At 42.1% G+C, this 122072-nt stretch overlaps 1 protein-coding gene across 1 annotated transcript; it reads right to left on the reverse strand.

Moving 5' to 3' along the window:
- Positions 1-15432: 15432 nt before the first annotated feature.
- On the reverse strand, positions 15433-114667 carry GAREM1 (GRB2 associated regulator of MAPK1 subtype 1). The gene is made up of 6 exons (XM_082296671.1): positions 114488-114667; positions 91995-92135; positions 39850-39980; positions 29407-30585; positions 24170-24336; positions 15433-20741 (listed from the first exon to the last, which is right to left on the reverse strand). Exons 1-6 carry the CDS (start codon positions 114606-114608, stop codon positions 19829-19831), a joined length of 2652 nt encoding a protein of 883 aa, XP_082152797.1. The 5' UTR covers positions 114609-114667; the 3' UTR covers positions 15433-19828.
- Positions 114668-122072: the final 7405 nt, after the last annotated feature.

A 122072-nucleotide genomic window follows, 5' to 3' on the forward strand; every position in this document is an offset into this window, starting at 1 on the left:
CAGCCAGGGATCCCATTCCTTGCAGACTCTCAGGAGCTGATACTGTGCTGGAAAAAAGACTGAGTGGACCGATAGCCCCTTCCTTGAGAGTGGGGTAGGGCTGCAGTATTTTGCAGCGGCTTGTGCGAGAATGGCTGCAAGCTAGGCAAAACGCTGTCACAATCCTGGACCCTATCTCAAAGACTGCTTTTTTACCACACCACCTTGTGACCCCTCTGCATTGTTCTAATTGCTTTTTGTGATAGATAATAATTATAATTTGTAAGCTACTTTTTAAAGCAGGAATCAGGCTTGTTACCTTTTGAAACCTTTTGAAACCACTTAGAGAGTTAATGTTATTATAATTTTAATTTTCTAAGGCCTAGATTTATACACATTCTGTGAAATGGTGAAGTATTTAAACAGTTGAAGATAATTACCTTGCTTAGTTTTACATGGTGTGCAGCTGTTATTGGATTAGATATATTAGTTTACTGTTCATAGTAAGAAAAGTGCATGTTATGTTCCACATTTTCCTGAATTTAGTAAGTCGAAAGATGTTTGTGTTACATATTGTTAGAAAAGGAGGAAATGCAGAGATGGGGTGTGACCCCCACGGACGACTGTAAAGAAGTTAATATGTTCTTAATTTTTCAATCGCATTCAAAATAATCACAAGATATTAATAACGTTTTAAAGCAATTTTATACGTATTTTAGGAAAACCTCAGTCACAGCTTGAGGCTCTGGCCAAGCCCTAGCCCTGGCTGATTGGGGATTATACCATCAGATCCAGGTGTTTCTGCCCTCAAAGTATCATCAAGTCATTTTGACTTGTTAATTTGATCTTAGAAAAGCTGGACCCTCTTTCAAAGTAAACTTGAAAGTCTTGCCTAGGAAAGACTCTCTAGGTCTTCACTATGAAACAGGGCCTTCCAGCAAGTTGCAGACTCTGAGTGATGGTAAAAGTTTTAGACAACTTTACATTGTTTCTCAAAGTTTTATCTGTTTAATAACTGCCATAATTCTCATTTGTATAAACAAAAAAGGGGGAATTATAAGAGAGAATTGGGCTGTGATCTGTAAAACCTGCCTGCAGAGGCACGTGGTAGCACAAAGGAGCACATGGCAGCACAAAGACGTTTGTCTCCACTGGACCCTGGGGGGAAGAGGTGTCACAGGGCAGACCCTTACAGAGAAGATGGGTAAACAGCAAGTGATCATCCCATAGAAGGACATCGAGGAAGTGTGTTGCTGATGTGGCAACACGGGATAGGTCACACCATGTAAGGAAAGGCTGTGCCTTGGAAAAGTGTATAAAACCAGTTCATTCCTTTGAATAAATGATTCTGATTCCCTGCCAGTCTGGGTCCGTGATTTAATCGCCGACAGACAGCTATTAGTTTATTAAGTTTGGTAGTTATTAAGTTGATTAACAGAATTTGTTTATTAACTGTGGAAGGAGTCTCTGTTGCTCCTTAGAAGAGTCAGGTTTCATTCTGGCTGCTACTTGTCATGCTTTCATCGCCAGAAAAGATTTGTCAGGGTAAACTGGAGGTAAGGAGAGAAAAAGAAAATTAAAGGGTTGCCTTGACCAAAAGAAACATGACCAAGCTTAAGTCTTAGCAGGTGTGACTGAGAGGAGTGGGAAAAGACAAGCTGCTGGGATAACAAGTGTGAATTTTCTTTAGGGGAAAAAAAGCTGTAAGGAAAAGAAAGAAACTTAAACTGAGATAGTGAATACCTGCTATGGGCCACTGCATGATAATCTGTCCACAGGCTGTGTCTCCCAGGCAAATTCCTCCTACTCAGCAGCCCACCCGTTTGCTCTGCTTTTCACAGGTTGCCAGCTCACAGCAAGATCAATTGCCACTACGTGCATCCTTTTTAAACCTATTTCCATCAGCTTACAGCAAGGCCCACGTCTCTCACTTACAAGCGAGACCTCCAGCTGCCATGACCCCAGGGCTATGGGGCCTCTTCAGGCAGCTCTCTCCTTTGGGAAGGTCTGGGAAATTAACAGCCAGGGAGATGCAGAGCCTGCACTGGCACAAGTATCATGCAAAACAGATACTGGGAGACGGAAGACTGAGGAAAAACTTGGAAACATAACCCCTTCCATGGACAAAGCCATGGTGGTATCTTCTTGTGCCAGCTCTGCTGTGTCCCTGTGGACATCATCCCTGCATAAGCTGCAGCTGGGAGCAACAAATAAAAGTGGCTTTTGCCTTGGAGTATTTGCTGGAGGAACTGGTTGAGACCAAATCTCTGTTTCACATAGGCACTGAAGACCAGATTTTGCCCTCCTCTCTTGAGAGGGAATTCACCATCCCGCACCCAATCCCCCTTGCCAGGAGGTGGGGCTGGCCCTTCCAAGCCCTCTGCCCCACACTGGCTTCCCTGGCCAGGTCCCCACAAGGCCACATGGTGGGAGTGACTGCAAAGAAACTTGATTAACATCAAACCTCCCCACTGGCACAGCCTGTCCATGGAAGATCTGCAGATCACTGTGCAGCAACCACCTTCCCCCAGGAGTAGAACCTGAGCTTTGAAAGAAATTTGAGTTTCTGAGAAATACAGATAGCCACAAATGCATCCATTTGCTGCTGCAGTCCCAGCAGCCTCTAAGACATTTCTGAAGTGAAATGTGGGGAAATAGAAGTTTATTTACTTCTTTTTCCCCTGGGGGGCTCAAATGAGCAAGCCACTCCACCCTTTATGCTAAGAAAGTAATAAAAATGCTTTTCTTTACTCCACAATCATACCTAAGTGCCTAGATCCGGTTGTGCCACTTGTTTGCCTAAAAGCAAGTTGTCTTGGCTTCCAGTTGCCTTGATTTACACCCATACTGCACAAACCACTTTGCAGGTGTGTCAGATTGCTCTCAGATTGGCTGTGGTCAGGCTCACTTGCGTATTTGCTTTGTCACATATTTCCCACAGCATCTCAATGATCTGGAGGACTACGACAGGCTGGGTTAAAATTACTTTTCTTCTTTTCCATTCCACAGATATTCTTCGGCTATGAAACACTTTCCTACTTCTTATTAGGTGCCATCAAAACCATTTTGAGGCTTTGTTACCCAAGCCCTCGTGGGCTGGGGTGCAGGAGCTCAGGTGCATTGGGTGATGGCTGATGCTCACATGGGTGCACAGTGTGCAGCCCCTTGCATGACAGCAGGGTTTTAAAGCTCAGAAGATGGAAAGTTGGATATCTTTGGAAATGCAAGGCTGAGCATCAGTTTCTTAATCAGCAGTTACAGCTGCTGTCAACTGCCTTCCTGGCAACCCCCTGCTGATGGTGGAAGTGGTTTAGGGAATGTTTTGCAATACAAAGATCACCTCTTAAAGGGGAAAGCAGAACACTGCCATCTTCCAGCCTTTTGCACACTGATTTAAGAACAATGGAAAAAACTAAATAGCCTAATAGGAAGTAGAGAAATCCTGACCTTTCTTTGCTACCGTTTTATTCAGCATACATGTGAATGATTAAATTGTTCTGAATTGACACTGTTGGGGCTGCCTGAGGCAGCACAGTGTCCAGCTGCAGACGTCCTTGGCTTCTGCTGCTGCAGGCAGGGGTCGGCTGCAGCTTGCAGGGAAAGCTGTCAGCTGCAGCAAGCAAGGAAAGCTGTCAGCTGCAGCAAGCAGGGAAAGCTGTCAGCTGCAGCAAGCAGGGAAAGCCGGCTCCTTCACAAGGAGCGAGCCCCAAACAAAGGTGGTGTAAAAGCATTGGCAAAGGATGAGAGAGGGGTCTCTGTGTAGGTTCCAGCTGGTTTATTGCCAGTGGAGGGTCCAGGGAGAAAGACTAAGAAGTGAGACAGATTGCAGTGGTTCATAAGGGGTTAGAACAAGGGGAAACCACCAATGGGGATCAACTGATAAGGAGGGGACAACAGGGGACTATCCAATAGGGATAACTTAAGGGAGGGAATTATATGAGTAGACCAATGGAGCATCAAAGAAGAGAGAACTTTCCAGAAGTAATACATAAGCAACTAGGGGAAATACATAGACATGAACTTATACATAAAACTGGGTGCAGAACTCCTGAACCAATTAACTTAAAACATGTAAACTAAGAGCCACTAGGAACCTGGGAACTCGCTGTAACCAGGATGAGAATCAGACCTCTGTGTTCTGGAGGCCTGTCCTCCAATGCTCTGCTGCAGTGGCCACTGCCACCTGCACTGCAACACTGAATAACTGGTGCAGTATTTGTGAGTGCACGATTTCCCATAGGAAGCTCTCCTTCCCCACCACTTTGTCTTTTATCACAAGAGGTGCTGAAAGCATTTGAAATGTCGGTAGCTACTAGTGAAGTAAAAATGTTCTTTGGACATCTCTCTCAAAGGTCACTGTGTAAGACACAGAGGTGCACTCCTAAGGTCTGGATCATCTCAGATGGAGCCACACATTAGCAGGATTACCCTTGATAAAGATCTTCTCCCAGCTGTAGAAAGGTTTATTTGTCATTGAACCTCAGACTTCAGAGCACAGCAACTCCATGCAAATAAAAAAACTTTTATGAAAGGGGAAATGTGGATCCAAGTCCCCAGAGCCCTGACTCCTTTCCATGGATGTGCAAAAGAAAGGGCAGGAGGAGCATCGTGGTCACCTCCTTCAGATCCAGGGACTGAAGGATGCAGGTCTAGGCCTCTGAACTGCATGTTAGGGATAGTCACAAAATATTTACTTATGATGTTGGGCTTATTGCCCCAGTACACTGGAATCTTGGTACTTCCAAGCTCTGGTAGGAATGAACTTGAATGAGATGAACGTTCAAGCACTTACAAAGTAGTTTTACAGTTAATTACCCAAATACTCCTGGGAAATGGGAAATCAGTTTCCTCATTTATTGTAAAGAGTTAAATCACTACTATTTGGAGGCTTAAGTAAGGGCACAGAATAAATTCCTGTCGAATCAGATTGAGAAAAGGCAACCCACCAGCACCTGTTAGCTGGTCTGATATTTTGCTGCCCCAGTGGTGTTGTTTAGTCCAGCAGTCACAACCAGGGAAACACCACTTGGTGGGAGCAAACCCAAGACCTCTGTCAGTGCTGCTCTGCCACGGCCACAATCATTGACAAGACAATTCTTCCCCCTTGGCCCCCAAAATCCCACAGCTGTTAGCAGACAGACCTCAATAGCTGGATGAAGATGGTGGCACCAGGAGTACCAGGCATCCCTGATGATGGATCAGGGGATGCTAACCCTGATCTTGCTAAATCCAAGGAAGTATGGGGCTGTGGTGCCAAAAAATGCAGCTTTTCAGGCAGCTGAATGACATTTACAGCCAGCTTTTATGTGCTACCACTTGATCTTCATAGTAAGTATTTTTTATTCAGTGTTTCCGAAGCTCCTTCACTGTGAAAAGAGGAAGATGCCTTTGACAGTGTTCCAGGTATGCTGAGAAGTGTCAAAGCTTTTCCTGTTTTCAAGTAATGAAGATCAAAACTTAAAGTTTAAAACATTCACTTAAACTTTGGAAATACCTTGAAACATCTTTACTACATATTTTTCCTCCCTTTGTTTTATTCGTTATTCAAAAACACAGCTTCCATATAAATGTCATGAGATGTAATGTTCTGCTTCAGCTTAACAGAAGGAAATTGTGAGCATAACAAATCAACACTTCATTATTCTAGGTACAGGAGCCTGCCGTGCTTCACCAGGATCTCCAAAAACACAGGTCCAGGCAATGGGAGGAAGACAGAGCATTAAGAGATGTGCTTGAGCCTTAAAGTTCCCAAAGTTGAAGGGTTCTGGTTATAGAATTTTAATTTGCTCCTTTTTTTAAGCATTTCCCCTCTAGAATGCTCCTGACTCCTTGCAAACTTGAAATCTTGCAACACTAATTAGCTTCTAAACTGCTTAATTACTGGTAAGGTTATACCAACAGTATTGGTGTGTATTGTGATTGCAATTTTCTTTTCAGTCTCAAAACGGAAGGAAAAGAAACACAAAATGGCATTTCTAAGGTCAAGACTGTTAAAAAAATATGTAGAAGAACTAAATCTGTTTTCTTAAGGAAAGGTTTATATTACTACAGTATTACTGCATAGCTAACACTCCTCTAGAAAATAGTGCAACACAGGTGGGTACTAAAGACAGCTTCAGAAATTCTACTGTTTCAATAAATGAGATAGAAATGCTCAAAATATACTTTCCTTTAATTAGAGTTCTTTCTTTAGAATCCTCCCAGAATAAATATTTAATTTTTTTTTTTTTTTAAGTTCTCATTCCATATTTCAAGGAAGCTTGTCTATGTCCCACCTAACTTTGCATTTCATTAAGGGACCAATTTCTGGGTTTATTAAAGCTTTAATAGACAGTCCTTTGGATTGCAAAGCGCAGCAGATCCATTAGCATGTCACTGAGTGCTATTAGACAACTGCTTTGAACTTTTGTGGTTCCATGTGTGCCACATTTGGGTACCCAGCAAGGCAGTGCTGGTGCTGAGCAAGTGCTTTGGATAAGGGGTTATTGGGCAACAGATCCCACCTGTACTGACATGGTTAAAATGCCACAGCACGGCAAGAGGCGTGGAGGAGGCATTTCAAGTTGCCCTCTTGAGGAGAGAAAAGACATACTCAAAGGATTTGACAAGGATTATTGTTTTAGCCTAATCTATTTTTAAAAGCAAGCTATCAAATATTGGATTGAAAGTCCATAGAGAAACAAAGAGCTTGATTTATGTAAGGAAGCTGACATCTCTGCCAGGAGCTGTTCTGGAGCAGGTTAGAGTTTGCAGCTAATGTAACTTAATTATGGATACTGAAAACAAAGCATTTAGGAACGAAGTCACAACTGAACAACTGTGACTACAAGTGACAGAAGTAGAATAGTTCCATCAAGTTCAGCAATAAACTGAAGCCCATTCGTGGAATCAGTGGGTGTCTCGCCCCAATGAGCAGCGCAGGATTAGACGGGATTGCGCATCATGCCAGCGCTAGTTAGAAACATAGAACAGATGTCACGTAAATAGGGAAGTGTGGGACAAAACAGAAATAATTGTAAAAATATGCCCAAGGATAAAATAAATTGATCCTAAGACACTAACAAACATTCTTGTATAAGGCAAAATGAGTCTTTGTACTGGGTTGGCTTTTATTTTCTTGCTAATATTGCATAACAGAACTACACTGGCATGATGAGGAGGGGGGATAATAAAATAACTTATCAATGCACTATTAACTCTGCACGCTCTTACCTAATAATAAGATATTGATGTCTCCTTTAATGCATGCCTCATTGTCGAGAACTTTCTCATTACCCTGCAGTAGCATACACAAAATGGCTTTTTTAATATACTCATGGCCATGAACATTTGGTGCTAAAGGCTTGCTTAAATGGTCAAAGATACCCTATTTAAGAAACAGCAAACACTTACATTGCACATTACCAACATTAAATGCAATCTCATTATCCATTAGCCAGTATTAGTGCAATTTATATCTTACTTTGGTTTGAGTTTTGCAGAATTTCTTGATCTTTGCCACATCATCAGTTGAGAATGTCGATGCTATTTCTTTGCTCATCAGTTTGATATTATTAGGAAGCATTATTGTTCTGGGTATTTTCCTGCAGATGCAGAGAAATGTCATGAGATTAACTATTAAATAAATACTGGACCATTGTTTACACAATACAAAAAAAAAATCAAAGAAATTATTAGTTTTATCCATTTTATTATGGCTCAGCAAGTGAAATCCACACTGCAAGAGGATTCAATGAAGTTCCAACATCAGCCCCCGCAGAGAGGGCTCATGGAAGAGCATCTCAGGACCCATCACAGGGGGTGCCCAGTTGTTACTGGGGAGGAGCCAGGGCCAGGTAATGGGAGGAAATTTGTCGAAGAGGAGATGGCATTAGGTGGAAAGGGTTGCTCTCAGCTCCAGGGGTGGCGTGGCAGCCATCTCCGACAGGTACAGGGAGCAGCTGGCAGCAACTGGCACAGGCCAGGCCAGAACCTGGCTCTGAAACAGTGGGATCCTTCCAAGTACTGGAAGCCATGCTGACAAGAATTTTTTAACTGTTTGGTAAATGCCAGTGCCTGCCATGGGACCCCAAGTTCCTCTCAAGCCAGTGCCAATGGCAGCCTCCCCTGCTGCCATGCCCATCCATGGAGAGTTTTATGACCGCTTATTCCTCCTGCACACTGGCCAAAAGAAATAGATTTTTCTGGAAATACCTTCCATATGATATTTGTAATATTGTAAACAGACCATTTGCTCTTGAGATGTAGGGTATTTGGATAGGAGGAGGAGGATGGATGGCAATTCTGGCAGCTACACAATGGTATGTTGGGGAAAGGAGAATGCAATAGCTCACAAGTTGCTTGTATTTTTGTTCCAGTGCCTGCTTCAACCTGAGCTGCAGCCAATGCCTCAAGGTACATAAGGACACCAGGATCTGAAAAGACATCTGCCTGGAGATGCCCACTCTGCACTGAGGGACAGTAGCTCCTCACTGCAGCCATGGGACTAGACCAGGCAGTGGGCACCCAGCGAGACCAGTGCTACCAGCAGAGCAGGGGGAAATGCTGCATTAATTCTTGCCATTAATGCTTACTGAGTAAGGAAACCCAACAACCAGTGCATATTGCCTTTTATACAGTTGAGAGACAAAACACAGACCAAGTTACAACAAAGCTTAAATCCAAAATAATTACATTTTGTCACAATTCCTTCCACACAGTCCAAGCCACCAAGGAAGCGAGCTGCCAGCACCCGAGGAGAGACACGATTTGCTCCACAGCTCCCTTCAATCCCAGCGCAAAAACTTCCAAATGTTTGAAACGGGGAGCAAGTAAATCTTTTAATGCTCTCTGAAAAGCAATCAGCTCACCGAACGCATCATTCAGCAGCCTCTAATATAAAATAATTAAACCATGAAAAGCTGCTGCAGTAATCTTACTTAAAAATCCCAAATTCCTTTACATTTTGAGGATCTGATGGCACTGACTCCCAGTCAGACACATACAGGCAGGGCAGAGACCGCGGGAGCTTCTCACAGCTCAGCTGAAAAACGTCTTCCACTCCTTGAGCAGAGGCAGCTTAACTTTATGAATATTTGTTGTTGCAGCACAACTATCCAAGAGATACAGCTAAATCCAAATTCATTTCATTTCCAGCCAAATTATATTTTGATGCAGGTCACTAGAAGCTAATCTTTCATCTCTGGTTTTCATACATGAAAACGAAAACGAAAAAGAATTTCAGATTAAGCAGCATTTATCATCAAATTAAATTAAATCAAATGGAAAATTGCATAAAGAAACTCAGTTAAAACAATTAAATTAAAAAGCCCTTTACCTGTGTGAATGTAATCTTTGATTTTCTCAGAAGAGAAGAGAACCTTATTATTAAGCAAACTTAAAAGGGATCCTGGATTACCCTTTCCCCACTTCCCTGTACTTGAACTGTCAGTCTGTCTTCATGAGCAGACTTTGCTTCCTATCTGTCAGGCAAGCTCACTTGCTTGTTCTCACATGCCAGAAAAAGTTGAGTTTTCAGTACTGCAGGAGCACTTAAGCTGTATAGTAAGCAGCAGATGAGTCCTTTATTCGTGATTATTTTGTTAGTTACATGCATATATAGACAGACACACAGGTGCATACACACATCTGCATTCAGTAATACAACACAGCTTCAGCAAAAACCTGAGCTCACCAGAAGCTAGCCTGCATTTAACCACTTTTTATTGATGCTCTGACAGCTCCAGTCTGAAATAGCGTGTGGTAAGTACTAAAAATGAAGAAATAGCAAAGCTTTCTAGAAGACACCTATTTAAAATGATCTCATAAGTATTTCATCTTAACTGAAGAAATTATAATTCTCTTTTCATCAAAAAAAACTCCAAGACTTACATTACATCAATTAAAAATACATTTATGATCTTGGCTTATGGCAAAAGGGAGAGCAATAAGCAGTTGCTGTTTTGGAGAACAGCTCTCTGGGAAGAATTTTTCTGATATATAACACAGGCCTAAGAGGCTCCGTAATGCCTTGGGTCAAATTTTTGGTGATGAACATTACCTTAGTTTCTTGGCTGGAATCCCCTCTGGCTTCTAAAAATCCAATTTCATTTCAAGGCAAATTTTGTCTTAGAAATAAATGCAGGAAACCATGCAATAAAGTTGGTTTCACCCAGAACTTGAGAAACGCTGAGATTTGGGGTCCAAAGCTTTTCTTTGTTCCTTGGTATTTGGGCACTTTTCCTTTAGATCCCCATGGATGAGTTGGTGCAAACTGCAGCCCTTGTCAATTGGGAGGGATTTTCTGACCAGTCAGGAAGAAGCATCTCCTAATTCCAAGTGCTCCACACATTATTGCATGAATGTCAAGCTCTGTGAGTACCAACAGAAAGTTGTAACACCTCAGGAAAGCATCCAAGGACAAACGTACCAGAGGCAGAGTCACATACTGTTTACAAACACAACATACTGACACTGTTTTAGTGGTGGCACTGGGGTCTTTGAATGCATCTGCTCCTATAACCTAGAATTTTGCTTAGTGCTTCTGAACAAAATCCAACATAAGCCACAGGTAAAAGTTTGCATTTTATCATGAGGCTTCAAAAGTCATTAGTGAAGACAGTGACTTTTAAACACAAAATACCACTACTGTCTCTGAAAGCCCCTGAGATGTAAATCAGTGGAGATGGGGAAATCAGTCCCAAAAAACATTCTGGTGTTTCCTCTTCCCATTCCCTTGACATGCCCTTTGCTCAGGGCTGCTGCAAGGGAGGTGATGCCAGGCTGCAACCTCAGGCTGAGGTGCTGCAGCTTGGCTTGCATTTGTTCTTCTCCTATATGCTGGTCCTTCATGTTTGGAGATGAAAGGTGCAGTGTGACACAGAGGCCTCTCCTCTCTCCTTTTGAAACTGCCTCCTCCTCTCTGGTTTTCCACAGTTCAAACACAAGACTTTGAAAAAGATTTCAAAGCTGCATCTTGTATATGGAAATTCATGGCTTTGGGCAGGTTCATGATCAGGCCTGAAATTTCAAGCTTAAGATTAAGAACCTGCTGCCTAAATGTAAGTAGTTTTACTTGTGCTTTGCCTGTGTCTGTTTTTTAAACAGCAGCGGGGTATTTTATAAGCATTAGTTACCTGCTTTTACATGTGGATATCACCGTACTTGATTCCTTCAGGATTTGCAGGCATGGTGGAAGCCAAGCTCATGTTTATCTGCAGTGGAAGCTCAGAGGTTAAAGATCTCAGAGGAGGAGAGGTGCAGACAGCAGGAGCAGGTCAGGAAGAGGATGAGGTTTGCCAGGATGTGGCAGTAGGGCTCTATGTGGGACCAGATCTGGATGGTCACCCACCCCCCTGCAACCACACCATCACCTGTGGCAAGAGGCACCCAGTCAGGCTCTGAAGACCAAAAGGTAGCAAAGGAAAGTGACAAAATGAAAGGATATGTTGGGTTGAGTTGGTAGGTGAAGTTGGGAAACCTGGATTTGTACTATTTGTTGCTTTTTTAATTTGGATACTTTTTATCCTTGGCCTGCCACATTCCTGCTGGAGGCTCAGTTTCCAAATCCTAGTTTTTAGCATTGTACAAGGAGCTCAGATTGAATAGTATAAAAAAAAAAAAGAACATTGTAGAATCTGTGAAAGGACACTTAATTTTTCAGTAAACCAGCTGTAATAGAGAAGAATCAGAAGAAACAGTATGTGCCCTTAGAATTTTTTAAAAGCAGGAAGGAAGGGTTATTGGAAGCCTTACTCAATAGATAAGACAAAACTTGAAATATCGCTGCCTTTTATTAAAGGAAGCAGAAGAGAAGAATGTTTCAGCAATCAACAGTAGACCTACACAGATGCAGAGAGAACACTGTGCCCATTTCTATTGCAGCTTCACCGATCTGTTAGGAAAGGAGAAATTTCAGAGCCATGAAAATCAAACACCTCTCCTATTAAGACAGGCCAAGAGTTTTGGTTGCTCAGCCTGGAGAAGGCTCCAGGGTGACCTCGGTGCAGCCTTTTAACATATAAAGGTGGCTCACAGGAAAGAAGGAGAGAGGCTTTTTATCAGGATGTGTAGTGAGAGGACAAGAGGCAGTGGTTTTAAAGTGAAAGAGGGTAGATTAAGCTGGGACATAAGGAAGAAATTTCTTATGATGGGACAGTGGAACAAGTTGCCTGGAGAAGTTGTGGATCTCTTTAAGTGCTCAAGGCCAGGTTGGATGGCGCTTGGAGCAACTTTGTCTAGTGGAAGGCAGGGTGTTGGATGAGATGATCTTTAAAGGTCTCTTCTAACCCAAAGCATTCTGCCATTCAGTGAAGTACTAATCTAGTGGGATTTTTCAGTCTTTTTTTGATAAAAACACCCATGTTTTTCAGAAGGAAACTGGAGGGCCAGTTACCAGGATGGCCAATGCTTCATTTATCAGGAGCAGAGGCTACTCTCTAGGAGTAGCATTTAGGATAGTTTCTAGCTGTCATATGTTTCTCCCATGTGCAGAGCTGCAGTTAAATAAAAAGATTAGCCAAGATATATGCAGTTCTTCAGGGCTCTGCCAGACATTCTGCCAGGTCGTACACTGTTGGCCTATTAGAGTTTCCTCCTGCTTTCTGTTTGCAGTAATCCACTGGAAACCCAGCCCTGGAGACCTGCCTCACTGACCCCCATATTCATTAAGAATAATTGTTGATACTGTACAATGGAAAAGCACCAGCACAATTAAAACAGCTCTGTCTCATGACAGAGCTTTTGTGGGATTGGCAGAGAGTCCTAATGAGGTCCCCGAACCCATCCATCACCCACTGCAGCCCCTCCAGCTGGTTCCATCCTTTGTGGCTGTGTGCCAGTCTGACACTGTGTGGCACGTACAAGTACTACAGCAGCCACTGTCACACACGGCCAGGGGACACGTCCCTCCGCTTCGCTGCCAGCTCCTTAGGCTTGGCACCTTAGAAATGTTTTCTCCTTCGTCCCTATTTTCTTCCCTTTTATTCTTCTTCTACCCCAGACTCTCTGTGAGGAATGGTTTTCATTTAATCCAAGCGTGTTTGGCAAGAGATTCCTTTTGTCCTGCCTAGGAGTCAAGGGCATTTTGAGGTCTTGTTGAGCAATAAATAAATATTTGAGGCATATTTCTGTGCTTCCATTGTGGTGGCCTGGTCACTCATCTTGAGCTTTCCACCTTTGAAATCTGATGGAGAGAATGGTGTGAAGACACCTACTTCTCAAAGCCATTCTTCATGTCAGCTCTTCATTATGCCAAGTAAGAATGAATATAAAATGATTTATCCTGGGGGGAAAGGAGAAATGTTGGATCCAGGCAACTGAATAAAAATATAAATACTGCCAGCTTTCAACAAAAGTTGATCTTCATTGAGTGTGACAATCACAGGCCAGAGAAAAGAATTCTATACACAGAATATAATTAATAGTGAGTTTTTTGTGGAACTACCAGAGCTTCTGTTCCAACAGTCACCCATACAGGCAGAGGTAGTGGTCAGCGAGAGGCGCCAAGGGAATCCCTTAAAATAATGCTGCCACGGAAGCAAGGCTGCTAGGGAAATGGTCCAGCAGCACTGAGGGCCTGAGCAAAATCACCAAGGGCAACTGCCAAAGCAGGACTGATTTTCTGTTCATTCTGCAATGGCAAATCCCATCATGCGCTCACAGCACAGAAAAAGGGGAGAACACGGGAGCTTAGCCCAGGTTTGCAGCTTTGAGTCACTCTGTGCACAGGAGAAAGTGGTTACACGTGACGTGTGCATCTGGTGACATAAAATGTGTTTATACCTGGGCAGCAGAGCGTGGTGTGGAACGCCCCAAGCTAGCGACGACCGGAGCTAGCGCAGTCCTCTGCAACCAAGGACTTCAGGGATTAATCACCGGCGACATGAGACAGCACGTTAGGCTCTGTCAGCACCCCGGGCCCACAGCAGCTCAAGGACAGGAGCCCCAGGGACAGGGAGGACAGGGGACATACACACCTAACAGATCCAGGAGAGCTCTGGTTAGACTGTATCACACCAAGAGGAGGAGCATGTCCAAGGGCATTAAGCTTGCACTTTTCAAAGAGAGTTGTGGTTTTGGTCTGACCTCTGCCTCTATTCTTTTTTCATATTTATAGGTAGCCATGGTGACTAATCAGACAGGAGGTTTATGCCAGGCTTGCTGACTACTACCTATAATATATATATGAAATATACATGCCTGGTTTAGGACAGCACTTTCCTGATAGGGAGATGGACATACTTTGATTTGGGCTACAGCCCTTCACTTCCCCTTCATGCAGTGAATGCTATCCTGTATCCTGTAGATCTTTTTGCTCAGGCTGGAGCCAACTGACTGGAGCATTCAAAAAATGAAATATTTTTCCTTCCCCTCTTAGGAGAGGGGAGCACAGATAAGCCCTAGACAGACCTGCTCATGGTGAACGAGAGTTTTCTTCACTTGTGAAAGCAATTTTGCTTCTCCCTGCTCCTCCCCCATCCCCCCACCCCTCTGTGATGCACATCCTGCCTCCAGACGCTTCTTTCCTCTCCCGGATGTGAGGGTTGGAGGCAAGTAAACCCCATCTGTCTCAAATCCAACGGCAACCACTGTGTCAGATCCTGCCCTGCTTTATGTCTCATAAACACGTATTAATGACTCCCTCCATAAACCCTTCCACGACTACTGTTGTGCTGTAGTAAACTTTCTCTTGGCCTGGTATCAGCGAATGAAGCTTCAGCCCAAGGGAATCTGGCACAGTAGCAACTTATCTGCATAACACGTGGATGGCTGTAGAGTTGACATTTCTCTCCACTGCCAATATCGAAGGAAGTGAGAACAGGCAACCTGCAACCTACAGCACAACATTGGTTTGTCTCTCATTTCCTCCTCATCCAATAAATGCCTCAGAGACTTTCTGCAAAGCAGGAATATTTGCCCATGGTCTTGCACTTAAAAGCATATCCAAGTTATAATTGAATACTTTCCTCCAAAACAAAGGTAATAGGGATTGGGAAAATAATGTTTTAGGTGAACGTCTGCTGTCTGGCAACAAATTCTTTGGGGAAACACAGCTCGATACTCTTGCTGAAGGGGAACGAGTGAAATTACAAGACAGGGAAAAGTAACATGTCTTGAGAGGTTAAATGCAAAAGCCTGATTACTCCTCTCAATTATCCCAATCTTACTCTGTGAAATTCACTATTTGAGAAGTGCTTATTTCCAAATTATAGAGATGAGCAAGAGGGTAAGTCAGTGAAATTACTAAATGAAAACCAACCCTTTTATATAATACATGCAACCCGACTGATTTAGTACAACAAATTCTGTATGCATTTGAAGTATCATGAAAATAGTGTCTTTAATATACAGTTTATATACTTACAATACGCGGTTTAAAGTTGTTCATATACATTACAGGGATATTTATTTGCACCTGGTTTAAATAATAATCTGCCTTCAGCCTTTTACACAAAAGCCCAAAACAGCACAGAATTCCACAAACCCCATGCTTCGTTTTATAACGGAAATGTACTAAGCCAAAATTTTAGGGCTTTTTATTTTTTTCTTTTTTTCCCAAGTGTTACTTTTTTGACATACCCAAAGTGAATCTAAAGCGCTAAGAACTAACATATTTTTAATACAATTCAGAAGATTGTCCAAGTCAAGAGAATCACTCTGCAGATTTTCACACTGAAAATTTGGTTATTACACACAAAAATTGTGAAGTTGGAACAACTCCTGGATTATTAGGAATTTAAGACATAACAAAATGAAGAGTCATTTATTGCTAGGTCTCAACAAGGGGCCTGCATTTCCACACTGCCCTGCCATCCCTATAAGTAAAAAGGACGATCCCTCTTGCTTATTAGGATTTAATCTGTACCTTCTGGCTTGCATACAGGAACGCTGCAATTTCAGAGCATCAGTAAGAGAAGCCAGGACAGCTGGGCTAAGCTGTAGTCCTCTCATAGGGCTGATGCTTGGCTTTTAAGTACCATGGTGTAACCTCCTGCCGGGCCTGCAGGCAGGCAACCCACTGGGAAGCACACAAGAAGCTGGTGCCAGCACAATTTGTTTTGTGGGAGGACAATCAAGAAGTTGATTTAACATGAAAACATAAGGGAAAACAATTATTTATAGACAGGTTTGAAACACGGTGCCTTTTCAGGCAGCTTTGCTGTTTATGCTGTTTCTCTTGAAGCTGTTGTGGAACGAAGTTCATTTAAGTGGCGAGCAAACCTGTTGTATTAGAAAATACACAGTAATACACAGTAACTTCAAAACCTTGCTTCTAGCTGAAAAGAATACTTCAAAATGCATTTCCCTTCTAATTTTGGATGGACCAAATGTTTTCTGTCTAAGTTTCTAGCCGTAGGCAATTTTTACAATATGGCAAGAATAAGAACGCAAGTATGCACTTTGAGTTGCTGTCAACACAGCTTTGGTTAGCCAGGCAGGCAGCAAGACAAAGAATCTCAATCCTAGGCACAATGAGCATTTGAAAGAAACTAGCATTTCCCCTCAAGTTTCCTCTCCATGCCTCCCCTGCCCAATTCAGTGTCCACCTCCAGAAAAGCCTCCATGCCAGAATCCGGCTTTCACTGCTGAAGGCAGCATCAGTCCTTGTGCCAACATGCAACTGTTGCATAGAAAGGATGTGTTTCCTGGTGCAGGACAGAGAGACAGCTCCATACAGGATGACATGCCATATTTTTTGCTACCAAAACCCCCAGACAAACAAAAACCCCAAAGGTAACACAGAGCTTGGACACCGATAACCAAGTAAGCACCAGAGGCCTTACATTTATTTAATCTGAGGGAAGAAATCCAAGGTTAGGACTGGCCTGTTTTAGCAGACTGCCTCAAAAAATAAAGTGATTTTTGGCCCACTCTGGCACAATGCTCAATGGTTACAGCTCTCAGGCCCCAAAGACAACCAACACAACTCCCATCAACATGGCTGGACTCCCATACTGCCCAAAACCAGATTGGTTTTCCCCACTGCTGACCTCCACGCTGTGCCTGGCTACCTATTGAAAGATACCCCTTTCCATAACCTAGGATCCAAAGGCTGAGCCACAACACTCCACTTGCTCAGTTTGCTCATCACTCTACTGATTTCAGCAGAGCAGATAACTTCAGTCCAGCTTGGGCACCACAGCAGGTAGATCAACACTGGAGTCATAAAATTCAAGGAACACAAATGTTAGGAACACCTAAATCCCAAAAAATGGCTTGGAAAATGAAGGCAACGAGTGGCTAAGGGCAAAGGAAAAAGTTAAATGCTAATACATTATGCACAAAAAAAGTAAGCAGTGCCAAGCTAGAACGAGACAACTGGAAGGCCACCAATAGCAAGTTTGCAGGTAGAGGTTTTAGCTGTACTTTGGTGCACAGGCTCAGCTTCTGCAAACAATGCACATTTCTAGGCCTTTCTGTGGGCCAGTTGTATTTTGGTTTATGCATGTGAGATGTTGATGCAGCACGGTCATGAATGCAAATTCCACCAGTCTCTTTGCAAGAATAACCACTTCAAGCAGGTAAGCAGAGGTAACAGAAGAGGTGTGAATCCACAGTCAAAGAAAACTACTTTGTCAGGGATGTTAATATACTGGGGGGTGTTAGCAATATTTAATGTTAATATTACCAAGACTGCAATATTTTCTTTTTTTTTTTTTTTTTTTGAGATATTTTAGGGGTTTTTACCTAGAATTAACAAGCTGAGCAAAACAATGACAAGTACCTGACATTAAATATTTGGCCCTTTCAAATTTGAACACTCATTTGACACAGTGAGGTTTAAAAGGCAATTGGTTTCAACTTGCATCTGTCTACCAACAAGCACACACATCTGAACAGTATCTGAATTTGATCTCATCCTATTTGCAGCTAAAATATTTTAGGATGCTAATTAAAAAGCATTTGGAGAAAGCTATTCATGTGTTGCTTAAAGCCAATACATTATGAAAAAGAGGATTATGAAGTCGTGGGGGTTTTTCTATTGGGGTATTTGTTGCCTTTACAGTACCCACAAGAACTGGGCTTTGCTTTCTGGTTGAGAACTGGTGGTTTGCATTCTGCAAGACAAATAATGCACCTTGGCTTCGTCATGGCGACATGACATGACATTTGCCCCAACAACAGAAAGCTCTATTTGCTAGTAAATTATTTTTAATGAGTCAATATGGCTGAGAAAACAGGCAAACCTAGCAGTTTTGTCCCTGCTCTGTATTTTCTCTTGATGCTCCCAACTATGTGCCCTACAATGGAGATATTTTTTTATACATCGGAAAGGTAAACAAGGCAGGTGATGGTGTTCCCCTAGCCAGGGCTCTGCTCAGCAGCAAGTGAAGGTGAAATTGCGCTAGCATTCCTAGCTCTGACCACCTGAGGATCCTGGGCATGCACACTTGCTGAGGAGGAAGGGATAACACAGAGTGTTTCCTGAGGACCTCCACAAATCATTGAATCCAGTATATAAAGGCAGGGGGATCCAGGCGTTTTTTAGACACATTTCAGAGATCTCTGTCTACAAGAAAACCACAAAGGACTATCAAAAGTTAATCCTATTCCTAGCCTTTTAAGCAGTTAAATTTGAGAGGTCTCCACAGGCAGACTAATACCCACGTACCATCTCTGTGCTCCCTTTTAACTGCTACTTACATGTGACATCTAGTGCAGATTTTGCAGCTGGGCAACTGAATTAGCACATCCTTTGATGCTCAGCCCCTCCCACTTTGACACCCACATTCTTCTAGCCCACTGCAAACAAGACAGGTGAACTGAAAAGATCACAAACATTTCCTGTGGCATGGTCCAAAACCTCACTCAGCCCATTCTCAGCAGCATGCCGTGCTCTGTTTCCGATCCCTCCCACCTTGCCAACGCTTTATTTCAAAGGCATGACACAGGAGCACGATCGCCTTCCCACACAGATCCGACCGCAGGAATAGGAGAGCAGACCGAGCGTGTTTTCAGACGATCAGAACAGCAGCAGAGGAAACACACGGAGCTGTTACCTTCCACCACAGCACAGCTCCTGCAAGGGCCGTGCTAGCAGGCTGCTGCAGCAGGCAGGATCTGCTGAGAAAGGAGTCTGTGCACTGAACTGCTTTTCCCATGAGAAAGCTGCACGACCAGAAGTCATGCTATTTACTCCAGTCATCCGACTACAAAAGCAACTTTTGAAATCTACAGGTCATAAACTTTTAATTGGCCAGGGCAGAGTGGCTCAGTAGAAAATCCCCCTTCTCCCTCCCCTCTGGGCAACGAGCTAAGCATGACTCTTGGTTTAAAAACATTTAACTCTTTTTGCTCAAAGTAACATGGAAAATGCATCCACGTTACAGATAGTCAGGAAGATACTGTTAATAAAAATAATGCTGCAAGAATAGTGTGCTAGTGGCACTTCACAGCAATTCTTAACATTTTCAGATGTAGTGTCAAAACCAATGCTTTTGTATATCTGCAAGTCACAGCACGTTGCCAAATATTATGTGAACAGAAACAATCCCATAAGAAATACCTTTTTTTGCAGTTAACACAAAACTGTAAACTGGATTGGTGTGTGTCTTTCAGCATCAAATTGTTCAGTAATAAATACGACTAAGTCTTAACAGACTATGGAGTCAAAGTTCCCTTAGTGTCCGGTTTTTAGCAGCTGTTGAATACTCAGGGATGCACAAAGGCACACCTCTGCAGGTTCTCTACCGTTATTATTGACATAGAAAAAAAAGTCCATTCACCACTGAAAAATGTTTATCTGCATAGTAAGAATTTTTCTACTACTATTTACAGGAAGGATTTTTAGTGCAAAAAACAGGAAGCGATGTATTAGCTCAAATGTATCGAGCACACCTCATACAGTTTCACTAAAAGCTAGCCAGCATCACATCTTGGGCCGCCAGCCATTAATGAACTGTAATATTTTCTTAACCTGCAATTTGCTTAGCTTGAAGTCTTCTGATAGGATTTCTTCTGTAAGCTGAACCAGTAAATTGCCATCAATCTTCTCCGTGACAAAGAACGATATAACATCTTCTGACAGACCAATAAACCTCAGCGATTTAGACACTTCCTCTATCGAGAGTCCAGAAAGGTCTGTGGGTGGCTGCCAGGGAGAGCCATCCCCACAAGACCTCGGTGCTAACTGGAGGTGGAGGGGAGACGAGAAGGGGTAAGACACAGAGAATGTATCCTGCATGCCCTTTTTAGCAAGATACTGGTCTTCCAAGATGTCTGGAGAGCCAGTTTTTGATTCCTCCTCGGCACCATCTATTTTCAGTGGCAAGGGACACATGTCTGTAACCGTCTTATCTTCACTTGACTTGGGTGCCCGAGGAGGTAAGGCAGGACACGAATGGCTCTGCTTTGTGTTGCTGACTCCCAGAGTTTTCTCATCAGTGCAGTCTAGAGAGTAACTTGCTGACTTTGGACAGCTGGAGATGGTGTTTGTGAACTCTGCTGGAGTCAGCGGGGAGTACCCCGTTGGGAGCTCACACCCATCGAAGTCAAAAGTCAAAGGTGCTGGACAGTTTCTCTTTGGCGTACCTGGAGTCTTCTGTCTGGGGTAACTGTAGCTCCTGCTTGGATCAAGCAGGAAATCACTCCTGTTCAGGCCTTCAGCAGTTCCTGAAAAATGGTTTGGCCAAGATAACCTCGAAGGCAGAGCTTCAGCTGAGGGGCTTCCCAAAGGCATTGTGCTCTCAGGCTCTTTGGATTCAGATTTCATCATGTTACACGGGTAGCAGGAAACGGGTGGGCTCTCAGTTGGGTTGGTGTTGTCGCTCTCTGTGACATTACTTAAGGAACAAAGCAGAAAAGATGTTGTTAGTAAGAAAAAAATTGGCATTTCAATAAACTCATAAATCATCTGACAGAGTCAGAGGGTGACCGTCACAAGGAAAGAATCTTCTTTCCTCCAGCAGAACTTTTCACATTTGAATTAACATGTTTGAATTAATGCACTGACAGTTCCTTCACCCCTTCTATAAGCCTGACAAGATGCTGATATACCCAAAAGCCTCATGTCTTGTTTTTTCAAGCTCATAAAAACAGTAGATGTCTCAATTCAGTTCTGTGTCATCACACAAATACTCAGTTTTTCACTGTTGAATTCCTGAGGGATACCACCATGGATGAGAAACAGCCTCACATATACTAGAAAGATGTTCTAGTCCAGTACTTTTCTATATATATAGCACAGATGTGTCATGGTATGCAAAAGCTCATATGAGGGGCAGGTCACCCTGCACTAGGCCATGTGCACCAGGGCAGAGTACAGAGACACAGAGTGAGTTAATGCTCACTGCCAAAGGATTAGTTTTAGCAGGAAGGGTAAGCAGACCTAGCTGGACGTGCTGAAGTATCAGGCTTTAAGCTTACCCACAGTAACTTGTTGATGTGTCTGGATCTTTAAAATGCTTTGATGTCAAACACTTGCTGTTCAAAGGCACCTAAAGAAAGTTGCCTGATCCACTTCCAGGTGGTGAACTAAGCTCAGCCTGTCCCAGGGAACTGATGGTTTATATCCAGGAGTTCCCAAGAGACGGAGACGACAACAAAAGCACGCAAGCTGTTATCAAAAGCAAATGTTTGCTGATTCTATGCCACTTTCTAAAAGAAAATGTGAAAGATTGTGCTGATCTTTGGAATTTTGGCCAACTAAACCAGAACACTGGAAAAACACTTAGCAGACTTATAAATCCTTACTCAACAGAACAGACAGAAACCACCAGTTGAAAAAAATTGTTTTAATTAGTCACCTATCTCTCCTGAGAACTAACTACTCAAGAAAGAAACTCAACAGTCACCCCATGACAGCTCAGTGGAAACTGCTTGAGAATGGAGCAGTTATCAAAAACCAGCATAGTTTTCAGTGGATTGACACAAAATTACTTCCCCGTGTACTTACAGTGGATCAGAGAGGAAGCCAGCCTGGACTTGCCCAGATCAAATACAAAGTGCAGATGCATAAAACCAGCTCTAATCTGCATCACTGGAAAATATCCATCCCAACAGATGCAGTTTCCCTCTTTCTAACCATCCCTCAGTCTCCATTCCGTGCCTTTCGAACTTTTCGTCTCTTTACATCACTAATACAAGTCTGACAGGTAAAGCAGCTGGATATTTACAATAGGAGAGATGGGGTTTTCCCCACTCAGCAGGGATACACCATCAGCTGGTCACTTTTGGCTGCTGAAAGGCCAACTGGTGTATTGCACACAGTGCAAATCATTTTTCACAAACCAAGCCATCAAGCTGAGGAAACAGTCAGCAAGGTGTTGTAAACAACCAACCATACAGAGCAATTAAATTGATTGATCCTGTTTCTGTTCTCTAATTCCATACCAGAACTGGAACATTTATTGATTTCAAAAATTAATGGAATTTCTGAAAACTGATAAAATAACATTTTAACATTTTCAAAGTACTTCCTTATTCATCCTCCACTAAAATTAACTCCCTGGGACTCGGTGCCAAAGGATGCAAGACAAGCCTCAAACACAGCTTAAGTCAGGCATCAGGCATTTTTAGAGGCAGATAAGGACAAATCATACTGACTTTGTTTCTGTTTAAAATATTGCCTGCAACCCTTCGTGATCCAGAAAACAAGACCGTTGATATAAATGGCAAAGCAACTTCACCAGCAATCTGGCTACTCCACACAATGCCAATTTTCTAGTAGCTTCCTTTGCAACACAGAGGTGTTGGTAGGTCAACTCTACCAAAATGGAGATGTCTGGTCTGGACCCAGGTGGAGATGAATTTCATGTAAATACTGTGAAATTCAAGGCAAATCATTGAATCACAGAATTGTTTAGGTTGGAAAAACCCTCTAAGATCATCAATCCAACCATTACACAGCACTGCCAAGTCCACACTAAACAATGTCCCCAGGTGACACATCTACACTTTTTTTGAACACTTTCAGGCATAGTGACTTCAACACTTCCCTGGGCAGCCTGTTCCAGTGCTTGACAGCCCTTTCCATGAAGAAATTTTCCTAATATCCAATTTAAACCTCCCCTGGTGCAACTTGGGGCCATGTCTTATTCTATTGCTTGTTAGTTGGGAGAAAAGACTGAACCCCACCTCACTACAACCTTTTGCATTCCTGAGAAACTTCACTTCTGTTTTCCTAGTTTTTTCATAGTTTTTTGGAAGGCAGATGTATTCTTAGCTACAAAGAGAGAAGGCAGCATTTGGTGGGCCCCAAAAGCTGGGAGGTCTTGTGCTCAACCTCCTGTGGAGTAGACCTTGACAGAACTACCCAACAGGCTTTCATAAAATAAGCAAGCAGCCTTGATCTAGAGTGATCATTGCCAGATCCAAAACACTAAGCTGCAAATGTGCAGTATGGCTTAGTAAGGCAATTCCAGCACAAGTTATTATCCCAACTGCATCCAGGCTGAAATGAATTCAGTGATGTTTCAGATTAATTTGTAATATCCACACACTGTGTCACTGAAGGGGTACCAAAAATAATGGCAAGAAGACATCCAAGGCAAAAAGGAGGTGAGGCTTCAGAAGGTGCATATACTTTCTGAAGTCAAAGGAAGGACACTGTATCACTAAGAAAAGCTATGCAGCCACATAATTCAGAATTTACTGTCAACTTTCAACCAGCCTGGGTGGATTTTCCAGTTTGTGGGTCGTGCTGAAGTGTGTTTGATGTGGAAGCTGTCTGGCCCCCTTCTGCTACACCTCACTTCACACTCAATGGTGTCTGCTGGTCCTTCTGTCCTCCATCACATCCACCCTGTAGGTTCCCATATAGTTAGCACAACACATTTCTGGATTACCACACTCTTTTTGTGTCCCTGATTATCAGAGCTGGCTGCACTGCATGCAGCACTGCAATCCCACCCAAAAACTAGCTTTGAGGTGGTCTGGTTTGAAGATTCAAGCCTTTCAAGAAACATGGAGAACTATACATGATTTTTTAATTAGACAGCCTGTGTCACCTAAGAGCGGTATTACCTCTAGCAATGTGTGCAGGTATTTAATATCAACTGCTATGTCCTATCTAGTAAAACCTAGTCCCTGCTGGAGCTTTTCTTCCTTTTGAATCTTTAAAAATAACTTGACAGGTTAGCCCGTTTTACAAAAAGTCAGCAAGTCTGACACCGTACCGTGCCTTAGAAACAAGCGCCTTTAAAAAGAACAGTGCTAAATTTAACTTTCTCAGAAAGTGCTAGCACGGTGCTCCCACAGCTCAGACACATACATGTTGTGCAGTCCTGAAGAGTAGTAGGACAGAGTGGGGCTGGGAGAGCGGGTCTGCTGTCGTGCAGGTTTCACTGTGCGAGGAGGGATGGAAGGACTGGTGGAGGACGGCTTTGAACTCCGTGGTGGGACCGGGGGAGCGTTGAGGAGCCTGCATTCCTCTTTTACCTGTACAAAAGAAGAACACGTAAGCAAGCAGCAAGAAAATCTGGGCAACAGCAGCCTCAGCCAGATGAAATACATCTGGTTCTGCCTTACTCTTTGAAAGGAAATAATTAAAAAGGGAGGAGAAGAGAGAAATGAAAAAGTATATACATTTGCAACAGTATGTAGCTGTCAAAGAAGTCCAAAAAACCACTTTGCCACTGGCAGAGCTACTAGCAATCTTTTTTAGGGCACATTTCAGCAGTTTGATAGCCACTCATTTAAAAAGTAAAAGAACCTTCCAGTAACATAGAAAATCAGACAGACTGTTCCTGATATTGTACATTCTGTAAGGAGCAATTCATCATGCCTAAACTTCATTAGTGTTGTTTATTTAGATGTAATAAACCAAGCTTATGTAATGAAAAGATCTCAATATACTTTGATGTTTCCTGACTTACTTCACCAGTGATAGTCAGTCATCCAGCTCTAGGATGATTCCCAGCCTCCCTCCCTCAGGAATAGTACATGTATCTCATATTTACCAGCTTCTGGATTCAAACTTGGAGCTTCAGTCCTTCTGTAGCTGCCAAGGCAGGGCAGGATAAGGCTGTCCAAAATGTAGAAGTGGAAAGGTGTGGGCACAAGAGTCTGTTCAAACAGTGCACCAAGCCAACAGGTCTGCTCCATGCAGCCAGACAACCTTGCAGCTTAAAACACACAGCTGTAGCACTGCTCACCTGAAATTTAGTTTGGTGTGTCTATGTAGGAGCAAAATGTCAGGATCCATTCCCATATAAAAGATGATGGAATTAAGGACTTAATCTCATCAGGACATATTTGGGAGAGCAACTCTATTTAGTAGGGCTAGAGGTGAGAAGGCTGCTGAGAATTAGGCTGCCAGGCAGGATTTTTAACAATTCACCACCTGCCCCTGGGCAGGAGGAGACCTCTATGTTCTCCTTGTCTGAAACAGTCTTAGATGCATCAGAAAAGGGAAATTATTTTTGTGTTTGAAAGCTGCAGTTTATTTTAAAATTTTACAGCACTGCAGAACTAAAAGTTATCTTAGCAGTTCTGCAACACATAATTAGCAATTAAAGTGATTTAATTTACTTAAAAACAAAATAAATGTGGAACCTTTTGCAATCCACTTCAGTGCTTTCAAAATGCAATAACATATTTAGTACTTTTGTGAAATGGAAAACTGGGGACTAGGACACTGTACTACATTTTTTCCCTAATTCAAAACAAGTCAAAATTACAGGAAATGCCCGACAGCATAAAACACTGAAATAAATCTTGTTCTAAGGGTTCTTATTTGCTCTTTCAAAGAAAGGAAAAAAAAATGAATCAATTTTATTCATGTTTGTTATTGAATTCAGGCATAAAACTCTTCAGCCATTTTAGTGTTGTGTCCCAAGGATGCCTGAAGCCTTTTTTCCCTCCCCAAGTCAGAATAGGCAAAGTTAATACTGAATGCTATTGAATATATATCCATGGGGTTAGAGACACCATTCAGGGGAGCTCTTGGAGCACAGCAGATGGTCAAAGGCTTAAAGTGTTTCTTTCCTGGGAAGACTGAGGCATTCAAAGGTGCTGGCATAACAAACTATGCCAAACTCTCTTGCTGACCTAGATTGCAGATCAGAAGGAAGCCATAAATAACACCTGTTTGGAGTCCCATTTGGTCCCTGTCATAAAACTATAATTACAGCTGCCACACACAGCCCCCAGAAAACCCAGCAGAGGAATAAAAAGTAGAGATATTGCAGATTAAATGGACAAGAGCAAGGGGAAGCTTCAGGAAAGCCACGCTCACTAGGTCCAAGAGAATGGCAATGAAATAAATAAGGGAGATGAGTGGAACAGCCACAGTGTGACAGGACAATGACCTCGATGGCTGCTGCTCTTAGCTGGAAATACTCTTTGCCCTGCAAGCACTGGATGTCACATGGCTGTCAGATACAGATAAAACACATTTACACTGCACAACCTGAAACTTCTATTTGATACTGACCTCTCATGCACCAACCCTCCTTCCTGTGACCTAGGAATGGTGACCTGTTTCTAATGGCATAAGGCGCTATGTTGATTTTAAGACCTCTGCTCCTTTTCCTTGCTGCCAGCCCAAGCCCTGCCAGCACCGCCTGGGCCCTGGGGTGTCACTGCTGAATCTGGGTGTTACGGTGCCCACTGCAGTGACCAGCTCTGCAGCTGCCTGGATAACACCTGCCCTGTCACCAGTATGACTGTGAGTGTAACACAGAGCAGTTCCAAGCTCCTCATCCACAGGAGCCTGAACTTCCGGTGCACTCCACCAGGGATGTGCTTTATATCAATCAGGAAAACAGCCTCTGATTTTATGCAAATTAGTGTTTGGGGAATGAAGCAATTACTAATTTACAGGCCTTAATTCAGAAGTTATTCTCCCCTCCTCTGCCTTCTGCCTTCACGCTGCTTTGATTTTTCTGAAAGGTATTTAGAAAATACACGTGATATATCAGAATGCTTCATCCTGCTGGAGAGAAGAAAACCAGAACAGCTTCTGAAATACCCAGATGTCCTTTCCTGTCCTGCAAACAGCTCCTGGACACACATTTTAAATTTAGTGCAAAAATACAATTGCCAGCCAACCTTTATACAGAAATGCTATGGAATATCATTCTAGAGGGAGTGATGACTAAACCGCATGTTCTTCAGCAGCTCCTGAGATCTACTTACTCTATAAATACCTACATGAAAACCATGCAAACCTCTCTTCAGCCCCAGCCCACAGATGAATTCAGTAGGTCACTGATACTCACTCCAAAGCTGTTCCAGGAAGCCATAAAAGTGAGTCTAAATTCTTATAATCTGTGGAAATGTAGGTTTTTAGCTTTATTTTTAATGGGGCTACACCCCCTGCCCACTTTTAAATGCAAGCTAATATCTTTAGCAGAAGTTATTTCTCCAGCATGGCTAGAAAGCAATATCCACATTGCTGACAGCACTCACACATTACCTCAGTAATGTAAGACACACATGACAAAATTCCACACTTTACAGAATAACTCTCAAGGGCAACATACACATCTACCCCAAATGTCACCCTGCTGGCCCCAAAAGGGAGTCACTATGCCATGGGGATTCCCCAAGTATGAGGGTCCACACCAATGCTGTGCAGGTGCTCCACAGTGCTCCCAGCACCCTACTTCCCACACCTCAGGGATGACATAAGACCCTCATATCTCAGGCATGACCTGGGCAGTCAGCACCCCCATGGCACAAGGGCTGCCCTCACCTTGCTGCAGGGGCAGCCTTCCTCCCCCACCACCCACTCCCCGGCACTCCAGCACTCCTCTGACCCTGTGCAGAAGCAGTTCAGCTCGCAGAAATCAGCAGGAAACTAATCATTTTCCAGATCCAGACCTGGCTGCCTGCCCAGGCACAGGAGTGCCAGAGCCAGCACAAAAGAGAAGCCAGGATGATGTGTCTGGGAAAGGAGGAGGAGGTGGAGGAGGGTGGGACCAGCCCCACACCAGTTAATGTCAGTGTAGGCTGCCAGGGAGCCTCATCCCGATATGGTGCTGCTGGGCACTCGTCCAAGAGTCTGGACAAAGTGTCAGTGCATACCTGACCTCAGAGGCAAGGAAGTGCTCTTGGGTTCGTAAACGCTTTGCTAAGAAGACATAATGTCTTGCCTTTCCTGGCTGCTCCAGCTGCTGCATTTGCTTTTCAGGCAGTTTTGGCAGCACAGTCCAAGGGCTGCAGTTGGGCATTTCGTGCCTGCACGGTGTCCTCCTCCCCTCTCCTCGCTGCACCTCCCCAGGAAGCACAGAGCCTGGCCAGGGGCATCCCCACGGAAATCCACTGCAGGCTAACCCAGCATGAATGAACACAACTTAGCTTTCAACCAGGTTGTGACCTGACTTGTGAGGGAAAGGCTCCAGCCAACACTACTGGACTGTTAGATGGCAGAAGGAAAGGTGTGGGATGATCATGGTTTGCTACAGTTTGGTCTCAAATTAGTCTTAATTTACTGTACAGCCATGCTCTTGAAATCACCACAGGACTTGTAACAGGAATTATATATTTTTTTAAATTCCAGAAAAAACCCTGCAAAACAAATTTGATAAATGATATCCACCAAGATTCATGCAATATAAGTATGTATCACTGACACTTTGCTAAAGACTCCTAGACAGTCTTTCCTGGGGAACCTTCTTTTTTCCTTTCTTTTTTTTTTTTTTTTTTTTTAAATAATGTTTAGGACTATGTCAAGGGAGCACATAACAGGTGGATTCTCCAGCCAGTCCACATAAGCTCCTGTTGATAAAACGTATTTGTATTTTTCCTCTGAAGTCTCCATGACATTTCAGGTTTGGAGAACTGGTTTCTCCCATGAGTTTTCATTAAAAACCTTAGGCCAGGAAACATGCTCTGTTTAAAACTGACTAGAAGGCTCATTTATCAATTCTGCAGAGCTCCTATTTAAATATATTTTCTTTCAATAAGCAGTACAGAATGATTAGTTAAGGTCTAGTTCGATAAAGTTTCCTTGAGGATAGTGCCACAATATTCTTCAAAATCAGCTATAGGTTCACAGTAGAGAAGACAATCTCTCATTAACAAACACTTCAAATCTGTAAAAATTATAGCTGTTCTCATTATCAGAGCCTGTTAACTGAAGACACACACTAAGGTCATCTGAGGCAGTTTGTGCGTGTGGTCATGCCCCACACACTTTGGCCACAAAAAGTATGAGAAAACATGGAGGTCCCATGGAGAGATGATGCGGAAAGCAAGAGAATGAAGTGACTCAGCAATTCTTAGACCTTGTTTATGTGAGCAAGAAACCCAAAATAAATATCACCTGAAAGTATCAGGATTAAGCTACTAGATGAGTAGTATTAAATATACTCTTGTGATTTTTAAGGCATGACTTACACACAGTAGGAAACTAGCTGAAGTTGCACATTTTGCGAAGTCTGACTGCTTTCTTGCCCTGTATGTGCCCTTCCCCCTCCACCAAGTATTTCCTAAAAAGATCTGCATGCAAACTCTTCACCACCTAAAGAAAGAAACAAACAAACATAAATAACCCTGACTTACTGCTTCTGATTTCGGAGGCACTGGAGGTGGAGGTAGGGAAACATCTGAAGACTTTGTGGTTGTTCCGATAGTTGCAGGCACAGGAAGAGACGCGGTACCACACTTTGATCGGAAAGATCCTCTGTAGTTGTCACACTTGTTCTTCTCACTTAGCGAGCAAGAGAGAGGCTGATCACCACCCTTTCCAGACCCTTGGTCCAACCAGAGCTCTTCATAAGGAAGTTCTGATTTCGTAGGCAGAAACATCGATTCTTCGCTAACTTCAGGGAAAAGATAATCACTGCTACTGTCCCCCGACTCCTGGTACTGAAGAGCATCGTGAGAGAACAGGGCCCACTCGTTACACAAGTCCCTGCAGCCGTGGAGGTTCACCTCGCTATTCCCATGCAAGTTGTTGCCATAGACGCAGACGGAGAGCCGGTGGAAGGACTGCGTGAGCTCGTCCCGCGCGTAGCTGAGGGAGTTTGGCACATGGCTGTGCCCCGTGCACCGGCTCTTCTTCGGGCTCTTGCAGTCGTCGTTCCAGTCAGTCTTTACATCTCGCACGGCACGAGAATACTCGTCTATGTCAAACTGTTCCTGGCATATGTTAAACCAGTGCTGGATGAGGGGTTCATGCCACAGCTCCCCCTTCACCACACTATCAGGTAGAATAAATTTTGGAAGAGTCAAGTGCAAAGGAAAATGCATGGGAATGATTTTGTTTCCACGAAGCACGCAACAAACTACAACAGTCTTGGTCTGAATGTTGACAAACTTGTACCTGTGCCCCTCACGGATAAAATGCAGGTCATAAGGGTTTCTTGGTGTAGGACTTGGCACTGTCACATTAACGGGCAGCCTGGTTTTTTCTACTATATTGCGAATTGTGTGCTCCCCTTCTTGCATCTGCACCTCCAGTGGGCTGCGAGTGCTGAACTTGCCCTTGCACTGGAAAGGGAGACTGATGCTCTCGTTGGTCCTGTGGTTCATGCAGATGAGGCAGGGCATTTTGCCCCTGCCTAGCTTACTAATTGAATTAAGTTTCCCAATTTTTTTGAAGATGGTGTTGAGCCGTGACTTCTCCTTAGAAGATTTTGCATAAAGGATTTCTGCTTGCCCCATTAAAGTGAGCTCATCCCCAGTACTAAGGGTAATGTTGTAAACTTCAGTGTCTTCATTGCATTCACCTGAAGCTACCTGCAAAATAAAAATAAAAAATTTGGTTTTCCCCCAACGAAGACAATACTTGAATCACATCAAATCTCTTGAGACTGAACTTACAATACTATGTATTGGAAAAAACGAAAGTAATTTTATTTGAACAGCCAACTGGTCAAGTGCAAGGTGTTTAACCCAAAGCTCAGCTAAGTAAGCTTTTAAAATTGTTCAGCACATTCCTGCATCTTACTTGAGAGGAAAGAGCCACCTGAAACTGCCAAAGGAGGCATGAGAACAAACATTATCATATTTTAAAGAAAGGGCAAATCCACATATCCCAACAGTTCGAACAGCCGCTTGTGTCATACAGCTATGACAGACCATGGCTGGATTCCCTTGGGTATCTTTTCCCCACACCCTTGTTTTTTGCTGTTTGCTAGAACTTATTTGCCAGGCTCTTGAGGGAAACAAACTTCTTTCACCATCTTCAGCTCCCTGAGGAGCAGAAAAGGTGATCTCATCATTACAGATGAAGCATATCCCTTTGATATAATCTTTTCCAGGCTAGGGGGAATGACAGATGACATCTATTCCCTGAAGGAGAAATCAAGAATACTGGTCTATCCCATATGCCTAACCCCCCTCCCCCCGCTTTGCTCTCCTAGTCATAGACTTCCTTCCTCATTTTTTGATCATAATTGCAATTTAAGAGATTAAACAACATATGCACAGCCATGTGTGAGCTTTTCTAGTATGGAAATTGCACCAGGAGAAAAAACCCAACAAAACAGATGTCCAAGGCTCATTTGCTCCTGAAGTTATTTCCTTAAGACCAAAATAACTCTTCATAGACAAGATTGCTCTGTCTCATATTTGAGTGGTTTAATATGAAAAGCCCTTTCCAGGGACCTAACAGAACCCACCCAATTCTTTGGTAGCAGCAGATTCCTACTCATAAATGAAGGTGCACCAGATAAACACTACTCATCTGTTATAGACCATTTTATTTGATAATATCAAACATACTAAAGAAATTGCCAATGAAAACATATGCTAAAACTGTATATCCCTTCCTCACCTCTGAAACCCCTAAAGACTTCATGGACTTGAGTGAAGTTCAAAATCCAGGCTTTGAACCCTGGTATCATCACACAATAGCCACTGCATGAAGTGAAAGCTGTAATTCCAGTAAGTTAATAACTGACAAGCGCTGTGAATAATGCTTCCTCTTGTAAGACATGACCTGCAATTCCCCTGTATTTGCAGAACTGTGATTATCTTCTGCAAGCCTCTCGGAGCAATTGCACAGGCAGTGCAGGCGAGGTGTGCCGCCTTAGCACTTCAGGCTTGGGGTTTCCGGAGAGGAAGTCATTCAAACCCTGAATTATCTAAACAAACACTAATTGGTCTAATCCAGGAAACTACTAGGATTTATGGTACGTAATACTCATTCACAGTTTGCACCACTGGCCTGACAGCATTTTGAAACACCACGACGTGAAAGGAAAGCACTCGGGATTTTTTTGCTGATAACGCCTGTGTGACGTTCATTGCTGGTTTCTCCTCAAACTGTCACAGAGTGCTGCACTGGAGCTGCAGCTACACAGCCCCGCCTTCGAGGGGCTGATAAGGGCTGAGGACACACAGGGCTTCGTGCCTGTACCACGCAATCCCCCCCTTCTTTCTGAGAGTGTGTTTTCTCTAAGAATATTGGTTTCTAGAATCAACAAGTCTCCACAAATGGCTGGTCTGATAATGCCAGCTACACTGTTGGACTTTTCACTTGATGCTGCATGATCACAGCTTTTCCTCACTACTTGTGGGACACTGTCCGGAGCGAGGGAGGTGGCACAACCTACAGCATTGGGAGCTCCTCCTCGGGCAACTTACAGTTCCCTGGTGATTCACAAACAAACAAGCCACTGTAGGAGGAAACAGTGGGTCAGATGTGAAACCACAGAGGTAACTACACGGCTGAGATTCACAATGAAGGTCTTGCGGAGCAGCTACTTATTAATGTCATCCATTTCAACCAACCAAGTAGCAAATGGACTTTGAGAGTCAACAGGCATGTTTAAATACAAAATTATTTTCAATTAAAAACTCTGAAAACCATTTTCTCATTGTTAAAAAATATAGTCACAGGATAATTACAGGTGAAAAAAGGCTGAATTTAACCCTGGATGTGTCTACAGACTGGGGAATGAGATGCTGGAGAGCGGCACTGTGGGACTTGGGGGTCCTGGCTACTGGCAAGTTGAACATGAGTCAGCAGTGCCCTGGCAGCCAGGAGGTATCCTGAGGTGCATCAGGCACAGCATCACCAGCTGGTCAAGGGGGATGATTGTCCCGCTCTGCTCTGCACTGGGGTGTAGAGTGCTGGGGGCAGTTTTGGGTGCCACAATATAAAAAAGACATTAAGCTCTTAGAAAGCATGCAAAGGAGGGCCATGAGGATGGTGAAGGGGCCTTGAGGAGAATCTGTACGAGGACTGGCTGAGGTCACTTCATCTGTTCAGCCTGGAGGAGATGGGCGGACCTCAACATCCTCACAAGGGGAAGTGGTGGGGCAGACACTGATCTCTTCTCTGTGGTGACCAGTGACAGGATTCAAGGGAATGGCCTGAAGTTGTGTCAGAGGAGGTTTAGGCTGGATATTAGAAGAAGATTCTTCACCCAGATGGTGGTTGGACACTGGAACAGCCTCCCCAGGGAAGTGGTCACAGCACCAAACGTGACAAGAGTTCAAGAAGCATTTGGACAATGCTCTCAGGCACATGGTGTGATTTTGGGGTGCCCTGTGCAGGGCAAGGAGTTGGACTCCATGTTCCTCATGGGTCCCTTCCAACTCAGTATATTCTATGACATTTTCTGAAAAGAAAGATGAGGCCATAGTTCTAGTTTAGCACTCTGAGAAAAATACTGTTCTGCATTCTTCCTTCTAAACAAAAATATAAGGTATTAGTTGCTGTCCAAAATTATAATAAAAACTGAAAATGTGAAATTAGAAGTCTAAGACCGCACAAATTTATCCGCTAAATTCTACTATGGTGGTGTTAAGACTGCTGATACATCCCAGCAGGCTAATTATACTTTAAAATTGGTAGGTAAATTGTAGGTAAATATGTATTCCAGAATGTTAGCAAAAAGATATACCATACATATAATATATACCTCTCTCTCAATACACGTAACAGTGCACAGATATCACTCAGCTTCTGTTTTGCAGATTACACAGCTAAATGATCTTTACTTTGTCCTTGTAGCAATGACATATGAAAATCAGACTTGCTCTGTTTTGTTCACTCAAACATTTCACTTTATCAACGGCCACAAAACTTACAGAAAAATCAACAAAGAGCCATGGACTTTAGCTCAGCTTTACACTGCCTTGGGTGAACTTCAAAGGGCCTCCAGAAGCCCAGGAATCAGCCATGCAGAGCACTTCCTAAGAACAGATGGGACAAGAGGAAAGGGCCTCAAGTTGCACCAGGGGAGATTTAGATTGGATATCAGGAAAAATTTCTTTACCAAAAGGGTTGTCATTCACTGGAACAGGCTGCCCAGGAAAATGGTTGTGTCACCATTCCTGGAAGCATTTATAAGACGTGAAGATGTGGCACTTAGGGACATAGTTTACTGGTGGACTTGGCAGTGCTGGGTTAATGGATGGACTTGATGATCTCAAAGGTCTTTTCCGACCTAAATGATTCTATGGTTCTATGCCAAATAGTACACTTATAGACAACATCAAAGTGCATATCATAAATTATTCCTAGAAGGCAGAATGGGTAGCCCCACACCAGACCCATCCCCCTCTACCCTCTAAGCTTTCAGCACCAACCCATCAGGATTTGCATCTCCTCAGCCCTGCTGAGAGCACTCTCTGGGCACCCTCTGCTTCCTGCTAGGCAGCTGCTGGCGGGGTGTAGCAGAGCCCTGCGCTGTTTCAGACACTTGGACCTGCTAGTGGCAGGTCCCAGCTGGAGGGCGGGACACAGCGTATCGCTGGTACATGATGGACAGAAGGCAGCAGCGCACAGTGGCAGACTTAAGGTGGTCTAGATCACAGACTAGAGCAGAAATAATCATACATTTTTGTGGCAAAGTCTCATAATAATTCTGGAAAAGAGGTAATGCTGCAGAAGGCAGAAAGCACCCCAGAAGCTTTCACTCAGCTGCATCACATATCCAAGGAGGGCTTATACATTCTAACAATAATGTTTCATGCATTGTAAGAGCAACACCTGCAGTTTTACTTTGCACTCGCCCCTCTTTTGCTCTTCCCAGCCAGTTTTCATTGGAAACAGGTGAGAATAACCAGTGCTCCCAGCTTTGTGAAAGAGGCAGTGCTTGCCACACTACACTCCAAAGCCATCTAAGAATCTCTAGTAGATGTTCAAGCTGAACAATGAATGCGGAAGACCCACAGAACCAGAACTTCCTCCCTGTTGTACTTGCCTTCTCCCTTCCGACTGCCAGATGTTGATCCATACTACCTGTTCACTGTTGATGCCAGGATGCTGACCAGAAAGGTTACAGGCACACAGACACCTTACCAAACACACTGCAAAACAGCAGTGGGTTAAGTCACTGTAATATTTTATATTTTAAGACTCAAGCAGTTTCAGTAACATTGAAAAGCCAACTGTAACTCCTGCAGAAGACAGGCATCAGGAAAGCAAGGAACGATTATTTAGGAAACGTTCTTTTGGAAAAGCTCAGGTATACTCTTCCTTTTGCTTAAGGAAAGGCTAACTTGGAATAATAGATTTTGGTAACACCTGAGTCAATATGCTGCCTTTGACTCCAATTGTTCTAATTTGTTATAGTTTGAAGCAAAAGTCTTTAATTACTTGGACACATATGAAAACTTTTATAAAAATGATTTGTGGCTTTATATTGGTTGGTATACCTGCTAGATTTTATTAGAGTAATGCAAGCTTTGCATTCACTTTAAAAATACAATGAGGATTTTTTTCTTTTGGTAGAGGTCTTTGTAACTGTGAGGTGTCTGATTCATAGCTACAGCATATGGTTTTTACTATTAGAGCCAAGGGACCAATCATAGCACTACACATATATTTAATAGATAATATATACTAGCTACATATTTTTTTTTACAGGTCACAAAAATGGAAAAAGATTTTTAAAATGTAAAACATAGTCTTCATAAGAGCTGTTAGCAGACAAAAAAATGAGGAAACTTTTTCAAGGAAGTTGGCTAAATTCAGTGAGACAGTATCCCATTTTTCTTCTATAAATGTCTGTTTCCAAGACAGAATCAGCAAGTAAAAATCTTCATGCTAGCATACACATATTTCCCTCTGGGATAAGAGAGACTTTGCCCAATTGCTACATTAACAGCTGGCTTCAATGCTTTTCAAGGATGTCTCAAATAAATCAGTGTTCTAAAACTGACCCAAAACGTGGCAGGTAACACTGCAGAGCTGTAACATGGAGCATCTCTTTATGTGGGACGTCAGGAGCCACTGAGGCAATGGCACTTGCCATCCAGGCTCCTTTTGGAGCAGGACCCCTCTCACAGGTACCTCAACATAGGCATGCAGCAGCAGCAGCTCTGCTTCCTTTGCTTCTCTCTTACTCAAGCCACCCACCTTTCTCCAGGAGGAAAAGAGGCAGCCACAGCACTGCATTGCCAGTGCAAGACACCAAGGTGTCGAGCCCGTGTGTACCAGGGGCAAAGGGGAAAAAGAAGAAAAAACCCCAAACCTCTTGGAGCTGAGTCCTGCTGCTTCGTAAGGCTGGCATCAAGCCACAAGGCCACTAAAGCACTAATTCTTGAGGTGCAGTATTATTAATTGCCTGAAAGTCTGGAGCCAAAACCTACACACCACCTCATTTCAAGAAAGTCACTACTGCAGCACTTAAGAATGTCACCGTAGGTTACAACCTACTATATATGTGCTTTATGGCAACTCAGGGTGAGTTTATCAGAGGCATTAGAATTACAATCAGGAGATCAATTTTGCTGCACTGTACTGCACTAACATCTGCCAAAAAAAAAGGGGGAGGGGGGGAAGAGCAAAGTTTTCACTACAGATTTCTTTCTGCCAAAATGCACACTGTATGGGCCAACATGGTTAAATCACTGTGAAGAGAGGATTACATAAAAAAAGATGAGCAAATCAGGTATCAAAAGTTCACACCAGTCATACAGTGTCTTTGATGGGTAAGAAAATCATCATTATAAGGCTAATTTACTAATCCACCTCTCCATTCTGGAAAGTGTCTGCAAACAGCTTCACAGACTCTCCAGAGAGACCAAGTGATGTCTTCAGGACAAAAACATTATTGTGGAAGATCTGAAGGGTCCTGCAACACTAAGTAGGCTGGTTTTTAGAGTGAAGGAATTCCCGGCTTGTCCAATGTTCAGTCAGACAATACTGTTGCTTTTTTAAGAGAACTTTTTGTGAATTACCCTCAGTATGATGTGGAGGATTTGTTCCTTGTTTTGTTTTCAAGTGTTAGTGCAAATAGCTTCCTGGGTGTTTGTACACACTGCCATCTGTATGGGACCAGAGCAGTGGAGAGCAGAAATCTACTGCTGTTGCTTCAGCAAAAGATAGGGCCCTGGGGTAGCTCAACCTTCTTAGTATTTTGTTCCTAGTAATAGAGAATCAAAAATTCTCATTGTAGCATAATGCTGTAACATAAACAAAACCTTCTTCAATTACGCAATGAATATTAATACAAAAAAGGTTCTCACCTATCTGGTCAGTGAAGAAAGAACAGAATACCTCTAATTTTCAATCAGGAACAGATTAAACTACTGACTGAGTGAAATTCACTTATTCCCAGGACGCTCTAAATTGCTGTGCCTGTAGATGCTGCTGGCCACCGCCTGTGATAACCAACTGGGTATCTAAGTGCAGTACGTGTGAACAAAAAAGTTACTAAGTACTTTAAGCCATTATGAAAGTTTTATTTAACCTAAAATTTTTGTTTGCTATTCTGTGAAAAGTGGTTCCACCTTTCCCTCCTAGCTGCACTTGCTGGCACATGTTACAGCTGTCCTTCAAACACCCGGCAGGTCCTCAACCCCCTGCCTCAGGGCACTGCCCAGAAAGCCTGTCCAGCGGCAAAACCACGGGGAAGGAAGGGAGAACTATCTCCCCTGCCTCCCCAGGATAACGTGGCTGATTTTTCTCTTCAACAATTATTACAAGAAGCAAAAATAAAGTAAGCCCCTTAGAAAAGATCTTGCAGCCCACTGCAGCGAGAAGGCAGCCTGCCGAAGGGCAGCGGTAGCTGTGAAATCCTGCTGGAGCAGCCAAGGATTTACACACAGGAGCAAGGTTCACACCAAGTGGAGCCACAAGCGTGGTGTACTGGCACATGCAGGCACACCTCAACAGAAGCACACAGTGACTGACTGGTCACCTGGTAACTCTACAGGCTCCTTCTTCAAAAATTATCCACTGAAGACTTCAGTGTTTAGAACAAGAGAGAATTCCCAGACTTCAGAGCTCCTTCTCATCTTAAGTGCTTCATCAGATATTTTAGGCATTTTTTTTCTTTTTGTATCAGATTAGCTACCTTCTGATACTCTTTTCTGAATTTAAACAGGCATGCTGCATTGGACAGAAATCAACCATACTTAGTATTCCTCCCTTTGCTCTAATCAGCTTGACAGAACCTCTCCTGTATTAAAATTTTAGCGTACATAATTCTCTTGCATGTAAAGGGTTATTAAACACTTTAATAAATCCTGCTAAGTTCATTTATTTTTTGGAAGATGATAACCTTGGAATAGACTTCTATGAAACTGGAAAAACTGCCAAGAGGAATACTGCCAAGATAACTGTGTAACTAGGTTAAACCTGGATTATTACTACTGTTATTTACATTAAAGAGTATAACTATAAAACTTTTTAAAAATGGATTTGATATCTAACAGTAAGCTCTGCTTATTTCTCAGTTTGCTACATACGACAAAGAGTTTTAAAAACACTCATATTAAACTCAAGATATGGCATTTTATGTTTAAACAAGTCTGTAGACAAATACTTTTTGCACTAGAAAATCAAAGTTGCACATTCTACTGTGCCATTCTCTTGGTTTGGTCACTGATCAAATGAGAAATAATAGCACAGCACTGGATAAGGCTAGCAGTCCAAAGGATTTTTTCTGAGCAGAAATGAAATTTTCTTGTTCGCTTGCCTAAAGATACAGAAGTGTTCCAACTTTCTCATGTAGCCTTCATTCATGAAAGCCTCTGTTTTACAGGCTCAGGTTTTGCAGAGCACAAATGAAAACAAACTACTGTCTTGCAAGGTGTGAGTCTTTGTCACTGAGTAAATTAACTGATGAGCTCTTGCACTTACACCTATAAAAACTGAACTAGCAGGTGTCTTCCAACTGCAGCAGTGCAAGAAACAGGAAAAAGCCATTAAAAGGTTGCTATACAAAGCCCATCTTGATACACATAGGACCAGGAAACTCCAGACTGGTTTTGCACCAGCAGTATCAGCCAGTTTCCCCTGTAGGGTACACAATGTGGATCCACACCATTGCACCCCAGCTCTAGGATGCTCTTCTACCAGTCTGAGATGGTGTCACTGCTCAATCAAACCAGATAAGCCTGAAGACCACTCTGCTCTCATGGCAGAGCTGACCTACCTTGTGCAGTGTCACACATGTAGGACAAAGAAGAACGAGTTCTGTCTTCACTGCTTCATGACATGGCACTGCAGTGTGTTTGGTGACAGCAAGCCCTCCCATGGGATCAGTGACCCTTTGATGAGCCCAAGAGCTATGCACATGCAAACACACACACACACACACGCAGAACAACTGTGTCTTTTTTTTCTTTTTTTCTGTTATTTTATTCACAATGCTACTTAGCTGCAGTAATTTTGAGACAAGCAACCCCATCATTTCACCCTGTGTGCTCTCTGAGAATGAGGCTTTCTGGAGAGGGATTTGAGCAGCTGCTGCTCAGCAGAGAATGAAATTCAGACTGCTGGAGGGGGAGGAGAAAGGGGGCAACAAACAACATTTGTTTAAAATCTGGCAGGAGCATCCTAATTAGATGAATTATTGAATGGATCATCAGGATTGCTCCCCAAAGTGCCATAGGGCAGGAGAGCCCTTAGAAGACATGTTGATTTAAGACTGCAAAAATGATCCCAAAGAGCACCATCACTGAATGTGGAACACTAAAGGCTCATTTGTCTCAAAAATCACACTTCCCACTCAGCGCCGTTGCTCACTTGCCATGTATGTAAAGGTTGTAACAGTTAATCATTTAGACAGGGATAAATATTTATTCAGGGACTACCTTAACGTTGAATGTTATTTCCTCCATGACGTAAACTCGTTCAGGAAATGCTTTAGCCACCTCCTCCACACTGTTAAAATACTGCACTGGCTCCTTAATATCTCGGTCTTGTTCCAGCAGCTTAAACTGCCCTGAAAACAGATGATAAACAGAAGAATTGTAAGATATTTATACTGGACAACTGTCACTGTGGCAACTGCTGGCTCAACTTCTTCACCATTTTGCTCGGTCAATTTTTCCAGTTATTAGCAACCAAACAAGAAGACGAAAGATTGTAGAGTCTCCTGAACCTGCCATGAAAGACACCCACTTTCACTGGCTCGGAATGAAAAGAACGTGTGGCAGTCAAAGTGAAATTAAAAAAGATTGGTTTATCACATGCTCTCTAGAAATGGTAAATAATTATGGAGGCATTTGCATTTGTGTACTTAATTCAGTGTCGTTATATCTGTACAGATAGCACTTTTGGGTCTTTAATATTAAAAGTTTTACAGAAAGAAACCACACCCATTACTACAAAACTCCAAAACAATAAACATAAAGTGTTTGGGTTTGTTTTTAGCATCATCAAACAGCTATTAAACATGGTAGGGTAAAGCCCTTTTACCCCTGGGCTTCCCTAACAATGGAACAACATCTAACTTTCCTTAATCATAAACTAAGTCCTCTGAGAACTTTAGCGAACATAAGATATTAAACCACACACATTTAGAACTCTTTTGAAGGTGTCTGCCTTCAGAAGAGCATGAGAAAGAAGTGTTTCTTGCTCCAGCATGAAAACTTTGTCTATTTTCTATGTCTTGTAAAAGGCAAGAACTAACATGGACGGAGCCACCCCAGGCAGACCTGCCAGGGACAGTCAGGCACATCAATCACCTGTGTGCACTATGAACACAAAGTTTAAAAACTTTATTTTATAAATACAGAGATAAGAAAAGCTTAGACAGTTTACTGTTTGCATGACTTAAGCTTAAAATCAGTGGAGTTGTCTTTCCAAATTTAGAAATGGTAACTACTACTAAGTTAAAGGCTGGTCTCAGCAAGATTCCATGTAAGAAACAACTACAGAAAATGAGAAAAAGGTTGAAGAAAATCTATGGTTGGTGCAACTCCTGTCAGTCTCATTTTAAAATTTGCAATGCATGCAGCCACTGGATTATTGTTCCCAAATAGTGCTCAGCTTCATTACAATACATCCAGTACATGAGGATGTCAGCCACCTACAGAAATATTTTCTCACTCCTTCAGCATTCTTGTGCTCAACACCCTGCTGCCCCTTTACATCCCATCAGGCTTGAGACTTCTGTGACACATTTGGAGAATTCACCCACACTGAACTATTTCAGTCCCCATAACAGCAGAGGAGGAAACGAATGCAAACTCAGCGAGCCCTGACGCCCCATGAGAGAGAGCTCCCACCCCCCTGCCAGGTGTGTGCACACACATGTACCCACCCACTCAAACACCCCCCAGGAGAGGTGCCAGAGCAAGAGGCTCAGTGCTGCTGCCCATCCCCAGCACCTGCTGCCAGGGGCACACCCTTTTAATCAGTATGTTAGAGTTCTGTGGTTGTAACCCCAAAGATCAACTTGCAAGGCAGAGGACTTCCTTTTATACCCTTCCATAAGTTTCATCTTTCTAAAGTGGTCATGGTAACTTTGACGTATTGTCAACAGGATAACGACATATGCTGGTACTTCTCACTGCGGGACTCTATTTTTCCAGTGTTTTAATAACCTTCACCATGCTTCCAAAATCTGTTGAGTTTTCCCAACTTCATGTCTGCTTCAGGACATGCTATGATTTGAAGTTCAACCAAGACAATTCATGTACTTTGGAGACCAGCACTGGGGTAGAAGCCACAGGACCTTTGGTCTGACCTGAAGAAGCCCTTCCTATAGTGTACCACAGCAGGAATGGCTTCTCTGGGTCAGACCAAAGGTCTGCCTCGAGCAGCATTCCACCTTAGACAGGAGTAAGCGACAGCTGCGGAAGGAGGCTGGACTTAAAGCACAATTAGCAATACCACCCAGAATCTCCTTTGCAGCTCACAGAGGAACTCATGGCTGAAGAATGCCCAGAGCAGGGAAGAGGTTTTGGGCTTAGTAGCTGGAAAGGTTTTCTTCCCTGTAAATTTGTTTAGTTGCTTACTGAAGGTATCTAAAACTTTAATTGTAGATGTACCCTCTTATCTTGAAAAATTTTGGCAATCTCTTTTTCCAAGACCTTTAAAGTACCTCTGGGACTAAGACTACAAATTGTAGGAGTGATAAAGCTACACCTGGCAGACAGCATGGGTAGCCACAGGAAACCTGACAGCAGACAAGCATTTGGAAAAATGCTTCACATACTTAGTAGAAACATGCCAGCATACTAAAGCTGAATTCCTCAGCATGTCCACTTTGAGCCCCTTTTGGTGCAAAGCAATAGAGGGGCCAGGCAGCCAACACCTTTGGGCTAAGGAAATCTGAAAAATTAGCAGGGAGCTGCTCAGTTAACTGATGCTGGAAAGTGTGTTGTGACTGATGCCAAGGCATGCACATGGAGAGTTGAAGAGAGAACTGTGCTTTTTAATCCCCAATCTGCTACAGACCACGCAAGTCCTCTTTTCAGGATTTCCCTGTCAGCCACAGCCTAACCAAGAGGAAGATGCACTCTGTAGCTGCATCTTTCCCTCACAAGAACCCCACTTTGCTTTGAAAGAAACTCAGGAGTGGAAGGAGCTGAGTGAAGTCAGGTTGCCCTCCTACATGGAGTCAAGCATGTGCCAGGACATCATGCAGCAGCAGAGACTATGAGCTGCACCAGGGAGCACTTGACAGCACAGAAAAACTACTACTCTAGAGCACAGAGCCAGTGACTGTACTTCAGATGGTCACTAAGGGCAAGATGCTCTTAAATTTAACAGATGTCACACAGTGTCCCTTCACCATGGGCTGACCCAAGGCTGTGCCTATTCTCGACTTATCCTCTTTGACTACTGACACAGCCACTGGGATGCAACCCTAACTGATGGCCCAGTTTGGGATCCAGGGGTCTGATTTGCAGGATTCCTGGCTTTGGTTATCATTTGAGGCAAACTGTGATTACAGTTTTTAATGACAAACCCCAAACCCAAACCACAGCAAGTTTAAGTCATCTCAGACAGATCTAAACTCAGTGGAGTTACTTCTGATTTAACACTCCATGCTTATGCACAGAATGGAGGTGAATATAATATTGCATGGAAGCTACATAGTTTTTTGAAACTGTGCTATATTGCAGTGATAAAATTTTGCTAGTTCAGAAAGAGACTGAGAACTCACTTCAGAGTGGGAACTGAGTTGGGCACAGTAACAAAGCATGAATTCACATGAACGAGGAAGGATAACAAAATACTGAATAGTAATACATGATATGAACAATACTCATCCAGCCCTTTGAATGAGAGAGTGGTCTGTAATTCTAGGTTCTCTAGTTACTCTGTTTGGAATCATAATAATACTATTTTTCTATGACTGTTATGTATTTAACAACAGTCAATCTGGTGGCAAGACATGATCAGTTACTCCTTGCAACCCAAAGTTCTACAAAAAAGGTCCCAAATTCCTCAGCACAGAACAAATGCTCTATGCTGTGTGCAACTGGGAGCAGAGTCTGCTCTTTACTGCAGAATTACACATTCCTGCAAAAAAAAGGGAAGAAGGAAAAAAGAAAGAAAGAAAAAAATCATCACTGGGAGCTCTGCTTCGGTACAAAGCGAAGCTCAGAGCTGTCTGTGTCGCTATCTGTGCCATCCTCCCCGTCCTTCAGCTGAGCCTCACAAACACAAAGCTGTCTGTGCCCTCACTGCTAATAAGCAGTTCACGAGGAGGTTGACGACAGAGGAGTACACACAGATCCCAAAGCACAGAATAGAAGGGCAGCATTAATCTCTGCCTGTTACGAAATCAAGAAGTATGCTGTGCATGGAAGCTGTCAGGGCTAGATGTTAAAACGCCTCTTCCTTGAAAAAGATGGGTTTATAACTTGAGATTTTCTATAGGCAGTTTTTAAAAATTTATTTCCTCATTGAAAAAAGTGGACTTTTTTATTGGAAGGAGACAAAGAAGGGCTGAAGAGGAGCCTACAGTAAACATTTGAACTAGATGTCAGTAACTAACTAACTAAAGGGGAGGAAGCAGACAATTTCTTACTATGTTTCTCCTTGGTCTCTATTCAAGCCTCCATAAAAAAACAAAGACAGCACGGCTGAAACACAAGTTTAATGGACATAAGTACGGCTTGACTGCATGTTAGAGTGGAATTTTATTACACTTTGCAATGGGCACAATTTCATTGGGAGGCTTTACAAAATCAACAGCAAGCCTGAACAAACCACTGGGCAATTTCACTGTGTGTTAATTAGGAATTTAACAACAACAAAAAAAGAAAATATAAAGCTTAAACTATACTTTTATAGAAGCTCACCTCTCTCTCTCTCACTAGCACAAAAAGAATAATGAAATGTTTCTGTAGTAAATCAGAGAAGGTTCAGAAAGATCAAAGATTCATGATACCTGCATGGTCCACTGAGCAGGTATGGCTATTCCTTTGCAGCCAAGTGCAAGGGGGAAATGAACAACTACTGCAAGCTTTATATCTCTTTATCTTTCTGTCTGGCCTCTGGCAGGCACAGTATTGGAACAGTTTCATCCTAGTATATATTATCTCTGTAGATTACGAATTCTTATTTCTCTGTGAAGGTACTTACAGCAAAGACAGTAAATCTACTACTGGTGGAAATGAGTCTGGAAGGCTAAAAAGGCAAGGAAGGACCTAAACCAGTGCTTATTCTCCAGTTTATGAAGGCATTTATTAAAACCCACTAGGAGCAGGAGGATCAGTCTATCTTCCTTCTTGCCAGATTGGCCCTGCAATGGCTGTGAGAAGGGGCATTAATCAGCCCTTTCTGTTCCAGCTTTCTGCTGCTTGCACTGCTTAGGTTCTTGCAGGCTTACACACGTTCCTAACTCCAACCCAGCTCCTACAGGTTATTTCTGTGATGTTAGATCCCCTGGTTTTTGCAGTGACTTACCCCTTACCCTCAAATAGTCCAGCAGTTTCCAAAAGTCCAGAATGTTTCCAAAACAGAAACATTCATTCTGTACAGTATCTGCACTGTGCCTAGACCCAGGCAGTCTTTATCTATGGCAGGCGTTCACAGGCTGGACAAACAAGTCAAGTTTTCATTGATATAGAAGCATGAGAGCACATTTATGCTCATAGACCAAAAAGAAAAGCTGGAAAAAGAAATTCTGTTAAAAAAAAAAAATAATCATGTCATCAATAGGAAACATGGAAGGTCACTGAAACATCTGCTCAGCTGTGTTAGCTGCTAAATGTTTCTCCAAGGAGGCAGGAGCCGTATTGTCTTTCAGCAGCTTTGATTATTTAGTAGTCTCACAGCCCTCTATGAGACTGTATGCAAGGCCCAGTGCTTCTCAAGAATGTGCAGACGGCACAGCAGGGTAGCAAAAGTACTGCAGAGGCTTATGTTTTGTATTATTTGTTGACTGCTGACTGCATTTTAGTATTTCAAAGCACTGCAGAGCTACTCAAAAAGGAAAGGCTCTACCTGTCAGAATAACATAATTTTGGAAAAAGACAGTTCTTGCCTACACTTTTCAGTGTTCCTGTGCATAACAGTGATAGCAAATTACTTTGTTTTTCTTCACAAAATGGTGATCCTTGATGTAACTGGGCAGAGTTGAAGAGCATAAGCCAAAAGTACACTTCAGCACACGTGGTTCTTAGATGGACCTGTACAGTCTTATCTGATTGTGTACACAACTCTCCTCAATGCCTCATTTTAGTGGGGGAGGACGGAAGGAAATCTCAGTTTATGGTCTCCCTTTGTCAGCCCATCAACTAGATCACACGGTAGAGCTATTTCATCCCTAACTAATCCTTAGACAAGGCATCCTTAGTCAAGAGTGAGCATGGCAAACCAAAGACTAAAATAATGGATTAAGCTATAATCATAACACTTCAGCCTACCTGCAATTAAAAAAAAGGGTCAATTTTTATTTAAATTGACATTTGCCAATATGTTTTTGCATAGAACCTAAATGTAGCATTTTGTTGTTGCAAGAAGTGTTGTCCTAGCAGTGTAGCTGTCTAGACCTGAGAAAAGGAAGAACAGAAGAGCCCATCACAATCTTTGACATAGCTATCATGTGGCTAACAGGGACCACGGTGTAAAATTAATACTGAAGCTCTTCCAGGGACCTACCACTAAGCCAGCCTGAAAGGGTTTGGCAGACATGCAGAAGTAATGATGAGTGGGAAATAAATGCCTTGCTTCACTTCTGTCATCTTCCAGCTTGTCGAAAGTGAGCATTTGTTCCCAGCTCTCCGGAGGAGAGAAGAGTGCAGGCACATTCAGTTCCTCTGGAGCAGCAGAGCCCCACTGCAAAGAGAGAAACTGCAAGTGCAAATGGAATTACAGAATGCTGTTTTTAACAGCAGGAGCAGACAGTAGTCCACAAAGGGACTAGTGCAGGCAGGCTCACTGCCCACAGAGAAGACAGGAAAGTGAATCACCTGCTCTGTTATCTCAGGGCTCTCCACTGAAGTAGCTACTGATTTCATCTCAGGTTGGGATGTGGCAGCAAACTAACATGGATGCACTGCTATGGTAAGTTCAACCCCTCAGTCAAAGAAAGAGCAAGATAACCCAGCAGCACAGGTTCACCCTTATCTGCCACACCGATAGCTTCTGAGAGCTATGCAAAAAATGGCTTGGGGGCAGAGAGGATATTTTTTTGAGTTATTAACAAGAACTTCTTTGTTTATTTTCATATTGTACCCTGCTGAAAGCATACAGGAAACTATAAAAGGGTGGAAAATACAACAGGAAAATACACAAGCATATCTTTGGTGCACAGCTTCCAAAGGATGACAACTGGGACACAAACTAGAAATGCTATGATTGATTCTTAAGGCATAATCACCTTGAAACAGCTATAAGAAACCAAAATATTCCTTCTGTTTTTTTAAGAGCTGCCTGTCAATACTTTTTCTTGAGGAGATGGGTGAAGAAGAGGACCTCCTGTGTCCCAATCTATACCCAATCTTCCGGAAATTTTGGGAATGTATTAAAAAAAACAGACGGAACATGAACTAGAGACAGATCTAAGTAAACATGACACAAGTAGAATTCATCAAGAGTACTGGAGCTAAACTTATGGCACTGCAAAGCAGAGGGCAAGGCACAAAGGCACATTCAGTCAGCAGATATGGTGTAACACTTCACGGGGACGAAGCCCTTCAGACTGAATAGTTTTACTTCTTGGAAATATTATGAAGATTTTGAAGCCTTAAACGCCTTTATTCCTCACTGTGTCATGTCCGTGGCACAAATAGCCAATCAACCAAGAGAGAATGAGTCAGGCATCACAACCTGGTGAGACATGTCGAAGCAGAGCATCAGCCCACTGACACATCACCTGTGCGTATGCACAGACACCATCTGAGAGATCAAGGAAGGGAATCCAACCAAGCTTCCCACACAGCAACGCAATGCTTGCTAATCAAACCCTCTAATCCTGTGCTGGCAAAGCAAAGGGGATGGTACAGCCTAGCATTCTCTTTTGTCTTATCTTACTTTTATGATTCGTAAGTAGCATAACAAAAAAAAAAAATATTCTGTTGGCAGCATAACAAAGAAAAATCAGTTCAAATGGTGACTGATGATAGCTTAAAGCAGATTTAACTCACAGATATTGCAAGAGGGGGAATTTTAGGTTACAGATGATGTAAAAAGACAGGGAAAACAAGCCTAACCTCCAACCTTTGTTTCATAAGTTATTATCATCACAAATACAAGATTACCACAATGAAATGTTCCATTTTACAGGGTCACATGTTTTGAGTGTCTGGACTGTAAGTTAACTAGATTTAACTTACTGGGTTATCATCGATCTAACCTGTAATTAGCATAATTTTCTTCCTTTCCCACATGCTTCCAGCAGACATGAAGAGTATGTTCCACAAGCAGTGCATTAGTTCACACGCTCAACTGGCCATGCAGAGGACTCTGATGAGCACCACACTGTCTGACTTTCCTAATGACTTAACAAAAGCTGTGATAAGTCTCCTGTTGAAGAGTAAGAATATAAAGACACACATGCAGATGGTAGCTCTCCTGGTGTGTATCAGCTCAAAAAGGGATTGAAAGAGGGGAAAGTCACAGAAAGCTCAACTAAACCAACCCAGAGCTCGCATGAAACAGTACTGAGGTGACTACATTTTACAGCAGCTGCCCGATGACAAAAGCTTTCCTTATGCGTGTAGGAGCAGCGTTCCCTTGGTACTGGAGTGGATAATACCCATGCTGATCGCAGTTATGACAATGTTTAAGAGCCACTGAAAGCTTATGGCTCCAACCTACTACAGCAGCATCCAGGATCCTTATGAGAACATCCAATGGAACTGCCTGCCACCAGAGAGGAAGACTTGATAAGAAGGTAAAGACAACTTAATCCCTCACTTAGAAGAAGCCTCTAGCAAAAACGACCAGAAAAGAAAATGAGGCAGAACCAAAGGTGAAAAAGTATATGGTTACAGTTCTTTCCACATTTTAAACACTTGCATTATTAAGTTAATACATTGCTTTCACTTACACATTAACACTGATTTGGTACTAAACATCAATCCTAAAGGAGCAGAGATCCAGCTTAAGTATGTCGAAGCAAACTGAACATCAAACCTTGCACTGGGTGGTAGATAAGACCCTTAAAAGAACCTTACAGTGCTCTGCCCATAGATTTGTCCATTTAAATGAAAGATATCACATACCTTTAAAAATAAGAAGCAACACAGACCTAATCTGCCTTTGGACCTAGTCATAGCTATGTGATCTCCTCCCAAATCATCAGTGTACACTCATCCCAAGATACACACACATTAAGCGAACAAGGTTGTCTACAATAGATTAACATTTAATTAAAGCACAGAAGAAAGCTGAGATGAGAGTAACTGAATAAACTCCTGGTTAACATTCAAAACTAATATTACTAGTTTCAAGCAGGCTCAAATGGATGACATGAGAATACCTGTTAAAGGTTAGCCAAGCATGCTGGAATTTTGTATCACAGCAGCATCCAAATATTCTGTCTTTATCCCACAGATTACTGACCTTATTAAAGCTGATATCACAGGAAATTATGAATGTGTAAGGTTTCCTCCTCAGTGCTGACAGAGAAAATCCCTTTTCCTTTTATTTCAAAACAAATTTGTGATTAATAATTTGGAGAAAACATATTAACAAAATCCGTTCCTGTGGGCTGATGCCTGCACCATCAACAGTGCAGTTGTAGTCCATAATCTGCATGGGCATTATGCACTACAACTACCTAAAGAGAACAGAAACCCAATGACATCCTTCCCTTGTCTCAGCAGATGCCTCCACACAGAAAGATACCCCTATTTTCCCTTTCACTCTTGCCATTTTGGTTGCTAAACAGCAAACTTCAGTTTCTTTTGCAAGTTAAGTGTCAGTGAAAGAAACTGGAGTTATTTTCTGAGGGCAGCAATATTTCAGGACCTGAGTTCAGTGTAGTTCTAGTGGAACAGTTTCTTCTAACTCCACTGTCTAAATTTGTTCAAAAAAATGAAAATGATTTTTTGCAGTGACAGAAAGATAAAAACCAGACAGCATTCAAAAAAGAAACTGTGTTCACCTGTGGCAACAGAAAAATGTTATAGTGACAGATGGAAGAGGCTTCATTCTTAAGGAAACAGATGAGTTTGAAAACAGGGCTAATCATTTTAGGGAACCCAAATTTGATTGCATTGAAGAAAGGCAACTTCTGTACATTAGAAACAAGCAGGTTCCAGGCTCTGTGTCAGGCCTGCTCTGAATCCTATCATTTCACTTAGATTAAAAAAATTGAGAGATGGCAGTTATAGGGAGAGATTTAAGTTGTGCAGAAGTGCATTTTTACCACAATATGGATTCCAGGGATCGTAACCACAAGCCAGTTGTGGATTTACACCAGACAGCTTTATGGATTTGGTATCCATCTCTTAAAAAATAAATGTGCAAAGTGAAAGCAGATCTTCCAAACAAGTTCATACACATTCTTCTATTTCTTGGTAAGTCAAAACTTTCACTAAAATAACAGCAGCAACCTCTGAGCTTAATCATTAACTTTGCCATACTGAGTAACAGCTTTTATTTATTTGGCAAAAGCTTCAAAGCCCACACTCACCAAAACTCAAGCTCTTAATATTTCTGCCATAGTGCAAAGACACTTTCTTCAACTGCAAACCAACCATCCTTTACGCTTTCTGCTCTTTTGCTGACAGATCTTTTTCCTCCTGCTACTCCCACGTGAGTATCCCCATTTCTGTGGCCTGACTTGAGCACCATTCATTGCCTTCTTGCTCACTGAGCAGTCTTTTGTGCCTTTCAGGTTCCGACCCCATCCCATGGGCAACACGCCCTGGCCCAAGTGTAGGACTGCCCAAGGAGGGCAGTCACATCCACAGCACTGCCCCTGGCAGCAACTTGTGCTGCAGTAAACAAAGCTAAAGAAAAGTGCATTCACGGAGCAGAAATCTTTAAAATGCACATAGATCACTTCTGTATAAAAAGTGCTTTTGTTTCCTGCTCAGGAACAGGTTTTTTAATTAACTGAATGGGAGGAGTTGTAAAAAACAGGAACAATGACTGAGTCAGCAGCTCAGTCAGTTCTCAGTAGCTTAACAGGGCTTTACATGAGACAGAATAAACTTATTTCATTCAGTTAGACATTTTCATCAATGTGTAGAGAGACTTCAGAGCTGGGGCTTGGTATCCTGAAAGACTGTCTGTGCATTATAGAGCAGCTTATTGTTTCAAAGCTTGTATCTCATTTGCTTGCTGAATATATATGTAGTTTCTAGCAGAGCCTGTATTTTTCCCCCTTCTCCCCTCTCCTTCAACTTAAATCTACTAAAGTATTGTACTCAAATTACTGCAGAACCTGTCACTCAAACAGTTCCCAACATTTGTGTATCTGCAATGGAAAGGAGTAGTTGCTGTTATTCTATGTAGTTAAAAAGACAATTTTCTTTGGAAAGGTACTATCACTTTGTATTGTCAATGCCTGTCAATGCCGACGATACCTTAGTTTACCTATTTACAACATGTTTAAATTAGGAAGGAATTCAATTTATTAGGAAGGAATTCAATTTATTATACTCCGACCACCAGCAATCATGACCAAGTTCTGAAAAAAACCAAGTTCACTTTACTTCTGGAACAAATTAAACGACATTTGAAAAACTGAAATGAAGCCAATTTCCAAAGAAACTCTTTAATTACACAATAGGTCTGGTTTATTCATCTGAGGTTTCCTGTCAAGGAGAGTATTCAGCTTTAAGTACATTCATGCTACAGCTAAAATTACATTAAGGAGAATTTAAAACAAGTGCAGAGCCAAAATAATACACGATCTGAAAATCACCTTGATGAAGTACATGCAGGAGCTTATGCTCCAAAAACTGTCATCTGCAATGCTGGAATATCTATCAAGCATACAAAGTAACTTGCAGCAAGCAAACATTTCTAATTTTTTTTGGTTTAGGATCAGCAGTCACGTTTGTATCACCGCCTCAGTTGAGAGGCAGAAGGTGTTTTGATCCCTGCATTCTGCATGAGCTAAGCCATCTCTTCACTCGCTCCCCATGAATGCAACGGAGTTTGTCAGAATTGTCTGGTTTCCAGTACAAGAGGACATTGATTCGGCGCTGTGCAATTTACCCACGAAGCAGACAAAGCTCTTGATAACAGCTCAAGATGAATGAAGGCAGCTTTTAAGAATGAGCATTTTGGCATATGTTCACAGCATGTGCTAAAGTGTCACCAGGAGAAAAAAAAAGGGGAAAAAAAGGGAAAGAAGAGATGAGCTGAAAAGGTGAGTGAATAGAGATGATGAGTAAGAGCACATTGCTTCAGCACTGCCACTTCATTTAATTTTCACTGCTACTCAAGAAAGCAACAAAGATGATAAATCTAAAATGCAGATCTAAGCAAGATATGCATCTGTCTCAGTTCTCTTGAATGCATTCCGACACACGCATTTTGTTTCATTACCTTAAATAAGGAGGGTACCATCTAAACCTCTCTCTGGCAGTTCGACTTAACCATAGCTGAATCCAAAAGGTATAAAGAAACAGAATGCCCAGCCAATTTTTCCCTCTTGTAAGATGCCTGCCAGCTTGCTGAGAGCCAAATGAAACCCGTTACTAGAGGCTGCCAGCCTAGCCTAAAACAGCTTGACAGAAAATAAATGCTACAGACTACACATGGGGTGGTTTAATTCCAAAAGTGTTCTTAGACCACCACTTATGGGATTTTGTTTTCTTGATCTCAATGATAATTCATGAGTTAAAGAGTTGTACTTGTGAATATTTTTCCTACATGTGTTTCTAGTGAAAACTTCCCACTAATACTGGTTTGGGGCATCTCCCATTGAAGGGCATTTTTGCACCAATCCCACTTTGTAGCCTTTCACTGAAAGGGCTGTGAAGTGGTAATTATCAGAGTGGCTGGTTGTCTGTTTGTCTCTGAGTGGACATGGACTTCCCCAGCTGCTAGATTATCACGAGATATATTATTACATACTGATTTCTAAGCACAAAAGCTAACATTAGCAGCTGCAAACATTCCAGGGAAATTCTCTGCTTTAAATTTCTGCAAAAGAAATTTGGTTGTAAAACAAGGTGATCTTAAATCTGCCTCTGAGATTAGGAAAAATATTATTAAAACTTCAATTAAAAAAAAAAGTTATTCCTTGAATAACGAAGCTAAATCAATACTGTGCAGTTTGCCTTAGCACACAGATTTAAGGCTGTAAAGATGCCATGGACAGGAAAAAAGGATATTAGGGTTTCAGACAACTAGAATTGGTTACTGTAGGTATTTAGAAAGGGAGGCAGATGGTGCTTAGAGACCAGAAAAACTGGGACATCCCAAGCTAAAAGTAACTCAAAACCAAAACCCATCATAAGATCAGTCTGCTAGAGTTGTTACAAAGATTTCCCGACAGCTTAGTATTTCCTTTCAGGAAAACGACTATTTCAGTTGAGATTTTTGAACATAGGAAACAGAGAGGCAAAGATGCTTAAAAACCCTGCCTTTGAAATGACATGCATTATGCTCTTTCGAAGCACATTTTTCCTCAAAAAAGTCCACTCCTTCCTTTTTTCAACTGTACTCCTGCATATCCAGCGAAGCAAAACCCAACAGTACACAAGGCCTTGACAGACACACAGTGGCACAGTCATCACTGTGCTGCAGAAGGTCACTTGGAGAAGGGTCACCTGCCCCAAGGAAGCAGACCAACACTTCTTTTACCCTTCAGTCTGCCACCTCCTTCCGCCACACTGAGCTGCCTTGAGGGGACAGAGTGTCCACGCTGCCAAAACCCTGCCACTGAAGGTGAGGGTCTCAGCTTGGCCAGCAGTAGGTGCAGGGTTCACAGGAAGAAGCCATGGGCATGGCGTACTCTGTCCAGACAAACAGCCCCACAGCTGACAGGCTTATCCACATGCACCTTCAGTGCCTGCCTAAGTAAATCAGTCCAAAACACTTCTACTTAAATCACTAGAGACTGTGACCACCTAAGCAAATCCAGATACAACCTGGTTTACAATCTTTGTCTTTTTGTCTTCTGGGTCTCTCTGATTGAGGGATATCAAAGAGGGCAATTCACTTTTCCTCCCTGCAGTCACTCTCCATGCTTTGAGCATGTATTATTTTGGCCTCCTCAGCCACCCTTCAAGTTGGAATTGCCCAAGTGGCTGGGAGACTAAACACCTACAGCATTTACTTGATGTCTTACCTATGTATTACCCTTCACCATGCTATGCCCCAGTGTTGCCACCCCTGCCTGCTGCAGGTTCCTCATGGCTGAAGAGGCAGCTCATTTGCCAGCTCTAGGAAGACTCAGCTGAGCCAGCTCTCAGAAAGCTGTATGCCAGCTGACCTAAGGTTTTTCTTGGACAGAAGTCAGAAAACCACTCTGTACACTTCCCATCTGATCTACATTAAACGAGCCTTACAGTGGCCAAACACCATGAAGTGACAAACCTGTGCACTGATGCCTTTTCCTGGTCTTAAAATCAAGAGACAACCACGGTTAGAAGGGAAAAAGGGATTTTACCCTGGTATTTATTTTAAGGATCCTTAGGTGCACCGTGTCCAGGTGGAATGCACCCAAATGCACACCACAATGCACACCCCCAAAAGATCTGGTATAACATTATAGGTCTTACTCATTAGCATATCTATCAAAAATTCCCCAATGAGAGGCTCCTTCCCTTGGATGGTTCTATCTTGGTTTACAGAATGTGTTCTGGAGAGACTTGGGGTCTGGGGCACACTAACTGGGATCCCCTAACTACAAAGCTTCTAAAATGTTTCATCTCCTAGCTTGACAAACAAGTCCAAGAATGTAGGCAAAAAGCACGACGAATACAGAAGTTGTAAAAAGGTATAAAAGGGGTATAAAAGAAAAGGCAAAAAATCTTCATGGCATCAGCACCATGGGAAAAAGGTAGCTATTTTCATTTTCCACAGTGGAGAAGACGAGTGGTACATCCAAACAGGATGAAGGCATACAAGTCACGTCACACACTTCTGCTCCCCCGAGCCAGCACGTCGGATGGCAGTAATGCAGACATGGCAGCACCATGTTCCACTCTCAGCAGCACAGGATGCCTCCCTTCCAGGGACTCCTGGCACACAGACCTTGGTTGCCATCACGTGCCGGGCTGCTGCTCTGTCCCTGCTGTTGTTAAACAGGCAAGGAAATGTTCTTACACATCCGTGGGGGTATGTGGGCAGACCCTACATGCCTCACTTCCAGGGTTTCTAGGAAAAGTCTTAGGCCTTGCAAACAGCTGATCTGCAAAGCCTGCACACATCTTCATACAGAGCTGAAGGCTTAGCATGGCCCTTTGCATGTTATTTACTTACTTTTTTCCCTGACAAACATCATATCTGCCAATGCCTCTCTGCTCCCCTTCTCCCTCACCCACAATTATTTCCCTCTGAAGAAAAGAAAAAACAAGCAAAAGAGTATGTTTGAAATGATCCTCTGTGATTCTCCTCTAGGAAGTGGCATACCCAGGAATCAGTATGACCCAAATTTCATAGTAAATGTTTGAAAACATAAAAGTAAAGAAATCTATGCTACAAAAAATTATTATTTTCTTTGACCACTAAAAAAAGCTTCACAGACAGTATTAATATTTAGAGAAACCAAAGTTCAAAAGCATTCTTCCCAGAGTAAAAACAGAGGATAAGTTTATCTATGACCACATAGCACACCACTCTAACAATCAGTGAAAAAGGGAAGGTTAATTAGTAAATAAATTGAGCCAGATACCAATCCTTCACAATAAAAAAGCTAACATATACCAGAAATATCAAATCACACACTTAAGATCTTTGTGCAAGATTACAGTATGAAGCACTATGGGCTAATCCAGGAACACCAGACAATTTAATTACATTTTCTACTGAAAAAATTAAACCATATGCATAGCTCATCAGATCAGGCTTTCTAACATGTCTGGTTTTGATATCCAACATCTGTCTGAAAATGAGATTTTCATTTCCCTTATGAAATCTGATTCCACCTCCATGGTCAAACTCAAGGAGCATTGATGGAAAGAAGTGAGGGAAAAAGAACAAGTATTGGGTCATCTGATTTAGCTAAGCTTATAGTTCAATCTCTAAATACTAAAAATCATAGACTACAATAATTCTTTCTTCACAGGTGAAGGCAATAGGGAAATGCAAGAATAATCAGATTTTTTTTCCTCAAGGAATATAGCCTAAATTTTCTTTCTTTAGGCCTACAACTAATTAGGGTCAGCTGTTATTAAACAATTTCTCCCACACTGTAGTGCTCTCTCACTAGTTCTGGCTGTCTCCTTGAGAAAACCTTGCAGAAAGACTGCACATGTGCGATGTACAGACAAAGAAATGACACAGTGCTTCTGCTGGATCAGCTCATCTGTCACCTTCATCACCTGTCCCCTGCTGTTACTGAGCAACACAAAGCATGGTGAGCTTTAGAAACCTGCTCATTGTGAGGATCCAGAAATATTCAGTGCTCCAGCTCCTGTCAGCTGAACAACATCTAGACAAAGGAGAACCATGGAAGTAGCTATTTAACTCCGAAAAAACGTTGCTGTAGGTGTTATTTTACAAAGTTGTAGCACCAAAAAAAAGTGCTTTTCTGAAGGAAGAACACAAGCCTGCATATTCCATCTGTATTTCACCTTATGCTAGCAATTTGCTTGCCATGTTTTTCAGCAGCCTCTTTCCAAAGGATCTTGAAGCTCCTCTGAAAACTTTATTTCATTGAGTGTACAGACAAATTCTGTATTCAGAAACTCGGTTAAACTTTTCTGTCCCTCATACTGATCTGAAGTTTTAGAGTTATTTCTTTCTTTTCCACAACAGAATTACTCTGAGATCCTTCCCCAGTGCTTTGAAGCCTGCACGGGATGCTCACATGCACTCAGTGCCACCAGATAGGGTTGGAAAACCCTACATAGTGGTGAGCAGCTGGAATTCAATCTACCCCTCTTCTGTTTCATTTGAGCTATCAATCTGAATTCAGTTTCTTACATCCCTGCTACAAGTTCAATCTTTCTGCCACAGTCAGAACTGTATATACATGAAAATAAAAAAAAGGAAAAGAAGAACTGCTCCAAATATAATCCTTGGGGCAGAGCAGCTGATTATACACCTTTATGGTCAAGGAACTGTGAGCATGAAAAGCAAATTTCGAGTCATTGCTCCACATCCTGTAGGACAGGAAGTGCATGAGTCTACACATCTTATATGTTATTCGTAGAAGTTTTAAATCACTTGTTATTGTATTGTGCAATTTTCTATTTCCATTGCAGATCTGAGAAGCTTTTCAATTAAGAAAAAAACCCAAAAACGAAACCACAAACCTACCTTCAGATTGAACTCAGCATGGTGCTACAAAAGTGTGAACAGTTCAGCATTCCCAGGAAAAAAACGGTACAGCTAAAAATTAATTCTGCCAACCCTCATTTCAAACCTCTACGAAGAGATCATTACGAATGTTCACTCACACCATTCACCCACACTTACACTAATAGCCTGTATTTGACTACAAGCTTCCTGGTGATGGAAATGCAATACACAGCAACAGCAAAATGTCTTGCCCACGCTGCTGTCAATTTAGCAGAAAAAAATTAACCTGCATCCTCCTGGTTCAGGAAAAGTTTCATCAATACACATGGGGCAGCTGGGTCTGCAGCTGTGAATATGCTCTTTTAATGATTTCCAGAAGAGTTTGCTCATTACATTACTTAAAATAATAGCCCAGCTTTTTCAGGGTTGATAGTTTTCTAAAGATTAAACTGTTTTATTTCAGCTTCCATCCAGCAACAGGAGTAGGAAATCGCTCTTACACCAGAAGGGGGTTTCTTCTGACCAAGCAATTTACAAGATAATCCAAGATGCTGCAGCACTTGGAGAAGCCAGCCAGCACAAGGGGCACATTGTTAGAAGCCCCCGGCCTTGCAGGGGCACCCTGCCTCCCCTTAGGGCAAGGGTTCAAAGGCTTTATACAAAGCTGTGGAAGGGGCAAGCTGCAATTCACCCTCTGCCCTGTTTGTTCCCCTTGCCTGGGGTGCCAGAGCTGATGCCTTGGAGACAGGTTTCAAGGATCAGGTCTCCACCTTGACTTTCTGCACTCAGTTCTGGCTTGACTCTCCTGAAGGCTGGTGGCAGAGAAAGGGTTGGGGCTGCTTTTCCTTCCGTGTCAGGACTAGTCCCACAGGAGCACACAGTTCAGCTATTACACAGAAGGGAGTTTTGTTTCCACTTGGCATCAGAACTGATACAGAGAGTCAAAGGGAGGATCAGCACTGAAGATTCATTTGTATATCAAGGGGAAATCCAGAAGCCATTGAAATTGTTTACAGCAGGTTAAAAGAATAATACAAAGAACAAACATTGTGCTGACAGATAGCCAGATGGCTTCTGCAAGCAAATCTCAACGCCTTTAGCCCAGCTAAGGCTCATTAACATTTATGTATCATCTCAGGATTTTATTTCTAAAATTTATAAAGCACCGAATTATGAAGGTTTCAGAGAAATGGGAGTCAGCCTTCTCCCACCCCCTCCCGACTTTGCTTTGTGACTGAATTGAATTTACATGGCAGGGCAAAATGGTTCAAACAACTGGTGCAGATGACAAAGAGGGGAATGGGGGAAAAGGTGTAATACAGGGGGGAACTAAAGGATGCTGATTGTGCAGCCCTGTGGACAGGGCTATTCTGGGGCAGAATTTCACAGAATTCCTGCAGTTTCACACTGCCAGAAGAGGCTCCTGGAAGTTTGGAAAAGGCAAACCACACATATGGTAGGAGATGGCAGGTCCATCACCTTCTATCCAAACACTTAGTTCTTCCCACATAAACTCATCCAGTGATTTCTATTGTTATTTGACATCCCTGTAACTAAGAGGATGTTGGCAAAGTACAGCAAGGGATGTTTCCTTACCAGACACAAGAGCAAGTCAGGAGTGATGCGTCAAGGAGTAGCAGCATCCCACAAACGCCACTCTCCTCAGTGGGAATCAGGCAGGAGTACCCAGACTTGTTTTAAGACAAAGAGCCATGAAGGTTGAAAATATTCATCCACTGCTCATCCACAGACAAATTGTGGGGAAAAAAAGTTTACCAGGCAACCCCTTTTTTTTTTCCATGGCTCCCCCATTTTGTGATAACAAAATTCCCTGACTTCTGCACTGATGCATTCCTGGCCACACCACTGACCACTGTTTCATGCACTGAGTACAGACAGAGTATAAACACTTAACGTTTTCCAGCCTACCCAAATAAATCATTCCAGTCTGCTGCTGGAGGTAAGAAAGGGTGAAAAAGCAGCACTGAATCCTTCACCTTCACGAAATGGCATTGAAGTTAAAAATAGATTTCTAACATATTTGCAATCCTTAATCTCCCCTCAAATCAAACTGATGTTGAGATTCACCAGTGTTTAGAGACCCCAAGAGATTTATTTGTAAATGGCTGGCTCAGACTCAGTTAAATCCTCCTTCTTTTTATTTAGCCAGTTTGGTGACCTGGTAACTATTCAAAACATAAATTTTAATGAGAAAAATATCCAACCACCTCCAGCACATTAAGGTTCTGTAACAGATATCATAAAAGAAAAGAAAAAATAAGGTGTTGGTTCACAGGACACTGGGGGGAGGGGAGACCTTTTCAGCAGCAGATGAATTCAGTGTTCAGAAGAGGCCTGAATCTTCCACACAGGCAATGTGTTTTGTGTGGTTCCCTGCACAACTAATCTGTTGTTACTTATTCTTTTTTCCTGCAGTATAGATGGACCCTGTGTAGCAGGGAACAGGGTTTTGGAGAACAGCCCTTATTTTGTTCAGTACAATACAGCCTTCTCAACTCCTAACGCTGCCACTTGAACCCTCAAACTGTACACAGGCGAGAGGAGAACAATTTTGAAATGAATAAAGCAAATAACTGATTTGAGTCTCCTTTGGGTGTAATGTCACATCCCAGCTTTTATGGAATATTTTCCACACCTGGAAGTTTATACAAACACTCCCTATGGGTATTTCTCAACTTTCCAAAGAAAACAGACAGCTGCTATTGTCCTGAACAGCTTTCCCATCAGATGTTTGGTGAAGATCAGAGAGGAAAGGCATTACATGTCTGCTTGCACATGATTAATTGGCATTGCTGCAGTCTAGTGGATATCTTCATTTATATAAGGAAAAGGTTTTAGGCTTTATCAGTGACATTTTAGATCACAGCCAAGGAAGCTTTGCTGCTCCACCATGACTCACCCAGATTAATACTTCCCATTACAAATTCAGTAATACTGAAAGAAGTATAAAAGTGTCCACAATAATCCAGAAAAAAAGCCTACCACTGAAAGCCATTTTTGGTGAGTGATGATATTTTTATATCACAAGACCCGAGAACACAATTCACATGCTAAATCTGTTCCATGTAGATAAAGTTTAACAGATTTTTATCCATAAAGGCATAGAGACATGCAAGTACAATTCCCAAAAGATAAAGGAATTCCCATTCTCATAGTTAGACGTGAAAGGAGTGGGCTGGAGAGGGAAATGACTGTAGTTAAAACTGCCAAGGAGTCTCAAGGAATGAATATGCATTGCTTGACCTGAATCTATTCCAGTTTCACATGGTACAAGAACAGAACATTTGCTTCCATATGAAAAACAAAAAAATAAATGTGTTTACATGGTTTTCCTGGGTAAAGCTATATTTGAATTTGTTTGGAGATAGCACTTTTTGTAAAATGGTTCTGTTGCTATCAAATAGTTCAGAGCACTTCAGGCTGGTAAAGGATAATGTAGGTGGCTAAAATAATATTGCTCTCAAGTATTGCAAAATAAATAGAAAAACAGCCTTAATTTCAAGAAAAAACTCAACCGAACACGATCAGCAGGAGAGCTCTGTTTGTAGTTCATTAAACAGGATGGAATTCATTGCTCAGTAAGGAAGTTCAGGATGTCAGATTTTTGCCATTTGGTGCAAAGCTGGACGTTGGTGTGGGAAGCAGGTGTGACAGAGCACAGAGTTGTTCAAGCACGCTAAAGCAAGAACGTCCTGTGAACTCCTCCAGAACACTAAGGCTTCATTTACTCATTTGTCATCTTCAAGTCATACTTGTCAGCTTCAGGTCTCTGGACCCAAATGCTCCCAAACACAGTACTGGCACTTCATGCACTTGCCCCTGAGGAGAATTTATGACTAACCTACCTTTTAAGGACACCTACGCTGAGCTATGAGACATGGGATTCACTCTTGTAGGAAATTCTGCACTGAGAGGGATTTAATTTTATCTTTTATAAGCAACCCCTGGGAAGTGTCATTATCAGCACTGCAACACAGAAACTGTAGAAGATGGAAAAGGCAAAAGAAAAAAAAATCAGCGATATTAATGGTTATATCTAGCAAGAAACTAAATTCACATAAAACTATAAAATTAGGAAGCTTAGAAATCATGGTCTTTCAGCTACAAAAAAGAAACTCTACCCTATTTAGCACAGTGGCAATGAATCTATTCTATCCCAAGAAATGAGGGGAAAAGAGAGTTGAGGTGAGGATTCAGAGGAAGCTATTTGGCATCCATCCCAGAGAACTGCTAAGCCCTCTCCTTCCATCCCTGCCTGAAGCCCCAACCCACCAGATCACAAAGAAGAGCTTCCAAGGAACTAATTTATGCCCCAGTTAAGAGGGAAATCTGGACCCACACATATAAAATAGGAAACAGTGAGGCTTAAGTGTATCGGGGTCATTACATCTGATGGCAAGAAAGTTTGAGTGTACAGATAGTTTATGGGAGGTGATATGAAAAATAGGCAAAAGGCTGTTTATTATTAAAAAAACCTAAATCCTAAAATACAGAGCTAAGTTTCTGCTTTGTGAAAACCACCCAGTCGCTTTGTGAAAAACTGTGGATGTTTGAGTAACTGAAGAGGCAACCTGGAAGGGTAGGGAAGATTTCGTGGGTGGAAGCAAGGAAACAAAGAGGTTGAAAAAGAAAGAAAACTGTGTGCATCAGCGAAACTGCTCAGACGAACATGAGTCTTCCCAACTTGGATGCATATGGGCTTAAACCAGTAGAATCCAGTTTTCACAAGCTCACAGCCATGAGCAGAGAGACCTTCTCTCTCCAGAGAAGGGAAGAGAGGGGGAGGAGAACAAGCAAGTTAGCCAAGGAAGGCCATCTGTTAAGTGAACTTCAGCTATGAACTCAAGACCTGCCCTTACTAGGCTCAAATATTAATAGAAGTGTCCAGAAAACACCAACGGCTAAGCAGAACAATTCCTTTAAATCAACAAAACTGAAAAAAAAAAAAAAAAAAGGAGGTATCTTATTTCAAAATAAATGCTATAGCCACTTAGTCACAAATTAGATACAAAATAAACCTTACAACCAACTCCAGAGCAAAACATTCTTAGTAATTTCAAAGGTGTATTCTCATCAATTAGGAATAAGTGAACAGTTAAATGGTATGCACATGCCAAAATTTCTCCTGGCAGCACTTGTAAAGTTTAGGAAGAAGTATTTTGGAGAGATACAAGAAGAAAAGGGAGTGGGACAAAAGGCCTCCCACACCCATCCCCAGCTTCTAGCAGAAAGGGAGAAAACAGCAAATCTCAACATCAGCTCCATATTTCAGGCAGTAGAAGGTTGGGAAACATGAGAAACTAGACGGCTATAACCCTTACCACCACACCTTGTGGTACACCACCAAACGTCCTTTCCCACAGAACGAAACGTCACCAGTGTACTGCAGGTGACAAGGACAGGTTCATTCCTATCCTCATCTTGCTGCCCAACTCTTAAGAGCATCTCACAAAACAAGACAAACATCTGAATAAAATAGTCCATTTTAAACTAAGGTTTCAGAACTACAGATTCAGTGTTTAGTAACAAGCAGGAAATAAAGGGGAGGAATGTCTACCTTTACGGGACAAATCTGTAATGTCCTTAATCAGGCAGGGACTTCTGGAAGCCATGAACTGCTCAAAGCAAGACTAACTTGAAAGGTGGATTGCAGCACTCAGTTCCATCAGGGTTGGAAAGTGTCCAAGGATGGACACTTCATGGCACCTCTGGGTGATCCTTTTTCAGCTTTAACCACAATGATAGTGACAAAGCTTTACCTTACATCCAAGTGTAATTTTCCCTGCTGGACACGGTGTACATTGCTCTTTCACTGTGCACCTCTGAGAAGTGCCTCACTTGTCTTCTCTCAAAAGCCCCTGTGGCTGGTAGGCACTGCCATCCCCTGTGTTTCTCTTCTCCAGGCTGAACAAGCCTAACTTCCTCCAGCTCTTCTCATAACACCATGTGCTACAGCCCCCAGCTATCCCAGTGACTTTTACCTAATGATTACCAGTTCACAGATACACTAAAATTTGCAGAGAGCTCTTCACAGCTAAGTAAGATTGCCAGTAAGATCATTCTGAAGTCAGCACCCTTCCTTCTTTGACATTCCCTTTATATAGTATGCTGCTGCCATTTCCCTCAACATGAAGTATGTATAGTTTCATAGTTTTATCTATAAATGGTTAAATACTGGAAATGCCTCCTGTACCCCCCAAAACATTCATGATATATTTAACATGTACAATATCCACACCACCAACTACTTGGTTCTGCCTTTTTGTCAGATTTTACCGTTTTCAGGACATATTTGTATAATATTTTCTTTACTATGAAAGAAGCTTGCATCAGCAATTGTGTGACTCCAGAAACTATGGTGTCCCACAAAATAACAAATGAAACAATTACTGAAGTAAAAAAGAAATTAAAATCAAGAATTGAGAGGAATTCCTTTGATGGTAAATGAACAGTGTCCTCCTGCTATGAGAAGAATAAAAGCTAAAATATATTTCTCCGATATCAAAACTGATAGAAATACTAATGACCTAAGAAAATCAGGCACAAAGACTGAAAACACCACTTTCATAGAGAGATTAAAAAATGCCAGTCATGGGAAAACCCTTCTTCCACTCCCACCAGAGCTGCTAATCTCCCATTTAATCCTCCCCCTCTCCCTCACTTTGCAAAATAAATTACGAAGCCAGAAGGAGCCAATGTAATCATCTAAGTCTTTATCTCTTTGATAGAACAAGCCAGAGGATTGCAATGAATTATTTCTTTTGAGTTAAGGCTTATGGGTTTTTGCTTTTTCCAAAAGGGAAGAAAAAAAACCTCCCCTGTCAATCTTGATTGAAATGTTTCCAGGGAAGGAAGTTCTACACTCAAATTAATGTTTTCGTCCTCATGCTGATTGCTACCATTTTATTTACTTTCCATTCCAGTTCTGATGTGACTTGGCCTGGCGGGCTCTTCCAGCTTTAACATTACATGGCTTAATTTCACTGCTTTGATAAGGGAGAGCTCTTCGAGACTACAGCTGAATAAAACTGACTTCCCTTCCAAGCCCCCAAAGCTCACAAGTGATATTATTGCCCAGCCCATCATGTTGACGTGCCTCTTCTAGGAATCCTGCTTTTCCCCCAGTATCTGTTCCACTGTAAAAACTAGACATAAATTGTATTCTGGCTGCAGTCACATCAGTCCCAAAGAGAGATTTGTGTAAGCCTCTGTTTTCCAAACCCATTGGTTACCATGAGGGCCATTTACCACAGAAATCAGATTAAAAAAATCTCACAGTGGATAATCAAGACCTTTTCAGAAATGACACTTCTTAAAATAGTGTTTCTTGATGTTGTGGAAATGACAATTTCCACATTTCTTGATGTTGTGGAAATGACAAATGGCAATTTCCAGTCTGGAAACAGCATATGAAAGTGTTCTGAGTTCTACAAATATTTCGAGATGTCCAGCAAATCTTCTTTTAAATCAAGTGATTAGATCCCTCTGCCCCCTAACCATCAACAACAAGCATCTTTTAGAACTTCTCGGCTCATCTGACTTTCCAGGATGCTGTTTGCTTAAATACTACTAAGCCTATTACTCCCAGTAAAGCCTAATGAAACAAATCTAGAACTCTATATGCATGTAAGACATCTTAACACATTTATCTTCTGTTACATGCCTCCCACACAATGCTTATAGTGACTCTAATGTTTAGGGTGTGAAGTAAAACGGTGCTAGGATTTTATTTAGAGAATCAAAATTTTCTTAAAATCACTCTGAGTTCTGTCCTACTAGAAGACACCAGTAGGGTTTTTTCACATGGTTAAAGTGCCTAGATTAAAATCTTGCATGTGTGACCTCTTTAATCCAGATTAATCACACATGGTGAACACATGCAGTCCAAAAGAACATGCACCCAGCTCACTCTCTGAACCCTTCTTATATTGGTAGCTGGTAAATGAATGCTTTCGAGAAGGACTTACAGAAGTTCCCTTTAATCCATTCTCAACCAGGTAAGTGTAAAACTACACAGTAAACAACTGTCTTCAGTCTTCTAAAGGAGAACTGGTTGAGATTAGGATAGGAAGGCACACACAGTTAGTGACATATTACAGCACAGAGATACATTAGTCAGGGTTTGTTTGGCTTTTTTGTTTGCTTTTAAAAATATTATTAGAATTCTTTAATTTAAAAAAAAATCTCTATTTTAACTGTATAAACCTAAAAACAATGTTTATTTCTGGATTTTTCTACTACAACATCCTTCATCATGGTTCACTTCTTAGATTTGGGACTACAGGCAACATCTCTCTTCCATGCCTCAAAAACCAGACAGTGATCAGGCTCCCCTGCAACACAAGAAGTCTGTCTCTCCACTCAGCTAGACCAGGTATTGAAGAGGAGATGATTCATGTTCAGGTAAGCACTGCTGGCTACACTGTAAGAAGGTCTCCAACAAGGCTATTTTTCTCCTCCCTGTGTAACAAGAAAGCCTCCTCTCCTCACTTGCACCTTCCCACAGAAGGCAAACTTCCAAGCACGGAGAATGGGAAATAGACTTAGCTGAATGCACCACTTCCCATCCAGGCTGGATTGGGCTTTGAGCAACCTGGTCCAATGGAAAGTGTCCCTGCCCATAGCAAGGGGGCAGGGGGGGGGGGGGGGTGTGGAACTGGATGATCTTTAAAGTACCTTCCAAGCCGAACCACTCTGTGCACAAAAAACAACTTGGTGCCCACAGAGTACTAAAGAGTGCTTTCCACACTGCTATCTGCTAGTAACAACAATGCCTAGTCACAGAGAAAAGAAAGTGTAAAATCTCACCCTGTAAAGACGAGATTAGAGGCTGAGAACATTTTCTTCTCTACGTCGAACTGTTTTGCCCTCCTACTTCAATACTCAAATCCTCCATTTATTCTTCCCGCCAAGGACTCCGTGTGTGTCATCCCTCCCATGCAATGCAAAAATAGCTGTTCCTCCCCAAGAACCATGTGCCCAAAAGTCTGCCTGCCTTTTCCAAATGTATCTTGTGAAATTCCAGCTGGTCTAACAAAAATATTATGCCTCCCTATATAATTGTTGTCACAGTGAGACAACATACCTACAAACACTACAGCTACTACCCCTCTCTGCCTGCGTTTTCCCTTCCCTCTTCCTCATTTCTTCCACAGAGAAAGAAATAGGACATTCCAGGGTATCCAGGTTTTAAAACTTTAGCTAAGATTTAAAGTCAGAGATCAGACTGCTACACAAAAAACTGTCATTTATTTGATTTACAGGGAAAAGGCAGAAACTGCTCAGATGGCTTGCCAAAGGCCTTCTGCTCTCTGATACCTCAAATATCAGCTGGCAATTTGGCACCAGCAAGATGTAGAATCCACAGAAATGTGGGACTGGAAAGTCCCCATGGCCATTAAGTTCAGGTTTCTGATCAATCACAGACCATCACAGTAACAGCTCTGTAGTCCACCAAAATTGCCAGTATAATCAACTACCACTGATTGTCTCATTATGGACACAGAAGGATTTTGCACTAGTCTCTCTGCAAGTAGCAAAGGAGGACTATGCTGGAACAAGTTCAGAGGAGGCCACAGAGGTAATCAGAGGGCTGGATCACAGGCTGAGAGAGTTGAGATTGTTCAGTCTGGAGAAGAGAAGACTCTGGGCAGACCTTAGAGCAGCCTTCCAGTACCTAAAAGGGGCCAGCAAGAGAGCTGGAGAGGGACTTTTTACCAGAGCATGTGTGGTGACACACAAGGGGGAATGGCTTTAAACTGAAAGAGAAAAGGTTTAGATTAGATTTTAGGAAGAAATTAGTTCCTGTGGGGGTGGTGAGACACTATAACAGGTTGCCCAGAGAATCCCTGGAAGTGTTAAAGGCCAGGCTGGATGGCACTCTGGAAGATGCCCCTGCCCATGGCAGCAGGGTTGGAACTAGAGGATCTTTAAGGTCCCTTCTATGATTCTATGATGTAGCTCTCCAACAGCCTCAGCAGAAAAGTAGCTCAAGTTTGTGCACCCAGATTATAAAAGTGTAGGCCTCCATCTTCTCCCAAGCAACCCATTCACATCCCAGAGAAGACAGCATGCTCCCTGCAGAGCCAGGCTGGCTTCTCAATCCCCTGTAATGCCCTCTGGAAGAGGTGTTTGGCAGCTGTAGCTCCAAGCAGGGTCTCTACCACTGCTACCAAGCAAGAGTCACTCCAATAATATTTTAATCCTGAACTCTCTCCCCATCTACAACTAGGCCAAGTACTAGTAATCTGTCACCATCTCTAAGTCTCAGAGCTGTGCCTAGGGCTGAGTTTCTGCTCTGATCACAGAAGGCCAGAAACACTTCAGCTCTCCCAAGGACATAGTGGCCACCCATCAAAAGCTAGTTTTCCTGTTAATACAAACTGTGGGGAGTATTCATGAGCTTCTCGTTTCAATTCAGACAGAGGACAAGAAGAAACTTTAAGCTTCAATTGGATGCTTTCATCAGTCTGCTTACATTTATTTGCCCATGCAAAATTGTCAGGCAGCTTTTTCATTTGCTGCAGGACAGTCATAATTACCCGTAAATCTTAAGTCCTTATATAGATTTTAATTAAATGTGTTTAGAAACTGCTTTGTAAGATTACAGACAACATCTGAATCTCCAAGAAAGCCCTTAGGAAACATTTAGTAAACTAAGAGAATTCACAAACAAAAACATACCTGGAAAAAGCTAGATAACTGAAAGCTTTGGCAGGCCCCCAACAATTCTTTTACTGGTAGCAATCAACATTCACCACAGACTCTGATTTGTCATCTACTACTTTTAAAATAATGGGGCAAATCCACTAGCCCCAAATACCATCTTAAGCAAAAAATTCATTCAAATTGAGTTTCCAGAAAAACTGAGCTAGGAAATCTACTCTTCTCCATTCTTGTCACTACTGAAAGCTTATGCTTTAGAGTAATGATGTGACAAAATCAAGTACTTGGTAGTTACAGTTATTCTTGATTAGTCCAGAGATAATATGCAAATTAATTCCATTTAATGAGTACAGTGTCATCACAATCAGCTAGGCATAACTGAGTCAATATGCAATCAAGAGTCCTCATAAACAGAAGTTTCATAATCTAAGTTAGACCAGCTTGTCCTTTGATTGATGTAAGCACACATTAGCCTGCACAGGAACTACAGTTTTTATGTACAAAATAACCTACAGAGCAGCAAGCCCTGCACATCCTACTCATCCACTAGGGAAGAATTAGGCTAGCAGAGAACTGACAGCCATCAACATATATTAGTAACCAAAGCCCAGTTCTGTCCTCCTCCTCTGCTGCGTTTCCTGTTCCTACCATCACGTGAAAGATGCCATAATTCAGTACTGCCAGGCTTGCTCCATCACTATTTTCACTCTGTTTTCATTCAAGTTCTTACTTCAATACACTACTTAAGTCAAAATGTACCCAATGGACACCTTTGCAGAAGATTTCCAGGTCTGTGCAGCACCAAGTAGCTCACACCTACACTGCTGAACATGGTGAGAAGCATCACACATCAGTCTTCTATTTGGCTTGATGAATAGTTGATGATCATCACATCAAAAGAGAAAGTACTTTTTTCAAGTACGTTTAATCAGTGAGGTGTGACCCTTAATTTCTGCTTTGCATTTGATTTTCTACCACTTGCCTTATATTTTCCTGCAGAGGCTTAGAGAAGTTGTGTTAAGAGTACACACAGTTCATACACAAAAGACTTTTGAGGGAAGAGGAAGACTTCCAAGTTTGTTACCCCTGCAGTAGTGGCTTTTAATGGTTTATTGACTACACAGTGCAGTTGTGAAAAGCAAGGAGTTTTTCTGTTGTTGTTATTCAGCTTATACCGGCCATAGAAATACCAGGATCTTTACAGAAAAAAAATATTCAAATGGGTCAAAGACATAACATTAAAAAGAGAACCCTGAACAACTTCAACCGCAGGTAAGTGGTCCAACCTCTTCAGTGAAATTACAAACTTGTGGAGTTGAAGTACTAAAGCAGCCTCCAGGGTAGTCCTGGTTTTTAACTTTCAACTGTTATGCAAAAGCTGGAAACAAGGAGCAGCACAGTGTCACCACCACTTTGCTAGTTCACCAATGACCAGCTAGTAGGTGGTCCCACAGTGCATAACCTAAAGACCTTCTGCTGGAACCAAGCACCTCTAGGAACCAGTTAACTTGGCAAGGTTTGTGAAGAGTAGCAGCAAGTGAATGAATGAACTATAAGACGCTCAGTTCCACATAAGCATAATTAATGTATCCAACTATGAAGCATAAGACTGACATTATCTTGGAAAAACTCCAGGGGTCACAGGCACGATACAGGAAGGGAAGCTACAGAAGGAGCTACTGTACTTGCTTAATAAATCTATTGCACAGACTGCTGTCAGTGGATTTTGTTCCAAGAAACTACACAAACAAAACAGTCTTTACAGACAGAAGAGAGGGAAGGGGTGGGAGAGGCGAGAAGGATTCAATCTCATGATCGCTAACAATGCTGAACAGCTGAAACGGTCATGGACAATGTCTGTGGAACTCATGAGTTTTCTGAATTACGGTGACAAACCTCGATTTCACAACCTGAAGGAGAAAATGACCACTTCCCTAAGAAACCAAGTGTCACAGTTTGTCATTTAAACGTGAGGTTGTATTTAAACAGATAACAAACTTTTTCTGTTGAGCCATTTGCATTCTTTGAAACATTTTTCATCATTTTCCAAGATGAGAGTAATTCACATGTTGTCTATAATTGCTTTTTTAGTAAAATAAATGGATCAAATTGTATACAATCTGCTTTCCTATAAAATCACTAGAGAACTCTAAATATACACTGAAGTCTGATTTTTCACATTACCTTTTCAAACCACTCTAGTTTAGCTAAGAGGCTTTAACTATGTTGTCTTTGCATGGAAGCATAAATGGTAAGAATAAAAAAAAAAGTCTTTATCAGAAATTCTCTTAAGTTTGAAACCGTATACAAGCGTAAGGATGCCTTGAGATTAAACAGAAATAATATTTCTTCATTCAGATTTAGGAATATGAAAAATGCCAAAGGATAATCAGTTCTTCTTATATCCTTCAGCTACGCTGCCTTTCAGTTAAATTTAATTAATATACCCCAAAAGGTGTTACTTTCATATCAGGCTGTCTGGACAGTAATTATGGAAACAGAGCATTAGGTAAGATATTTATATAGGGTACTAGTAGCTCTTTCAAAGTTGTCCTGAGGAGACATTTCAGACAGGATTCTCAGATGACTCAGTAGATGGCAAAATTCCCTCTACTGCCAATTATTAATTAAAGCTTATTCTAGAGAATTAAGCTCACATACAAGTGTCTCTTGTAACTCAGAAACTCCTTGCAATAGGCCTTGGCATGTGATTCTGGAGCTCATTACCTTTCAAACAGGCTTAATTATTTTGCAGAAGTTTTTTTTTTTTCTTTCACTTACTGCTGTTAAGGAAGCTTGGTGTTACTACCCCGTTATTCTTCTGTTTGCAACAAGGACTTGGCCTTCAAGAAGAGCATCGTGCAACTCTGAATTGCTAACAGGCAGTAAAAAAAGTGGCAATAGTACTTAGTAATCACAGTTTCAGATAGATAGATGATTGTGTGTGTATTTGGATATGTATGAGCATATGAGTATATATGTAGACAATACATACATACATATAAATTTTAAAACATAGACCTTACCTATAAACCCCTGAAAAAAACAAACAAAACCAAAATTCCCACTTCATGAACTCTTAATCTCACACCTTCCTCCCCCCAGCTTTCCCTTTTCCACATCTACCATGATATACTTCAAGCATTCGTAGGTGTCAGAATAGCACACCCCTCTCTCCTTTGACACATCACTCTGACCCACTTCACTGCAGAAAGCTAGTGAAACAGGCTCCAAATATTTCACTCTGCAGCTGGTCTTTAAGCCCTAATAACCAAGGGAGGTTGAAGTCACTCTCTAATCTCCTAATGTGTAAGAATCAACAGAGCTCCCCTTTGAGCAGCCAGCCTACGCCGGAGCACAGAACAGATTGTGTCAAGTGACAGCTGCTTTCTGGCAGAACACGCAGGCTCCCTACCAAGAAAGGGAGGCAGGAAGCATCACTCAGTTGAGGAAGAGGTTGCCAGATTTAAAAAAAAAAAAAAAAAAAAAAAAAAAAATCACCAAAAAAAAAAAAAAAATACAGTTATTTGAAGAAGATCCATGCAGCTCTAAAGAGTTGCTGACATATACCCTGAACACATACATGTTGTTGCCATCTCCTCTTCACCTCTCCTCTGTTCCTCGCCTTCTGCAGGAAGACAGTTTCCCACCATAAGGACTATTTGCCTATGTATCTGAATGGTGCTTCAGGTATTATGGCTGCTCTACAAAGAGAAATAATAAAGGACTGTCAAGCTCTCTAACTGGTTAAACCAAGTTTGAAATTGAACATGTCACACAGATACTCACTTTTCTGCAGAAAAGAATTAGGTGTGAGAAAATGAGCTGTAGTCTGGTGATTGATCAAGGATATTACTGTGTGCATATACACAGGTACAAACTCCTGAAAGCACATTTCTTGCAATTGTGCCAGCATGCAAGAATAAGGCACAGAATAAAAAACGGTTTCATGACTCCATGTTCTGACCAGCTTGTGCAAGTATTACTTTAATTCAAAGTATCCACTAAATACAGCTTAAGAGCAGTCACAGCTCAGTTCAAGTAAGAGGTTTCTGAAGTTACTGTAGCATTTTTTCTGGGTGCCTGCAATGCTCTGCAGCACAAGGTTAGAATTTTTTTTAAAATGCTACATTTTCAAAAAAAAAAAAGTTGCTGGAAGAACACATTTGTACGTCTGGATGTATTAGGTTCCAAGATGAGGGAAAAAAACTCAGCCCAAACACCTTTTCCACCTCTGTTAAAGAAGGAAAACAAAAAAGAAACAAAAAAGAAACAAAAAAGAAACAAAAAAGAAACAAAAAAAACAAAAAGAAACAAAAACCTCCCCAAGAAAATCTCAGCAACAAAGCAGCAACTGGTTTTTTTAGAGGACAATTTAGATATTAGGGCTGCAACACTTGACAAATTTGCATTCATATCCTTTAGCTATATGATTTAAGCCCTTGTTAGCTTGATTTCAGTCCTGCTTAAAACCTTTGTCAGTATGTTAGACACACAGCAGGCTAACAACTAACTGCTTTGTCAAATCCACATTTATGTGTAAGCAGTCAACATACAGATCATTTGAATGGATTTTTACCAGTTAGTTTCAGCAGGATGAAGAAAGGACTAGAAAAGGCTACAGAATTAAGCTTTTTTAGAGGAAATGCACCATCCAGGTTGATAGATCATAGGATATTCTGAGTTGAAAGAGACCCACAAGGATCATCAAGTCCAACTCTTAAGTGAATGGCCCATACAGGAATCAAATCCATAACCTTTGTGTTATTTGCACCATGCTCTAACTAACTGAACTAGGCTGGCTGTTCCTTTGAAAGTAGGCTATATAAATCAGACTCCAAACAGTTCTAATACTGTATGGTCAGTGAAGAATGTTAAACTGCAGACTGCCTTCTGAAAAGAACTTGAAAATGGCAAATGGGTGTAACATAAATACACCAGACATTAACAGTTCAATTTGTGGATGAAAGACAAGGCCAAGCCCCTAAGAATAAAGATACCTACAAACTGATCTGATAATAGGAAGAGTTTTGCAATACAAGATAATAATAATAAAACAGGAAAGACGGTTACAAAATCTGTTCTAGCAGGAGTCCTGATTACATCATGAATTTAGGAGATTATAAATTATTGCCTTTACTACTTCCTCTAGTGCTTTACATTCTGTTTACCAAACAGAAATAGCATACAAGGAGTTTGTAGCAGGTGTTCCACTTTGCTGTGCTGCAGCAGTGTCCCACTTGGCCACCACTGGCCACACGCCAGCAGTGGGGCACCTCTGCAGAGCCAATGTTCCAGCCCACAGGACAACTCCAGAGCTGAGGCACAGCTGGGGCACGTGAATGGATTCAGAATCCAGCACTATGTAACCAAAAGCTGCTGCTGCTGCTTCTGAAATGTTAGTGGCTGGACAGACATTTTCCATTGCAATTACATGATGCTCTTCTAGTTTTGCATCTGTGTTCATGAATACACTGCAACTCAGTGCCAAATTGCAACTGTTCTCACAAATATTCCTTTCTAGCCAGAGACCAAGTACTTTTAAAGCTGGTCTCTGGTCAGGATCAGGCTAGTTCAGTTACTATTCTTAATTGTGGGTCCCTATTACACAAGCCCACACAAATACTTCAGCCCAGAGCCAGGAATTCCCCTTCATTTTCCATCACCTCAGCCTGTACCATCTGGTAAATAAAAATACAGAGTCTCTCATCTTAGAGGAGCAGCTTATCTAGACATGGGTTATAACACTTTCTTGCTACGTATCCAGCCTGTGGAACTTCAGTCTCACCTGCCTTCCTGTTTCACCTGGGAGGTTTTCCTTTCCTCCTGGCTGGGCCTAAACGCTGAGATGCCTCCAGAACAAGACTTTTATTGCATGTTCATAGCCAATAATGCAGTTCATCTCACAAAGAACCATGGGGATAACCCCACTGTCTTGTCCTTGCAAGATATACAACAATAAGCAACCTCTTACTGGAAGGTTTACAGAATTTAACAACCATAGAAAACCTACTGCCACCATTCAGAACTTGAGAAGGATTTATTCTAACACAAAGCAGCCTTTAAGACCATATACCAGTAACTTTTTAGGAAATTAATAATGGCTTTTGTCACATAATATATCGGTCTTGCTAACTGCACAATGAAACAGGGGAATGTTAAGGGCTTTTTAAAATGGCCCAAAATCTACTCTCACAGTTAACAGCTATTCAAAAATATAATTACAAAATTCTCGTAGTCAAGCACAGCATAAAGGTATTTTTTCCACTACTGCTTTTCACAGATCTCAAGATCACAAAGCTTCTACTCAAAACTTAAATGTTACGGTATTGAACTTGCAGGACAGTGGTGCTTAACAGATGATCATGTATCTCTGTACAACTGCCAAACGAGAGCGAGAGAACAGTCTAAAAGTGACTTTGCTATATTTAGGAATAGCACAATCAATACAATACAAACATCAACTCCACAAATATAACTTGGGTTAGTCGCCAATGCCTGGAGCCAGTACATCTGCAGAGAAAAAAAAAGTATGTAAATAAATAAATAAATAAACAAACAGTTAAATCAGTCTGATAACACATGGGGAAAGATTCTAATAAAAGAATTTGCCAGACACAGAAGAAATGCTTTCTTTCTTTTGGGGGAATTTACCAAATCTCTACACAAGTTTAGCAATCTCTTAGCTGTTCTTCACATGTTTACTTTGATTTTGCTTTAGCTACTGTGAGACTGTTAAGCAGCCAAAAACATTAAGGTGATACCACACACAGGTGCAAAATGACAAGAAAAAAATAGTAGCAATCTAACAAGCTCTACTGACAAAATAACTGACTTTGCAGCTCAGAGGGAAATGTTGCACTATAATCTGGATGCAATCAAATCTCTGGTGGGTTTGTAAATCACTGCTAAGAATAATCTGTCTGGTTGTTTATACTATTTAGAAGAATACTGGTGTCGACACCCAAAGTTTCATTTCCATGTTGGCCTGAACTCTTCCTTCTGTAACTGTTCGCAGACAAACTTTTGTCATGTCTATTAGTCAGACCTTCTGGAACAGTCAAACATTGAAGTTATTAGGCCTCCACAAATTACAAGTGATAACTCCCATGCAGAAAAGGAAGAAAGAGAAAGAAAGCATCTACCACCAGACTGAAAAAAAATCCATGGAAACAGTACTGTGGGGTTTTACATTTACTGTGTTACTAACTTCTGCATGGTATACGTGCCATTCATGATGAAAAATCCTATCAATGTACATGGCCACAAAAACAAAGAAATTTGACTCCTACAGTTTGGATGTGGGTTTTTTTGGTTTTTTTTTGGTTTTGTTTGGGGTTTTTTTTGTTTGGGTATTGGTTTTTTTTTTGTTCTTGTGCTTTTTCGAACTAAAAGGTTATCATACAGTATTAACCTCTACCAGCTAGTTTTAATGTCTGCAATTTTATCCAATGGAAGGAAAGAGAGGGGAAACAACAGTTGAAGGCATCTGTTCCCAAATGTTTGATTGGATATGGTTCAGAGAGTTTGCAGTCCAACTCTTCAAGAAGAGGTGCTCCTTACTAAATAATACAAGACCTTTGTACATGATCTTGCACCTGCTCTTTTCAGTGGAAAACACATTTATACTGTTCTTCACTTCTCGATGTTTCTGAGTCACAGCAACCAAGAGTAAGGAACCTAAAAGGTGCTCCCAAAATGCAACACACATAAATCCATTGCTGTGTGTGGTTGGGAATGACTAATTCAGTGCATTTAAAATTAGTAATTTTACTTACATGCTCCGAGTTTTTAAGGACACATTTTTTTGTTGCTGCTATTACAACCAAACTAAATTTAACGTGGAATCACATTTTTGTTATTGCTGCCATTACATACTAACTACATTTGACATGAAATCAGCTAAACAATTGTACATATGTACACTTTACATTGTAAATATGTACACTCCTATCTTCATTATCTCCATTCATCCCTGGGCATTTAACTGATAGTGTTATAATTTATTTCTGTATATAGATGGATGTTCTTTTATAGCCACTGGATCAAGCTTCAGTGTTTAAGACAAAAGGTTTTTGAACCTTAGTTTTCTCTGAGCAAGATTTGGAAACCTTGCCATCTGTAGCCTCCACCTCCTCTCACTGAAGTGAACCCCTAGATCCAGGGCACTGTGTTCAAATAACCAAAAGCCACCCACATTGCTTCCTTCTATTTCTCACTTTTTGAACCATAGTAGTATGAGTAGAATACCAGAGAGAGAATACAAGTATTTCCAAGTACTCAGAAGGAGGCTCTTTTCAAGAGCCCTTATTAGTAATCCAGCTCTGCTCCCACTGAAATTACTGGGACTTTTAACACTCTCTTGGAAAAAAAAAAAAAAAAAAGTAAAAAATTAAATCAATGGCTCAACTAAGGAAATGCTACATACTTCTGCAAAAGTTTTCCTGAGAGGCCAGTGAAGAGTTTCACCTAATCCTTCCCTGATGCTATTTGCTTTTTCGCTTCTCCAAACGTTACCCAAAAGTTCTGACATTACCCATGTGCCATAGCCACTTTCTTCTTACAGCAGAGGAAGAAGAATTTTTTCCTTCAGTGAGGAATTACCAAGGGAAACAACTGATGAGCATTTCAAACGGAGACAATACTTGGTGAAGAATAAGGGTTACTGAGCCTTGGAATAACAAAACCAATCACTCAAGACAAATTTCAGAGTTATAGCATTTGTTAATTTTAAGCATAATTAACTTGTGAAACTCATCTGGCCTAAGAAGACATGATACAACATGTTTTAGCATGCAACAACATGGAGTTGTGGCTGTGTACCACAAGCAGAGCCTAAATGTAAAAAGACAACACACAAACTTATTTTTAAATCTATTTCGGAGAAACTGTCTGAGGACATAGGTAGGAGGTATCTGTATTAATTTTAATGGTTCCTCACATGTAAGAACAAACTTTTAAAACAGTTTTGTTTATTTGTTCAGTACAGAGAATTACTGCAAGGGAGACTAATATTTATAACAATACTAGTCAAAATATTCAGTCTCTATTCCCAAGATCATCCCTCCAACTGAGGAAAGCAAGAAACAAAAAGCCCCATCTGCCAAAACCAGCTCAAATTGTTTCTATTGTTGATTTCTTTTGAAGTCAATGATACTGAAGCCTTGGGCAAATGCTTACCAACCAGGTCCCCCATTTTAGTTTTCCAAATAGCTATCCAAACAAGGTTTTCAGCTTTATAAACAACTAAGCCTTTACAAAGAGATATGTTTTAAACTGATCCAACTAAATTATGAACAAGATCAAGTATTACTCAAGTGCTGCCTTTCAAAATGCAACAGCTGAAACTTTTGATTCAGATTGGGAAGAACAGGGCTTACTGGTGCTCAAGGGGAGGCCCCAGGCAGTAATGCTTATTTTCTCCTCCACTTTATTTTATAAATGCATCTAAGGATCACTGTGACTGGACCAGCAATTATGGAAAACAGTCAATACCCACCATCACCACACACAATGCAAACACTAGAAATATGCACATAAATCACACATATGGTTCCTAGGACACAGGCCCTTCAAAGTGAGGGGCTCTGTTTACATGCAGTACAACTCCTATCCATCAGAGCAGCTTATGAGCACAACAGGCTTTTGAAGCTGAAAATGTTCTTACCCTGAAAAGTAGCCTTGTATTAAGGCAGCAGATAACCCTGCTATTGATTTGGACAGAGCAATCCTCTCCGAAGCATTCATATAGTGGCTTGGTTTTCAAAACTTGGGGAAGAGAAATTTCATTTTCATAGGCCTTAAACACTTACTAAGTTTCTAATTCTAGGACTCAACTTTCCTTCCCCACTCCCTTAAGAGCTTTTTCAAAATGGAAAGTATGGACTACAAACTTCTTTTGCAGAAACTTTCTAATGGAAACACCAGCTTCCTTGCACACCCACTCAGATGTATACAAATTGAGGCAACCTGTCATAGAGGAATTTCACAGCATCCCATACTTCTTTCACCATCTCCCTCAAACACATTAGTCAACTTTATTCTGTGCTCTTGAAATTTGTAACATTAGACACCTGAAGCTAAATGAAATACTGAAATATATTGAAGTACTATAGTTTTGTTGAAGATGGCACATGAAAAAATTCTTCTGGCTGTTTTTGGAGAACCAGAGAAGGAAAGTGCAGAAGCCTGTTTTTGGGTTACATTACATTTTCTTTACCCCTTTTCAGATGAATTTAAGACAATGGAAATAAGCTAGATACCTTATGAGTTCCTTCCCAGATACAAAACTGTCAACTACTTACTGCAGTCAGCAGGACCTGCCAGCTCCTCAATGATCCTATTTAATTCACCATGCTATAAGAGTGTACACACCCTTCACACTTTACAATGGAAAACCTAGATTAAAAACAAAAAAAATTGCCCACGAGCATCCCAACAGCAAATAATACAGTTTAACTCAGCCCCATTGGTAAAATTAGGTAGGCAGTTTTGCTACATTGCTTTTTTAGTTATTTGCCTATCAGAGCATACCTTCCTTAAAATATATTTACATTTCCCCCCAAAAAAGTTCAACCCACTCACACAGAATGATTTTTACTGCTCACACACAAAGAAGTAGCTGGGACTAATCTGCCTTTGGGTATACAGATACCTTGGAAATCAAATCAAAGTGAGATCTGATATTGGGGTGTGTATATATATATATATGGAGAGAGAGATGGAGAGGGGGAGAGAGAGAGAGAGAGAGAGAGTGAGAGAGAGAATGGCTATTATTCACACCTGGCTATGATAATATGACTTGGCAAATACAGAGGGTCAAATGCCTCTGCTCTCCCCCCCCTCCATATTGTGCTGCTATAATTGGTCACCAGCAATGTGACATAGAAAAGGTTTGTACATTTGCACTCAGCTGGCTCATGTCCAGACAAGGCCTGGGGAGGGAGAACTTCCCAAGAGTCCCTGTTAGACACACACAGTTGGAAGAAAGCCTGCAAGACCGAAGATTAACAATCTACAAAAACTCTCCACCACCCAGACTATGTTGGCCAGCTGAAAAGCTTGTCCCCAGATTTCAAACCTGTCTGTCGGACACCAGACCTGGCAGTGCCTGAGGCCAGCAGCAGCTCTGTTTCCAGGCTGCTTAGATAACAACTGTGCAGCCAAGGGATGGACTGGGAGAAGTTATTTTAAGTTGCAATTACTAGTTCATACATTATCAAAAGAGCCAGAGGAGTACAGTCATTGCTGCTAATAGCTTCCTTTTCTCTTCTGAAAGAGCCACAAGGATTTTAGCCATGGCAACTAAAGGCAAAATAAATAGCACCAGGTGAAGAGTTAGGTGCACACTACTGCTACTGCTACCACCCCAGGGAACTCCAGTGCCTCCCATTTTTTTTTCAGGCAGTCCTACTGAAACAGGTCTGATGTGCATCTCTCTTTTTTTCTTGTAGAAGTACTTAACCAACCTCTTTCTTACAGCAGATCCAACAAACCCACTATGTAGGGGCAGTGCTCAAAATAAAGGAGTGCTCAAGCAGCCCTCTCTCTTCAGCTGAGGGTTGGGTAGCCTCAAATGCACACAGAGGTTGGGTGGCAAAGTACTTCGCACTTTCAATCACTGAGTGGACAGGAAAAGTGTTGGAAATGAGAGCAGGAAGGAAAAGCAGCGCTACTTGCACATCAGGCAAGGCAGAACTTCAGAAGGGGTTAGCAGCAAGGTGACAGAGCATGAGGTATTCTCCCTTTGCTACACACAAACTAATTCCAACATGAGAACAAACACTAACGTCAGAGCCAATATTAAAAGTCATTGCCATAGCACAGAATTCAGCAGGCAAGGTTAAGAGGTGAAGGACAGCCTGACCTTACCACAAGTTCATCTGAAGTCATAAGGCTGAATGATAAGTACGTAAGCTTTTACTTCCATGAATCCTTGCACAGCTACACCTTGGCAATGGATTTCTCTTAGATCAGTCACACAGCCATTACTAACACCAGAGACTGATCATCATAAATGTTATGCTCCCATACTGGTGGCACCCACAGTTTAGAAACAATGGTCCCATCGATCCTCCAGACCCACTACTGGCTACCAAATACAGTATTTTCTGACAAGTATTTATTGAAAGTAATTTTAACAGGATTATATAGACCAGCTGCATTAATTTACTACAGCCTTTCAGACTACTGTGACTTTCAGAAGTCAGACATTATGTTACTTTATTTTATGTATCATTGAAAATTTCACATGCTCTAAAAAAGTATATATGGTACCCATCCACCACTAAGAGGTAAAGAACTGTGTGCTTTCCAGTTTTCTAAACTAGGTTCTGGAATATTTTCTTACCGTTTTGGTAAAAATTGTTGCAGAAGCTACAGTGATGTTTTGTCTTTCTCTAATACATTATAATGTTCCCCACCCCACTTCCTGAGAGGAAACTCACCAAAAGGTTGTAGGATTTTAATTTTTTTTTTTAATCTGGCAAGAAGATGCTGCTCTAAGACTGTGCCACACACAAACTGGATGAGCAGCCAACTGCAGAGTGGGAGGCTCATTAAAAAGGGCCATTTGCTTGCCATATGTCTCTTTCTTCTAAACAGACTAATTCTAGTCATTAGAATTTTAACCAGAAATGCAGATTAGCAAAGCAACTTTTTGTTAAAATGGCACCAGAAATTTTCATAAGCAGAGTATTGAGAGCCACTCGGGGCTCTGAGCAAGTTACCAGTTTGACGGGGAGCCCTGATTCCACAGCAGGGTTGGCAGAACACCTCATCCTTGCCAGGCTGGTGTTTCCTGATCTCCCAGTGGGGAGCCCTTGTCCCTACATCTCTTCCTCCTCCTGCCATCCACCGCCACCCATGCTGCTGCTGCTATTGTCCCCTACTTCCCCCCTCCACCAGCACTTCCCCCTCACTCCTCTTCCTCCCTGCTACTGCCCTAACACTCCCTCAGCCACCAGGATGACTACAGGAACATAAGATGACAAGATCAGCCAAGCCTGTCTGCCATTAAGAAGTCTGTGCTCTTTGCTCCCAGCTTAGGAAGGCAGCACAAGCACATCAGCTTGCAGCCAGCTACCTAGAGCAGCTCTTGGAGACCTTTGGATCCACTAGATCCATCGGATCCTTTGACATCTTTGTGTGTCTAACAGTGTGTGTACTGACACACCAAGAGACAAACACAGGTAACCCACAGACTTCCTGAAGTGGGACAGTGGTCAGCCAGCAGCAATCAAACTGAAAAAAAGGGAAAACAATCAACCAACCCCAGCCCTTAGGATTTCGAGTCCATCTCAGCCTTTTCTTAGACTCAGATAAAGTAGTTTTTCAGAGAGGAACACATGCATACTAGATCTTATTATAAATGTCAGTCTCTCTTCTAGTTACATACTGTTTTAAGACACTACCAGTCTGAACTCAAATTCAGGTTTTCTGTTGATTTTATCTAGAAAGCTTGTCTAAATTCACGTGTTATGTTTCTATAGCAACTCTCCTCTTGGAAGGTTCAACAGCACCGCATAGAAAAAAATCTGATATCGTGAACAGTTACAGGTACTGACTATTTCCCCCATCCAGCATCCCACAGTGTCTAGTGAAGCCTAAAGCTGATTTAATATCATACAGCAACTTCATTCCTACTCAGGGTATTTCTCATCCCACACCCCAGGATATGCTGTAGCTCCTCTCCTACACTGACTCTGAGGGACACATCCTTCCCAGCAGTTGGTTCTGGGTTTCTAAGTCACACTTGTACAGATCTCTCAGCTATGATCCATGAATCTAATGCAGTACTACTTTGTTTTTCTTCTATTTTTGGCAGTGCCATTTGTGTAGCAAATTCTCCTACATACTTTGAATCCTAGTAATTAATTTAGCAGAGACATAGTAGCTAAAGAACTGGATTATTCAAGTTACCCTGCCCATCCATCTCACCCCTGTTTCACTTTCCCCATCAAGCTTCACAGTGATCCCACTTGGTCTACACAGACTTTGCTTTTTGAGTCTGGAAATGCAGAGGCCCATGCGGCATCTTTTCGGAGACAGTGTTCAGCAAAAGTACTGATTGGAGAAAGCTTTCTCCTCCACAGACACATAGCTCACACTTGCCTATGCTCAAAAGGTTACTAACCGTTAAAAAAATTAAAATACACAAACCAATTATTCTGGCAGCACACAACAAATGCACTTCCCATCATTTTGATGAAGATCTTCAGGTGTGATCTTGCATCCTACTCACACATCCCTCTTCCTTTTTGAGCACGTGTGCAGCCATCGTAATAAAAATGGGACCTCTCACATGATGAGCTGGTCCACACACAGCAAAAGAAGAATCAGGTGAGTGCCATGAAACAAGGCAACAATGAATAGATGCAGCCAGCTTGAATTATTTCAGCCACTCAAATGCAGCCAGCCAGCCTTGGCTGGCTACTCCCAGTCCACTGCAATACAGGACTCATGTGAGATGAACCGGAAAGGTTGAACCAGTGACAAATATTTAAAGAGCGTGATGTGAAGGTGCCTCCCCTGAAAAATATAACCTTCTTAACACGTTGATTTAAAAGGTCTTTCTTACTCTACATAGGCTATCAACCATCCAAGATGACAGTAGCATCTGTCAGTGCTGTAGATTTTGTGACAGGTGGCTCAGCAGCCTGGCGTTCTTAGTTTGAGGACATTTATGAAAGCCCTCTTACAGCGTACAATGATTTCCTTCTTTGCCCCTGCTCCACCTGCTTTTGGGGTCAAACTGAACACTTGGGTTCACCAGAAGAGTTGAGTCTCACCTGCAGTAGAGGGAATGAATGGAATACAGAGCTTCATGTCTGTACATAAAGCTGCAAGAAAGTAAGTACAGGCTTTCAGTTTCTCTCTGTTGCACAGGTCCTTCAGAGCAAGAAGTTAAATACCCTTGTTCCTCCTATCCAGGTAATAATGGTCACCTTTGCTATTAGTGTTAATAGTTTCCCCCCCACCACTGAAACAAGTTCATCTCTGCCAACTGAGAACAGAAAAGCTCTGCACAACAGCCCACGACAGAGGAAAGAGCCAGTTTTTCCACTTCTTTAACTTTCAAAGCTCACAGAAGTGCCTTTCCCTGACACAGCAGAATCACTGACTTGGATCACAGGCTAAATTAAACACACAAATTACATTCTCCATATAAACAGTTATACATGACTTAAATAGCACGGTTTTATTTTCCTATTGGCACCAATTGGTACAGTAGTTCAGTCAAAGCTTAGGACATCAGTGATGTCAGTTGCTTTAATTGGCAGCACTGACGTGACCAGCTCTCGTTCCCAGACATGAAGTGTGCCGGTTTCCATAGGGAGGATGCTGACCGAAGAATTCCTACCACACTTCCTATCAGTTGTTTTGAGCAGCAAATACTGCCTCCAGCAGAAAAAATAAGGAAAAAAAAAAAAATCATCTGTTTAGGCATCCAAAAATTCACAGGATGACGCCATCCTGTGAGACAGATTTCTCTGCAGCTCCCTCCCTAAACACACATGACCTATCAAAACTCCTGCTCTACATTCCTGCCAGCTGGGTTCTGTATTTACAGAAGGAAAAGACATCAATAATTTTTGCCTTGCTTGTTTGCCACGTTGGCTCAGTTGTAACAGTTCCCCCTCCAGCCCCCAGAAGGAAAAGGGACAGTCTGTCTGAAAGAGATTTGATAGACTAATTATAGAAAGCTCATGGCAATTTCTTCCCTCACAAATTCCCATGCAGATTTAGTTCATCTAACAAGTCATAATGTCTCTAAAGGAAAAAGTGGGGATGAACTTGAAACGAAGTGAAGCCAAAAGCAGAAGAATCCACCAAATGAAAAGAAGTGTGCGGTAGCCCATAACCAAATTCCCCAAGCATTAAGGACTGTACTTCTTTGCAAGAGTCTTCACCTGCTACTAGCATGAACAATGATCCAGGTAAGAGTCATGGGATAGTTGCACTGGTGACTGCTTCATTCCTAGCAGTCACATGTGCTTGCTCTCTTCTGCACCTGGTACTCTGTATGAAAATTCATGCAGTGTTATGTAAGAGATTAATAAAAGGCATCATCACCCATATGAACCATCAACTCAAAATATACCATTTTTCAGAATTTAATAAAAATTCTTCCCCCAAGTGTGCACAGAAGGGAAAGCATATTTTTTAACTGATTAAACACAGCCTTTACAACTCCCTTCTCTTTATTCTTTTCTCCCATCAAGGGATAAGTTCAAGGCCAGATGGGTGATATTAAAATTGTGAAATTCCTACTTTAGGAAAACTGGTGTGAAGTTCCAGATTGCAATTACAGCCCACAGGTTAAGAGACCCACTTTGAGGTTCTTAACGGTCCTTAAAGACTTTTAACTGTATGGTTTTCTGTGGGCCTGTCATGGTAGGCAAGGGGTGAAGCAGCTTCTCACTTTATTCATGCCTTGCTCAGTGCCTAGAAACAGGCACTGTTTCTCTGCCCCAGCCTTGCTGGCAGCAGTTCACCAGCTGGGTAGGCTGTAGTGTTCATACAACTCCTCCCTTTTGAATTCTGAAGTTAGACCTCATGAAAAAGGAGAACAGCTGTCTCTTGGGAACTCAGGAGCCACATTTTCAATTTCCTTGTAGCTAGTGCTTTGGGTAGCTTCAAATCATTAGAAATGAGGGATCAGACCGGAGCCTTGAGTGCAGCCCTGAATACACCTCAGATTCCCAGTGGGGATCAGCCTTTTTCTCTCAGCTTCCCAGTGGTTAAGTTAGGCAGCTTTTAAGACCCCCTCCCAAGCACTTAAGTCTTTCCAGCAGCATGCAAATGAGCCCAGCACTCCACTGCACCAGGCAAGAGCTAAGGCAAAGTAATTCAAGCAATGCCAAGCAAATCCCGTGTGATTCAGGCCATCTCCCAGTCTTCTGGGAACCAGTTTCCTGGCTGCTATTCCACCCTTCCCTCAATTGCAATCTTTCAAAAAGTCATCTTCCCCAGTTAATTTCTTTTGTATGAGCCTCTAGAACTTTTTCCTAATTGATGCAACTCCAATAGGCTTTTTTGCTGCCCATGGACATCTGAAACAAGCAAACAAAATGAAACAAAAAAACCAACCACCACCTTACAGTGAATGCTTGTAAGGTCACAGCTGAATTTCAGCAACTTTCAAGTTTGCAGACTTTGAGTAACAGCCAAGAGCTGTGGAAGTCTGAGAGGAACATGTGATACTCTGAGCCATCAGTTGTAAAAGCTGCAAGTTTTCCCTCTCTCTTCCTACTTCCTTTTTCACAAATAAAACAAATTCAGTGCTGAAGCAAATCTTAGGGGTTTTCTTTTTAAAACAAGCATAAGATTATACTTGTGCTGAAGTCAAGGTAGAGGAGAGCAAGACAGCTGTATCTAAAAGGATACAGCTCTTCCCACTTAGTAGCTCACTGTAATAGGATTGAAAAATATCACTGTCATCACAAGGTTTTAAGGTACCCTTTAAGGTACCAAGCAAATCCCATGAAACCAAGCATACTTTATAGTAGAATTGGTGTCTACAAACCACAAACCCTTACTCCAGGTTAGAAAGCAAGACAGAAAATGCAAGTATTTTCTTTCCATGAACTTCTGGAACACAGTCAGACTTTTCCTCCATTACTTGGAATATTACTACCCTGTGAACTAATCCTACTTTTCTCATTACATCAAAGAGCAACAGTCTTTGAGGGCTGCAGACTCTTACCGCAGTTCCAGTTTTCCAGTCTGGCCTATCTGAAATATCTGAAAGGTAAATTTGAACTAAAGGAGTGTTGAACGTGGTATCTTTAGAAAGCTGGATCCAAACTTTGTTATAACCACCCACCAAATGGAACATCAAGCAAATTCTACAAGTTCTGTAGGGGATACCAGAAATCTCCCATAGACATAAGGTTGTATATGTGCAAAGAAAGAAAGTTTCACAGTCTGCTGATTTTAACTCATGAGAATGGTAACTTCAGGGAAACTAGACACTGCAAAAAAGTCTGGCTGAGTCCAGAGAGATGTATTCAAGTGAAAGATTCTTGATGAAGTGAATTCTTCATCAGTACAACCTGATGAAGAATTGCACAGAGTCGTTTTACTCGACGCTAAATTCGAATCATCTCTCCACACTGAAAAGGTATTGCTGGTCCATAGCTTCCATTTTGGGAAGCTGTCAGCACACAACTCTACAAGAAGGGGGCGGGGGGGTAAGAAAAGGGAAGACATATGTATACTTTCCTTAGCAGTTATAAAACAAAATGTAAAGTAGACGAGATTCTCCAACACATGTTATCTGATAAACGGGGAACATTTCATTAAAATTAGGTAAAAAGCTGCTACTTCAGCAGGCTGGCTAATAGGGGGAGATGAAAGAACAGGAAGAACAAGTGCACCCAGAGATGCAAAAGAAATAAGCAATTTTTGCCAGCAATCTCATTGACTGCATTTTGATACTTCACTGTAGATCAATGGAGACATGTTTGCCAAAATTCAAATGGGTACAGAAAGTGAAGTAACAAACAGACAGGACCATGGGAAGGTCTGACAACTTGTTGAAGGTAACTCTTCGAGGGAAAAAAGAAGAGGAATATGGATATTTGCTTGTATATAAGAGTTCATCCAGTTTTTCAAGGCGACAGGTTTGAGAAATCAGGAATATGAAGAATTTCCAGACTACAAAGCTGTGATTTCCTAGAATAAAAAACACTAAGTCTTTGTGGGGAAAATGAGGCAGCAACAAACTAAAATCAAGTCAATAAATATATTTTAAAGCATAAACATTTCCAGAAAAGCATGTAATGATGCTATATGGGCAATTACAAGTGTTACAGACATTACTGATTTCAGAGTTGAGGAGGCACAAACTGTTCAATAAAGTGAATGCCCTCTCTCTCTGCAATATTCAGGCAGTACTTTACAATTTTAAATGAATACCAAATACACTTTATTCTACATGTTTATGAGGAAAGAAAGGTTGCAGTGCTCAAGAAACTTCCCACAGTCAAGTATTCAGAACTACAGAAGTCATATTTCTCTTTTAAAAGCATGAAGGCTATATGCTGGTGGCAATGCTTTCTCTTATTAGAAGAACTTGTGAAGAAAAGTTTTCAAACCTCCAGTTTCTTTTCAGAAGCACAATCCTTTTCAAGAAAAGAAAGAGAACAACAAAATGAATCTTGGGTACTGGGTGGGTTAAATGTGTGTGTAGGTTGTTTTCTTGGTTTTTCTTCTGAGGATATCCATTCATTAATCATTTACAAGCCCACATACACATGGCAGCCTGCCTCTCTCAGGAGCACAGCATTCGGGCTCTGCTCTCTAGGAAGTGATACTCAGCTGTAGAACACGAAAGCCTCAGGAGAACTATGTGATAGCTCGGTGCCAGGGTAAGTTCAAAGCAAAACACAAATCAGAGTGCAAAACATTTTGTATCAGGGAGTGGTGTGCCTGTTGGCTGGAAAGGACTCACCTAAGTTCTCTGCTCCAGAGCAGTGTGTCCCTCCCTGCCTTAGGTCTCACACACCTCTTTGAACTTAAAATTACCCCATCAGAGCTGTGCTGCTCAACTCACTCAGAAGAGCAGGCATAGCTCCTGGCACCACTCGCTCTTCTCAGGGATGCAAAGCTTTGGACAAAACGCTCTTTGTCCAGCACCACCTTCCCTGATCAGCAGACAGCATTAAATTGCATCTGAGGGAGTGGAGAGTCTGAATTGAACTTAAGCAGGCTCCCACTTTGTCCCCGAAGTAACACAAGCTGGCAGCAGATACCATAATGCTGACAAGCAAAGGATGTGTGCCACTCTAATGTTTTTTCTTCTCCCCAGGGCCAGGAAGAGAGCTCTACAGCAAACTTACAGAAGACCCAACACACTAGAAACATCTAACAGTGCTCAGCATTACCGAAGGAAAAATCGTAGCTCTTCCAGACCTTGGATGCATCAGGTTCAGGGTGGCTAATGAGAAACAGCAGCTGCTGTTGCTGTCATCATCTCAAGACAACTGGGAGATGCCTAACTCACACCATGCTCTCCTCCCTCAGTGTCCAGGGGATGGCTATTCCAGAGTGGATAGCAACAGGCCTACAGGGATGGCCAAACTGTGCCTTGGAGGCAGCCATGGACCTGAGAGAGAAACTTCTGCAACTGCATGTTGCCAAATGTCAGGGAGCTCTCCTGCTGCCAAGGCAAGTTCACTCCTGAGAAGACCTGCAGAGAGCGTTTTCCTCCATGCTAGCAGGGCACGGGGAGGAACAGCCCCATCAGGCACCACTCCGTGATTAACAAATCAAACCAGTAGGAACAGGTTTCAGTAAGGTGTTTGTTGTACACCAGTTCCAACAGCAGAGAAGGGCCTTCTGACTCATTCCATCCAACACCCCACCTGGGGAAGGTTCACATGACAAGGTTTTATATTTCCTCATTTAAAAGGCATTAAGAAAGCTATCAGCACACTTAGGTAAGCAAACAGAGCAGGGCATCAGTGATTACTCTGTATTAGCAGTTCCACACCTGCACTCTGTGGAAGGGAGGTGTGAGTTCACAGGAATATTTTCAACAGCCCGGATGTGTTACGGTGTGGCACACCCTGGAATAGGGTGTTACTTTCTAATATCTTTATAGAAGTATTTTTGTTATTAGTTGCCTCCTATGTGCACACAAATGGCAGCAGAGACATAAGAGGCATTCCTTCCTAACTCTGGGCAAAACTGAGTAGACAATTACAAAAAAAGAAAAGGATTTTTACATTTGTATGTTTGGGTTTTTTTTAATGTAATCTCAGAGTAACAGTTTTCCTCTCAGAATGGAAAAAACCAAACAGACAGTTAAGAAAATGAACCATCAGTTCCAACAACAGTGATAAGGCCCTAAAAAACCCCAACATTAAAAGTCCTGTAATGATTTGATTAAACGTGGGAGTGCATATTTGGGGCAAAATTACCTAAATGCTGCCAACCCATCCCAAAGCACTTTTTTCTTTCATTGCACGCACTCACCAACACCAGCATGGCCTTTGAAAGAGAAAAGAATGCACTGTGTAGGTGGGGGTATGCACACACTCCACAGCCTTCTGTGCCACTTTTCCTGTACAGCAGGTTTTAAGCAACCACATCCAACTTGATCATCCACTTTCACATCAATAATCCGCACACATAAACAACTGTGGCCACGTAGCACAGGCATTTGCAACAGACAGAACCATTTACAGTCAGAGCAGAACACCTCTGCGGCTTGAGCTGATGCATCCTCAAAAAGCTTTAGATAGTTTTGAGCTGTAGAGTCCTAGAAGGTAATGCAAGAAGAGTCAGACAATGGCTGAAGGTTGCAGTATTAAAACTCAGAGAGTGTCTTTCAGTTATCACAGAATACATCTGAGATGTGGTCACCAGCATATCCCTGGGACACATCTTCCTATGCAGAACCTCTGCAGAAGAATGATAGTATCCTTCTTGGCAAGCAGCAGCACGGCAAAGTGTAATTCTGCAAGGTACCAACATTCCCTGTGTATCTTCCAAATTCAGATCATAAACCAGCGTTTTCCAGAGGCTACCAGGGGAGACATTTATCAAGGTAAAGGTTACCGTGCTGCCTAAGCAAAATGTAACAGTAATATTTAACATCAGCTGGAGGGAATCAGTAATACACACTTGCTTTTAGAGGAGAAATCCAGGTATTAAGGATATCAGAGTACCAGGAACAAAACAAAACTAGTTCAGACAGAGAGCTGATAAGACCTTCCTGTAAGTATCAAATGTGAATTGTGTATCTGAGGAAAGCAAAGGACACCAAAAGAATGTCCATCTGCTGTGATGGTTTACCTTGGATTCTTGTGAAAACTGTTCTTTCACAGGACACTATCAGGACATTAATTTTGATATGCTCTCCACTCTATATGCACATGAAGATTTCTATTGTTTTAAGAGCCAGAAACATATTAGTTACTTGGTTTTAATTACATGAAAATTTAACTTGATGCACATTAACTTTTACTCTAAAGAGAGAATATTCAAGAGAGAATGGTTACACTAACAGCTGTCACATATGATCTTTAATAGTAAAAATTAACCATGTCTGCCATCACCAAAAGAAACAACCAGGGCAGCAATTTCATAGTAGGGAAAGGACCATCAGCAAGACTGCACAACTCAGGTTCTGTTAATATAATTTCACTTAAATGCAAAATACAGCATTTCCCTTCTTTAGTAAAGCTTTATTGTATTGTTTTGTATTTGTTGTATTGTTTAATAAGTGTATCAAAATCTGATTTAGCGAGTAGCAAAATAAGATTTATTTTATGCTCATATTTATATATACAAGTGATGACTTTGTGGTACTTAAGCCATAATCTCAGGAAAACAAAATCAGTTTCAGTGTCTCTTCCTGCTCAACTGTTACAACCAAAATAATATTGCAATTTGTGACATTGAAATTCTTCTAGGGATTAAAAAAAAAAGGTATTCTATTAAAGCCAAAACAAACCTAGAAAGTAATTTCAATTAACTCCTATGTTCCATCTCTAAGGGTCATTCTGGTAGGCAGTACATCTTAGCTGACAGAAGTTTAAAGTTTAACCATGCAAAAAGTCAGTCCTATAATCCAGGTCAGCACCCAGCCCAGCAAGCCAGCTTAGGCAACCTGGTCTCTCCAGAGGGGGTTCTGGATCCCAGGAGCAGTGAATTTGAGGCACTGCACAGGGCAGCACTGAAAGCACTCAGTGTTAGCTCATGGATTTCTGTATGCTACTCTACAGCAGCACAAGTTAATCGTTAGGGCATGGAAGACACTTCTAATTGCATTCATGTTAGCACCCAAGTGCCAAACTGCAGTGCTTTGCTAACTAATCCTTCACATGGGTAGATTGAGCTCTCCTTTCATGTAGGCAAGCCCATCAGACATGCTCTGGCTCTGCAAGTTAGCCCAGACCACGTTTGTGACGTTCCTTAGGCAACACTGGAGCTCATCGTGCATTCAGTAAGTGCCGTCACTAGGTGGAAGTTTCTGAACTTTAAGATATTTTCATCTCATTTATGAGGGTTTTGTGGCAGGCAACTTTCTTTGACAGCAAAATGTATTTTGCTAACTAAACACACCCTCTTTTCCTGCATTAACACAGGCCAGGAAGAAAAGCACATTGACGCTTTTGTATCTCAGGGGATAGATTTTAATTTTGCTGGTGTCTGTGTAAATTTAAGATATGGATGAATGGAAGCATGAGGAATCAGGAAACTCTGCTTAGCATATCTTTAACTTTAAAAATTAAGAACCAAGCCTCCAGTAAACCCCTTAAGATCTTCTTTCATGCCAATAACCATTTTATTTTCTGTTCTCCTTCTTCCAGGAATCAGTGTAAGGATTTTAAAACATGGCATTCAGTTTGAAGGAAGTGTTTATCTGTCCACACCACTGGAACTTATGCAGCCAGGAGGTGTAAAAAAAATTGTTACTAAGCGTAAGCACTAAAAACTGTTTATGCTAAGAAAGTTAACTTCGGGGAGTTTTAAAGCTGCATATATTATGACACTATATGCCATCAGACCAAAGCTTTTAAACATATCTTAGAAAAATTAACCTTCCAGCAGTGAACTCCAAGGAGAAACAGGGCATAAGAAGGCAAGTGGTGTAATTTTCATCACTGAAATAGGGTGCATCACTGCATCACTGAAACAATTCAGCCAGGTCTTGTCCAACTCAGCACACCCTCAGTGCACAGTGTTCTTTTTAAAGGAGACTGTAGCAGAGCCAAGTACATTATTCAATTGATAACTGGTTATACAGAAGACTAAACCACTAAGCCCACATCTTTATTTCGTAGCCATGTCTCTTTCAGTTCACACTTTCCAGCTTTTAAAAGTTTTCTATCTACTGCTGTAAGATAAGCACTTCCCACTCACATTTTATTGTTCCATTCAGCTTGTGAATAAGAACACTAAACAGCAGGAGACAGTATTAAAAATAATTTCCTAGGAAAGTAAAAATAATTTGAAATCGTAAAATAAATATGGATTAGTTGGATCACAGCTACTTGGAACAACAGTATTACTCTATCACCCGAAAAGGCAGACAAAGACAAGGCACTCCTGAGGAGCATTAGTTTAAAATTGCAGTATTATTATGGTGTTTAACACGGAAATATCAGAAAATCTGCTCCAGCTTGAGTGTAAAACCTATTCCATCTTTGACCAAACATTTCAAGGCAATTTCAAACTTTCACACTTGTGTCTCCAAATTCACACATGAGAAGTGCTGGCAACTCATTATGCTCAAATTGAAACCAATTCCTCTACACAGCTACGTGTTCTGTCAATGTGCTGCTCAATGAAATACATCTATTTAGCAGCCCTGGGAGCAAGTCAGTATCTCTTGCTCTGTAACATTTCTAAAACATTAACTCACAGACACGGCATGAGAGGCTTAGCTTCACTCTCTCAAATATAGTGATCAGTGTAAGTGGTAGGCAGTTCATTATTTTTGCATTGTATTTCAGGTGAACAATAGCTTTACCTGCATAATGTACAGGGATTTCTATCTTTGGCCCTATGACGTAGTGACCCTCCTCCAGACTGTGAGCTGTGATTGTTGTCCACTGCCGACACGAATGTATCAGAAGATAATCGCTCTCCCGAAGACCTTCTACAGTTTCTCCTGCAAAACAGATGTAGGGTTTTTTTAAAAAATAAAACAAACCACACTTACTACATGAAGAATTAGGAAAACTTAACATGCATTTTATTCATATTGGTGTTTAATTTTTTCCAGATGTTTTGATAATTAAAAATTCAATTAAGTAAATTTCAACTCTACACAGTATTCACTTTTGCAGCTTAAGCATCTTACCTTCCAGAAAACAAACATGAAGCGAATTATGCCATGCATACAATATCACAGAGATGCAATCCAGATTACTGAGTAGTGGCTCTGGGGCTCCTTTTTCAGCTTTCTGCATAAACAGACTTTTCATATTTCTATTTCTGTCTGCCTATCTCACTCGATATAAATACTTGAGAGGTCCTTTAAATAAAGGAAAAAAAAAACCCCAACACATTTTCATATTTTAGAAGATCAGCATCACACTACCATACAGTAGTAACTGGATGTCACACTTTCAGATACAGAGATTTCATCTTTATCATTCTATCCCTTTGCAAGCCCTTGCTTAATTAGCCATTCAGATGTCTATAAACTTAATCCTATCACTTAAGGAGGAGAAATGAATAAATAAATATATATATATATGAAAAAGATAAAAATTCACACACACCAAAGTCCCCTCTCAGAGTGAAACTCAACCAGAAGCCTTACCAGACAATGTGTAGCCCACCTTTCTAAGGCACTCTCCTGTACTCTGGTATCTGTCAAATCCATCCCAAACACAGTCAGAGATCAAGACCCAGCTCTCTTTTCTTCCCCTGTCCCTAATAACTCCTCTGCGTTTCTGCAGAGCATCCTCCTCTCCTCTATGGTTTGCAGTGCCTGATCAGGTCTAGAGTGCTTTGCTTGGTTTTCCAGCAATTGCAAGAGCCACATTAGACGGACCACTCAATGTGCCAGCTACACATCTAGAGCGTGATATATGAACAAAATTTCACAGAGCAAGGAACTGTTCTGCATATCATCACAGAACTGCTCTCACACACCTTGCAGTCCTGCTCAGTACCCTTCTGCATTAAGCACACCAAAAAAACAGCCTTTCTCAAGGTGTCTTTAAAGCAGTCACTTGGACATTCAGGAATACTCAGTAGGCACTAAACATGGGCCAAGAATAATGAAACTTCAAATTTCATTTTCCTTCTCTCCCACCAGCCCTCTGCAGCTACCGCCAAAAATAACACAAGTAGTTTAGCCCTAGAATCAAGTTTGGACAAAACCCACCCCCTTCAGCTATGCCAACAAACTGAACTTTCTCCTCACTGTCCTGATATTCCTGAAAGTCAGTGGAAGAATGAGAATTTCCTCAGCCTGGGGCAGCAGACATTTCCTCTGTTCAATCTCTGCAGAGGACAGCTATTTCCCAGTAAGCTTTTTTTTTTTTGCCCACAACAGGCACTCTTCCATCATAGGCAGCAGCTTCTACACACCCAATTCCTGCCTGATTTCATGCTCCCATTCTATCAGAAAGCACCCTCCTACACGATTTAAAACACAGCAACTGGTGTGTGTGAGAACTGTTAGATTTTAAATCAGAAGAGACCATTACGACCATCTGCTCCTACACCCTTTGGCCACAGGATTCTGCTTGTTTCCTCCAGAAACTTGTATTTGGCTAAACAAGGGAGAGACCTGCCCCAACCTGCAGAGTCCAATAGATGGACTTCCATGGGAATGCTGTTCCATAGCCTGTTAAACCTTAAAAACGTTCCTGTTTTGCACATTTGGGTCTTTAACTTATAACCATGGGTCAACTGCTATGATGGGAATGTAGAGGAGAAACAAAAAATGTAAAAATTAAGAAGTCAAAAGGTATAGACAAAGATGCTTAGTACCAGTTATTCTTGCTCCTATGAAGGTACGCTTCTAGGTTTCCGTCTTTTCCAGAGCACAGACAGTAGCTTCCAGGTAAACAAGCTGTTTCCATGAACTGGTTTCCAGGTGCTCCTTGGACCACATCTCTTGGCGGCCTAGACAGCTGCTTAACACCAGTTCCTGATCCCTGGGAAGCACCACCCCTCCACCCACAGCACACTGGGATAAGTGATCTTGTAAAGCCTCGGGAAGAGTGGCAAAATTGCCATGCATGGTGCTTCATGAGAACTCTTTGGTCCCATCCATATCTTGAAAGAAATTCAGATATATTTGCTGAAAGAATTATGCATCTGCTAATTTTTAGCAAATTATCAGCTCTCGGGCATCTCCTGTTTTCTGCTCACAGAGCAACTTCTACTATGTATAAAAATTACCTTCAGCTTGCTGCAGAGCTTTACAATTTTGAGGGAGAGCACAATAATAATAACAATAATAACAGTAATAATAATAACAACAATAAGAATAATAATAAGTGGTGTTCTTTGAAACTCATGTTTCAGTTTTGAGAGTTACACTCATGCTTCCTATAATCTGTGGCAACAAGTAATTATTCTGTCCCACAACAAAATCAAACCAAGGATACTTAAGGGAAGACCTAGTATTTTACTAGTTTCACTGACAGTGGTGAACAAATTTGGAATAAAGTACAAAGCATTTCCGGTATGCTTTTTTTCTGCCTTACAATCTGCAGGTATAATTTCAGAATACCCAGAAAACCTAAAGGGAGGCTGGACTCTACATCCAGGATTGCAGGGAAATAATTACAGTATGGGTCACCCTCGAAGAATCTGAGGAAGATATTCTCAGGAAAATAAAGACACCCATTATGAAAAGGTGTTTCTAGCCATGGTTCACATGCTGCGATCTGTTTAAGTGGTTGCTCCACTAAAACTGGGTGGGACAGGTGAGTGTAAAAAGAGATTAGTAAGGCAGGTCCAAGAGTGACTATGTAATTGAGTCTGGAGCTGGAAGGAGCTGTATTTCTTTAAACAGAACCTTGGAAACCACAATTCTCATTACACAAATTATTTGCTGCAACTGATTACATCGGAAACGAATTTTGTGCTTTGCCACAGGAGACTGGAGGAGACAAGGTGAAGCAGGTGTGACAGGGAGGTGACATTCCCTGTGGCTCCTTAACAAAGGGCCTGTCCTTACCAAGCCCTGATCTTTCCTAACCATAGGTGAGACAGATTCCTGGGGTTTGCTTAACAGGAAGAGGCTCCTTGTCACCAAGGGATTATTGGACTCTCAGAAACACCTGGCTAATCATGGCCTCCATGCTATGTGAGGAAAATGCGACTGAGGACAACAAAGCAACTCACTTCTGTCTTCCCTTTTCTTCTACTCTGTCTCCCCCGTAAGACTTGCTCAGTGATTTTAAAGTGGCTTCTTCTTGGAGGGAGGGACCTTCAAGGCTGGAGGCACCTCTGACTGACCCTTGCTACACAACTCCTGTCCCAGCCCAACCCAAGCCAGGCTTAGCCAGGCCTTCACACTTTTCTCAGCCAACCATACCTTGCAAAACAGCCACACACATTCAATCTGATCCCGCCCCCCCACCGCAGTAACGTAAGTTATGCAAGCCTTCCATTAATCACATTTTAACTGTGTGGGAGAGAACTCGGCAGCCCTCACATTCACCAGCTACGCAACTCGGTTCTCACCTATTCAACACACTCCTACGCTGCTGCTCACATAAAAATAAGATGCCATGAGAAAACAGAGAACACAGGCCACTCATCTTTAGTAACAGTTTTGTCTCTGATCCAGTGTGGATTAGCTGCTCTATCTTTTCACCCTCTCCTCCCTGCCCCACATGCCTGCAGTATAATTAAACCACTACAAAGAATCTACAGGCAAATACTTGTGCTGGTCTTTTAACCCCCCCAAATAAAAGTCAAGAGAAGCAATGAACTACCACATTCAATTCCCCACCCTTCCCCAAGCTGCCTACCTCCTTGCAAAATATGAGTCAAGTTTATTCATAATAATGCCCAAGACTAAGACACCCATGATTCACTAGCAGCTCCTAAACCCTAAATAAAGTGTCAACACCCATCCTTGCCCGAGATGAAAAGCATCACACCTCGGAACTGAAAATGCAGCCAGTATGTTCCAACACAAGATGATCTCCCACAAGCACTCTGACCACAATCAGTATCTGGGTACTTCACTCAGCACCACTGAAGTAGCATTGCAATAGGTCTTCAGGTGTTCACTGCAAATCAGATTCACTATCATTTTTTAATTGCATGACCCTTTTCTGTACAATTCCTAAAACCCTCTAATATTGCCAACAACACCCTTGTTGAAGGGTAGTTGCAGGGGAAATGCTGACCAGGAAAGTAAAATCATTCACATGTTGATACAATCATTAAAAAAAAAAAAAAGTTAATTGCTTCATTTAGAGTCCCATGCTTATTAAATACTACCTACATTAAATGCCAATACTACTTTAATAATTCTTTCCAGTTACAAAACCAGACCATCCACATTTGGCAAATCTTGATTCTGTCATTATAAACACTCCAATTTCAAATTAACAGCTAACAACTGTAGCAAGACTGATGGAGGAGGGACATGATACCCCTATCTACAAATTCAGAGACAAAATTCTGTTTTCACCTGCAGTTTTTAAGAGCCAGGTGAGAAAACAGAGGTCAGCTACATGCAGGGACCGAGTTTATATATGTCTATGCTGCAGCACAGAAAGAAGCTAATTTCTTTTGAAAAGAGACCTCTCTGCAAGCTGTTGCCAGTGCTTACTTTCTAAAGACACACACATTTTTATTTAGTTTAGCATTTCACAATTCCAAAATGTCTGTAAATTCCCCAAAGTCTCGGGAGTAGAACTGAAGACCACTCCAGTTTTGAAGGAGACTGAGCACTCCTGTCTCCTCTTTGCTTCCTCCTGCATCACAGAATATCTCAAGCTGGAAGGGACCCATAAAGATCATCAAGTCCAACTGCTCGTTTCTCACAGGACTACCTAAAACTAAACCATATGCCTAAGTCTCATCAAGATCCTCCCTGAACTCTGACAGGTTTGGTGCCCTGACCACTGCCGTGGAAAGCCTGTTCCACTGACCGATCACCCTCTCAGTAAAGAGCCTTTTCCTAATGTCCCATTACAGTCCACAAAAGAAAATTCACACAGGTCCCACTTACTCCGCTTGCCAAAGATAACAATGACTTTTCAACACCAGCCACTAAAGAAAACTCATGAAACAAATGAAAAGAACCAACAACAAACCAACAACAAAACTTTTAAGGTTCTCCTCCTAATATTGAAAAACTAACATTCAAGTCACTGCAAAATGTTCAGACCAATATGACTCACTCACTCACAGAAACTACAATGCTAAAAATAGGCAGTGATGTACAGGAATATAAACGCTTTATAACGCCACACACTTTGTCATTGTGGCTAAGAGTTTGCATCACTGCCTTAAAGCATAAGCTTTGCGTCTGGAGACATTAAAATAGTAGGTAGCAAGGTAATTCAGAGAAAGAGAAGTCGTCACATACAAGGTTCCAGTAACATAACAGATTCCATTTACACATACCAGATGAGCTAGATAGATACCATTTCCTCCTGCCAGGAAGACAGTTACGGACACATTCCACTCATCTCATTCATCACGGAGGACTGCAAAGTGAGCTTAATGCTGTTCCTTGCACATCAGTTCAAGCACGCTGAATTTGCTCTTTCTGGAATGAAAAGGCTTATGGAAAAGAACCAGGAGCTCACAAGAAACTTGAGATGGCTTTTGTGAAATAACTGATGAAAAAGATGCCTGTGGAACCCCAGGGAAAACTCAGCAAGACTTAGGGCCATGTGTTTTCATTAAGCCTGAACACCATCTGCATGCAAGGTAACAGATGCCGTACAATTAAGTGCATCACCCGGACTGTCTTGGTCAGTTAAGTAGGTGGTGAGTTTAATTATTCCATCTAATGCTCCATAATCATATTACATATCATTACATAGAAAAATCTCAGCAATATTAAAAATCATGACCGGGTGCTCAGCCAGGTACCTACCAAAACACAAAAGAGTAACATCAACCTTATTCTCCCTCGAGTTTGCAGTAATATTTGCCAGGAATGAAGTGTTAATTTGTGCAACTGGAAAAAGAAGTGGCTGGCTGGACAGGTAAGCAGCTATGCTGTGAAATAATTAGGCAGAACTGTCAGCATGTGGCTAGTGTTACAAGGGAAGGAGGTTTATCTGGCAACAACTGAAAGGTAAGAGAAAGCAAAACTATTAGAAGCCAGTAAAAAGAAAGAAGTGAGGTTCTTACTTATTCATCATGCTCCCATCACACTGAGGAGCCCTACTTACACGCTATCTGCTTCACTGGGCATGCAGCTTCCCTGGATGTTCCCTAGCTGAGGACCAAACAAGCCATGCATTAAGATAAACCTTAACATTACCCTACTACACCACAAAAACAAAAGGACAGCCCCACACAGTATGAAATGAAGTTATAATCTATCTATTGTTTAAAAAAAAAAAGACAGTATTACAGACTTGCATGGCTCTGTGCAAAGAGACGTTTTGGGTCAGAGGGAGGTCACACTGCTAGCACAAATATAAATGCCAGCGCTGCTTTTTCATGGCAAAAGAAGGAACCTACAAAACCAGGCACTAGTAAAATAATAAAAGCTGTCTTGTTTTTGGAAAGGCAAACTTGTGTTTCTACAGACATAGCTAGCTAGTCACATAGCTCCCACACAAGGTAACACTTACAATTAATTAGATTTCTTTTCATCTTATTGGGAGATCCATAGAAGGTAAAAGATGAAGCCAAGGCCTCTCCTCAGCACAAAAGCTAGGGGGGACTCCATCTAAAAATGGGAAGCCCAGGGCCGAGCACTGATGAGACAGCACACCTGAGGAGACCACACACAGGTCAGAAACACCTGGCAGCAGACAGTGAGCACCTGGGAACTGCAGGCATCTCACACACTTCAGTCTCCTTGGCAGTGAGGGTCTGGGAGCTCCACAGGTACCTGCAAGCCTTTGCAGTACTACCAGGTGTTAAAACAAGGCTGGGTACCACAACATTCTTTTGTCTTTAAAAAAATTAAAATAAGAAAGAAAAGATCAATCATAACTCAAGAGCCATTCTTATCTGAGAGTCCGTGTTTCCTCTTAGTGGTGGGCTAATCCTTAACATAAACTTCAAAGAGGTCTCAGCACTTTGGTTCTTTTTTAGCCAGTTGTTTGTTTGGGCTTCTGATCTCTTAAAATACAACACAACAAAAAACAAGGCATAACATCCACAAAATCCAGAAGATGGCAACTTCTTGTCCCACACAAACCAAGTAAGCTAAAACAAAAGGATGTACACCAGGCTGCATCACAAAGAGCATTTACTGTTAATTTGAATTTGGACTCATTTGATTCAGGGATACACAGAAGCACCACCAGTGCTCAAGCATCACTGAGTATGTTGCTTTCATGGTATTAAGAGTACAAGTTCTCTGAAAAACATACACAAAAACCCCTCAGATTGTTAGCATGGGCAGTAGGCTATGGAAAGAGAACTCCAAGTTCCTTACAACAGTGCACAGGACAGCTTCCATCTGACTTGCACACTGCTGTCAACACATGATCCTTCACCACCTCCAGCACTCAGCTGTATTACTGCCACAGCATTTCACTGGCACTACAGCTGCCTCTTCTCCTACAGATCATTTCACTAATACTTAGAGCTTCCTTCTCTTATAATGAAGAGTTTGGGATTTATGTTTTGGGTGAAGAAACAAAAAGTTCTTGCTAAGTCTGAATATTTAAATTAGGACAAATTATTTTGTTATTATTCAGCAGGCTGTGCAACCTCTCCTCATGAGAACTCCATCTGAACTCTTGAGGGAGGGTGGAGGGAGAAAGTCAAACCTTTTGTTTTCTGCACACTGCATCATACTGCAGACTACCTGCTGTGTATTTTATCTATGGAGATGCACCTCAATGAATGTCAAAGACTAATAAATATTAAATTAGGGTGGTTCGCTTGCTTAAGCTTTGGCATCATCCTTCGTTACTGAGTCAAATCTCCATTGAGCTGCTCAGCCTGCCAGTCCTATTTCTTCTGCAAAAGCACTGGTCTGTGATGTAGGTCAGTGGAAAAAGTTCATTAGGTACAGAACAACATCTGAATTTTCCAGACTGAAGTAGCAAAGCAAATTTGTAGGAAAAAAAAAATCACATCACTGTAATGTTCCTTACAGGAAGAGGAAGAAAGTCCCAGAAATATTTTGCTATGTGATGAAGCCTACTTGTAGCAACGTTAGACTGACAAAAATTGAATTTTTTTTTATCACTATGACTGAACAGATGCTCAGAAGAGTTACTCTTGCATAAAATGCCTAATGGGAGAGAAGTAGAAAGAGCGTGCAATTGCAGAAAACACTACTACTGAAGAAAAACCTTCTCTGAAAGCTGCTTCATGTTATCAGTCTCACTTTGTTATTCCATACAGACACAAAAAAGGTTGATTAAAAAATTAAAATCAAGCTGATCAGAGAAACTTCCTTGTTTAAAAGAAAGCATAACAACCTGCGTGGGAGTGTATCATGCAAGGTCTAAATACAGACTGCCAGTAAGTTAAAAGGGTAAATATTGTAATTTCTAGGAGCAAATATTGTAGTTTCTAGGAGTAAGGAAAAAAAAACCCAGCCAAACAACCCAACCAAAACAAACCCAAGGCATGTTAAAATTTAAACATCTCAGGGCTATATAATGTAGTGTACTAAATTTTAAATTTAAAGTGGGCAGATTCATTAGGAAAGCCTGACAGTGGTCTCAGCTGACTTTCTGTGTCTGAGCATAGTGGAAAAGATGAAAGCAGAAGGCTCTGTACCCAGCTACACAATCTTTTGAGCTTGCAACACAAGGATCTAGAAAAAAATTCCAGTTATATCCAGGACTATTGATAATCAGCCTCACTTTTCAGTTTCCCTTCTTCCTTCTCAAATTCCCAAGTAGTTTTCAATAGGTGCTTCCGTTTAACACTTCCATTCCTGCAGCACATTATTTGTGCTGCTTCCTATTATCTGAATCAACCAGCATTTCTGTCATGATTCAAACTGCAATTTAACACTCCTCTCTCTCAAAAAAAAAAAATCCAAAGTAATACTGACTTGACCTTCCATCAGTGGCACAGATTTCACATCTCCCAGTGGGTGAAAAGTTTCCTTTGACAGCATAAGAATTCATTCTTATTTTGATTTTAAGATTACTTATATTATTCCTCCTTTTGCCAAAAACAAGAAATGGGGGAAAGTTGTAAGTAAAGCACAAAGATCAGGCAAAATTAGTTTAAATTCTTGTGTGCTGTCTCTTAGATTAAGATTCAACCTACTGGTCTTCAGAGTTGCTTTTTAATTACAAAAGAGTTTTAAAAAGTGCTTTTTATATATTTTTAAAAATATTTTTATTTGAGAGCTAGGCATCAAAGCCAGCTCAGGTTGTGCCTCACAAACTCACCAACAGTTTCACACCATCTCTTCGTTAATTCGCTGCTGAGACAACGCAGGAAATGTCCATGAGATTTGTCCAACCCCATCCAGCCCAGAGTGCTGTCCAAAAGCTGGTCATCTGCAGCAAGGTCTGCTACCAGCAATTACACTTGTTTCCACCTTGGATGGTGGAGGGAGGAACACTGAATCTTCTTGCAGCTTCAGGAAGAGCTGGGCAAGATACATCTACCCACAAAACAGTTTGTCCAAGATGAAGCCTCTTGCCACTTGTACACCTCGGATGAAATGCAACTGCTGTTGGCTACACTGCAACAATTTTCAGTTGTCTGAACAGGGAATCCAGTTTGCTTCACTGACCCTACCTGCTCAGCGAGGAAGGAGCAAAGACAGCATCACCCCCAGACTGCCTTATGTTACTACCTGGGGTACTTTGTGCATTGATATAACCCTTCAGCCCCACAGCACTGTGATCAGACTTTGCTCTGGGCAACCATTAAGTATTTCACAATCAAGAGAAAGGAGATAAGGCTTTATTTCTGCAATTTCCAATCCCTCTGCAAAAGCCTGATACAATCAAATTGCTTCAATCCCAACTGAAGCTGAACTTAAGCTATCATCCACTAATACCTAACAAGAGAGCAGAGACTCCCAACCACCTATTCTTTTTATGCCTGCCAGCAAGAAGACAGATTTATTTCTCTAGGATTAGCATTTTGCTATTGGAATGACTGGATATACCAGTACTGTTGCAACAAATCAGCATAAACCATAATCTTATTACAAAGCTATGGGACAGATTAATCCACTGAAAAATCCAGTTTGTTCCAAGGCAAGCTTTTCCCTAGCTGCAAATATACAGAGACAGCATCTCAGTGAGTCTTCAAAAAAAAAAAAAACCTGTTTGACCTACTGCAGGGAAGAGAAGAACAAATATTTTAAATAAGCAGTAAGTGGAATTTTGGTGCCACTGCCACTGATGGTAAACTCTCTGCTGACTTCAGCAATCTCACAGTTTCAACCTTGGCATCTTGCTTTCTTTGTGTTCATAAGAAAACTAGTGAGAAAAAAAATGAGAAAGAGTAGTAACAACACAGATTTCATTGAGCTTTGTTTGTGTTTATTTCAAGCCTTCAGAACTAACATCCCAGAATGAGAAACCTTACTTTTCATGAATTCAAGCCAAACAAGCCAAAACACATCTTTCAACACAGACTGCTCTTCACTCCCACACAGGGGGAAAAAACCACTCAGTACAACAACATCTTAACATTCACATTCCAAAACACAGTAACTTTCTGTTGCTACCATAATTACTCTTCTTATTAATATTGAGCATCATCAGATGTAACTGCAGATTTGCTGTATCCTCATGACAGATTTAGTTCTATGATTGATCAAAACAGTCCAACACCATGGTTACTTACAACAGGCTAGAAAATACCAGCAATTCTTTAAACTATTCTGATACTCTGCAACAAGTTGTGTATGTGGCAACTATTAATCATGGTAAAAAAAGGAAGGGAAAAAATATCTTAGAATCACTCAATTCCTCAAAAAATGAGATTCTTATGGAAGAAAGCTCTCTGGTTTTGAAGTCACCTAAGACCACAAATCTGAAGTGCTAAGAATAATAGCAAGGAATGACAAGTCTAACTGCACCTCAAATGGTCACAGGTTAGAAACATTGAGGAGAAAGCTAAGTAACTTTTCATTGCATGCAGGAGAGGTTCCAGCCTAGTTCATTGTTATCATAGGGAGCGAGAGAAAGGAGTTATGTTGATCCCATACGTAGTTAATTTTCCACTTTGAATTCTCATGGCCAAAATCGAGGGGGTAAAAAAGTTAAAATATTGATCTGCCGTTTGCAATCAAGGCACCAGGCCTGGAAAGGAAGAACGCAAAGAGCAGCTTTCAAAAGCAGTCTGATAGGTACAGATAAAGAGAACAACAGTGCTACCTGACCAAAGGAAAAACACAGCAGTAATGAGACCTCTGAGCAGCTTGCTGCCATCCAAATCAGCTCCTTTCAATACTTTATTAAGATAACCAAGGTTCTCTTTCATTAGAGGCAGGCATTCCTCATTCTAGAGAGCTCCTGCTCAGATGTGTCTATAAATACTATGAGGTCCACTGGAGGACACACTTCCAAGCATCTCTTTAGCATCAGGTGCCCAGCTGGAGAAGCTTAATACTTCAGAGGTGGGAGGTCAGCATTTAACATTGCACTTAACCCACTGGTACTGACTTCCTATTTATTCCAAGCACAGATACAGAATGGTTGCTTCATTTGATCAAGCCAGAGGCAGCTGCACTCCTTTGCTGCTGCACAAGTCACAGGCAGTGGTTGGGAGTGTGGTCAGGGAAGGCTGGGTAAACCTCCCCAGATTTGGGATGCCAATGAAGAAAATTTTAACCCTACCAACCTCATGGATTTAAGAGCTAGAATTTGATTCCAGATTCTGCCCTGGCAGATGGAGAAACAGCCTATTCATTCAGACTTTTCCTGGGCACAGCATGAGAGCTGGGGAGCTCTCATTGACAGTTATTTATAATTAGATGATATTTTAAAATAGCATCCAAGTAAACATGCTCTATCCTCTCATTATACATCCCAAGTCCTAAAGGGACACTATGCCACTTTGTGTTGCACAGCAGCGATCCCTGCTTCAACTTGGGGCATCTTGGATAAGCTCCCAATTAAAAATAAAGTAGCCCAAATGCAGGAGCTGCTCAAGAATGGTTTTCTTTGGCTTTCAGAGAACTCATCATTATAATTTAATTTGTCTCTCATCTTTCTTGCAGCCTGGGTTAAGGATGAAATAAAAACAGCTGGAAATGAAGAGAAGTTCAGCTCTGCTGTGAAGTGGGGTTGTCACCTGGCTGCTTGCCCAGTGGCCTGGTCCACCTCCCCATGTCCTCACAGTCCAAACGGGCACTAATGGACTGTGCACACACGGCACCCGATTGCTGGAGCTACCCCTGCCTCTGCATTTCAGCTTCATCCACCCAGCAGAAGGCATCCCTTCTGCCCAACATGGAAAAATTCAAGTAGCACTAATAAGTGGGTAATGCCTCTTCAAACGTGGGCTGACTGCATACAGGGACAGAAGTATGGATGTTCAACTCTAATTAGGCACCTCTTTGGTCTGGTTACATCCTGGAACAGTATCTGAGTAATATGGGAATGCTAACAGGAGGAACACAACAGTCTTAATCCTGCATGCAATTTATTTCCGTTGTTTCAGAGAAATCTACACTTTAAGGCATAAAAAGAATGACTTTGCTTTAATTGAAACATAAGGGACAAGTGAATAACAGCTCTTTGATAACCTTTCTGGCACCTTAAGAAGGCATACACAGAAACCCCCCAAAAAAACCCTTTCCTGTGGAAAGGAATGCTTCTACTTTTGGTAAGCAGCATGCAGAACACAGAGAACAAAGAAAGCCCATCATGCCTCACTCTCCCCTTGAGGGCACATTTATCTTTGCCCACAGGCAATTTGGTCTTAAGATATTTTGTTATACATTGACAGGAATCCAAATGATATTTGACATTGCAACCCATAAGACATGCAAAAGGAAAACCTTCTCCTCCAGCTTGCTCTACATTTGGCTGCAGTGCTGCTACAGCTTTGCTGCTGGTCTGCAGCCACATCCTGAGTGCAGGGGCTGCAGCAACACATCTGTGTAACTACATAATGTATTTTGAGCCCTCTCACCTCTCTGAGTCACACATGTGCTGTTTCTGTATTTTCTTGCTATGAGTTTTCTGCTTTACATTCAGAGATTAAGACAGGGGGGGAAAAAAAAAAAAAAAAAAAAAAGAGAAATTACCTAAGTGCAACTCAGGTAAAATCTCAGCTTAACTCTATGCGTGTGGCCCCTTCAAAAAGGAAATGGGGCAGTTTGTCCTTTGAATAAATAGAAGCCTAAACAAAAAAGTATTAAGAAAGAAGCAAGATAATCAAATGTTTTAGAAGCCAGTTTTCAGCAAGGCTATACACCTAAGATTGTCCTTTTGGCTCATCGCATCATATCACAAATGGACAAGGATTACTATTATTCTAAAAAGTACACAGCATCCCCAAGCAAGCAATCAGTGTGGGCTGAGAAAAGGAAGCATTACATGCAAAACCTATCAATTCACATTTGAGTCCTGCCAGCAAAACTCCCTTCATTGAAGTTAAACAAAACATCATGTCAACAGCAAAGTGCAGGACTCCACAGGGGGAGATCCCACATTTTCTGCCCTGATATCAGCCACCCTTCTGAAGCAAGGAAGGAATTGCAGCTCCTTCTAACAGCAGTGAGCTGCAATTCCAGCTTCTGCTCCCAGTGACCAGAAACACTGAAGTCTCTAGAAATGCCTAAAGTAACTTCCCCTGCTTGCTTTCTCACTTCTGGTAGCACATATGAAGCTATTCCTCCTGGAACATGCACAGCCAAACACCACACTGCTCCATTCTGCCACTGCTGGACAGTACTGGGGGTTTTACCTGACAGCGACCCTGCAGATAACCTTGCAACACCTCCTGGAAGCCCACAAGTGCAGGACAGTCGCCTAGGGGATGGAACAAATGACACAGACTGGAGCCAAGGGTTCCTTGAACCCACCATGCCCTAAAGGGACACACTGAAAGATGCAACAGGAAAGCTGGACAAGAAGAGGCACTTATGCACAGATCTCCTTTTTCCTCCCCCTCCTTAAAGTTTCCTTCATTTTTCCACCCCAATATTCCCTCCTTCATCTCCAGAATGGTGAGGTACCAAGAAGCAACAAGAATAGTATTCAGTGGTGCAAATAAGCAAAACTGCCAGTTGGAACCACCACAACAGAAAAGCTGCAAACTGAAAAACAAACACAGGAGAGGGGGTATCCAAGCATTTGTGGGCTACTTGGAAATAGTTCCTGGAAGTTAGTAACTTGAGTATTTAGACTGCATAGCTCTTACAAACCCAGCTGCAAGGCAAACATGCTCTGCTTCAGTCTGGCTCACGCAGTGCTCCCCAACAGCCCTGGCAGCGCAACACCGAGTCAGGGGCAGCTCTGAAATGACAGCTTATGTTACACACAGGGACCTTCCTCCACCTGGGTCAGTCTTGGACACACAGCCTGTCTCTTCAGGACAGAGTGAAGGCTTATTCACTCTCTTTGGGGTGGTTAATCTCTGTTCTCTGTGCAACTAGCCCATATCCTCCTTGCAGAGCAGAACAGTGTCCCCACACAGCCTCTAGTCCAGCGTGTCGCCTTTGGAGGATGCACACCCCCACACTGTATCCCAGCCAGCGGCTGGTGCTCCCCTAAACAGTAGCTGCAGTCCCCCAGCCTGTCCCTGGAAACCTGTCACCCATGGAGCCACGTCCTTACCCATGCCAGGTAGATGTTTTGCCATGAGGGCACCAAGACAGAAAGCAAAGCAGCACATGGTACATAATGGCCCATCAAAAGGGGCTTTTACTTCTTTACTCAGCTTTTCTTCCCACTCCCCCAGCTCTGACTGTAAGGAGAAATGCCCCAACTTCCTTGTCGCCACCACAATGTTCTCCCTACTCATTTCACAAACAGAATTGCAGCATGCTGTGTTTTATATAACATCTGAGTCACTAAGGTTCAGCCCCAATATGAAGCAATTCCAGTATCAACTTCATCAGGTTGAGCTCTTGGGCATCTTCCAGCCTCTGAGACCATGTTTAAATCTTTATTCTTGGTTCTCTTAGAAGCCCAGTGACATTCTCACAAACCAAGGAAATATGCACACATCCAAGTTCTCTGTGATTACAAGATTATAACATCCTGAGAGAAAAACCCCCAAACCAAAAAGGACACTTTTCAAGTAATTTTGCATTTCTTGAAGGTCTGCACTTCCAGGAAGCTCCAAGTGACCTTCCCCACTGCAACAAGATTTGCTGCTTTTCCACTCCACTGCTGAGAGCACATCAGCTCTTGCCTGGGTGTGCAGATCTGCACTTCCTGGCACAGGGCTCGCCCCTGCCCCCCAAACACACAGCTCTGGCAGCTATTGCTCAGCACTTCACATCTTCATCATGGCTTGATCCACTCAGCGTGCATTTTGTAGTCTCAGGAGCATCTCCTTCCACATAACAGGCAACCTGAAGGATGAGGAGGCTGGACTCCACAGCCTCCCCAGCGCCAGGAAGACCCTCCTCTCCCTCACCCCCCCTCCAGCACGCAGCACCAAGCCTGGCAGGGCAATACATCACACAGCAGCAGTACAGGAGACACTGAGACACAGCAGCTATTCTCCTTGGTGCAAAGCTTCAGCCAAGCACGCAGGTGCCCTGGCAAAGATGTGATTTATTAGTTTTATGCCGACTTGCACACGGCCTCAGAGACTGTAGTGCAGATGTGGCTCTGATCCCCAGCAAAGACACTCTTCAATCTGCTGATACACCTCAATTTTACATTTCTGTGCTAAGCCCTTTAGACGAGCAGACGTCGCTTACAGGTGGAGGCACAGTGAAGTTAGCTCCACAAGTTTTTTATACTGCAAATGGTATGAAAATCACAAACCACAAATGCTATGTAAAACTCTTTCCAAAGAGAAGCATCATTAAAAGCAAAAAATTTCAGACTTGAAACATTGGCTCACGGAGTTTTATGAAGGTTGGTTTTGAGTCATATGCAATCCACACTAAGATGATGAATATTTTCCTATAGGGGAGAGACTTAAGCTTCCCTAATCCAACCAACTTGTTACTCCTAATGCCAAAAGGAAATACAGCAACACCCATGCCCTTTACTTCTGACAAACCACCACTGGAACGACTGGAACACACTTCAGCTCTTCCCACAACTTCCATCAAGTCCTGTAGCACCAGACATGCTGTCCAATATTCTCCAGCACTTCATCTTGGCATAATTGCCTCTGCTGGGGCATTACAGGGAGTGCCAGTTCACGTAATCACTGAAGCCAGGAACACCTAGTTCCAGAACAGCACTTACAGACAAAGCAGAAAACAACGAAGCCCTTCTTTCCTATGCTAGACTTATACCATTCCTTGCAACAGCAGTTTATGATTCATCACACCACATTTAAGATTAAGAGTTTGACTAACTGTTTGAGGCACCTTAATACCTTAGATTTTATGTGTATCTTGTGCTTTATTTGGAAGTTAAATGCAATTTAAATGGGGGGGGGGGGGGGGGGGCAGGGGGTGGTGGAGAAAGAAAAACTCCCGTGGACTTAAAGTTATAGCACTTGAATTCCAGTTAAGAAAAGACTAGTGTTATTTCACCTTCAATACCTGAACTACGTAATTATCCAGGAAGTGTTTTTTCAGTTATGTGCATGAAGGCTTCACCTCACAAAGTCAAAACTTTAGAAATTGAAACAAAGAGCTAGAAGTTTCACACCTTGAATAACAGAGAATATGAACATTTATTAAGCACGCAAGAAATAAGAGCAATGTAACTATTTGCCATTCTAGCAGCCCTAACACACTACCAAGGGTTCAAATTTCTGGTTAAGAACACACAATACACACTACTAAAATGGGTATGATGCTGAACTCTATCTACCTCACTGGAAGTCCAGGGTATTCCTGGAAACAGGTTTTGCCGAGGTACTGGCGTCCATCTCCAGAAAGGCATGATAATCTTCACAGAACACCATTTGGTAGATGCAGGTTTTAAATGAATTAAAAGCTTTTTCTCTAAAATGTTTCTGGAACACATCTCTGCCAGCAGGGGAAAAGGAAAGAAGCTGTCCAACCAAAACAAAAACCCAGGAGCGATGGTTAGTGGCAACCTGTTGTTTTTTTCATTCAATTGTCTTGATGGAAACAGCAGACTGCAGAGTAAAGGTAGAAAGACGAGGAAGCAAGCAGGAGATGCTACTGAGATTATTCTTTAATGGCAGAACACACAGCATAAACAGTTTCAAAGCAGTTCAGCACCTAAGGAAAAAAAAGCCATGTGGATACAACGTATCTTGAGGATATTTGCTTTCAAATCAGACACTTGTCTGCCCCATACATAAGAACTATCACCTACCACACCTCAGTGGACAAGGTGGCCACACCTACAGTGGGCAATCAGATCATGGGCATTGCCCAGGGTCAGACGATATTTGAAACCTCTTTCGCGGTCCATTCAAAAGCTTTGCCCTACTCCCACATGATGCCTTTTAAAGATTTATTCAAAAGCAGACTGCGGAGACACGACACGCTGCACTAGCTTCTCAAAAGAAGGAGGTCATTCAAGACAATTAAAGCGCAGATAGCACCATTCAGACCTTTAAAGAATAAGCCTTTTTGTGGTTTCAAAGTATTGTTCAGCTGCACAGATAACCCGCATTTGTGGAGTGACGCAATGCAAAATTTTCATTATGTACACAGCCACGCTGTTCTATTAAGTATGATGTTCTTTGATAAGATGTGAGGGTGCTTAGTTTCCAGAACTGGAATCAGCTCTACAGTAATGTGCTGAACAGAACAATAGTCCCCTGAACATGACTGGGGTAGACAGTTGTCACCATGAGAAAGTTTTGAAATGGAAGAGAAAAAGAGAACCTGAAATAAAACTAAACAAAATCCCTTTGTCCCCAGGAGCAAGAGCAGTACGAACTCACTATTCACCCACTGCTGATATGCACAGGAGTTCACCTTAGGGTAAGAAAGAAGAAAAATCACCTTTTAAGTCTGTTACCCATTTTACAGATTTTTCCTTTCTTTATAGCCTCCAATTCTGCCATTTCATCTCACAGCACATTTACAATGGATAAGGAAGCACTTCCTTCACTGTCTCAGTGGCTCATTGAGATCCATCATCTCCCTTGCAGGAAAGTTCAGGATGTTTTCCCCACCATGCACAGTCGGGAATCACTTCTCTCTGAGCTGAGGTCAAGTGCCACTATATTTGATCCCAACAGCACCAGGACACATTTCTTTTTTTCTTAGATATCATTGAGGGAAAAAGTAAATAAAAACAGAGGACCACATGGCCTTTTAATCCCCTAACCTTTAGTCTTTGTACACAAACTGGGAATTTCTATGAACTCTTTCAGTTCATATCCAATATATGAGTAAAAAATACCTACAAGCAAAGGCTGATCTTTACTTGTGAAAACACAGCAAGACTGTCTGGGAAAAAGGGAGTTCCACTAAGAAAGAGAATGACAGGCTCTTGGGAGTCTGAAGGGATCAGTAAGCTTACAAAAAAAAAGCTTGGCCTAAAGCTCAGCTCTATGCAAAGCAGTATTTTCCAGATATTAACCTTGACAGCATTTCTCTTTTACCCTCCAAAATTATCCATAGAAAAATAATTATCAGAAATTTAAAGCCCTGAGATCACCACGCACGACACCATTTCTGCATTAGCAACAAGACACAGTCACAGCTTCACAGTCAGCTTTTTCTCCTGATGGTCCAAGGAGAGCTGAGCCAAGCCTCACGTGCAGCCCTGGTTCTCACAAGCCAGCGATGCTCACCTTTTGCCCTGTTTCAACAACCACACTATGATAAGATCTCTTTCTGCTGCGGGTTCCCAGAGCAAAATCTTTTCCCCACTTCACCCACCCACAAGTCTCTCACTGGGGTGGGATTCAACTGTGACAATGCAAATCAGGACTAGGGGGCGGAAGGGGGGGAGGACAGGAAAAACACAGCACAAAGCTCATTCCTCTCTTGCTCTTCAAGTCCTGCTTCTTTTCATCTGAAAGAGCCCACTCAGTGAATTCCACAGCATGAGATCAAGTCCATGCATTTTCTCTGGAAGGGTGTTTAGCTCTCTTTTAGCATTTTGTATTAGAGTTATCATCTAGAAATATTTAAGCTTTTATGGAGGTTGGAAAAAAGACCCATATAAAACCCGTTTGCTTCCTTCAAGAGTGACAGGTTTGGGTTTTCTTGGTCTATTTGTTCAATTAATATAACAATATTCACCAGCAAAACAATAAAACACATGAACACATTGAAACAAACAAAATTTGATTTATGACTTAACAGCATCCAAAAGCATAACCTGAAAACACCACCAGTCTTAAAATTAAAAAAAAAAAAAAAAAAAATCTTGAAAAGTTTTTCAGATTTTCGAACTCTGGACCACCTCCCCACCAGAAGTTGACATATTTATCATTTCTGATGGATAAGGCAGGCATGAATGCCTAACTAATTCCAACTATATCTTGATGTAACAAAAGACTACTTCCTCCCATACCATCAAGAAAAACCCTCCCTTCTTAGCAGAGGACCAAATTTAGTGCACATAAATATTTCATAACTTCATCCTGTCAAGAAATCAAACTGAATTACTTAAGGGCAATTTTCCAGGAGCTGCACATCCAAGCTCGAAGAATAAAACTGAACTGATCATATCCATTCTTCCGCTTCATACTGAAAGGCCAGAAGGTGAAGCAACAGTGAAAAACTGGAGATCTTGTGTGGGTGTCATCTAAGAACATTATCCACCAAGTGCTAAACTCCATTAAGAAATGCAGAAACAACACAGTAAGACTGGCATCTTCTGAAGAACATACAACTCCAGCTTTACAATCCTCTCCTACACCCTGGTCTGCCAGAAGAAACAAATTCTGACTTTCACAAAACCTCACGGAAACTGAAACAACAGCCAAGAACAGCTTGCTGCTACAGAGGCCAACCACAGAATCAAAAGGTGACTGAAGACAGACATCTACAGGTGGTTCGATTTCCAACAGCATGAAACACATGCAGCTTCCACTGACCTGGAGAGGAATTCAGCACCTGAAGAAGACGTGAGGTCATTTCTGTGCAAACAAACCCTGACCCAAAGATAAGAGGCACACCTGATAAAACTGGCACAAGACACTACTTTGCTAACAGAGGTAGTCTTAGACCTCTTAATCACTGGATGATACAGATTTGGATTCAACTCTGCATTTATTTATTTCAGTGTTGCATCAAGAAATTCTCTGACAGAGCTCCACTTGTTAACTTTGCAAGACAAGAACAGGGATGCAGAGCAACCACCCCACAACAGCCTGTGCTCCAGTCAATTCCACAAGCATTGCACATTCCCAACTTTCCTCCTTTAGAAGGCTATGCAGTGATTCATGGTTGCTTTCTGTTACTGCAAGATAACCTCCTCTGGAAGAAGGAAAAGCATTATCTTTGTATCCCTGAGACCATGGCGTCTGTGTTCTTTATAAAATATTGATTTGTCTGCCATCTGTAGTGCACAAAGTTAAAAGTACGTGCATTTGAGTAGGCAAAACCAGACCCACGAGCCTGGGTCTGGGCAGATCTAAACCAGCTCCAACCTGAAGCCCTTCACACAGAGCTCTACCCGAGCCTGCCTCCTGGCAGGGCTTAGTGCAGGGCTGAACCACTACTGCAGGACACCTACACCAACAGCTGCCTCATGTCTGGCCATCTCAGGGCATGGGCAGAAGAGCTCAGGACTGTCTGTTTACATCCACCCGCCTGTGCATATGCTCTGAAGTGTGGCACATGGGACAAAAAAGCCTTTGCACAAAAACCACAACATCTTTGTCTCCCCAACAATTATGGCATATTCCCATCAACAGCTCCAGCACAAGAGTACCCCCAAAAAACCCCAACAACTGCTTGCTTCAAAAACCATAATCTTTCTCTACCCACAAAGCTTTTTCAGGTGCCTTCCAACGAAGAAAGACAAGAGGAGCAGGGAGATTGGGAGGTATAACACACAGAGAGGGAAATTAATAAATTATCAATATATATGTCCTGTTAAAGCCTGAATCAGTGCCAGGAGCCTCAAGTAAGTTGACGGCCTTAAGTGCAGTGACTGGAGGCCATCTTAGCTGTTCCTAGTGACAGAAGGTGTTACCACGAGGAACTCCTTAACACACCAGCTTTGCCACTCTCACAGGACAACATACATTCGACAGTATGATGAACAGGCAGATGCAGTTAAAAAAGCAAAATAAGCTTTTCTTTAATATGTTCCTGAGTGCCAGCTCTGAGGAAACACTACGAGTGAAAGCATAATCCAGGGGCAAAGTCAAAAATCATCACTGCATTATGGAAACTGCAGTTAAGTAATAAAACAGCCTTGATCTTGACCTGTACACTGAGGAGTAACAGAGGACAATGCCTGTGCTCATTTTTAACTTTTCAAATCAATACAAAACTTGATAAATCAAGAACCGCTCTATTATGTCACAGGAGTACATGGTGACTTCATAAGCTAATGAATTTAAAAGCCTAGAATTTTTTTCCAATTTGTGAGTTATCTTCTGCATTCCTTTAGGGAGCTGGACAGTTTTCATGGAGCTACCAAGCAATGCACATATACATTATTACAAAGCAGTTATCTGAGCTTTTATAAAAGATTTCCCATATTTCCCTAGTTCTCTGTGCCAACACATTACTTTCCAAGACATGGACTTAGGAAAGGTAAAACGCTGCTATCATAGCTGTTCTGTCGGACCCGATTCATATTTCCTGGAGTAAACAAAAAGCTGCAGACTTGGAAACGGCAGGTGAGCACCCAAGTGAACTGTAATAAAAAGTTATCTGGAGACTGTAAAGGCTTCTGACGTTATTCTTTTTTTTTACAGGTCCGTGGCTTTCTTAGGGAATTGTAACACTAGGGATTTAGCCCACTTGGCTATTTAGTAGCCCTTCTTATTTGGCCTTGCTGCAGCATCACTTCACCAAAACACCGGCTCTCCAGTGCTGAAAATGCCCTTCCACGCTTAATTTGGGAATGCGAAGACCTCTCTCAGTGGGGCAGGCTGCTGACAGCAAACAGGCTCCACCGAGCTGCCCTCCGCACACACGGAGGGGGCACGGGAGCACTCTACCCAGATATTTTGGTGCAAAGCAGCGCGCGGACCCCGCGGCGAGCCGGAGCCTTGCACCGAGCCCCGGCAGATGCCAATTCAAGGACCGCGGGAGAGCGCTCCCGGGAGCCGCGGGAGGCACGGGGCGCTCCCGGGACTGTGTCCGGCAGCCCTCCCGCAGCCCGGCGCCCGCCCGGCCCCGCTCCCCGCCCCACGCACCGCTGTCCAGCCGGGCGATCTGGGGCAGCCGGTAGGTGCTGACGAGCAGGTCCAGGGGCACGGCCACCGCGCTCCACTTCACGTCCTTGAGGTTGCAGCCCAGCGGCGGGCCGGGGTCCATCTTCCCGGCCCGGGAGGGGAGGGAGCCAGACAAGCAGCGCCGGCGAGGTGCTCCCACCCGGCGGGGCGGCTGCCAGCGGGGCGGGCGGCGGGAGCGAGGGAGGCAGAGAGCGCGGCTCGCTCCGCGCCAGGCGCCCGGGACACGCGGGGCTAGGCAGAGAGGGAGGCCCGCCGGGCGCCCGCTGCTGCTGCTGCTGCTGCTGCTGCCGCTGCCGCTGCTGCCGCTCCCGCCGCCCCCCGGGACCGGCTGGGGCCGCCCGCCGCCGCCGCCGCCGCGCCTGGCCCAGGAAGCGCCATCCCAGCACTGACTAATCAACAGGGTGCGAGCAACGCCTGCGCAGCTGCCGCTCCTCCCCGCGCCGAAAAGGAAAGTGCCGGGCTGCCCGCCCGCCCGCCCGGCGCGGAGAGCCAGAGCCGGAGCCGGAGCCAGAGCCAGAGCCAGAGCTGCCAGAGCCGCCCAGCCCGTCCCTCTCACTCCACCCTCCGACCGCTCGCCCGACGTGCAGCCCGCACTTGGGCTATGCAGCTCTTATTTTAGTTTTCACCTGTGCGTCATGTATATGCGTGTGAATTCATGTATACAGGCTAGTGCACAGAAGTCACTGTTACTGCACACGCAGGTATTACATATATTGCGTAGTCAAAGGTCTCCAGACCATGGGAACATTTGTAGTCATTCGCTCTTCAAAGTGGCTTATGTGATAAAATCTTATATGATCCTCATAACATTTTATTTAATGTTACATTTTATTTTATAAATTTTGATCTCCAGGCTGCCAGAGTGCAGAAACTCTGGGAAATTAAACCAGAAAAACTAACTGGGTGGTTGCACTGTACTGTGCTCAAGTTTATTTTGTTCACTTCTGTGTCAAAACCGTTTATTTTATTGCACTAAACTTGGCTACATTTAAGCCTTCACTGTTGACTAGAGACATAAAAGTGCCTTACAGTGATTAGCAAAACAACTGACAACAACCACAGCCAAAAATTCTCTCCAGGCTCCCGCTTCCCCATCTATCCTTGAGGCTGCTGGGGATGGCAGAGCTCAGGGAAGAGCTGTGGTACCAAGAGCCCTCCTGCTGCTCACCCTTCCTCATGGCCTGGGTGAAGGGCCAGACGCTGCTGCGTGCCTTTGTCGCTGCTGGTGCCACAGCACTGCCAGCACGAGGAGGGCTGAGACAGACACGCTCTTGTTCTGCTCTGCTGCAAGCAGAGACTGCGACTTTATCCATGGTCTCCAAGATGAAAAAAAGGACCGTGGAAACTAGTCGACATACAAGATTACAGAAAACCCAAGTTATCTTGCTTTAAGTGGATCTAGGTTGGCTTGAAGCTCATCCTGCTGGGGGATGCTTTAGCTATACAGTATGGTGCAGGGTTTTCCCAACACGGTGAAAAACCATCGTTCTCTACACTCTGTCATGCTGCTGTTAGATCCTACCTACCAGAAAAGTTAGCTTTAAATTTTTTTTTAATTTAGCTTGAAAAGATACTTCTTTATGAAGTAGTTTCCCTTTTACCAAGTTCACCAAATGCTTTTCAACAACTTCAGTGAATTAAGCTACTGAAGTGCAAAGTAGTATCACAGAGTGGATCAGGTGGGGAAGCACCACATTGGGTCATCTGGCCCAACCTCCCTGTTCAAACAGGGTCATCGCAGAGCACATGGCACAGGATTGCATCGAGACAGTTCTAGAATATGGAGAGAGGGAGTCTTCACAACTTCTTTGGGCAATCTGTTCCAGTCCATGGTCACTGCACAGTAAAGTTCTTCCTCACATTCAGAAGGAACTTTCTGTGCCTCAGTTTCTGCCTATTGCCTCTTGTCCTATTGCTTGGCATCACTGAGGAGAGCCTGGTTCCATCCTCTTGACACCCTCCCTCCCTTTAGGTACTTATAAACATTGATAAAGTCCCCTCAGTTGTCTCTTCTCAAGGCTGAGCAGGCCCAGCTCACTCAGCCTGTCCTCATAACAGAGATGCTCCAGTCCCTTAATCACCTTTGTTGCCCTCCCCTGGACCATCTCCAGGAGCTCCATGTCTCTCTTGTACTGAGAACTGGACACAGCACAGAACTGGACACAGCACCCCAGGTGTGCCTCACTAGGGCTGAGTAGACGAGTAGGATCACCACCCTTGACCTGCTGGCAATGCTGTTCCTAATGCTTCCAGGATACCATTGGCCTTCCTGGTCACCAGGGCACCCTGCTGGCTCAGGGACAGCTCACTGTCCACCAGGACCCCCAGGTCCTCCTCTGCAGAGCTGCTTCCCAGCAGGTCAGCCCCCAGCCTGTGCTGGTGCCTGGGGTTATTCCTCCCCACGTGCAGGACCCTGCAGTTGCCTTTACTGAATCTCAGACAGTTCTCTGCCCATCTCTCCCATCTGTCAAAATCCTTCTGAAGGGCTGCACAGGCTCTGGGGTATCAGCCACTCCTCCCAGCTTTGTGTTGTCAGTGAACTTGAGCACTGTCGCTAAGAGCACTACTGCTGAAATATGGAAAGCATGGCTTTAGCTCATTCAGGCTTGATGAGGTTTCCAGGTGCAGTATGTAAAGCAAAGCAGATCAGATCAGATCAGATTGAGATTCACCAGGACTTGAAGCACTAGTCTGTCAGGAATTGTTCTTAAACACTATCTTGAGTACCATTAATTCCAGGACAGATACCATCTCACAGCATACGCTTCTCTCAGACATCACGCACTTCTACTGTCTGGGAAGAAAAGCATCTTTCACACAGAAATAGTTACTGTTGATTTTTCTTCAAACATTTTTTCATTCTTCTGTACTTGACGTCCTACAGCCTTTAAGTCTGCCTTCCTGTAACTGTGAACTTGTGTTCTCTCCAACCAGTGAGAACCCAGCCCACCCTTAATCATTTTACTGGAACAATGTGCATTTTAAAAAAACGTAACTTCTAGATACTATCTAAATTTCATTCAGTTGTCTCCAGGCAGAGAGGTCATAATGCTCACATAATGCTCACTAGTATTTAAATGGCTTGCTCTTGCTCTTGGAGTTGCTTTGTTATGTGTCCTAACTGTACTACAGCTCCACCTCCTTGGAATACATTCTAATATTATATAAATGGCATTCAAATCACCAGCACATAGCAGAAATTTGTTTTAACTGCACCTTATGTATAATTAACACTTTAGAGATAATTTTCCTGATGTCTAGCAATGCCCTAGTGTGATCTCTTACCAGCCTCCTACTGGTGCAAAATGCTAATGAAGCCACCAGACCTGAAGAGCAAATCCACCCCAGGGCCAGGGCCTCAGTTACACAACATCTTCGTTTTTGTCTATGTGCCTTTTAGGTGGTGTTCAGAGACAGTCTTAATGAATCAACAGTAAATTCTTGCCATAAAACCATAAGCAGTGGCAAAAGGATTCAGAATAATTCCTGAAATTATTCTTAAATGCATTTTGAATTGACTTCACGTTGACTCCACAGCACATTTATGCAGCAGGCTGTAAAATCTGTAGTATATATTTATTCCATTGCCAATAACATTATTTTTAAAGCATTTCAGATCATCATCAGTTCATATCTGTGCTAACATCTGAAAAGGAACTGTTTACTACAAACTCATTTTAGTGTGAGTCTGGTAATATGCTTTACAGTGTAGTATGCATATATCAAATAAAACTGAGCTTCATACAGTAAGTTTCATGGAAACCATAACATTTGGTATTTCTTTAAAAAAAACCTCAGCAATTTGCATTCCTTGTTCCCATATGATTTTTTTTATACCAAAGGCCTGACTTTCCTAATATTTACAAGTCCAGTGGGATATAACAGAAGATGCAGTGATAATTTCAGAATCAGATCCTGAATTTCTTTCCCTGAATCACAGAATTACAAAATTATTTAAGTTGGAAAAAACCACCAAGATCATCGAGCACAACCTTTGACCAAACACCACCTTGTCAACTAAACCACGGCACTAAGTGCCATGCCCAGTCATTTCTGGAACACTTCCAGGGGTGGTGTCTCTACCCCCTCCCCAGGCAGCCTGTTCCAATGCTTAACAACCCTTTCCATGAAGAAATTGTTCCTGATGTCCAACCTGAACCTTTTTTGGCCCTTTCTAGTGAGAGTGTTGTTTTTTCCCCAGTGGCACACTCCTGTAATCTACAATGAATATGTTTGGAAAAAGGCAGTTGTTTTGCTCCAGAAGATGTGAAAAGGAGAGCACTCATGGTGCTCATGGAGCTCATGGAGTGTTAGGTGAAGCATGCTGCATCAGGTAGCAGGAGTTAGCATCCTGCAAAAACTACCATGAGAACCTGAGTATCTGCATCTCCCTCAGGTGGGACTGGATCATACCTAAGGACAAGCAGTAGGAAACTCTGCAAGAAAGAAAAATTTATAAAAGAAATTCCTGTACTTGAAATTCTTATTAGCAATACAGAGAAGAAATCAAAATTACAAATTAATCTGACCTTTTAAAATCTATTTTCATTGTTAGAAAAAGGAGGAGGAATTACATGAAGGTTTAACCCAGAGAACTAGTAGCTGAACTTCTGTGAGTTCAGGACAGCTGAAAGTTCATCAGAGATCCACTGCTGAAATGCAAACCTGCAGAATTTAATCTATACAGAGGAGAGGAAGGAAGTGAGATAAAGATTAAGTTGAATGAATCATGAGATCTTCAATGACCTGAAAGAAAATAAAAAGTAGGTCAAATTAGTAAATTATTTAATAACTATATATACTATATATGGACAAAACCTGAAAGATAAGGTCCCAAAATGTTAGAAGATTGGATTTTAAAGATAGCAAGCCTGTTGATAATATGCATAGTGAGAATACTAAGGAAAAAAATTGGTCTGTTATTCCACAGAGTGGGAACTCTATTTAATCATCACTGGTGATGCGGATACTTTCAACCTCAGTCTTCAATTTTAGAAGGCAAATGTGATTTCACTACTAGCACCACCAACAAAAGTCCAAGGCTAGAAAAATGAGCAAATAAACTGGAAAATACATAGGCAAGTTAAAGATTTCTGCACAGACTGGACCTGATGAAACTCTCTCATGGTTCAAACTGTGTTAGAATTGCTACTGATTATTTCCAAGAATCAACAGAATGAGGTTCCGGAATGCGGTGGCCTGTTAACTCCCTAATTCTGTATGTTCATCCTGCTCCCTCCCTGGCCTTGGCCACTCCCTCGGTTTCTCCCTATTTTTTCCTGTACCCCAACCCCGTCCAGGGGCCGCCCCTGGGCCCCTGAGAAAACCATCCCGCACGCAGCCCACACTGTCTCACCACCACTGAACATCACGGGGACAAGATGTGATTAAAGCCATCTCAAACCCTCGTGAGAGACCCTTCTCTACCTTCTTTACCACCACTGCGCTGTAACGCTGCCGGCTGCCGGAGCCAGATCGCGGGGCTGTCCCAAATGGACTCGGGGATGCGACCAATCGCACGGCCCTAGGAAACCCTCACTGAGCTTTCAGGCTGCAGCAGCCTGCTAGGCAGAGTCCAGAGGTTGCAACACCAGAAAACCCAAAAGGGATTGCATCTCTCTTAAAGGAGGGAAGGAAATACCTCTACAAACTGATCAAGTGAATTTCTACTAAGTAAAGAGGTTTTAACAGGCTTTGTGGGTGGGGGAGAAAGACTGAGGATCGTAACAGTTTCTTATAATGTGCTCTTAACAAAAAAACCCCAACAGAACAGTCTAGGCAACATAAATACAAAATTACTTGGAAATAATTAGTACTCCGAAGATGAAAGGATACATTGAACAGGATTTCACTTAAGTCCATCCTGGATCCAGAACTATCCAGGACTTTCATCAAGACCATTGATGATTGAACAAAATACACTTGTACTTGGGGACTGTATCTATAGGAAGAGGCTTCAACTATGCTGTAGCACAACATTACAATTCAGAGGGATCTTGGCAGACTGGAGCACCTGAAATGCCACCGAACAAGGAGAAACAGAAGATTTTTACACATCCAAAGGAATAATCAACTGCACAAGTATGCAGCAGGATAAAAAAAGCTGTTCTATGGATCACAAGTAGTGCTAGGCTACTTTGCATTATGCTGATGCTGGAATGCATAAATAGGAGTATCGCAAATAAGACAATGAAAAAATAATTCAAATCTATCCAGCTGTTTTTATTTAAACTGGAATAGTCTGCTCAGTTTCCAGGTCTACAGTCCAGGATAGCTGAGAACCAACTAAAGAACCTCAAGAGGAGGGAGACCAAAAAAGCAAAAGATTCTGAAAACCCAAACTACAATGGAAGGTAGGAAGGTCAAGAGGTCACTGGAGAGAAGAGAAAGAGAGAGAGAGAGAAAGAGAGAAAGAGAAAGAGAAAGAGAAAGAGAAAGAGAAAGAGAAAGAGAAGAGAAGAGAAGAGAAGAGAAGAGAAGAGAAGAGAAGAGAAGAGAAGAGAAGAGAAAAGAGAAGAAGAGGTGTTCACCTACGTCAAGAGGAAAGGGAGAACCTACTTTTCATGTGTACCAGTTAGGTTAGGTATTAGGAAATTTCCTGTTTACCAGACCAATTAAGTAAGGACTGTTGGCACTCACAGACACTCTGAAATCTCTACCACTGCAGGTCCCTGACCATCTTGTTGCATTACTTCAGGGGCAGCTGATCAGAGATTGAGATATGATGAGAACCCAGACAGACTCTCAAAATCCCTTCCAGCACTATTTCCTTCCTCTGCTATGGTTTTAACGAAAGCAGGGATTATCCTTTGTTCCTTGCTTTCAGATTTGGTGATAAGCACTAGCTTTAGTGGCTGGCCATGATGAGTAGTCAGGACACAGCCCATCCCATCCTTTTGCACCCTTTCTGCAGGCACATAACCCGGGCTAGGGGCACATGAACCTGGCACTATGCTCATGTGCTTCAGAGAGTATTTTCCAGTTGAGCTCCCTTTCTCAATACCAAATCTAATAATAATTTTATATCACGACATTCTGCAAACAGCCCTCAAAAAAGAACCAAGCATATTTCAGAAGATTAGTGGCATTCCAGAACAGTAAGCCAGTGGGGGTTAGTTATTTTGGATGTGCTGGGATGGCTCAAACTGCACAACAGCATTATTCATTCATAAATGGTGATAAAATGACCACATCTCCTATGCAAGGGAAAAAAAAAAAAAAAAGACAGTATAGTCACCACTATTCTTCAGGTTTCCCAACTCAGGTTTGCTTTTTGCTTGTCCTGCAGGTTTGAGTTGTGCTTGCTTTGCTTTGAAGTAAAAAAAAAAAAAGCAACCAGCATCCTGATTCTGCCCTTGTTTAAAATTAAATGAGATATGCCCCACGGATGTTAAAGGTATTACAAGTCAGTATAAAACAGGTCTAAAAGAGCAGAATCAGATATCTGCTCTATTTATACTTTAAGAAAATAACATAAATGTATCACAATATCAAACAAAGCCTTTTATTTTCATTTGTGACTTAAAGAATGTTTGAAAATGCAGGT

The sequence above is a fragment of the Coloeus monedula genome, assembly GCF_965178545.1.
Source record: "Coloeus monedula genome assembly, chromosome: 1".
Lineage (NCBI taxonomy): Eukaryota > Metazoa > Chordata > Aves > Passeriformes > Corvidae > Coloeus > Coloeus monedula.

Bases quoted from the DNA above. Each gene is read 5' to 3' on its own strand.
- GAREM1 (XM_082296671.1), bottom strand. From the start codon at position 114,608: ATGGACCCCGGCCCGCCGCTGGGCTGCAACCTCAAGGACGTGAAGTGG. The intron at 92,136-114,487 runs GTGCGTGGGGCG...TCTGTTTTGCAG, and splicing joins GATCGCCCGGCTGGACAGCG to GAGAAACTGTAGAAGGTCTT. The intron at 39,981-91,994 runs GTAAAGCTATTG...ATCTGTTTTCAG, and splicing joins AATCCCTGTACATTATGCAG to GGCAGTTTAAGCTGCTGGAA.